This window comes from Neodiprion fabricii, chromosome 6, assembly GCF_021155785.1.
Source record: "Neodiprion fabricii isolate iyNeoFabr1 chromosome 6, iyNeoFabr1.1, whole genome shotgun sequence".
Lineage (NCBI taxonomy): Eukaryota > Metazoa > Arthropoda > Insecta > Hymenoptera > Diprionidae > Neodiprion > Neodiprion fabricii.
Window position 1 is genome coordinate 25533377 of NC_060244.1, and position 107978 is coordinate 25641354.

At 42.9% G+C, this 107978-nt stretch overlaps 3 protein-coding genes across 13 annotated transcripts; 2 read left to right on the top strand and 1 right to left on the bottom strand.

The window, feature by feature from the left end:
- Nucleotides 1-1951: 1951 nt before the first annotated feature.
- Nucleotides 1952-77288, top strand: LOC124185243 (dopamine receptor 2). 2 transcript variants are annotated; one of them, XM_046575807.1, is made up of 4 exons: nucleotides 1952-3694; nucleotides 59735-59819; nucleotides 75875-76311; nucleotides 77151-77288. In XM_046575807.1, exons 1-3 carry the CDS (start codon nucleotides 2487-2489, stop codon nucleotides 75977-75979), a joined length of 1398 nt encoding a protein of 465 aa, XP_046431763.1. In that variant the 5' UTR covers nucleotides 1952-2486; the 3' UTR covers nucleotides 75980-76311; nucleotides 77151-77288. The 2 variants fall into 2 exon arrangements, with proteins under 2 accessions (XP_046431763.1, XP_046431764.1); XM_046575808.1 differs by lacking the exons at nucleotides 75875-76311; nucleotides 77151-77288 and adding an exon at nucleotides 67190-68401.
- A 2900-nt stretch (nucleotides 77289-80188) lies between these two features.
- Nucleotides 80189-81326, top strand: LOC124185250 (39S ribosomal protein L51, mitochondrial). 3 transcript variants are annotated; one of them, XM_046575818.1, is made up of 2 exons: nucleotides 80189-80301; nucleotides 80691-81326. In XM_046575818.1, the coding sequence occupies exon 2, from the start codon at nucleotides 80692-80694 to the stop codon at nucleotides 81175-81177; it is 486 nt and encodes a 161-aa protein (XP_046431774.1). In that variant the 5' UTR covers nucleotides 80189-80301; nucleotide 80691; the 3' UTR covers nucleotides 81178-81326. The 3 variants fall into 3 exon arrangements, with proteins under 3 accessions (XP_046431774.1, XP_046431773.1, XP_046431775.1); XM_046575817.1 differs by having other exon boundaries at nucleotides 80254-80420; XM_046575819.1 differs by lacking the exon at nucleotides 80189-80301 and adding an exon at nucleotides 80435-80616.
- Nucleotides 81327-81587: 261 nt separating this feature from the next.
- Nucleotides 81588-88316, bottom strand: LOC124185240 (dipeptidyl peptidase 9). 8 transcript variants are annotated; one of them, XM_046575797.1, is made up of 11 exons: nucleotides 88246-88316; nucleotides 87332-87589; nucleotides 86992-87126; nucleotides 86753-86915; nucleotides 86368-86609; nucleotides 85962-86276; nucleotides 85566-85852; nucleotides 85156-85484; nucleotides 84826-85077; nucleotides 84403-84675; nucleotides 81588-84332 (listed from the first exon to the last, which is right to left on the bottom strand). In XM_046575797.1, the coding sequence occupies exons 2-11, from the start codon at nucleotides 87499-87501 to the stop codon at nucleotides 83985-83987; spliced, it is 2514 nt and encodes an 837-aa protein (XP_046431753.1). In that variant the 5' UTR covers nucleotides 87502-87589; nucleotides 88246-88316; the 3' UTR covers nucleotides 81588-83984. The 8 variants fall into 8 exon arrangements, with proteins under 8 accessions (XP_046431753.1, XP_046431750.1, XP_046431758.1 ...); XM_046575794.1 differs by having other exon boundaries at nucleotides 88212-88292; XM_046575802.1 differs by lacking the exon at nucleotides 88246-88316 and adding an exon at nucleotides 88124-88141.
- Nucleotides 88317-107978: the final 19662 nt, after the last annotated feature.

Sequence of the window (107978 nt, forward strand, 5' to 3'; positions counted from 1 at the left end):
GAAAAAAATTATCGTCGATGACAACGATTTGTTCATTTTTAACCGGTTTTGGCAACGAGACCATTTTATCAGCTGTGGCACACTCGACCAATTTGTTACTGAGAAAGAGATCGCGTTATCTCACTGAAACTCGGTAGACGGAGAGAAAGAGAACGAGAGAGACAGCGAGAGAGAGTGAGAGAGTGAAAATTTTTCTCGAAAAGTTTACTCCGCGAAAATTATTCCATCAAATACAGCGAACATTTTCACCACTTGAATTAAGTACACGGTACTTACACCTATACGTATATTGATATACATAATGTAGACATAATCTTTCGACAATGAGAAAGTTACAGCGTATACGCAAGCGGAGAAGCGAGCGTCGAGAGCCGGTTCTCTCCTCTCTTTTCTCCTCCTCTCCTCTCCTCTTCTCATCCCCGTGGAAAATTATCTCTGTAGGAAAATTAGATTGACACTTTCCACTGTGAATTTCTCGGAAATCGCGTCATGGGATTTGGACCTTCCCTCGCGCCCCTTTTGCGCCTAAAATTAGTACACTAAAATTAGAACCACTGACCCTCTCGCTGCTGCACCGGCGACCGTATCAAGCCAATTTATAACCGCTTGGCTCGGCCTCGTAACCTTCGGATTTTCTTCAACCCTTCTGCGTAATTATCAGGAAAAATGTTGTTAAAACAGATAGTACGTCGCGTACGTGAGCTGGAAGAGTTTTCCGGGATATAATAACGTCCCACATTTTGTATACTGCACGTTTCGTGAATTATTCATGTACATGAAACTGCGAAAGGATTCGTGATTCCGACGCGTTTTCATCTACGACAGATTCCTCGAATTATTTTTACTACGTTATTCGTTTCTGATTAATTTTTCATCTATTGTGCGTTTCAGTTTTTTATAGTCGACTGAATCCGCACTTGTGTAAAAAATAGTTTTTCACTTTTCTTCATCTCTCTCTCTCTCTCCCTCTCGTATTGGCTGTCGACTCAGCCGTCCGATTTTAGGGCATATTAAATGTATGGACGCACGGCGCAGGATTTCCAGTTGAATGGTGGAGAAAAAACGTGCGGCTCTATTCATATAAATTCTGGTCCCGGTAGAACGGGAAAGTATAACAAAAGTCTCGATTCCCCGGAATTCCAATAAATCCAGCTTTCAGCTCAACTTTGCCGCACAGAGCCCCGAACCAATTTAAATTCACAGAGCCCAATTACATTGATTTTAATCTTCCGTTCAATTAGCGGTAACGCTTTACAACGTCCCCGCACAGTGTGTAAATTCACGGATTTATTCGAACCGTGGTCAGATTGTGATAATTGATTAAGTTCCTGATGTATTGTCCAACTGGTGAAAAAAATTGAATGGAAAATTTTTCATTTCATCAATTTCCAATATCATAACACACGTGTAATAACTGTATAGATATTAAGCATCGTATTGATTTATTGTAAAATCGGTTTATTTTTTGCTTCCTATGTTGCAGGTGAAACGTATTGTTCGACCCAGATAAACCGAAGCCATGCTAAAGTGACGAGGTGGAATATTATTTTCCATTTTTGTTGACGAAGAGAAATGAGGCTGTGAAAAATCGTCAATATGCCATAAATTTTAGAAAACGTTCGAGACGCAAGGTGAGATTCCATGTGAGCAAGCCATGGGAAAAATATACTCGATATAAGAATAAACGAACAAAACTTGGAAGAAAACAATTCATAGAGGAAAAAGCGACAGGAGTGAGAGGAAGAGAAAAATTCAGAGAAGCTGAAACCTCGGTCGGTTTAAAATTATCCATTAGCCGGAATACATTTCTCGTTATTCATTTCCCAGCACGTAAAGTAAATCATTTTAATCTATACATAAATCGTGACGTTAGTTATTAATTGACCAGTGAATTGGTTGTTGATAATCGTGCGTCGAAAGTAGCTACTTAAAACATCGGAGGATCCTAAAATAATTAATTTTTCGATCTCGTTCGACGAATATCTAATTTCTGATTGAGAATTACGTAACAACTTAAAACTTACGGTTCGTTCGATATCACGAGTGCAATATATCAACAAAGAAGAAAAAAGAAAAAAAAAGAGGAGAATAAAATATTTGAAATATGGATAAAACAGCGTACTTGCGATAGCGCGGTTTTTCTTTAATTCACAGAGAAAAGAATCCCCTCGATCGTCAGAGAGAGATCAGGGATCACTCGGATCTCGGCATCCGTTTCGGGCCGGAAACGAACGAAGGTACAAAAATCAGAAGACCGATAATGTTTCCAATCGCGTTGAGAGAATACCGATCGGAGGATCGGCCGACAGCGGCGTGATCGGCATTAATCCCGTGCCTGATAAGAGCGCAATCTCCGATATCAGTAAGAATGACAAGACACGCGAAACGAGCGAAAAGACGGGGGACCGAAGCCCCGACCTGGACCTGATATCCTGCAGGCAGAGGAAGCAGGGACTCGGCGTCCTCCTCGCATCTCGGGGTGCAAGATGAACGAAAGCGATATTTTTTACCTGCTCGGTTCGGAAGATGGCGAAACGAGCAGCGGCGGAACCGACCTGAACAAGACCTACTACAACGCGTCCAACGGCGGTAACGAGACGGGCTACAACGACCTATGGAACCTGGCTTCGGACAGAGCGGGCCTGGCCATAGTGCTGATCCTCTTCTCCGTGGCGACGGTATTCGGGAACATGCTCGTCATCCTGGCCGTGGTGAGAGAGCGGTACCTCCACACGGCGACGAACTACTTCGTGACCTCGCTGGCCTTCGCCGACTGCCTCGTGGGTCTGGTCGTGATGCCGTTCAGCGCGATATACGAGGTCCTGGAGAACAAGTGGCTCTTCACGACGGACTGGTGCGACGTCTGGCGGTCCCTCGACGTCCTCTTCTCGACCGCCTCCATTCTGAACCTCTGCGTGATCAGCCTCGACCGGTACTGGGCCATCACCGACCCCTTCACCTACCCCATGCGGATGAGCCGGAAGCGGGCCGCGATCCTCATCGCCATTGTCTGGGTCTGCTCGAGCGCGATTTCCTTCCCCGCTATCGCCTGGTGGCGAGCCGTTCGCACGGAGAAGGTGCCCGACGACAAGTGCCCCTTCACCGAGCACCTCGGCTACCTCATATTCTCGTCGACCATATCCTTCTACCTGCCCCTCTTCGTCATGGTCTTCACCTACTACAGGATATACCGCGCGGCGGTCATACAGACGCGCAGTCTGAAGCTCGGTACCAAGCAGGTCATGATGGCCTCGGGCGAACTCGAACTCACCCTCAGGATACACCGCGGCGGCGCCACCAACACCGACGCTCGACACCTGTTCAGGACAGCCTCGAGCACTCCGGAGGACCTTCAGGACCTCGAGGAGCCTCTGACCGCCCTGCACAACAACGGGCTTAGCAGGCTGCCGTCGACGAGGATCAACAACAAGCAACACCTTGGAAAGAACTTCTCGCTTTCGCGGAAACTGGCCAAGTTCGCGAAGGAGAAGAAGGCCGCGAAAACGCTCGGTATTGTGATGGGTGTGTTCATAGTGTGTTGGCTTCCCTTTTTCGTTGTGAACTTGTGGTCCGGGTTCTGCTCGAGGTGTATTTGGCAGGAGGAAATTGTTTCCGCCGCCGTTACGTGGCTTGGGTGGATTAACAGCGGCATGAATCCCGTCATATACGCTTGCTGGAGTCGCGACTTCCGGAGGTGAGTTCGTCTTTAACGTTTTATCATCATCCTCCTCGTACTTGCTCGTAACGCGCACTTTTGACTCGTCGAATCGAAGCACACCCAAGGTACGAATATCGTGAAACTTGCGCCGAGGGATCGTAGGACGGATGAAAGCGAGCAAAGGATCATCTTGGCGAGATGTCGTTAGTTTGTTTCGTTAGGCGAGATCCGCGACAGGTTCGGCGTTACGAATAGGGGTGATACCGGGCAAAAACGACAGACTCTGACAAAGAATAACAATGAATGGAACCTTGTTTCGAGGGATAAACCGACCCGTGACTGCCGCGTCTAACCGCGCCATCTTTGGCTGTGAAAAAAGTCGGACCCGAGCGATAAAAAAGAAGTGAATAAACGAAAAGTCCTGTCGCCGGTCAACTTTTTCTATACAGATGCGACGTCCTCTGGGAGGTTGATATATCGAATTTTTTTTCCAATTACATCGGCGAGAATCTTCGTGGAGAGAATATGACGAGGCAGCTAGGACCGTTTCAATCCGGGAGATTGAACTAGACGCAACTATCCGAACTCGATATGCATAACGTATATAACGCGGTAGTCCTCCTCTCTTCGAGGCAGGGAATCGCCGGATCTCCCACCCTCGGCCTCAGGATTCATGGGACAGTTTAAACGTGTCGCTCTTCTGGAAGAGATTTCGGGTCTGAATAATCTCTGCCCACCGACCGTAAAGGCCACTTTGCATAATACGATTTTTACCGAATTCCGACCTCGATTTCTTCCCACCGTTCACCAGTCCGTCTTCTCACGCAGAGTCACTCCCCTTAAACCCTTCCATCCGAACCCTATTCGGCTGTTGCCCATTTCCCGCGTGATTTCGTCTCTTATCATATTCTTTTTGCGAAAGAAACCAACGTCGGAGGGATCAAAGAAATTAACGAGCAGCTGCTTTCTCCGTCTCCCAGAACCGCGCCTCGACCGATTGGCGCATATTTCTGAATCTTCGTCCTTTTTCTACACCCAAACGTGTCTGAACACAGTTAAGTTACCTCCGCGTCGAGCCGGGGTTTGTGCGAGGCGCCGGCAAAGAGGCACAAGACTCAGTCGGCTGTAAACTTCGCGTTATATCCACCCTCCGAATCCCCCGAGCTGAATCCTCGACTGCTCTTGGATACCTCGGCCGGTTCCCATCTGCGTATAGTCCCGATTACTTCCCCGGTACTCGCGCAGATTTCTACTCGGTGGAAAGTTCGCGGTATATATGTACGTATACGCTACGTTAGAGAGAATGGGACGTGAAAGAGGAAGAGAATAACGCACCTCTCTTGGATGGGCCGGATTTTTATGCTCTTCGTAAAAATTGAACACCTTCAACGCTCGACTCGACCCCTTTAAATGCGGGTACGTCATATGTGCGCAGCAACGATGAAATTGTAACGCTCGACACGGGCGTGTTACAAGACGACGCGACACGTCAAAGATAGCACGAGTTTACAGCAGACTGAATTTATGTCGCTACCGCAGCTGTTGCGTACCTTCGGTAAAATTACCTTGAGAATACGGGTTCAAGGGAGAGGCTTTTCAATCTTCGACACGTACGAGGCGAACCTTCGTTTGTTGTTACGACCGCCAGGGTGAATCCGTCCACCTCCGTTTCCCGATCGCCGTCAAAGGTCGGCGTAAGGTATCCGGCCGTTTCGTAAAGAGAGTAAATTAGAAGGTGACCTAATTAAGAGTACCGAAAGCGTCAGCTCTCGATCTCTTTGCCCGAATAATCGAACTCCCACGGTGGTCTTCCCCGTTTCTTTTCATTTCACCCCTGTTTGATGTCGCGGCGTGTATTCGCGACGCAAGCTTGTTGCCGAAACGTCCGAATCCCCGAAGCGTGAATTTCCAGAGGGTCAGTTTTTGTTCTTTCGTTTTTTCAGCACGAGCCGGGAATTGTAACGTCGCGTTTAATGGCGAGAGAGCGACTGCGGGCTGACAGAGAGTGAGGCGAGGGGCGGCTAGTGGCAATTCAACCGACTTGTTAAGCAGGGCTATTCGTATGCCGTCCCCTGTCCCCCCCATTCCTCTCCCCGTTTTCCCGACTCGGCCCCTTTCAGCGTTTGTTCTCTTTTCGTCCCGAGGACGCTTCGCTGCAGGGGTTGCAGACTCGACGGCAAGAACATATCGCCGAAGGGTTCCCCCCCACCCGGCTGGTATCTCGAATTATCCGCCCCGCAACATACCGACTTCGCCTATCTTTCCGAGCCCTCGCAACCCTCGACCTTTACTCCGCTTTTCACCCGTTGTTTTTCTTTTCACTAACCCCCTCCTGGTTCTTGGCTGCCTCTCGAGCCGGGGAACCCGGCGTTTTGTACAGACAAATATCTCCGCTTCAGCACGGCACGCTCTCGGATTATTCAAATTTTCAACCCCCTCGCCACTTCGCTACCGCGCCGATTATACTCCGGTGAAAAAATCGCAGTCCCCTTGGCCCGGGTTCAACTACGACCGCCTTTTTCCACGACTTTTTACAAGTGTCCCGGTAAAGAGTTTGTCGACTGCAGTTACGGCTCCGTTTACGTCCAACAGAAATTATAATTCGTCGAAACAAATAAAATTTACGATCAAACGAAGGATCGGAAGTTGAGCAGCTGCGGGTCAAGTCGAGAGAATTAAACTTGATTCAAACGGTATCTCTTTGATGTGGAAAATCATTTCGCATCCACGAATTTCAATTCAACAATTCGAAATACTGAAATATTCAGAGCGTTGACACGAGTGTAATTTTTTTTCCTCCTCAACCGCTGACGTTTTTAGACAATACCTCAAGTTATACGAATCGAATAGACTTCTTTTCTTTCAACAAAATTCAATTGAAACAAACTTCAGTTTCAATTTTTCAGCCGTGCTTCGAGCGATTTATTGTTTTCTTAATTTTCATTTCACTGGGCGCATACGAGACCATTCAAATCACAATTAATCGGGCACCACTTATCATGAAACTCGGTCGGATTTTCTGCTACCGTTCAACGTCAATTTTCTACTCTCTCTTTCCCTCTCTGGAGTATCGCGCAAACTGTAAGGTCGAAACGACTTGGACGCGTCGCGGGTGCGAGGACGAAAACTTCCCACCTGCAGACCGCAAACACCATAATTTTGCTTGCCAATCTCGAGGGTACGTAGCTGACACCGAGACTTCGCGGTCCAGCGACGCCATAATCGGCGTCGGCGATTTTCCCGCCTAATTGCAACTGATTTAGCGGCGTTGACGTGAAACCGAAAATTGAATACCAGCCCTTAGAGATTCAGTCAAAATTTGAACCTGCAGAAATAGCCTGTTAGGATCTTACGCGTATAATTCACAACGATACGCTGAATTTATTTTCTTCCGATAATGCGGCATCCATTTTTCACCCCCTTGTGGTCAGATCTGTGGTGAAAAAACATCGCTTCTTGGTATTATGAAGAGTGTAAGGGGACAGAAGGATATTGATTCGTGCAGAGTCAGCTGCAGCCAAAAAAGTTTCTTCTTTTATTCGCTACTTCTGCAGCAGGCTCATAAATCTCGAGTCTTGCGATCCATTGGGAGCCTTTAACTCTCGCCGAAGATCTCTAACGAGGGTTAGCACACGGGATGATCATTATAACCGTGCTCACGCCGTTAGGGATATAATAAATACGTGCGTGCAATAAATATTGCGTGCGTTGGGAGGACCGCGGGATCCCTTATAATTCCCCTTCGTTTTCCCCTCTTTATCCCTTATTTTTCCCTCAATAATGAGCCAGCCATACGCTTAATGCTTCTATTTTCACGCCCTTATTTAACCCCTTGCGAAATATACACTTACCGAGTTCGCAGTTATTATCCACATTGTGCAGTTTTGTTTTCAAACCTAAAAGATTTTTAAAACAATTGCGATGTATATCAGTTTAAAAAAAGAAAAAACAACGGCAAGAAATGTTGTTTCGCTGACATGTTTTCAACACGAGATATAATTCTCACGAAGCTAACTAAGATGAATTCATTGTTCCCTAGTTTTTTGAAAAATTGACAATGCTTAATCCTAGATGCTTTATGCAAGCTTTCTCGTTAATTCCACCGGCTTCAACTGCTTCTTACCGTAAGAAATGTTTCGAGAAATCAGAAGAACAAGTATACACGATTATACGTGAAGGAAGTGCGAATTTTCCCAAAAGCATGCGTCCCCGCATTACTTCTCGGATTCTGTGAAGAAAGCCGAAGATTAAAGGGAGGCGAAAGTTGAAGGGTCGAAATGAGGATCGGGAGACAGGAAGCAGCCTGCAGCGTGCTCGGTGAAACGATCGTTTTTCTTTTCGAGTTTCTCGTTTTATGGTTCGCAAAGCCGGAGGGGACACGGTTTTTGCATCGCATTGCTTCGAGGCCCGTTGCGAGCTTTTCCTGAATTTCCCGCAAGCTCACCGGCCGTTTCACGGGAGCCTGGAACTGGATATCGAACGATGCATGGATTTGAATTTTGCACCTCTGTGCACACGTGTCCTAGAATCGGTGACGCGGTTTCACCCTGACCTGCGTCGAGCGCGGCCGTAAACCGACGTTTTATACTCGTTTGCGGCCAGTGAATCGACTTTGCCGATCCGCTGAAGAAGTACCCGAGACCTGATCCGAAACTCGACAGAGCGGTTTTATCGCGGCAATTTATGCGAAACGGATTTCTGCCCCGTTCTGCATATAATTGGCATATTTTCACCGCATCTTGAGGGGGTGGAACTGATCGCGTCAAGAAGCAGAGCTTCGTGCTTGGAATTATCCGCGCGCATCACGCCACTTGGCCGAAATTAAATTTTCGCAAAAACCAGCCCCACACCCTCGACGTATAACCGTGAGGACATTTCTTTTAAAGAAAGTCAAACGATTCTCGGCTGATTGTGAGACGGCGACCAATCATCGGGTGTTTACGCTCGATCGATAAGCCCCGTATTTACCTGCAAATAAACCGTCAATCACTTCTTCGCATAAATAAAACTCGAAATTCGAGGCCGGAGGCGAGAGTGGCGGGCGGATTGCAAGTCGGCGGGTATAACTCGATCGGATTAAGGTATTCGTTTCGTCTCGAGGAACTGGTCGGAGATTCAAGCGTCGCTTTATCAGCATCTGGAAAAATTTTTGATCATCGCGAATGTAAGAGGGGACGTAAATTCACGAGCCAATATTAGTCGTTCGTATTAAATCTGCAGTATAATGATTTGGATTGATTTCTTCTTCGAAGACGGGAGTGAATTCTGCTCCCTCTCGTGTTCTCCAATTTTCGTCATGCCCGGCGGAATCTTGACTGTACCGTATGTATAAATTACAATACGCAAGGGTGGGTGGTGGTGAAAGAAACGTGGAAGCAAAAATCAAATGTAAGAGAATGAGACAGCGGGAGGGAGGAAAAATATTTTTCCTCTTCTATTTTCATACGCATGGAATTTCCTTCGGAAACATAAACAGCCCTGCGCCCACAGCTCGATAACAATTTTCCTCGACGGTCCTCGAGGATGTCAGCCCTCCGAACTCATTCCGCTCGAGCAAACGACCAACGATTTTCTCCAATGGTTTATTCATTCGTATACGATTGAACAAACATCAGGTGATTCCCGGCAGCTCTACGTAATTGGAATTCCACACTCGCTTGGAGAGATCGCGTGATCCACAGGTGTGATAACTGCCCGCCGATTCTTTTCTATTCGGTAATTGAACACCGGTTGTTCGAAAAATTCACCTTTCTATTTTCCGCACGAGATGCGTGTCGCGTTGCGTGAACCGCTGCACGGATGCTCTAACCGTGCCAGCGAAAGGTCATGTGTCACGCGTTACGGGTCACCGAACATAGCCGGGGTTCGGATATAAGGGAACATCGGATAAAAATAACCGCAAACTCTGAGCACCCTAGTCAGTTACCACCGCAGGATCCACGAGATATAACAACACAGCAACACCGATGTGAAGTAGAACGTGGAGAATTTGAGAAACGAAATTACGTCGCTAAAATATCTATCTATGTTTATTTATTTTTATCCGCGTTGTTTCGTTCCTAGCGCGAACGATGCATCGCCGATTGCAAGAACAATAAAAATAATTGAAGGATGACGGTGAAAAGTGTTGCTAAAAAATTTAACACCCCCTTTGAAGAGCCGGCGAATGGGGTGCGAGAAAAAGGCAGTTGAATGGCGGGAGAACACGGGGTCGTAAAAGGAACGAGAAAAATTCCTTCGCATTCTCGTGAAAGTTAACGACGGTCACGAATAGAAAGAGAGAGAGAGAGAGGAAGAAGAGGAGAGAAGGAAGGGGAAAAAAGTAAATTATCGCGCCGTAAGGCGATAAGGAAAATAGCGAGTGATACCGTTTCGGAGATTGGTTTTCGAAGAATTGAGTTATATCGAGGGTGGTATACACCTGACTTTAGAGCCCTTGGACGTTCCACCCTTCGGCGTTTGCATATCTGTTGTCGTCTTATACGCGTGTATACACATCTTGTATATATTTATACACTTCTCTGGATTTATCCACAAAATATGAAATACAACGTTTTATTTAGATACATCGTTTTTTTTTTTCTTACTGTGATTAGATTTTTTCTTATTTTTGTTAAATTTTCTTATTTTTTTTTTTTTTTTACTTTTGTTTTTCACCCTCCGCGTAGTACGTTATTTCGATTCTCATTTTTTTGCCCCTGGCTTCTCCTATACAACCTCGAGATACTTTTGTCGCTTGCGATCGGAAGAAACCAATGAACGTATACACGATTCGCGCGGATGAAAAGACGGGGAGTATAATGTAGAGAAGAAGGGGACGACGATCCGAGATAAGCTTCCATAACTAAAGGGACCCAAGTTTGCGAGATGAATTAATCGCACCGACGAAAGAAACAAACGGTATATTTTCGCATAGTCGATCTTTCGAAATATACAGCTATTAGTAAAGTCGCCGAACGGATATTGGCCGACATATATCTGTAACATAATGTCCCAGAAACGGATCTCTTTTTAGGAAAATGGATGAAACGATAAATCGAGGAGAAGTCTACCGCAGATAAGAAAAGTAAGAAAGAAAATATGAACTTACGGTGGAAAAGTGAACTGCAGGCTCATCGATCAACGGTCTCACGTCTCTCGTTGCGTGTTTATTGGCAATTTTTCAAGGCGTTGAGGCGTCTCTGCAGATTTGTCGCTCCTCAAGTTCCAACTTTCTATTTACTTTGCTCAAACTCGCATAAAACAATCCCTCCACCCTGTAGCTCGGACCGGGGCATGTAAATCCAGGTACATCGCTGTATGTTTGTCCATGTGCCCATCCACCCTTAACTGTCTGCACTTTGAGATGGTGTCTTACTCTGCGTGAAACTGCCCCACACGCAAACGATGCTCGACATCTCTAAACGAGCATTAAAGCCTTGCGCAGCAGACAATTTCACTCGTGTTTAATTGCTCTGCAAATATTTACCACTAATTATTGAGCCTGACGGGTTGACGAAGCTGTTCAAAAGACTTCGGAAAGGATTTTTGGAAGCTCAGTGACGCGTGGGGTTTTCAAAATTGAAGCGTATATGTATTTCGGGAGGAAAATCAACGTCCAGCTGATATCCACTCGTAAGTTGATCACGAGGCTGAAGCAGGTAGCGTTAAAAATCATTTTTCAAGTAAATTTGAAACAAGATATACTAACAATATTAATACGATCAAAATCTCTTTCAGTACTTCGTCGGTACAACTTTAAATTCGTATATTTAATCTCATTCCATCTCCTGCAAATAGAGCGCTATAATTTTGGGGAAATTCGTTTAATTTTTCCTTCTCTTGTGAGCAAATTGAAGCGGGATGAAGAAATAAATGGATGTTTCTTTTTTAAACATTCTACTCATCACTGCATGGGCAAAGGGTGAAAGGTAAGAAAGGAAAAAAAAGAAAACATCGCGCAATTCAAGACGGCCGTCGGGGTAATGGAAACGAACGAATGTCAGAGGTGAATGGAGATAAAAAAGGGGGAAGGAAGGTTGAGAGAAGGAAAAAAAAAACAAGAAAAATAGAAAAGGAATAAGAAAAAGTGCGGGAATACCCGACGCCCGGTGAGAGAGGAGTCCAATTGTCAGACTATTGCGCTCGACGTGTAGTAATATCGATATCCTTCGATATACCGTGGCTGCGAGCCTCGGGTCCTCGACGCAGACCGATATCTCTGGAGTAGGGTGCGACACCGTGTCCTTTCGTTCCTTCGTTCCTTAGTCCAAGATATTGGCCGTTGTCTTCATCATTCAGGAACAGAGGATGCCGGCCGGACCTTTTCGAGCCATTGAGTCCTGTCTGTGTGAGACGAGATGTTCTCCAAATTTCTTTCCCTTTCTTTCATTGTCTTTATCACCGTTCCTTTTTTTCTTCGAGTAGGTCTCGCAGATTTTTCCCGCATCAATCCGCGACTGGCTCATTAAATTATCAACAAGAAAATTCTCGACCCAAACCGATCGAGGTTTTGCCTGAATCTATCGTTATGATATTACTTAGCTGGCTGGTAACTTGGCGGAAGAAAAACGTGGCAGATGACGAAGGGCTTGACGAGGGTAGTTTACCTTCGATCTTCGACGAAAACATATCACTCTATATATTACGCCTCGACGTTACGGGCCAGGCCAATCCGTTTAGAGTTATTTTTTCTCAAAATTTCAACGAACGAAAAATGAAAATAATATCCAAAATACAGTTAGAGATTATTTTTTCCAGTTTCGATTTTTTTTTCTTGCTCTCGCAATTCGAACAGAACGTGAGCAGACGTTTCTGTTCACTGATACAGACATACGTGTAATTACGTACGTACACGGATTGGAAGGATTGAAATTTATATCCCAATTTTCGTTGACCATAACGGCTCGCCCCGGTCATTTTTTTCTCGCCCCTTTGTTACATCGTTGTTTGATTTTTATTTTGTCATTTGTCTACTTTATTTTCTTCTCCTTTGCAAATTCTTCGCTCGACATGAAGAAGGACGGTCTTTTTTTCATCGATCAAACGAGGACTCACCGGCTGGTAGGTATTGGAGAACGGAGTCTGACGTTCGTGGATTTATCACTTTCTTTATTATACATCCTTGTTGTTTCGTCCTTCGCCGTTGCTCTTCTCTTCTTTTATTTTTTATTCTTCAGTTTTTTGCTTCCCTCGAGTATCACGAGTTACCGTAAAGTGCGCGAATGCGGATGGGCGAGTGATCCTATAAGACGCTGTTGAAGCCAGAGTGGTGCTAGTTAGTCGGGCGTGCCGAGGAGAAACACGGGGGCCGAGTGGCTCGCCCTCAAAGTACCTTTGCTGCCGAGCCTGCGAAAGGGTAAAAGGAGAAAAAGATGTTGGAAGCAAGACGCCTCCAAATAGAACCGAGTTACGTGGTTTACTTCACTGTCTAGGCATCTCCGCGTCGCAAATTACGCTCAGAAGCCATTTCAATTGACTCGGGAAAATGACTCATAGTCAGCTGAACATTCGTCAGCCGGTATAATTCTCTTACATGTACGACCTGAAACGTGCGGCTCATCATTCAGGATATAAACTACTTTAGTACCTCGAACGAAGTTGGCCCCAGCGGTTGGGCATGTTTCGCATAAGTTGGGCTTCATTAATGATCCTCAAGCTTATAGGACGGTTTTTAGTCCGCGTAATGCGAAGGACTTGAGCGAGTGTGCGTAACAAGAACTTAGCTCTGGGTCGAATAAACCTGCGTTAATCCGTCATCCGGAAACGCCGGAAGCACTTCCGCACCATCGGAGTCTTTTTCAAAGTCGTTGGTGGGGAGAATTGGTCTGGGTAAATATTGAAAAAGAATTAGGCACAAGATCGACGTTGACGAGGTGGGAAGTTCTCCTTTCCCCGCTAGTCGCGCGGATCGACGTCTTCCGAAAGATGCGGATTTTCAGGCAAGGAGTACAACCCGAGTCGTGCAGCTTTTGGAACCGCGGAGAGGGATTTACGGGTCCGGCTTCTATACCGTGCAGGTCGTAAATCAAACTCGTCACTCCCTGGCGGTCCCGGTTCATGGGATAACAAATTGGCTCAAGCCACCCGGCAAAAGTTCCTCGATCCAGAATGCCAGCCGAGGGTCTGCAGTCTCGCAGCCAGAATCTCACTGGAACGAGCGTTTGACTTTGAAGTCTGATCAAGTAGCAGCAGCCGCGTATTAATGACAAATTGGCAAATAAGCAGAAGGGCGATATTTTCGTCAAATTCGGCTAGGAATTAACAAGCTCGATCAGTCTAACAACAAGCGGTGCTTCGAATAGTGAGAAGATGTAACGCGTTCGAAAATTTGCAGGAAAGCTGCACGATTTTTTTTTTGAGAATCCTGCAGATATCTTTGGAAAATATTTCACTTCTCGTTCAATTTTCATTTCAAAAGGTAGAGTAATGTGGGTATTATAGAACGGTTTCATCACGTCAGGGAACTTCCGAACTTTTCCTACGAGGTCTCCGCCTGTCTCTCCTCCCCTGTTTCTCCCTCTCTCTTTCTCTCTCTTTCTCTCTCTCTCTATCTCGTTCATTGCGTCCTCAAACATAATTGAAATTACCCGCTGTGTTATTATATATCATCATTCTACGGCAATCTTATACATTTTCTTAGAGAATTGTTCGTTAAATGGAAATACTTTGAAACTGTTTTTTTTTTTATCCTCCTGTTTTGTGACGAGTCTTCAAAGTGGGTTGAAACTTGATATAATTAACTTGATAAGTTGTTTGATTTGTCGTGCCGGAGAAAACTGTGCAGACACAATCGATGGTTTAATGGAAAAAGAAACCGATGCTCGGTCGTTCAGAAGACGGAATTAGTAAGGAATTAGAGGAAGGAAGACAAATAAGTGAGGAAGAAAAGAGCCTCGAGCTTGTTCGCGGTTGAAAAAAGAAGAGAGAAAACAAAGACGGAGGCGTTTGGTATTTAATCAATTATCTGAATCGAGGAATCCCTCCGTGTTTGTTCTCGGCCCTCCAAACCACCGAGTTAAGATCCAAACAATCCTGTGGCAATCGAAATCTCTTTCGTAAGGATGATGAAAAAAAAAAGGGAGAAGAAATTACAGCGTTGTTAAGCAGTTGCTTCCTAATCTCTTTCCCCCGCAGCGAAGGGAACGGAGAAAAAGTCGTGTTTGCAGAATCGACCTCGACGAAAAAAGATAGATTCATGTGCGGTGAGGAAACAAAGCGAAAAATTCGCGCCTACTGTCCGTGATTTTAGTCTCCGTCATAAAATGGCCAATGGACCAATTTAATTGCCGATAATTCTCCGCTGCGTTGGAGGATTATTAGATCGTTATAAGATCCTTGCGCTAAAGAGAACGTCGGAAATTGGTTAGCCGGGTAATACAGCGATTATATTATCTGGAAGGAAGCGGCGTTGGCTTCCATCGATAAAATGAAGACTGAAGAAGAGGGCGAAGGGGTGAGAGAAAGGGAAAAAGAGGAAGAGAAGGGCTGTAGGCGAGTAATGGAATCCTTATCAGCGAGTTCATCTGTCTCATCGTCTTTGCCCACCGTCAGAAAACTCTACCAGCCGAGATTGTAATTCGGCGAACAAATATGTGCGGATAGTCGAATAAAGTAGCAAACCGAAACGATAAGAATCTCGCGATTTTCATGAAAAAAGGGGGTTATTTTTACTTCTCGTTTTTCTCTAATCCCGCTTCCTCTTTTTCTCTTTTGTATCATCTAATCTCTTTCACGGCCGGGAGATGAAAGCTCAAATAAACGCGGACGCGAATTTCGTCAAAGCTTTCCGAACTTATATTTTCAATGAACGAGCGTTCTTTCCTTCTCTTTATGGTTCAACTATTACGTGTGTGAAGATACACGCATTATACGTACTGATATTTCTTACAATAAATGCAGCTTGTTTTTGGAACGGGAAAAGTTTATCTTTCGACTTGAATTTCCGAAGGAACTAATTCACGCAGCGGCTAACCCCGGTTAACCTCATCTCGTTTCATGCGGCTTTGATCTCCCTGAAATGAGCAGAGACTCCGGCCACGCCTCGACGACGAATCCAGAGTGTAACCTGTTGATCCGATTATCTTTCAGCCGATATTCTGATTACTTGTAATTGTCAATTACCACGATAATTCGATCCTGAACCGTGTAAGAAGTTAATCACAACGAAGAATATTAAAATATCGCACCCATACCATTCGAGTACCTACTAAATTGCGTTGAAATTTAACGTTAATTTTGAAACTCGCCATCGATTTCTTTACAAATTTATCGAATTCATTCTTCTGTTAAAAAATTGCGCCGCAGCTGCGCGCTGTACTCGAAGTACTTTACAACAATAATTTTCCTCGTTTTATCTTGGTTGAAAAATTATTTTCACCGCCTTTGAAGGTTCGAGGGGTATCTAAGGCAACGCGAAGATCCCTCGGCTCGACGCTTCGACGGTTCTATGAGGATGCTTCTCTCTTGTTTCCCCTTTTGCCGACCCTCTCGCTCCTTTCTCTTCCGTTCACAGCGACAAAGTAACGCGATCGATTATCGGAAGTGACCGAACGTAGCGATCGTAACATGTTTACAAGAATATTGAAAAATTTTAAAACGCGAGAGCAAGTTAACAACAAGTAAATTCAAAAGAACTGTAAAAGAAAAATTGCTCTGCGAATTTTTACCGGTAAGAAAATTGACGATTTTCTTTACACACGCCTCGCTTATCGGCACATTGTTCATTATACAAATTCGGGAAATATCCAGTAAGCGTGTAAAACGCAATATGACTGCGATAAAGTTTACCGCGAAGAGTTTATAACAGGCCGTGTTTACGAGCATGTAGCAGGTCCGCACCTTGACGACAGTTTGCAAGCAGCTTTTTACTCCGTTCGAGCGTAATTACTTAATTACCATCGGGTATACACAGCCCGCGAGCCGAGCCGACGTCGCCATAGGCCGTCGGGTATGGTTAAACCATAAAGCGCTTCTGAAATACTTATGGTTTTAAAACTGTGTCAGGGATCTTTTATCTTTTAATTAAAAGGAGCGAGGACCTGGTGTAATTAAACGCATACCAATGAACGCGCGATTGAAGATTTATACGCATACACAGATCTGCGTGTGTATATATATGAACGTACCTAGCCGCTCGCTAAACTAATATATTGCATATCTATGTATATATATATATATATATATATGTAAAGCGCGTTAATTAAGCTACGACGAATTCTTTGTCTCAAATTTAACAAATTAAACAAGCGATTCAATTATGTCACCCGACATTCCAGCGAGAACTGTCTAAAAGAATCCGCGAGAATTGAAAGTATTGCAACAAAAAGTAAATTGACTATTTATTTTATTTCGGTGTTGTAATAAAAGACAAAACAACTCTAAACTCCGTTTCGACGCTACATGTATTACTTATTGTCGGCACGTTACCGAGCAATTATGTGTTGTTCGATAGATTGTTTTTCGGTAAATCTGTATGCCAATTTTCAACTTCCGGGTCTTCAAGTCTGGCCGGCGATTATCAGCCGTAATTTATTCTTGCAATATATTTATGTCAGAATTATGTCAGTGCAGCGGAGTGGCGATAATTTAACCCCGCGTCCCGTACCAACTGCAATCTGACGACGGACTCTAATCTTACGATTAATCCAGGAAAACGTCACGACGCGCTTGCACAAGCCGTGCACTGATTATTCATTAACGTTAATAAACCGGTGGTCAGTCCTGATGTTGCCTCAATTTGCGAAATGCGGACACAACGTACGACGCGTCGCACGTAAAGTGCCGGATACCTAGTTTTCAAATTTATAGATGTAAAGTTCGTCCGACGCCGAGTTGCGGAAACTTTTACGAACGGGGTAAAACGTGCGCGGAAATGAACGAAGAAAAGACATCGAGCGAGCTGGGGAGTGATAAAAACCGGCAAATCGTCAATAAAGACAATTGAATCTGACCACTTTGGTAATTGAATTTCGTTCCACAATCCTGTAAGCCGTCGTCTTCGGGGTTGAAAATTGTGTCTTTTATTTCTCATTACTCCCGATTGTCGCGGGTATGCCGAACGAACACCCTCGGCAGCCACCCTTTCTTCCTGATTTTTTCAACTGAGAAAATGCGAGGGCGTATTAGATTTTGAAATTTTTACGCAGGGGTGAAAGTGCGTGGAAGAATCGAACAGAAGTGTAGCAATACCGAAGTCTTGAAAATCCAAAGATCTATTTCACAGATTTTCAAATTTTCTATACTTCCCGATTTTACCTACAAACATTTTTACCTTTATACCCCGAAATTCGACGCTTACAAAGCTTACAATTTCCCTTTAAGCCGCTTTGGGGGATTTCATTTAACGCATTTTTGTTTCCTACGTACTTTTTCCCCCCGTTAACACAAGATCGAAAATCTCGCGAAGCTATTACAGTTCCGTGTCTTGCGTGCCCCGGTCACGATGCCGCTCATGGGTTTTTTTACGACGTATTAAGATGGCGCACCTCGGCAGGAAGTGCGATCGTCCCCGGGGAACTTGCAGGCTTGCCGAGAACTAAAGACCCTGCGCGTCGCAGCTGAAATTGGCTTTTTAATCTCCTTTCGCAGCGGCGAAAACTACCGTCCCGAGCTTTTCCCCCTCCCGCAGCAAGAAACTTTCGTTCTCGTGCCATCCTGCCTTCGTTCCGGGCGGGACATCGAGGAAATTTACCCTTTTTTCTTCTCTATTTTCACGACTTTTTCGCCTTTCCGTTACACTTCCTTCCGAAACAAAGGGTAAAAAACGGTTTAAAAGCCCGGCTTAAAACTCCCCTTTGCAAGGGTTTGCTCTTTTCTACACGCCAGACGCGACAACTATAAGCCATGATCCCACAGCGTCGCGTCAGCTGCGAGAAAAGAGATAATAGAAAAGTTTTGCAGCTTATAAGTTATTCGCCAACCGCACCGTTCACCGTGATGCACTTTAATCCACTCCCCCAAAAAACATCGATTCGAGCACCACTGCGCGTCATTGTTTTAATTCGATTTTTCCTTCCACCCACATGCGGAAAGATATTTGAAAAAATACTTGACAGTTTGCACACGTGAGAAAAGTTCGAATGAACCTGTAAGGTATCAAAAATCTTATATGAAACCATCGGCCAGCTGCTGTTCGTACCGCACGCGTGGAATGGATGGAAACTTGAGAAAATAGGGTAGAAAAGAAGGGGAGGGGGGGAGGGGGGAGGAAAAAAACAAAGAGAAGAAAAATATTACACTCGTAAAATAAAATAAAAAAACAACTCGAGCTCAAACTTTTCACGACAGGGACGTGATTCCAAGTTTTCAAATCCCTTTTCGGGGATTGATCGCCCTTGCCAAATACTAAGTATAAATGTATAATACCATTTAATATAGTGCGTGTCGAAGGAATTTCTGTCGAAATAGTTTTTATCAAACATCACCAACATTTTTTCTCACAATCTACGCTGACTATTAAAAGAATTAATCCAAGCAATTTCGTACAATTTCTAATTGAAGAATTGTGATTCATGAATTTGGAAAATATTATTCGATCTGTAACCGGAAAGAGACGAACAGAAATTATTTTGTAGAATGTTGCAATTATTATTATTGTTGTTTTTTTTTAATGCATTGATCGAGAGCGAATAAAAATACGCCAGAATGAAGAAATCGCATGTCCTGGAAAGAACGCCTGCTTCCAAAATGCAGATAACGCGTCGAGTGTAGTTATATGTATTGGAATTTTGGGATGCACGATTACTACAAGGAAACAATGCGAACAGGTGATGGTTCACCTACTCACAGTGTGTAATCTTATGTCAATTAAGTGGGCGCAGATTAATTTTGCTGTGTACCTACGTGATTCGCTGCGTATACACGTCGGTACGTAACGACGCGAATATTACAACCCGCGGCTGAAGAGGACGAATATAACAGACTATTAAAGGCTTTGATCCAGTAATTGGTTCCTCGAGAATTACAAAAATACGTACAGAACATCGTGGAATTATTAGGTGAAAAATTATTTAATCTTATATCTTTTAAATAATTCGTCGTCGAAACGAGTGGTCAAAATTTTGACAAATATGAAAAGAGGTGGACGTAGGTTTTTCACAAAAACCTTTCGTCTCACAATTAGGATTAGGTCAACCCGATACGTAAACAAAAAAGCACCAGATTCGTGGTTACTTTGTTGACAATAAATGACATCTGCTCACAATCAAAGCTCCGCGTGTATTTTATTTATATCAAATTGTCACAGGGTACCAGAATAATCTTGTTGTTTAATGGAATTCCGGAAACTTCGCGCCTATCCAATACTTACGCGTAATTGCTTAGAGCTCAGAGTTTGAGGGCGGATTTTAAATTCCAATCGAGAATTACCCGGGTAATTTGAAAACGTGCGTGGAGTGTAAAATTCTCCCTTGCATTTTCTTTTTTATTTCCCCTTGTTGCGTTCTTCGCCTTTGTTTCTCGCCGACGGTACCCCATATTTCACCCATGTTATCACAGCCTCAATTCTTCGAAAGAAACTCCGACAACTCGACGGCTGTCACATCGGTGAGATAATTACTCTTCCGCCATTTAGTTGCTTTGCAAATAAACTTTGTAAACGAATTAAATACCGCTAAACTTTCTTCCAAATTGAGCACTTCACGCTCGCTTGTAATTATTCAATTAACGTTTCCTCGAACCTCAGAGATTTGGAAACAAATTTGAAAAGCTTTTAATGTCTATTCACTGTGTACAGATATAACGCCGTTATAGATTGTTAAAAAAAAGACAAACTGCCGAAATTCTTACCAACATTTTACGCAATATGACTGATAAACTGTACTGTACGGAAATTTTTAAACGAAAATATTCCCGAAAGAAAAAATCTGATCTACAAAATTCCCGGTGGAAAAAAAAAAATAATCATCAAATAAAACATAGGATTACAACGTCAGTCGATTTCCGAGATGTAAACAGTCGCTTTCAGAGCCGCATGCATACAGAAATGGGATTCAATATGTTCGCTTTCTTTTCCTCGAAGTTTCATCGAGGGGCAAAAGCGAAGCTGAATGAATATATAATAGATCTAGGGGGTGAAACGATCGGAAACTCGACGAACGAAACGCGTATTTAAATCGCCACGTAGAGCCGATGCCGCGAATCCCTCTCTCTCTCTCTCTATCTCTCTCTTGTTCTTTTTTCCACGGAAGAGAGAAATAAAAGTTGATCGCGTGATTCCGGAACGGAATTGCCGGCGTCGGTGATTTTTGATTCACCCCGACGGCGATGATCCGGCTGTATAATCAGCAAATAATTCCAGGGTCGATTAGCTACCTGTGAAAAAATATCAGCAGTCGAGAAATTTTTCCTCTTTGTATCAGGTCTCGGTGATTTCCGCGGGAAATTAATGGAGCGCGTGTCACTGCAAGCTGGCAACGTCGATAATGCGCGCGGGATACTTACACGTGTGGAAAGGGAGAGCTAGATCAGAGTTGCACGATAAAGCCGGAATTCTTGCCCGTTACGGTATAAACTTCCACGGTAGAATCCCGAGGCCTGCTGCAGGAACCTCGAGGATACGGGAGAGCGCGGATATTTACTCCGATTGTCCTTCTAGGTGTTTCAATTAACCGTCCAGAATTCGCAAGCTTCGAGAGTGCGTGCAACTCGAATTATTTCGAAAGGGTCTTTCAGACGCGAGTTCGCAACGATTCGCGGAAAGTTATCTCGTTCCACAGTTTCTCAGTCCGTCCTTCAACGTCCATACTTCCGCACCACGGCGAGTCCTGGGCCGTTTCCCGTTACTTGCTAAAAAATTTTCGCCCACGCCTTGGGGAGGAAGGGGAGGACTGGGGGAATAATTCATGAGGTCGCGAGGAACGGGGAATAAATAAAAATTGTGTACAAAGGGGTGCGGAGTATGAGTGAAAGGATCGGCGCGGCTCGGCGACGAAACCAATCTTGGAAAAAGAAAGGAGAAAAACGAAAAATCGTGTATCGCCGGAAACCAATTCTGGGACGGGTGCACCGCGGTTGCGAAGAACGATTTGCACGATGAAAGGCGCGATTTACACGATCAAGGATGTCCGCCACTTCGCTTCGAGGCATTCGCAGAAATGGCAGCCACGTTTTCGACGGGTATAATGCCGCTTCTTATACCTTCTCTTTTCTCCTTCCTCTCTCCTTATTCCAGTTCCGAAACCCACTTGCGGTTTCCTCAAGAAATCCCGCTGGAATTTCCTTGAATTGTTGCGAGAAAAAAGCTGCTGGCATGTACGAACGGATAAAAATAACACAGGGAGCGGTGGTCCTATTTTTAGAATTTTCGACGTTCATTACCTTCAACAATTACAGTTTGCGAACGTGACGGAGTCGTCAAATTATAACTTCCTTGGCGCTAGGAAAATCTCTTTGAAATTTAAACACAGCAGATATTGAAGTCAAAAATAATCAAATCTTGGATGGGTATCAATGCTTTGATTTGTAAAGCATCAAAATTGTAAAAAATGTAGGTGATTCTTTCGATTTTAATCTACAAATATTATAATTTGATAAATACCCAATGTGTAACTATAACTATAGTTTTCTGATGAAATTGGTGAAATGTGACGGTTGTTGCGCAATCTATATCCACGTATTCTCCAAATTCAAATTACCGATAAAAATTGAGCAGAGAAATAGCAATCATGAATATATGGAGAGAAAGAAAAAAAAAAAAAAGTTCGGTTATTCACTCCGACATTTTTCTCTCTATACCAAATAGTTTTTGAATTATTTCTTTCTCGTTCTCTGCACACCAAATCATCGTACACAATAGAAATTCTCACCCGCTTCGCTTCAGCAGTGCGGGGAAATCAACTTTGCATTGTAACAGTCTAGCACCACCTCTCATTACGGCTTATTCTTCCGGCAGGCATGAATTTGAATAACGCCGAAAGCCTTTCCTCTGCTTCAAATTCTTGCTCCGTTACCTCCTCGCTATTCTGTCTACGCCGGCAAAGCTACACCGAACTTCACGCCGTTCCTCTGTTTGCCGGTGAAACTTTGTTCCACGTGGAATTAAGCTTCTCTTTGATATTCAAGGTGGGAACATTGACAAACGAAGAACGATTGACGCAAACCGTGCAAGTTTTGCAAGCCTAACTTTGACCGGTTTCCTTCGTCGAGTCAAGAGTCGAACAGAAATTGGTTTCCGTTAAAAAAAAAAATAAAAAATATCCTTACTTACTACACGGTAATAATTAAAAAAAAATGTCGATAAGGAGTCTTCTTTCGTTTATTCGACGATATCGTTGCCTACAGCCGTCGTACCGTATTTCCCAACAGCACATGCGAACGGGTCGTGATCGTGCGGCTTTTTCGTGCGAATGCAAATAAAACCACCACACGGAAACGCGGTAACACGCACGAGAATAAGCGAAAAGCAAAGTGCTCCGATATATTTTAATCCGCCGATTCTTATCGGGAGCCAATTCATTCGGACTCTTTGAAATCGCACGCAGTCGCGAGTGTGTGTAACACAGCTGATATTTACAAGTAGCAACTAACAAGATTATTGGTAACGAATCACGCCTTGGGAAAATTACAGGGTATTGTTCGGTATTATTATTATTTACGCTGAATTACAATGAACGAAAAAAGAAACACTGTTGTATTTTCCGCTAAGTGCGTGAATTGTTCTTTTTTTCCTGCAGTGTTCGAGTAGGTTCGTAGAACACTGTGTAACGTAGAAGAATTTTATACCTGAGAGAATTATTTTTGTCGATCTAGTCATCTTGTACCGTTTCGTTTTAGATACCTTAGATGGTATGGATTACTATTTGCGGTTATTGTGAGGTAGAAATCAAACTCGTGTTCGTGAAACTCAGCGCAAACTGTAGGTACGAAGAATAATAAACGATGCCTATTTCTGTCCAATTTATTAAATGGATGAGAAAATAGACCTCGAGCCCTTCTCCGAACAGGGAGATAGAGAGATAAAGAGATAGAGAGAGAGAGAGAAAAAGGGACCTGTAATAAAATCGCATATCTCAAGATACCGCTGAGGGGATCGTGGAAACATGCGACGGGCATAACATCCACGCATACCAATCTATATCGGTTATATTTTATAACCAAGGTTATTTCCCAGGCTTATTCACTCCGGTACCAAGCGACCAGACATTATCGAATGCCAATACGTACAAGCAGCGCATTCCTTCGTCACCGAATATCGATGTGCCCAGGTATATTATACATAATCGTCTCTGAGGTCGGGAAGCTTTCTAAAAGTAGGCAAATACTGTGTAATATATTTATATATATACATATATATATATATAATTTGTATTACATCACGTGCGTAATCATAATGTTTAACGAAGTCATATCATCGTTGAAATGAAGCCGTTCGCCGATTGCTCGCTAATGTCAACTTACCTCCTGTCTATTTCACTCTTTCAATCTTTGTCTTTTTATTAATTTGTTGCTTTTTTGTTTTTCCCACCCACTCGCCAACCACTCACTCGGCACTCTAATTAGACCCGTGAATGTTCAGCATTCCGAATCGAGACGGTCACCTTCAGACTCGAGGGCGAAGAGGACGCATGATTTCCGCCTTGATTGGCGAATTCTAATTAACGCGTGTACCAGCTCCAGGTTTCAGGCGGTTTCAGGAGCTGCGAGGTGGCTCGTTAGAGTTAATACCGGATCCTGACGCGTGCAGAATTCATTCCCGGCGAGCGGCGAGTGCTCGAGGCATCACGTGAATGGAAGATCAAACCGCTAATTCCAGTTTCAAAAGACTGATAAAAAAAAAAATTTCCCCTGGAAATAAGCTCTCGTGGGAGCAGGTTTTACTTGCTATTTTTTTGTACCGCTGTTTCGTTTTGACGAAAGGTTTTACAAACGAAAGTCCGGAGCGCTTCCGGATCTACTCCGTTTCTGCCTCAATTTTTACCGCGAAATCCTTGCACGAGTTTAAGTAGAATTTTCGCGGTTATTCCCTGTTTCGAAAGTTGGAGTCAAACTGCGATCCGACAATCGTTCGCGGATTGAACTGAAAGCTAATCTGAGCCGATACTTGCTACTCGAGATTCAGAGACTTTCTGGATTCCTTCCGCTATTCCTTCCTTCCAACTTTTCCTGCAGGCATTCATGGACGTGGCTGAGCAGATGGATTGCTACAGTCCTGAACTCATCCAACCGGAAATCCTATTCTTGCTGAAGAATTTCTACAAGTTTCACAGATAGCAGAGCTCGGGGAGAACATTCATGGAGTGAAATTGTCGACTCGCCGCTTTCCCGGTAAAATTACTTTTCATATAGCAGAATAATGGCGGTACGAGGGATTAAGAAAATTTTCAAGCTTACGCGTTTCTCTTTCAGGACATAGGATTCAGGGTGTACGTAATATCACAGATTAGAAATGTGTCGGAATGAAAGAAAAAAAAAAAAAAAAAATGCGAAACAAAAGTTCGAAAAGTACAAACGAAATTAATCGAGTTAAATGTAACGTCTGAAAAAAGTGATCCAGAGCACTGAATTTCAACTGTATATTTTCCACACCAAAAACTGTACAAGTCGTCCGATTCTCATGAAAAATACTTCATTTCGTTCGTACATGAATTCCCTACATATCATTTGGAATAAATTTTTTTTCTACAGCTCGTTAGTTGGTAATAAATATCTGACACATACTTGAATCGTTGTAATATAGTTTTCCGATTATAGACTTACGATTTCTCAATACTTGCATTATTATTATACAAAATCTAACTCACAAGATTTACGGCGAATTTATTTACGAGGGTGAAACGGGCTATTACTCAACAAAATGGGACAAGCGGTATAGATTTTTCGGTAAAGAAGAAAAAAAAAAAAAAAATGATATACAGTCGAAGAGATTACTCTGACGTCTTCAAGATAAAATAGCGCGTTTTGCAGGAAAAATTCAGTGCTTTTAACTTTTTCCTACATCATGCAAACCTTTGCACTTACATTAATACTAATTCCTGTTTCGCATCTTCGATCGATCTGACCGCACGTCGCAAAAATCCTTAAAGAAAAAAAAAAGAAACGTGAAAACCGATGACAAAAGCGAGACGTTAAAAACGGAAGTGGGGTAAATCGGAGGTTCTTGAAAAAGTGAGGGGTTAAGGTGGCTTCGGGGAGTTTCGGGCCGTGAAATAAACGAGCCGCTGCGCGGGGCTAAAGGGGTGCTTATTTATTATTCCTAACCGCGAGATGCTTGGGTGTGTATAAAAAAAAGTTGCAGCTTTATACCTCGTGCAGCGAGCCGCGGAGCTTTCGTTGCCGCTGCCGTGAGAGAGCGTTAATAGATCTCCCTAATTCTGGCGATTTTTAAAGGAGACTTTATGAACGAGCTCGAGCGGCGGGTATATTTTATCCAAAGTCGCGGGCTACTGCAATATCTGCACGGATCGCGGCCGATGTAATTTAAAAGATAACAGAACCCGGGACTCCGACTAATACTCCCAGAGTGGATGAATGAGACTCCGGCTCGCCTGCGGGATAGCGAATCTCTCTTAAGAGGGATTCGACCGGGTCTCGCCGCTTCTTCCTCTTCTTCTTCGTTTTTCCCGCCGTTCTCTCGCCGCTATTCGCGACTCGATTTCCAGGACCAGGAGACGCTTCGCGGCTCCGAACTTCGCTGCACTCCGCGGCTGTAATATATCGAAAAGTACACGAGTCATCCACCCCAGTCAGGACGGAAACGATTTATCGCTAACCCCGATCGAACCTGCATCGTCTGTAGGAAATGTGTAAAGTAAGCCGGAAAACCGTGTCGCTGTTCCGTTTGAACAAAACCGTCCGAGTCGTTTTTTCAGTATTTATTTATTTTTTTTTCTTTCTTATTTTTGTACATCCAATCAAACGTCGTTGAGTATGATTCAACTCGCCGTTCCGGCATCGGTATAATTTCTTGTACTTCGAGACAAGTTTGCCGGGAGAAAAATTCGAGGGATCTAAATCACGTTGCAATTGAATATTACCACCGATTTTGGCGCGCTTCTCGACGATGATAATAATTTAATAACGTCACTGCAGGAATTACGTATCTCCTCGGGCGACAAGCGTACAGTAAATTATTTCCTTCTGGGTAATTGAACTGAAAAGTTTGAACAAAGAAGTAAAGTTGGTTTGCTGCCAAGAGGAGGCGATCTATAGTATTCCCCCGGAATAAGGATTCCTTATTATTATATATATGGCACCAGTAGGGTCTGCGGGCTGGTTTTTCGGGCGAATTCATAACGCGTTAACCTTGGCCGACCTCACTATTCTCACGACGATATGATAGTCTGTTCCAGCGATGCGTCAGGATTAAATTATTGTGTTGAAGATATTTAAAAAAGTTTTTTTTTGCTCGTATTACTAAAATTTGATACACAAATATTGAAAATCATGCGTCGTTTATTTCCCAACGGATGAACTTTGACCACTTTTTGTAATTACGTTGTATACGAGGGAAATGACGAACAATCTGTACCAAACCAAGCCAATGACACAAAGGTGTAAGGTTCGCTGAAGCCAAATCAGTGAAAACATCTCGGTAAAAAACCGTCGTAATGACGACGTTAGATCGAATCTGCCTGTGATGGACGGTTGGCTAGCTGAAAAACAGCAAAAAAAAAAAAAAAAAAAAAACAAGATAAAGATACGGGACGAGGTTAAAAGACATAATACCCGCCGCCCGAAGATATTAAGAAGCTGCGATAAGATGCAGGAGAGAATTTTCCCCGAGGAATAACGTCAGCCAGACGGTATTGAAATTCTACCGATCGCTTATCCCCGAAATCGTTGAAGCGGTTTATCTGGTTCGTTTTGAAAACTGCTGCAGCGGAAGCTGAAAACTCAAAGGGGCATCTCTTCCGGGCTTAACGCAAGTCGCCGATGGACGAAAAGAGCAGGCTGAAATCGGGATTCGCGATTATATCTGTCGCGTTTCGGTGAGAATCTGATTTCAGTATTTGCTCATTAAGTTGTGTAGTGCTGCAGCGAGGCGATGCAATCGCGGTGGCGTGAAGCTATTTGATTTACGCTTCAATTCCGCGCCGTGTATGTGTACATATAATGCGGCGGCAGGGGTTCGCCCTGAATTTAAAGGGATGTTTATGCTTCCGAATCACGTAGCCCTCGGAAACGATATCAATGCTCAAGCCCGAGTTTCATCTCGCGGGACGAAAATGGCCAGGCCAGAGTGAGAAACTGACGAGGCCGGGTTATTAGGGTTATCACCACGCTTCCGTGGTCTTGTGTAACCGTGCAACCACCGAGGTTCGGCTTAAAATTACCGATACCCGCCTGCCTGTCGGATTAACCACGGTTTAATAACGAATTGCGAACGCGGCCGTTTCTAACAAACCGAATTTATGCGGTAAGAAGAATCAGGCTCCGATGCTTTCGCCGTCGGAACAAAATCCGCGCCGATTGTTGTATCGTTGAACAATTGTCAGAAGCCGCACGCGGATCAATTAATCTGATTTAATGAAAATTCAACCCGCTGGAGTCACGTGGCGTCAATTATTATCCTTGTACACAGACTGCATTCCTCTCGCAAAGATAATAGAATAATTCTAGGGTGAATTTTTGTTTTTTTTTTTCTTTTTAGGACACGCGATATTATTCTAGGGTTAAATTCCTCCCTTGTTTTATCCGCCGGGTTTTTTTTTTTTTTTTGCCAGACACCAGAACCCCTGATAATTAACTTTTCACTCGGCCTCCGCTTTTCAATTATAAAAAGAAAACTAGAAAACTCACCAAGGGTGCGAAATTTTATTAACTGCTGCAAATTCGGCACTGCGAGTCGGTTTGAAAACTGTTTGCCTCAAGTAAGGACCATTACAGTTTGGCGGTGAGATGGAATGAATGGAAATTGCGTACGTGTTGAATTAAGACTCGTTGAAAGCACCGCGGAGAGAAACTATTTGACGTTTCACGTATAGAAGCTTAGACCGAAACACGAGCGAACTTTTTTTCTCAAAATACACGCTGCCAAATCTGCGAGACGGAAAAATAAAAAGCTGTGTCGTCGTTACGGGCAATTGGCTTACAACTATATTATACGTCGGAATTTTTTATCGTGTCGTTCGAAGCAGCGGCTGGAAAAACGAATCGCGTTTACCTTCAAATCCCTGGCCAGTTCTGATAATTACATTCACAGAACAGGCCCCTCGCTTTTTCCCCCCGCATGTTCAACGAGTGCTACCGAGGAAAAGCAATTTGGTCGAATGAAACTGGCCGGCTTCAAATTTTTGTCCTCTGCCTCCCTCGCGATCGCGGCAACTGCGTTTTGCAACAATTTCATGGCGTGAGCCAAAAAATATCACAGCAGTACGTACCGTACTAGGCAGCTATTGTTATTATTACTACTATTATCGTTATTGTTACTTTTATACGCTGGAAGAATTTTTGCAAAATCTTCTTTATCGATCGATACTTGGAATGCAAAAAAAATTTTTTTTTAAATTATCGAGGAGAAAGAAATAAGCGCTGCATATCCGTTCTGTGTATAGCGATTGTCTTTGAAAACTGAATAAAAATCTGTACCGTTAAATTTGCCATTTTATACGATTAAAAAACACTGAAATACGTGCAGTTGTAGAGAGACGGCTATTTTTGCTGGCACGATTTTAATCCGTTATAGAAAATTTACTACCTTTTATTCCGGTCGGTTATTTCGAGCGAGTAATTAGTATTCAGAGTATAACTATACCGTATATCAGGTGTGTGTAGAAAATTTCGCTTGACCAAGAGTAGCAGAGTGAGAACCTGCAGCCGAAGCAGAAAAGTTACTCGTATCTATGCATATGTGTAATTGTATATGATATACAAAATTCTGAACCGCAGTTACACGATTTTTTCCAAATTTCAGCCTTCTGACGGTTTAAACATTTATAATTATCATATTCGTTTTTGAACACCGCGTTAACAGATGAATCTGTAAAAATGAATATGAACTCAAGAAATGTTTATGGCAATCGTGATCGAAGGCGTAATTTTCACGACCCCAATGTATTTCGGATTTTTGCACCCTTTTCTGTCGGTGAGCTTTTTTCAATGTCACGGGAATCGAACCGGAGGCCAAAGGGGCAACTATTACGAGTTTCTTAGCCGATATGACCATTCCGGTAATTTATTGAGAATAGAGACGTCGCGACGCCGGCGCTCGGCGCCCGAAGAAAGAGGAGAAATGCGCGAGAGCGTGAGTCCAGACTCGAGACCCCGTAAGATCTCTGAACCTTATACTCAGGCGCCACACGACCCGAGTTTCAACTTCACCCGGCTAATAGAATTTTATTGAATTTTCCCCCCGGACCTTTTCTCTCCTTTTCTCCTATTTTATTTATTTTTATTTCCTATTTCCTATTTCCTTTTTTTCCTCATCATGTTTTACTCCTCGAGTTCCCGGCTCCTGAAAAATTCTGCGTGATCATTGCGTCTATAATTTATTACATATTGCATTTCGTGCTGTTACTTCTTATTGTCAGAGAGAAGCTATTTTCTGTCACGCCTCTGCAACATCCTGAAAATGCGCTGATCGAAAAACGAAAAATGAATAAAGTAAAATTACCAACTGAATCTCACCACTGCAAATTCTGAACTTATATATTATACCATACGTATATAATACTTGTAATACTGATCTTCGCGAAATTTAACACGTATGCGCAGGATTCGCAACTACCCGATGATACGCTTCAACTTATTTCTCTTTTCTACAACGTCGGTCGGTCGGGTTAAAAAAAAAGCATTGCGAACGCATACAACTTGACTGCGTGCGTTGCAAATTTTTTTTCAGCGAAGTAGAAACTTTGGACAACTGCGTTAATTACGATCCTTCTCCAGTGCGCATATAACGTATGTGCATGACTATGTATAACCATAGACGCGAGTATATAATGTATAATGTATAAGGAGAGTGGTTCAAGAGTCTATTCTCATTGCCCCGCCAACCCGAGTATACGTTACGGTGGCTCTTGGCTATAAGGGGATAGTTTTTGCCAGGTTTGCTTTTTTGTCACTTTCGCACGGCGCGTTAACGCCTAGCTGCCGAGGCCCTGATTATTTATACCCAGAATAATTTAATTTCCATGTCAATGACGAAAATCGAACAGACAAAGAATAATTAGAGTTAGAAAATAAAAAATGGAAACGGACGAGCGGGTGGAAAATGGTTTTTACAGTGTCTGGTAAGCATCGTTCAAGCTTGTTGTGAACATACCTTGTCTACTTCCATGTAATCAATAAACTCGGCGGCGTTTTGGTGCTGGTGTGAGACCACTTCTTGTAAATACATTAGGTACACATTGTCGAGAATTTTTTACGGATCGATCCGTACGTGTCAATACCCAGTGCCGGCCTTATTTCAGATCGAAAAATTACGACTTATTGCCGAAACAGACGACGTGCGGGATTGCTTGGCTCGTAAAAAGGGCTTCATTTAACTCGTATTATCGAAAGCGGAATGAAAAAAGGGAAACGTGAAAAAACGCTGGACAAAAAACGCCGCGTCTAAGCGAATGAATCTTTGGAGATGTGAAAAGAGAAAGAGAAAAAAAGATATGGAAAAATCCATCACGCTGAACTCCGTCTCGACTCTGGAAGTGGGTGGAATGTCGATGTTTATGCCGATGTTAAAAGACGGCACGAAAATGAGTGAGGAAAAAACTGCCCCTATTAGACATCGCTCGTTTTTATTCTCTCCTTTCTATCGAGGGTATTACGCAGGTATTCATTATTTTAATTGTCGACAATCCAATGCGATATTTCACTCTCCTGACCTTCGGTTTCAGGTTGCAATTATTCTTGCTTTTACGAATCGAGGGGTATCATTATCTGCCGTAGGTAGCGATCGACGTCTGGACTTGCGAAATATTTATATACGTGTATTCGGGGCAGCAAATTTCTTACATAATTTGCCGATATTTTATACAAGTTTCAGGCCGGTTATATAACGCAACTGCTTAAATCATTTCAAAATATGAAAACGTATGAGGTAATTTCGGAGCTTTGAGGAAAAACGAAAATACCCAAGCGACCGTGGGGTAAGTTTTAACTCTGACAAATGGGAATAATATTTTAATTGTTGTCTGAAGAATTTTGAATTTCTCCTGCTCTAGGGAACGAGAGATAAATAACTGAAAATAAAACAAGCAGAGGGTACGTAAGGTGAATTAAGAGTTCCGACTTTCTGAAACTCAATTTATAAGTTTCTTTTTCGCCAATGTTCTTATTGATAATCTAAGAAGAATAATCAGGCTTGTTTCGAACTTTCTCAATCCGATAAAAATCGCTCCTAATTGACGTTCAATAATTGCCACAAGTTAATTTATGATAATTGCACTGTTCGAGATGAGGTCACGGCTTGTTATCGGGGAAAATGTGCGGTCCCGCAATTCCGTGCCAGCAAGACTACATGAATTATATATCTATTCGGGAAATAGGGAGGAAGTTGAAATTTGAATTACTGGCGATATAAATTCGACGGTTGGTATATGGCGGTGACACTTTACCAACTCCACACGCTTGCAGAGTTGTCACCTCGGCCTGCGCGAGTTTCGACGAAAGATTTTCAATTTCTTTGGGTTCAAGAATTTTTTCAAGTGCTTTTTACGGCGTAATACGTTGAAAGGTGAAAAGTGGGGTGAAACGAAAGTCGAAAGAAAAAGAAAATGGTAATAAAAAAAAAAAAAAAAAGAAAAAGAAAGAAAGAGAACAGGGTGAAAAAACTGAGTATCCGACCGTTTCATTCATCGAAAAAACTGCGGGGATTATTAGGGTGCCTGTATAGCTACAATATTTGCGCCATTCCCCGCAACCCTTTTCTTTTCTTTTTTTTTTTATTTTCTACGGAAGGCGACAAGGCAGTATAATACTTACTTAGGAAAATGTTTATTCGGCACCCGTCTTTTTCACCGACCGACCCTCGAGAGTACGAGGCTTAAGCTTTCGGGCGAATCTTATCCTTGACTTGAACCGGGCGGAAATATTGATCACTTTTTGTTTGCTTTCAAAAATCCCCACCAAGTTCCAAAAGATTTATACGATCCGACTGAAAAAAATTGTCGAATTTTCGGCAAACGTTAAAAACTCTCCTTCCGCGAGTACGCGCTTATAAAAATAAAATGTACATACGTAGACGACGCGGTCGACGGGAATGGTTGTACGAAAATGTAAAAACGAAGGCAAAAAAGAAAAATAAATCCCTCTTTGCCCCCGAACACACACAGGGCATTATTGTCCCCCGGTTTTTCATCTCCCGCGCGTTCCATTTCCTCGCAAAGTTAAACGAACGGGGCTCGAAACATTCCGGAGGATAAACGACCCTGTGCGTCATAATTTTTGCAATAGGTTTATACGCGAGTGTAAACACAAGGACGAAGTTGAGGCGCAGCAAGGCCGGGATGCGGCGGACGGAAGATCGGCCAATTTATGGGTCAGCCTCGGGGAAAAGCCTCTGAAAATCGCGGAGAATAGCGACAATAGGAGAGGGTAGTTCTTGGTCTCGGCTCCAGCCGACCGGCAGACGTCGCGGCGCCCGGCGTCCCGACCTTGGATTTCGCGCTGAGGCTATATCGACTCGATTCCGCAAGACGCGTTTGCCAAACCGTTGCTGAGAAAATTGGCGAGTTGCCCGAGCCGCTCCTCCAACTCTTCGTTTCGAAAATAATTCAGGCGATAAGCACAGAAAAAAATAATACAAATATATCTTTCCGATGGGAAAAACTGTGGGCAAAAGTCCCGCAGTTTTCAAATCAAAATTTTCTTTCTTTCTACTTTTAACGTTACGACATGCTACCTGTGGAATTCGCGTCTATGCGATGTTGTTGACACTGATAAATTAGCTTCATTCAAGGCTAAGCCGTACCTTTAACTCTCCTTAGTAGCTAAGCTCTGTCTCTCTCTCTCTCTCTCTCTCTCTCTCTGCTCATAGTTTGTGCCTGTTTCTGTTTTTATTCTGCCTTTTGTTGGCACTTGTGCCGTTTTGGTCTTACCATGTATTCTCTGTAATTTTGTCGTATTTTAATTTATTTCGCTTTTATTTGATATTTTTCTTTAATCTCTTCTTCCGATCTTTTAGTTTACTTCTAATTTTAATATTGTTGTTTCGGTTTTATTGTACTTTCTACTCATACGCGGTTACATGTATGTGTATTTTGTTACATACTGCCAGAGCAGACTTGTCCCAGGGCGAATAAACGCTTCTTCTTCTACTTCTTCTTCCTCCCTTTCACTTCCTTCTCCTTCGCCTTCTCGCCACGGTTGCACTCGTGGAATATTTCTCGACGACCTCTCCGCACGACCCGCACAAAGCCCCACACCGAAAATGAATACCCTTTGTGTTTTCGTCCAAAGTTTTTTTTTTTTTTTTTTTTCTTTTCTTCTTCCGCCTCTCTTGGCACTTTTTTTAAACGCAAAGCTCTTGCGCCCGCAACGAAAGGGTGACGCGAAAAATGAGCGGAGCGAGCTTTCCAGAAACAGAAGAATCGGCACTCTTACTTAACATGCGATTTTCCCCACTCGCGCGTAGAGAAAATGCGGCCGTGGCCACTTTGGCCCAGTATTATTACTGTACCAATTATAAGTTGCCACCAATTAACCAAGGCTCAGAGGTCCCACGGTTTACATTGCATTAACGGGGCTGCAGTAGTTTATTTTCAATTAAAGTCTTGCCTACGCACTGAACTCCCTATTACTTCTACAAGGGCACTTTTGCTAACGACCCGCAGTGCGGTGCGGTACTCAGATTCCTCCACTCCAGCCTTCGGAAACCGCCGGCTCTGTATGCAAAATCGATTCACCAATGGTTCATGGAATTATAACGACGCGACGATCTGTGGCTAATTGATGCTGAATTGATGCATTCGCTGAACTGCAAAGCAGAGAGGAAAACGGATTTCTTTCAGAAGCGACCAATTTCTTCTCATCTTTATCCAACCGAAGGACATGCCGGGTATTTATTCCGAGTGTAGTATAATCAGACCACTCGAATACGGACTAGATCAATTAGAATCCCAGCTTTGTCGAAATGAATAAATCGAAAGAAGCGAACTTCTTTGAGGCGATATTATAGTTTCCTCGTTGAAAGCGACGGATGACCAACCGACGGTTTATACTCAAACCTGCAAACAATCCGGGATTTCACGGCTCGCACGGTGAAAATCGTTGGAGAATAACTCTCATCGGTCACTCAGGATTAGAAGTATGGTTTAAAATGGTGGGTTTTACGGGTAGACAGGGAAGAATAAAAGCGGAGCCTAAAAGCCGGGCCGAGCGAATCTCCGGTTAGTAGATAAATTCTGAGCTTTATCGCGTAGACTTCCAGCGGTTTATTCGGCTAATCGGGGTACGAGCAGCGGCGAAGCGGGGCACCTGAACCCCGACATAAGGGTAGTTTTGTTTGCCACGTCTGTCCTTTTTCCCCCGTCGTAACACACCCGCTTAATTATTATACAGTTCGGCGAACAGATTAGGGAGATTTATCAGCTTAGCAATAAACGCGTGCACTCCGTTCAGAAGGACCGGCTTATTATCCGAGCCAAGATCGCAGAGTTAAGACGTCAAGGGGTGAAACCTGAGTTGCAATTGATACGGCAATTAAATCGTTAGACTCTCAACACAGTCCTGCAGCAGCCATTCTCGCTTGCGTTTAATTGCGTCAGCGGTGAAGCATCGCCGGGATTCTCGTACGCTTAACCCCTGCGATTTTATCGGCTGAGGGGAGGGGGATGAACGTTATTAAACCGAATTATTTCGGAATCAAGACCTGTGTAAACTTCGGTGAAACACCGTAGCAACGGGATTACAAGCCCCGTCCATATATCACTATCGCAATTTTCGTCCTCTCTGCCGATCAATGATCGACAAATTTAAGAAATCCCTGCGGGTCATCCCGGTATCGCTGAGCAACACCGAAACGCGCTAAACCAATTAACCCGGCGAATCCGGACGGATTCTCGGTGATCAATTCGTCCTTCCGATCCTCGCGATCCGATTCGACTCAAACTCGATTCGTATATGGGGCAAAAACTAGATCAGTTACCGGCTTACACAACTGATCTCCCGTGTCAGGTTTCATTTCCAGAGAACCGCACCCCTTTCGTGTTTTCCCAAATTGCTCGAGCAGGGCTCGCTTCGAGACTGGAGAGACTTATTGTTAGCCACCCCCACGCTGGCTGTTTCCAGTTGAAAAGTTCAACAGCCGTATTCCGCAGTTGCGAAAAGAGAAACGAGCAATCACTTTCGGGCGGCGTCGCGCTGCATCCAGTTTCTCTCAGCATCTTCATAGCTCTTCGCAAAAGCTCTCATATCTCGCATGGAAGTGACGTGACGTCAAGCTGTGCACGGATTCGCAATGCGGCCATACAAGCTGTTATACTCCTCGATGCAACTTGCGGCATCTTCGTGCACCTTTTGTTCTATTATACAGTCGTACTCTGCACTCATTCAAGGTACATACGTACCGGACTCATATGTGCACGAGGACGCGGTTGAATGTGGCCGTTTCGCTACAGTGCGGTATGCGAAATTGAATTCAGTCGCGACGCTACAGGTGGGCGGATTCAAGAGTAAATAGTAACCGCAACGGCCAGGCGGTGGAGGTACGCGGAAACACTAAGTGTTTGGCAAAGTGAAAAATTCTCAGCCGAGAAATTTTCGCCAAGTTCTTCAAATTTCTCGTCAGTTTTCGTACGATTCATTATGTTTTTCTATCTCTTTCAAATGACATGTATAAAAAAAATACTGAATTTGAATTCTATGACTTTTCAGATACTGGATCATTTTTTTGGAAATATTACGTGGGTAATTTATCACAAGGCGATTGCGCCAGTTTCTATACGATTCAAAATATATTTCTGCCGCAATCCGCCTGCATCTATGCAATTCAGAGTTTACTTTCGCAACTGTGTGATCTCAGTTGCCGTAATGCAGGCGAGCGTAAGTACGGTGTTTGATTAATTGCATAAATGCAGGCGTATTTAGCCTATAGTTTTTTATTTCTTGTGTCACATGTCCACGAAATAACAAACTATATTATACCTAATTTCGCTTTAGGTGTTCCTAATTGTCTCCCGTTAGCCACACCCGTCGGTGGCCACATAAAATTTGGTATTAATTTCACGGAGAGGCTAAGGGCCAATTCATGTACGTCTACCCTTCGATCGAAGCTGTGCACGGCTTAAGGTATTAAATGGGCCTCCACTGGACTGACACTTCGGACGGTAAATTTCTCGGCCTGTTCGAGCCTCGGACATCTGTTAGTTCCATTCGCTAAGGTTCTACTTGTACTGACCGAATGCAAGATCTTAATTAGAATTACCAATCAACTACCAATCCCACTCTCTAAATATGAATCAGTACTACGTGCACTGGAAATCTGCAAAAAGTCACGGAATCGCTAGTGAATACGTGTACTGCTTTTTACGAGGAGGAGGATTCTTGGCATCGCTGTATGGTCAGGTCATCTTTAACGCTACCAAGCGCCAGCTTTGAAAGCTCCGTTTTGTTGGGGCATGATTGCGCGTGGAGGCGTCAAAAGCACGCTGTTAGTGTGAGCTAATGAAACCACGGGCCCCCGCATGCATGAGGGAGGAAAACACGTCGAGCCGATGATACCCTGCGTGGGAGGTTCAACCTTTCCTCAATTACGTCACTTTCCCCGTCGTTCGCCCACGATCGAGTCGTGGACGTCTATGACTGGATACACTAGAAATTTGCGGAAAACCTTTGATCCGCGTAGGCGAGAAACGCGAACCCACCCACGTTGTCATGGGAAGAAATGGATTAGAATTCAGCCAAAATTACGGTTTCCCAAAAACAAGTACGGAAAAGCTTGAAATAACAATCGCAAAGTAATATCTACAACATGATTGCGCATATTTGTGCAAATCGCAAATACTATTTTACAAAGTGAATAAGCACAACTTTCGTGCTGCAGCGCAGCTCGCTCGGTATATTATGTATAAAAAGTTGTACAACGGTAGAAATATCACTTTCCAAAGTCTTGTAACGGCGCAGCGGCCCTTTCGTGTGTAAAAAACTTTTCTATTTTCCGGAACGATGGTATTTCACCCGTTCTAAGGACTCGAAAAGTCGTAACAAAATTGTACACACACGTACAGTTATACATATATACACACCGTAGATACAAGTATATTTCTATACGATCCGCACGGTGAGATGCTGCACAGGGTGTTTTCCTCGCAGGAAACTTGACGTCACTTTCCGAAGTGCAGCAGCGACGCGTATATTCTGATATAACTTTGGAATAAAGAAACTTTTCGAGGGATGTGTGGGTGAATTATTTAACGACCATCAGTCAGTCAGTCTCTCGAAACTTTAAACCCAGCGTGGTAGACGCGCTTTAATATCGACAAACTTATTTTCGTCAGCTAGAGGCTGAGGGAAACTCTTTTCCAGACCACGAATTCCCTCTCTTTTATATTTTTCCAGGCCGATTCGCCACATTTAGCCGGAGCAGCAGTGAAGTAAACATGTCGGAGTCGCCTGGGACGAAAATCTCTAATTCTTCTCCCCGTGTTACAGATAACTCGGAAGATTAAGCAAATCAATCTTGAGTCTACAAGCTAGGGGTAAAAGGGCCGTTTCCTCGAATACGAACGTATCGTCGAGCTGAGCCAGGGCTAAGCTCTGTTTTCGAGCTAAGCTTCGTGATCCTCGATCAAATCTTATTGCGTATAATGGGCGCCGCCGGGGAAATTTCGGATTTTGTGGTACTAAGTTAGGGAATTCACTCTCTAGGTATACCGCGTCAGTGAAATCTACATCCGAATCGCTTAATTCCGACATTAAAAATCTCGACAAGTTATATCGCGTGCAATTCGCACCAAGGGAAGCCTCAATCTATACCTTCAGCGTTTATAAAATTTCCAAAGGACGTTTTGACACTCTTGAATTTCATTTGAAATATCAACGAAAACTTTTCGCCGTTGAATGATATCAAAACCAACCCTGTTTGCTCGGCACCCTCATATTTCGATGAGCATAAATTGCAATAATGCATCCCGCAATACATTCACCGTGTACATCACCGACAAAAAAATATATATATATATATATTTCCTGCGTTGTGCAAGGGTGTGAAAGTTCATCCGAAAAACATTTAAAGTTGAGTTTTCATGATAAGAGTGTATGCATTACGCACCAATCTTATTAATTTTATCCACGTCATTTCTAAGATAAACTTAAAATTTTTTACTGAAATTGCTTCACCAAATTGACTATTTTTCATGCATTTTAAACGGTAAACGACAGACATAGAGAAATTCAATGCAGTCGGCATAAACATTTTGAGGTTGTCAAATTTTTAGGTCAAGTCATATCTTACCGGTAGCAGTAAAGAAGTGTTGCCATGATGTGCTTGCGTTTCTCACTTTACCCTGCTTCACAGGAGCACTTCACCGTCATGATTTTCCCGTTTCTTTGCACTTTGCCATTCACTTCGTGCGGTGGACCACGTATACACGATGTTTGTAAACACAGAGCTGCGAAACCGGTCTCCTCACTCGTTGCAATTTCGTACCTTAAACCACATTTCACGATGTAATTTGCATCCAACACTCTTTCACCTTCTAAAAAATTGCGTTGCGCAGGACTTATACCAGCCGAATCGCGTATATTATCTATATTTATTAAAATTTTTGAAAAAAACTAATACCGCACACAAGAGCTCTGCACATCAGCGGAACATTTCTGCGCCATATTGAATAGGCCCCGCCCACATGTCGGATCCCAAGTCGCCAAAATTCTTACGACCGTTACAAATGATCTCGTAATCGAAATGCGTTTTGCAATACTGTTTGAAAAATTTATACCCACTGACAAATCGAGCTTCGGCAACGCAACACCAACGCAGAGAACCTCCGATTAAATCGGACTCCTCGACCGGCCTGAAGAGCGATCGTTCGATCGTTGGACTGAGGATGTTTACGCATCTTCGCAACAACAGACGAGATGAAAGCCTCGTAAATCGCTCTTTGTATGCCTACGTGATTTCAACGCACTGCGGCATCGAACACGAATCGACTGATTAAAACGCCCGGGCACGCTGATCGGCGTCGAGATGCCCTCGAAGCCGTCTCTCCATGCACGTATAGATCCCCTCGTATGCCATATTCACGTATCTCCCAAAAGGCGAACGTGTGTGCGGACACGCTTGAACGCCTATCGGCGATTAGATCCTTTATGCTGGACCTCGCCGAGCGAACTCTGCATGGTTTCCACTCGATTACCAATAAATCTGGTCGATATTCTTTCCGCGAAATTTCTTCCCTTTTTTCACCTTTTTTTTTTACCCCCTCTCCCCCCTCACCGCCTTCCTCTTTCTACCCTTCTTTTCGTTTGTTCAATTTTTTTTTTTTTTAACTTATTTCACTCTCTTACGAGTGAAATTTTGATTTCCGTACAATATCTACTTCCACGTCTCGAGAAAATCCGCTTTTAATCATTTCACATACCTATATTTTGACCGTTTGCGACGAGCTTATTTTTCACGAATCTATCCATCGTCGGAGACGAAATAATAAAAAAATGTTCCCGTTCTTCCAGTTTCAAGAATCTTTCCAGGCAGAGAGATGGCGTCGATCAGTAACCGCGAGTTCGGTATTCCCGCGAATTTACGGTCGAGAGAATGACCGCAATAGACCTGCAGACTCAATTATCCGGGTTGTGTTTAATTGAAAACAGAACCAGAGACGCGACCGTCGAGTCAAATTCGAATATTTCATTCAGACAGTCGGTAGTCTGAAACTTGAAGGAAAGTTCTCGCTCTCCGTAGCCAAAGTGTACGGCCATATTTCGAGGTAGGTGGTCGGTTGGCACGACGGGGACAGAGATTCGAGGCTTCAGTTTTGCGTCTAGCTTCGCGGGGCTTATAGTTGTTTAACGGGAGCGATTGAGGACGTCTCTGATTTATGGAACACGACGGTAAAATTACTCCCACTGGTTCGCAAATTTACGCCTCGTTGACTCGGTCCTTAATTCTATGGGTGCAAATCCTGCAGCTTTCAGTCTCAATTAGCTTTGCGTCTCCTTGATTTTAATAAGTTTGTTTCGAAATGTACGGTTTGTTACTAATTGTCTTATCAGGTAGTCGTAGATTGAGGACAAATCCGTGAGCTCTCAAAGTCTTTGTAAAAATACCAAAATAAGAAATACTAGAATTATAAAAAATAGCATGAATATATAGATACTTAATTTCGAATCGTTTTAGAATGGTTCGTAGTAATACTCGTTCTCTTCGGAAGACAAGTTTTTACTACGAGTTTTTGAATGGTTTTGAAGTCATTTGAAACGAAGCATCGATATTTAAGCCTGCCTTTATAATTCTAGTAGTTTCTTTTTGTTTTCTACTTTTATAGCGATCTTCGTAGCCCATGAATATAATAATTCGATGAATACTAAATGCACGACTGTCGCGTGGTAAAAATAATGAAAAGTATCGATTTTGACCAACCAATCTTCTTGAATCTCTTCGAGCGGATTCCAATTAATACAGTTAAAGAGACTTCGATTGAATTTGCAGGGTTTCAGAATCGCTATCATTGCTCTTCGCCGTTATCATCGAATCCATAAAATTTAAACCAGAGTCCTTCTAATCTCGAATTACATTATCCGTTTTTAATTTTCAATTTTTTTCTCACCGCTGGATGAAATTTTTGTACGCGTTGTATAATTGAGAATTCTGGTTGTTAATGCGCGGTTAACTTGGTGAACATCACCTCGAGGTCGTCGCGTATGCATAACTGTAACGATAATGGGGATTTTTCAGGGAAGCAATTAAGGCATTTTGTCCCCGTTCAGGACACTGCCGAGTCCATTAGGCTCTCAGGTTGGGCACTTTTAAGCCTACGCATGTTTCCCCCGATTTATGATAATCGTTTAGAGCCGCGGTTTCCAAGGGGATATATAAGACGCGAGAACGAGGCACAAGTACCAGTTTCGGGATGTGAAAAAAATTCATAAATATATAATCACGCGACTAATGTACGAGGGAAAAGGACGAGAAAAAAACTTGGAACGAGTCGGACGGAAAATTCTTATCTCTTTCTCCGTCTTATAATTTCATTAAATCAGAATTATAGGGTAAAGTAACACCGCGAGTCGGTTCTCATGATCGACGATCGGATTTCACGTATACAGTAAAAACGTAACCTCGACACGCGGCTCGATCTTCATTCTCGTCCATAAAGAAGCAATAAATATTCAAATTTATACAATCCGAAAGAACTGAAACAACGATAAGGTAAAAAATACAAAAAAATTGTTGCAGGCAAGCTTTGCAGCGAGACCACGGATTTCGTTTCATCGCTTTCACATTTGCATTGCAAACTCAAGCCCTAATCGAGAGTCGGTTCACATCGTGAATTAAATACCTCCCCTAATATCTTGCCTATAACACGAGAATTGGATACAGTGACACAGAGCCGGATCCCCGATCCGGGGGATCAGCGTAACCCGAAATGAAAGCGACGAGGAGAAGTCTGCAGGGTCTGGCTAATTGGCATGCACGAGAAGTTACGAGCCTCGGATGTACACTCGGCCAGCCGTATCTTGCGGCTCTTCTCGATGGTCGGCCGCAATCTTCGCTACGGATAATGAGCATTGTTTTATGGATACACACCGGGTCCATTGAGAGTGCCTAGATACGACGAGCCTAACCGGGCCAACTTCCACGCTATAAGGATTATCGTTTAATGCGAGGGTAAATTCAATTAATGGGATTCTAAGCAGGTCGGAAGCCGGCCTTCGAATAATGGAGAGTTATAGCCAGACGAGCAGGCGTATCTTCCTCGGCTGCCGCCTAATAGGAAGAGATTATTCTCGTCTCAGGGTCATTCGGAATTCACACCTTGTGTCTTCCAATTTCAAAACAACGGACGTTTAGACAGGACAAGGTGCCATTTAATTGGAAAACGAATCAACGATTTCGATTCTGAAGCATCGATTTAGAGTAATTTCTATCGACGTTCGCCTCGTCGTGTGCTTTCAGTTTATTTCCAATGACGTCCGAGCCTCCTAGACGATTTTGGCTGATTTCCGAACCGAATAGAATCACGGAGAACCAATGAAAATTAGTGGAAATTACTTCATACGACTAAAAATACTCGATATCTGTATACCGATGACTTGCGACGATTTATATGATTTCCAACGATTGCCAGTCAACTTCTGCAGCGCTATCGTGCGATTTTGGTTACCTCGAGTGATTCCTCATGATTTCGAAGAACATTCGAGTCACGCGAGTTTCCTTTGTTAACAACTTGCTTTCCAGTTGTCGAATTTACGACTTCCGCGAGTGAGCGGTTTCTCTGGAAACTCTGTGCTTTCAGAGTTCCTCGTCGTCGTCGGGCAGGTAGTCGTCGATTTGGGAACCTATTTCCCCGTGACGCCCGTCCAATCTCTATGAGTGAATGGGACGACACAGGTGAGGCGGAGAAAGAGAGAGAGAGAAAAGGCAAAAAAAGAGAATACGGAAAACAGGGAGAACCGCTCTTTCCTTCCGTGTACTCTACAGACACGCTCGCTGATCTCGTCCCATTCACGATCATGTTGGCTGACCTGTCTGTTCCGGACAGAAGATCGAACCTCCCGCAATGACGTACCAATGGCTTCTTATATTACCGGAGGACCAGTCAAGCCCGCTAACTTGATCAATACACCAATAGAGATCCGAGGAGGTGCGGGAAAAGTTGATTTGATTTTCCTCTTCTCTTTCTTCTTTCCTTCTAATATATTTCCTCCTTTCCACCCTTTACGGCAGTTATAAAACCTCCCCATTCATTTTACAGCCTTCCCTTGTCATCTCCGCGCTGAGTTCTTATTCTCTCCAAAGAGCGCATGTCCAATTTCATTTAACGGTACGTTCAACTTTCAGACGGTCTGTAATATTTGCTATTTCGATTCCACAAATTAGCGGCATTAACGGGGGGTGCCAAATTATGAAAATGCAAGCGTAAGTGAGAGCGAACTTTTTCAGCTCAGAGTTTCCGGGTAAAAATGGACTCCGGAAAGTGCCTCATGAAAATTTACAATTTTTCCACACATGTCAAATTACATAAATATATAACCGTCGTTTCTCTTCCTGGTTAAAAAATCTGCGGTATGTAAAAGGCCGAACAAGAGGCGGGGATTTCAATGCCCTCGACTCTTGGCCGCCGCATTCGGTTAGCCGCGGTTTAATTGGCCTAACACTTCGGGCAGTTTGACCTAACGAAGAGACCCGAACGAAACCGGCTCCCCGAGGAATTCCACTTTTGACGATCTTCGGGCGATCGGGGTTGGTAATCCTTGGCCCGATATCAGCCTCCCGCGACCCTGCCGAGCAAAGTTTGCCCACTCTTAGAATTTACCCAGCCGAATTCCCATTAACGTGACAACCGGTGAGTAGGGAGATCCGAAATGTCAAGGCCCTCTCAATCGTGGGGATCCGTTACACTTCATATACGCCCAAGGGTTGGCTCAGAAAATACTGACCCACGTTGCTAATCGCGTATAAGCTCGAGAGAAGCTCTCCGGGCTTTCGGTAAGGTCGAAGGTCACCCTAAAAACATAAATTTTATTTACGGAAATTGTAATCTGCAAACTATTGCCGTTTCACATAACTTTTTGCAATTTGGAAAAAATTTTGCGACGCAGAACCGGTGAGTCGATTTTATTTCCGAATTGCCAATTTTCATTGGGAACAACGTGGGAGAAGTTTGATCGTGACGCTATTTCAATTGGGCTTAATTGCCAGTAGATATATTACAATTCGAGATTCCACGTACCGCCTTAATCATTCGCTGAATCATTCGAAGAATACTGAAAAGAATTTTAACGTAAGGTGTACAATTTCGAAGCTATATTGTAACAACTGAGAAATTATACCAGCACGCTTTTTTATATCTCATAAATAACAGATATCTCTTGATTCGGTAGAAATTTGCTCAAACTTACGAAGAAACGTTGGTATTCGAGGGAGAAAGTGGAAACGTTTGTTCGTGATTCAGCGAGAAGATAAGCTCGACAAATAATGAAAATCTGAAGCATTCCGGTTGTTTGTGAATTCAACGTATGTAGTACATTTCGTTTCTTCTTCTCATGAAAATGAATCCCTGCTTCGAGTCTCTCGAGAAAATTGTCCGCGTGTTTTTTGGTCCCTAATCCGTGCCCATTTATGCGACGTCTGTATAAATTTGTGGATATTGCCCGCTTTCAAACAGCCGCTTCGTAGTTCGAGGAATTACGAGATCCTGACCCTATATGTCGGTATTACCAAAAATGCAAAATGCTTTTTAATAAATCGCCGCTCCAGCGACCTTCTTCCCCCGTTAAACCTTTGCCAAGTCGACGTCAAACTTTCCCTAAATCAATACATGCGAATATAGAAATGCAGTTATTCCGACGTTGAACCGTGATTTTATCATCCGTTTGATTCCGCTTTCAAAGAATTCAAAAAAACCTCTACACGTGAGACAAGAAAGGGCTAATTTTATGCCAACGAGCTTCGCAAATAGCGGAGACTCGGGCAGGGTAGCAAATTAATGTTACACATATAAGATGGGCGAAGGTGCAGGAGTGTTTTTGGGCGTTAAGCTATTTGCGCTAATTGTAAAGACAACGTCGAGACGGCGCTTCTTGCGGTTTGCAACTTTTCGCGTATCTCTCGCGAATCTGAATAATTCAAATAGACCTAAAACTGTGCGTGCTAGATATTATACATACACCGAGTTATCAAACGAGCTTTAAATAGGGAAAAATTGCAATTGCCGAAACAATCGTCGACCAGTCTCCGATACTCAAACGCATCCCCGTGCTTTTTAGTAGTCGTGAGCTTCTCGCAGGTGCGCGTTCGGGAGACAATGTCCATGTACCTGCAGGGTAATAGGTAGAACGTATATGCAGACCGTATTACAAGTTGTCTGGTAGACAGATGCCTATAACCAGTGGGAGCCACTCCATGCATTTCAAACAGGTGCCTTCTATGCACAGTCGGTAGGTATTCGGTACACTGTGACGTGTCATTCGGGAAACTTGTTTCCACCGCGGGTTCACATATCGCGGTGAACCTTTGCCCTACCCTCCCTTCCCCTCCCCTCGACTTTCCAAAACGAACAAGTTTTCACGCTCGCGGTAGAGAGTTATCCATGAATCATGAATCGGTCTCTACCTTACTCGAAGGTACGCCGAGCTTCGTGACTGCAAAAATGGATATCAAAGATCCAGGCTAATTACAAAACTAGTTAAATTTTACAGGTCAGTAACATTCTTGGAATACATAATGTCAGTTAAAGTGGAAACGGAGATTGGATTGACGTGTTGAAATCGTTCGTGAAATCCAGCTCGTCAAAATGTTTGCGACCTAATTTTTATTTTTTCTTTTTCCTCTTTCTTTCGTTTATTTATTTTTTTTTTACCAATTGCCGATCGGCGGATGAACAATTAATTAATCACTGCACGCTTGTACGTTTGAGGTAAGCCCACGCTTTCGTACCAAGTGGAATTTTTCAAAAAAATTCTTTGAATTGGGTATTCAACGCGAGTATACCGTTTTATTAATCTTTCCTGACGTGTGAAGTGTTGGGTTTCATTCGCACGAGTGCTCGGAGAGCTCATTCGTCTTCCATAGAAATTCACTCTCTACGCCCTACGGTGTCCTGTAGCCATTCGTTAATTCACTCGAACAACGGGTCTGGGTGTCAATCGAAAATACAATCGTATTGCGCCGGGAGGTTTCGAACCCGATGTCGTATCCCAGAAGAAGGCTTCTCCTCGCCCGGATTTTTTTTTTTATTTCGACTTTCCTCCGAAAAGCACTGCGTTTTTTTTTCAAGCTTCGACAAACGTCGTTTCCGAGTTTCCATTCGTAGTCGAAATTTCGAATGGAAAAGATCGCACCGTGACAAATTTCGAGCTTATATTATTGGCCGGGAAAAAAGCTTGTTCTGAAAATATAAGACGCGCGTGTACCCATCCCGACAAAAACGGGCGTTCAAAATTCAGATCAGCTGATCCCCTGGAAAGCTCCGATTTGATCGTAACGCTGCCGCGCCAGGGCAATGTATCTGAAAATATACGAGGTTATCCGCTTGAAGTGTCGATAGGTTTTCCTGTTTCCTCTCTCTACGTTCCGTGTTGCATAATCAGGTAGGTGTGGTCTGGCCAAAAATTCTAAAAACTTCTTTTTCTTCGTTGGGAGTTCGGAAAGAGAATTTCGACACCTCGAGTTACGAGGAGAAGAATTAAGTACCTCGGAACTGATCAAAGTTCGACAGCGAAAGCTGTGACGTGTAAAATTTTCGTATCACAAAAATATCTCGCTCCAATTTTGTATATTATCCAACTTTTCCTCCCGCAGTCGTGGGTACATTTTTGTTTTAATGATATTCCGACTGACGGATGAGGGTGTATGCGGTGAAAAAATCCACTCGTGTCACACCGCGCTCTCTTTTCCCGTCCTTCTTCTCTTCTCTTTCGCGTCGCCCATAATCGAGCCACGGATCGGTACGATGAGAAATGATGACGTAAAAAAGGAAAAAAATCTATTCACCTTTTTTCATCGGTAATCGAGGCCGGCCCGAGAAACTCCTGCAACTACGCGTCTGTACGTTCGACGTTTGACTCGAGACGTCTTCGGAATGGATTTTATTACTCTGCTGCCAAGGAGAAAAAATGCGGCCCGATAGAGGAAGTAAGCTCTGAATGAAACCAGAGGGCACAATTCGCCGAAGATGAGCGTCGTTCCGGATTCGCTCGCATCTCAAGGAGGCGATCAAATTTCGGGAGAAGATATAAAGGAGAATATAAGGATCTACGCACTCCGCGCATTCCGTCGGGAAGATTAAACCTCTCCTTTTTTCCCTTGGAAAAAATTTCACGCCCTCGAAAGCCGGAGATTATTTCTACGTGAAAATCGAGCGCGTTTCTAGCCGTGGGGGAATTTTCTTGCAATAATTGGGCACTCCACCCAACCGCTCTTAATTCACCCGTATTTCCTTGCATAAAGGATCTCGCGGCAATCCGTCACTTCGCGATTATACCGACTCAAATCACTCGACGAGACGTGTAAAATAATCCTGAAAAGGCGCCGTGGGTGTGTATCTCCGAGATCTTCTCGTATCTCGAATAAATTTCCGAGTACAAGGTCGGAGAAACTGTGTACACGTGGCTCGTCGAAATTTAATCCTGTTTTTCACTGCTCGTCACCGTAATACGACGAGTGTGGTTCAAAAGATTGCAGGAACACGGATAGAATAAATTTCGTTGAAACTGCGGGTTGTTTTCATCGCCCGCAGTTCTCCCCGAAATGTCCCTGAATAAGCTCGGTAAACGTTCACTAGCAATAAATAATCCGACATTCCAGTTAGTTCCATTGAATTTAAACTCCTAGCTTCGCTTATCTTCGGCAATAACGACGACGATTATTGGCTGCCAGGATTTCTTCTTCGGTATGTCCTTTCGTCATTCGGATAGGTGTATCAAGTGCAATCGATTTTGGAAAGTTCACCGGCGAGTCGAGAGCCAACCAGCCATCAATTCCGTTATTGGATATCCGCCCAAGGCTGGACCGGAGACGCAAGCTGTTCGATCCAATTCTGAACACGCGGTCGAGCGTGTCGAGCCTCAAGCCTGTTAGACGCCGTTTCTGTCTACCTTTCAGCTCTTCGATCTGGCCTGGGTCCGGCTGTCGTGGCAGCATGTCGCTGATCGCGTTATCCGCTAAACCCTGCAAAGGTGTCCAAGGGTGAAGAGACGCAAGTTCTACTCTAGTTGGGATGCCACGCGTGAGTCTCGACCAGCTTCTACCTATAATCCCGCGGCACGGAAGAATTATCGCCCAGTTTCCGACCCCCGTTGGTATTTGTAGAGGAAAAAGAAGTCCGAGCGGAGAAAAAACGCGCAGAAGCCTGGGAACCGTTCGGGCCTTAAAAGGCAGCCGGCGTGGCGTCGAACGGATATATTATTGCGAACCCATTCGCCGAAGCTGAGCTTTGGAAGGTTTGCAATCTCGGAAAATACCCGAAGACAGCTGTAATTCGTGAAAGTCGGACGATTTTATTATCGACGAACAGTTTCGGACGATTATCGACTTGACGATATTTGCACGAAATATGCTGTCCCATTGATCATCGATTCGCCGTCTGCGAACTCGGGGAAGTTATCGAATGAACGAACTGCATCGATCGGCACTGCCATCGGGTTAAAATCCATTCGAGCAACCCCTCAAACTTGAAACGGCTAAGAAATCGATTGACTCTGGTAATTCAAGCAGCTGCGGTATGTAAGAGCTTGGAAATGGCCTGATTGTACGTTTTCGGTAATTGACAAACAGAGAATTCATCGCAAAAGATACGTCCAACAGTTTCGGAATTTCAATGGACTCTCCGGCATGCAGCCCGAAAAGGATTTCGAGGAAAAGAACGCTTCTGACATCCGGACACCAGATACCGTCAAGATCCTGACACTCCGACGCGACGGTGTAAAGGATGCCCCTCGCTCGCTCTCGAGGACCTGAAGGATCCTCGGTGATCCTTACGCCGAAGATCGTACCTTTCGTCGGAGTCTGTCGGCGACACAGAGCTCTGATGATCCTCTCTGCACGTCCGGTGAGCCTTCGAATGGATGTTGATGGTCCCGAGGGTCCGAGGTGCTTTGCCGGAGACTCGATCACCTGCGAAGATACCTACCTGCACCTTCGCCGAATGTCGTCCGTGAGAATAAGCTCCGAAATTCCCGGCTCCTTCTGGCTTTCGACTGCTCGTCGTACAAGCGCATAAACATCTTCATAAACAAGGGTTTTTACGATCGCGTATAATAACGTTGCAGAGACCGCAGCGGTGGTTTTGGCAACTGTATAATAAAACGACGTCGGAACCAGTTTTGGATCGAGGGGACGATCCGTTTTGAATATTTGAAGCCTATCCGTTTCCGGTACTGCAGTCAGGGGCGGCCCGTAACCACGTCCTCGAGTCTGCGTACCCCCCGTTCCTTAACGTCGAATCATTTATCCTAGGGTATAAAAACAATAAACGTCCGACGATAAATTTCCACCGTCGGAGGGGTTGAAGGAACACTCCACTCGGGGTAAGATGCGGGCGGATTCCAGGCCCGTTATTCTTTCTCCGAGAATTCGCACGCCTCAAGATTTGCGATATTCACAACCAAGGTGAAGAGAAGGAGCGTCCCTAGCACCACGAATCACCGCAAGGCGCGACCCCAACGCGGAAGTGAAACCAGGAGTTGAATCTGGCACGAAGGGAACGGAATGAGAGGCGGGGGCGTCATCCGTCTTGCAAATAACCCCCATCCCTCCTTCAAACTCAGGCAACTAGCGTTCGCGGTTTCTAATTCGCTATTCCAAATCTTTAATCTAAACTTCGGCCGAATTCGATTAGCGCAACGCGCGACGGGGATGCGAATTTAACTCGATAAAATAAGAAACATAACTAAACCGATCAACAATTCGAATTTGCGGTGCTGGAATTTAGCAGGCCGATGAAAAGGGGCTCGTAAATTTTCTCGCTCGTCAGCCGTGGCTACATGTACAGCGAAATACTGGTTGTACCGCTTCTTTATCGATTTCGCATTCTTACTCGACGATGAGTCGTGCAATTTTCGCGGAACGAAACAAGGCTGGCATTCGCTGTGCGCGTGTTTATAAGTAAAAAAAAAATAAACAATAACTCGCTGGAACAGATAATTTTAGTGTTAACGTAGTCACAGCAAAAAATATTTTTTTGCAACAGCTAGAATTTTCTGCATCGGAACTCTACGACAGATGATCAACGAAAGAAACTTCGCTGGCGTTTTTTTCTCCATCCGCAAATTCTAATCCAGTCAGGGCCACATGTCGCAAGCCGCTTGTAATTCGAATCCGATCAGCGCGTGTCCGTGCATCCTGATCCGATATTCCTCGGTAACAATCAATTACGCGAAGGAGTCGATGAAAAGGACGATCCAAGCCGCTCGCACTGCTCGCCTACGAATTTCCAGTTCTCCTTCGGGAATACGAAAGTGTCGGAAGAAGCATTTCTCTAAGAAAGTAGGTTTCATCCTGGGGACAATTGCCAATTGTCACAATTGTCGGGAGCGAAACTCGCGTCGTGTTCCGTGTTCCGCATTCTATTATCTTAATTAATTTCCCGAAGGGTAACCGACGCGTTTTTGAAAAGTAACAAAGAACGTGTTTTCGCAATGAGACTTCTGACAGAGTTTTCCAAGCTTTTTTCACTCCCGTAACAAGCGCCAATAAGTCGCTAGACATTTATGCCGGGTATCACGGGCTGTTTGAAACGGGAAGATGAGGTTCGTTCCGGTTAATCAGCGAGGATCTAACGATCCTGTGATCGGTTTCGGAGCAGGGAAATTTCTTGATCGCCGAATTGAACTCCGGTACGGCGATTGGAAGGTAATTGTTACGGCGGCGGAATCGGGAGTTTCGTAACGGTACCTAAGAAGCTGGATGTGCCACTTGAAATTTGAATATCGACGATGAAAATATATATACATATACCTGTGGGTGGAATTTAATGCTCGGCATCAGTAAAATAGAACGGATTTTCCACGGTTGGTAGGAGAGGCCCGGAATTTAGAAGCTAATATAAAAGCTGTTCAACTTAACGCTTATGCGTAAAATTGTTTCCACCGAAAACTCCCCCTTGTTCCTATCTATTATAACGTTAGTCGCCTGTTCGTGCGGACCGTGACCTTAATTTATAAGCTTGTATTTCGCGAAGGGTATTAATAACGCGCGATCAGTAATCAAATTACGGAGGGTTTCAATCTGTTTAGATACATGCGCATCAAAAGAAGTTTTCGCGTCGGTGCACCGTGCCGTCTTAAATATCACTTGGGCGGAAATTGTTTTGCCTTCGTTCTGGGCCGCCATAATTTTAATAATTGCTGTAATACGATACGCAATTTATCAAACAGTCAATGTCATTCAAGGGGAAGATCATTAGTGAGTACGAATTCGGTTGAGCTTCAATTATTTTCTCGTCCCGAAATTTGATTCAGTTCATCGATGTCGTGCTGCGGAATTCAGAAGGTTACCATTTTTCAGACTATATCCTTCACGGGATTCAAAAGAGCTTGGATTCTCCGAGATAAGAATCAGAGCTCAGAAGAAACGAGATCGCTCGAGGAAAGTTGAATATCTAGCCCGAAAGGTTAACGTGCATCCAAGCCGTAAATCACAATAATAAGAAAAGAAATATTAGCAGAATCGAGGCCACGCTCAATGGTTTCGATTGCCGTTCCTTGATTTCCTGAAGCACCTGCAGGGTATGAGCGTATAAAACAGCGAAACGTCCGTTGAGATTATACCGGTTAATACCAAGTGGTGTAATCAAGACGCCCCCTCGGGGAAAACGGTTACGTCTCTCAAGCAGCTCCGGAGCTTGCACTATTACTCAATGAGCATACGGTTTGCCGGAGTATTATTACGCCGCTCGGTCTTCTGCGGAATTGAGAAAAGCGTGCACTCGTTGCCGCAAATAGAAAACTCTGGTTACACGGGTGAAATGCAGGTGTGGCGGAGAAAAAGCTCGGCGTGTCGAGCTGCGAGTTCTCAGAGTCTTACAATTAATGGTAACGAGTCACGGAATCGAGCAATTCGTCAAGTCGTCAGACGGCCGCGGTTTATTAAGCGTATTATATACGCGATTAGGCCGAGCGCAAGTCGGTTGCTTTCAAAAATTCAAACCTTTAAGGGTATGGATTACGTACGTTTGTTGGAAGGGAGAAAAAAGTCGGTTTGACGTTTCAATCGGCTGTACTAAGTAAGAAATAACTACCTGTAGTACCGTAATTGCTATGGCAATCTTTTTTTTTTTTATTTTTTACTTTCACCCCATGTGTGAAAAGTTCGCCGCAATTAAGCCCCCTCAGGCGTTCAAAGTAAGCGAAATTATTGAGTCAACTTGCCAATCGGGTGTTTGAATATTGAATTTAGTTCGGAATGGCGCAAGGACTCGTGAGTCCCCGACCACCGGGGCTTAATATAGGACCTCGTCGAGGGAGAGAACGGTATTACACGATACAGCCGTTCCGCTGGTAGTGTTGACTTTATTCAAATAACGTTATGGTACTTGGCTTAGAAACGGGGCTTTCGCTCAGTCTTCGTATTCCAATACGTCGTCTAGTTTACTCGAAAATTTCCGCGCCCTGGATCATTTGAGAGCGAAGCTGAAGCTGGTAGAATATAGTTTTAATACCAGCGAAAGTCGGTCAGGAATTTTTAACACCCCTCTGCGTTATTCCGAATGTCGTTATTTTTAACGTCTGCTACTCCTTACATGCTGTAGCTGGATATGAGCTACAGATAACAAAATTCAAACTTGGCACTACATATTCCAAGATCGTGTAATGATCATCAGCTAGTTGCGAGTGAGAAGTAAAGAAATCCATAGGCCTACAATTTAGCACGTGCGAAGTTTTATAGATCACTGGTTTTTTCCATGAAATCGATATGTGGTATAAAGAAAAAAGTTAGAAATATGAAACCTGTTGTTAATGATAAACCGTTAAGAATTTAAGAATAATTTCCATTTAATGAAAAACGAAAAGAAGTTGACACATACATACAAGCTTAATCATTAATCTTTACGCTTTGATTTTATCTATACATATTTACACATTGATTTTAAGTTTATTGTCGAATGAATGAAGACGACTTGAATGCGATGTTGATTGAGAAAATTTAACAAAATTGCTTCAATAAAAGAAACTGAAAATATTATTTGCAATTTATCGAGCGGATTTTTCTAAATTCGTTGTTCCTACATTTAACATAAAATATTAGTTTCATGAAAGAATCCGTTCTCACCTCTTAAAATAAGACATGCTGTTTCTTTTTCTTCCCTTTTTCCCCCTGCTCTACGCGAATTCCTGCTACCCACCTTTCATCCACGTCTCCTCTTCATGCGGTATTTAATCTTTATTCAACGCCAAGAACCATTGAGGGGGATTCGCAGGATCAAGACCGTCCCGACGCTTGACGTTTAACGTCACCTCTTGCGCTTGTCTCCGTCCAACTTGATGCAGATAAGAACTGTACCAACTTCAAGACACGCTCGTATCTTGAATCGATACACGTCTTCATACGCTTTTCCGTACTACTCAACAGTTTCTAAGCTTATCCCCGGCAAGGAAGTTATTTTTGCAGGTTTTAATGTTGTAAACGAAGTTTTTATCAGATAAATTTCATGGCTTGGTGAAAAAAGAAAAACGGACAACGAATTGGCGAGGTAATTCGAGGTCTCGTTTGTTCGAATTAATTGTAACTAATCAGCCGATATTCATTACGATCGATGATCCTTGTTTAACGCTTGTATGCCTTTCGAAAACTAATATCCACGCAACTGGAAGTGACGTGTTTTGCGAACTTCCAAAGAATTTCTACCCCATTCCAAGAGCGGAGAAATAATAGGCGTGGGTTTCGATATCGGTTCGTGCTATTAGGTGACAGTATAAGCGGGCTGCGCAACCGTATAACAAATAGCCAAAAGCAGAAGAGACGGGAATGGGCGGTGAATGGAAAGAGGTGGATCAAGTTTCGATAGCCGAGGAATACCTTGACGACATTAAGGCGTCGCGTCGGGTGAAATGTGAAAAGCCCGCCGGCTCTTGGCGCAGTTTCAGGAATGTAATCGCTTCCATAATCTGCCAACAACAACCACCAACACCAATCTCCCCGAGAAAAGTTGTAATTCGACCTAACGGTGTCGCCTCGAGCTTTCAGCCAACGACGAAAAAGCTTTTTTCCTCGGTCTAGATGCTCTCCCGAAATGAAAAATAAGGATCCTTTTGCTAGATTCTTTTGTTTGATTTGATCGTCGCGAAAATTGACGGCGTGTAACAGATCAAACGCTCGGTTCATCAGCTCTCGATTCTTGATGTAAGGAGCTGGTGACCGACTTAGAGAGTCAGATAAAGGACGACGAGCTGACACAGCTGCCCACCTCCCAGGGTTCGAGGCTACTACCTCCCGCAGCCAAAAAGGATTCCATTCAGCAGCTGGCCAGCTGATAAACCGAGCACCCCGAAATCGTGCCTCCTTAACATGCCGCGCCAGCTAACAATACATCACTGATAACAATCATGCTAAGAAGATCGTCTGACCAAAGCTGGAATTCGCCGAACTTTATTCCTTCCTCTCCCCTCGATTCTTCGGGAAAATAAAAAAGGGAACCCTGAGGAAAAGAGAACAACGGCCGCCTTTGGTAGGTATAGTAAAAAGAGAAACAAATAAGGACGAAGAGGATCAAGCGCGAAGAAAGCCGGCCTTTCTTCCGCACGATCACTTCTCGACTCCTTGAACGGCTGCAGTTTACTTCGATGATACTTTACTTGCGCGACGTGTCTTTTGATCCCGGCACCTCACGACTCTTTTACCCAAGAAATAACGTGTGAGGTACTGCAGGTTCAATGTAATTAATTCGCGAAAGCTCAAAAGGAAATTGAAAACCCATACGGCACTAAAAATTCTCCTCAGATTAGGTATTAACAGCATGTAGTTACACGCATCCTCTGCATGGGCTGCACGTTGAGCAATTATGGCCGATGTTTTAGGATCAATCGAAACAGTTCGTCCAACGGTTTATTACCTTTATTCCGGAGTACGCAAAGAGGCGCCGTCCTGTCTGGCGGCAAAAAGTAGGACGACTGACGTTTCTTATTCGAGATTTTTACGAACGCGCGAAACTCCCGCGGAATATAAATTTCCCATATTTTGAAGTCACCGTCCCCCATGGACGCACGTGACGTTGACGCTGCTTGACACGCACGCGTCTTATTTCCTGCTCTCAGCTCGATATGATTTATCCTTTTGGAAGGTCTTGCATGAACGCTGCAAAAAAGGAAGCAAAATCTACTGAAAAGTGAAGTCGAAACTTGAGCTCGACGTTCTTCCTTACATTTTTCTAGTCTTTGTGTCTCAAATTACCCAAACAATCGACTCGACTTTTACGAGCATATATCAATGAATGATATCAAGTTTATCGGTTAATTTTTTAACATTAATCATTTTGTTTTTTTGAAATCCTTCCAATGTCGATTTGGACTACATCTACAGTGAAAGCGATGGGTTATCCCCATGGATTTTGAGATGAACCGTTGATGCTTGAAAGTGTATCACGAAAAATATTTCTTCTTCAACGTGACTCAACGTCTTCACAAGTACAACGTAACAAAAATAATAATAAGATGAAAAGAATAAGCGTTTCAGCTTCCCTATCACTTCATTCCCGATGCCTAGAGATCGTGAGTTGTCAAGTCTATTTCTGCCAAGACACAACCGTCTTCCTCTTTTCTTAGCGAAATTACTATAGGCGTCATCCTCCTCAGTCGTTACCAGTCCCACAATCGAACGGCACTCAGCACCTAATCCGTAGGCTGCTTTTAACAAGGTCGGATCATGAGTACGCGACTTTGTCAGTGGTAAAAATAAGAAAAAAAAAACGTCCTATCAGCTTTCCATCAATTTTTACGATCCCCATTCTCCCCGCGTGCACGTAGCGTGTCGGCCGCCATTTTGAGGAATACCTAAAGGACGAAATAAGCAATCGGTGGCTAACGGAGGACAGCGGGTAGCGGTAGTAGCGAAGTATGTTTTTTCGGCACGCAAGGGTTGTCTCGATTGGCCGAAGGGCAGAACCTCGACGGATCCCAACGGTATCCAATATGCTGTGAAACCGGCTCCACTAATCCTTTACGGGCTATTTTAACCGTCTCAGAAGTCATTCAGTTTTACGATCCCACTGTGTTGTTGCTTAATCCAAGAGGATCACGATATGGTCCAGCCATCCACCCTCCTTTCCTTGCGCACGTTTCACCCGGGCCAAGAAATTAAGGAAGATAATTCCGGAAGTGGTTTGTCTCGCTCTCCGGTCTAACGATCTCGCGGTCTTTGACCACGGTGGGCATCAATTCAGCGTTTTCGGTATTTCCGTGTTTTTCCCTCGTTCTTTCTTTCGTCGATTACCGTGCCTGGTTTATCTCGCCGAATTATTTATTGCGCAGACAAACGCGGTCGAGTAAAATACACAATCATATTCCCGGAGGTAATAAAAATTGAAATTATCCAGCTTCACCTGCGTCCACCCCTCCCCCCCCCCCCCCACCCCCTCCCTAATCCACCATGTAAACTCACTCGGTTTCCACATCCGTGTTTCCATGTTGAAACTGTGCATTCGAGGTATGCAGGTGCTCTTATCGTCGACGGTGCAACGCACAACCGAAGCCATCGAAAACAACAGTGCCGCTGGTATTCCGCTATCCGTCCGGAGCAATTGTTGCTGTCAGTTTCGATGGGTATCATAAATTGCGCGAATGGTCGGTGTGGGTATGCGTGTGGGCAAAAAAAGTGTTCGAAAATCGGTCACGGCACGAGTACCACGTTACACGTGCTCAACGGCGAACAATTATTAAGCCTCGACTAAAACCGTATGTAAAAGAAGTTTCTATTTCTCATTACCTCTCTGTTTCCGTATTCTTTCTATTACCGTTACCTTTTCTGGCTTAGAGGACCTAGTGCAAGGGAAATCTAGCGCGTTTACTACACAGAGCAATGAAGCCAGACAGTGTAGAGTTCCAGAAATAATATTTATTTCAAATTTTTCACCACTCTACGATTCTTCTTCCGGGAAAAAGTGTTCATCTTCTTAGCGAAGAAGCCAATTTCCATCAGAAATACTACCAGGCCCATACCGTGGCCCAGCAGCAGCAGCAGGAAGCTCGGACTTAGGTGGAGCATGTCCAACCCCTGAGAGATCTCGACCTCGATCATGGATGCGGGGGTTGAATTGGCGAACTGAGCACTCCAATGGCTCACTAGTCCAGCTTCGTTCAGCGAGGATATTTTCTTGTTGATTTGATCCAGGTAGGGAAGGCCCTTCCAGGTGGCGAGGGCGACCGGGTATATAGCGAGCGCTTCCTGCAATGTGTGGGGTTTGTAAGGCTCGGACTGACGTAAGGAGTGGGAGAGTGTCAGCTCGACGACCAAAGCCATGCTGTTGTTACCCCCAGCGTTCATGTTGTCCATGAGCACGTCGTACTCCTCGGTGGAGAGGGTCTTGTACCGTTTGTATATCTTTCGTATGACAGATTGGTTGTCGTCCTTGAAGAGGTCCTTGTGCCGGGCGGTTCCCCCTAAAGGTATTCCGGAGTTCTCGAGCTCCTGCATGGTCTTGATAGTTTCGTAATTCGTATTCAAGAGCTGACCGGCCAATGAGGCCAAGTAGCTCTGCGTTATCACATAACCGAAGATAACCCAGGACAGAAAATAGATCCTGTTCGACAGGGTGCTCGGCTGCCGCGGCAGGGAGACCCCCAGTATCAGCGCCAGCAAGCCGAGGAACTCCATTTTCCTGAATACTAGGAGTTTCATCAGCCCCGCGAAGCCCAGAAGCCCCAATACGGCGAACCAGACGCGGGTGTGCAGCGGAGTGACGAGGCCTACCAGAGTAAGCGAATGAGTGGACGGTACCAACCAGACGACCCTTTCCACCTCGTAGGGGATGCTGTACTCGACTCGGTCCTCCTTCTCCAAGTACAAACCGCAAAACACGACGTCACTCTCGCCAGGATCGCTGAGGATACCGATCAGCTCCTCGTGTAGACTGGCGTTGATTTCCGTGCTGATGTTAAGCCTGTTCAATTTTATATCCAAGCTCTTTGCGACCACCTCGAAAAGCTCCCCTTCGAAGCCTCGTATCCTCTTGTCGCCCTCCTTATCCTCCGCGAGCATGGCGTAGGGCGGACAGTGAAAGACCGTCACGTTCACTCGGGTGTTGTTCATCATCAGTTTGTGGAAGATCTTGTTGTCCGACTTGGCGGTCAGTGCGCTGCAGCTGCCCAGGATCTCGGGCTTTTTTGGCACCTGATCGGTGTCCGCCTCGAAGCTGTAACTTCCAGCTATCACGAACTTGCCCCCCACCGAGGCGACGATCACCGCGTTCACGATCCAGGACTTCCTCAGCGACTCGACGACCGCCTCCGCCTCCGCGAGGAAACTGTCTTTGTCCCTGTAATCGGTCAAGAGACACACGGCGTACTTGCACCGCGGGCTGCACAGACTTCTCAAGTTGTTTATCAGCGCCAGGTCCGTCGAGTTGCGGACCAGGAGGACGGCGCTGTGAGCCTTGACGTAGACCTCGGTGAAGTTCTCGGACACCGAGTAGACCCCGAGCTCCTCGACGAGGCCGGTGAAGAAGGCGGTGGATATACCTGGACCGTCGAGGAAGTTCGGTATCAGGAGAGACACCCGCTCCGTGGTGTCGAAATGTTTTACGGCGATGCTGCGCACGCACGAAATTATCGGGTTCAAATCGGTGACAGCTTTGATGTCACTCTCGATCGTCGCGACCTCCTCACGCAGGACCGGCGTCGGTTTGTTCATTATCGTCTTGCAGGGAGCAGGACAAGTCCACACCAGCGAGAAGGCGTATATCCAGTTTAGCCGCATTGCGGAACGCGGTGGAACTGTTCCGCGAACGTTTGCCAGCCACGATTGTCTGTCGCGAAATAATCGCTCGCGCCTTTCGCGCATCCCTGCAAACCGATCCCACAAACGATTGGGCTCTTATCTCTCGAACTTCAAACGCCCCTGCACGCAACACTGCAGCAAAGCTCAATTACTGTCCGTTGCATATTAACCTCGAGATCAAATTTACACCGAGCGTTCGCGCACTCTGGGTAATAAAATATCACCGAGAGACCGAAGCTTTGAGGATGGAACACCGTCCTGTTCTCCGATTCTTTTCGACTGGTTAATTTGACGGCGGAATTTCGCTTTTAAACAGTTTTCCCTATCGGCCGGTGTAATCGAGTCTCTTTATTCGCTCAACCTTATCGGACAGTGTTCGTCGTTTAGTTACAGAGTATTTTCGCCGAGCAATGAACACGCACGGTGGTTTTTCATATCGACGGATCTGAAACCGTCTGTCGACCGTGAAATGCGCATATATCTTTGAGCTAAAATCCCCCAGCTCAACAAATTACCTGTCGTCAAGGTTATTACGACGAATGTCGTACGGAATTCGGTTATGAAAGTTAAAAGCAAGTCGTGGAACTAATTTCAATTCCGTGCTTGTAACTCGGCGATCTTTACTGTTTCAGAGCTTTCGTAAGGATCCTCTGCGTATGCTGCCCTCGAAGAATGAGGCGTCGCTACCAGCCTGCTTTCAGGTGCAAGCCGAGCCAGGTGAGTCGAAGTTACATCAATACAGCATGCCAAAATCCATGTCGCTGCATCGAAGGCCACGAGTATACTTTACGAACGGCTTTTACTATACCTCATCGTCACACAAAATATCTCACGAATTTCGCGAAAAACGCAGTACACACTATACTTCTATCGCTATCTCGAGACGAACGCTTGAGTGAAACGAATTCATTTGCGAAAATCAACCAACTCTACACGCCATTCCTCGTGGTCGGAAGTCAAGTTAGTCCGCAGAAATGCTAAAAAGCGTACAACTAATCGGGCGACTACTGCGATCTCGCCTTTTTTTCAAAGGCCGTTATTTTCAAAGTTCACGCTCCCACTGGTCAGAAAAATAGCAGTGCTCTTGTACCTCAATCGCAAACTGATTCGGAAGGTGGAAGGGAGCGACTCTATGAAGAAGAACTTATCAGAAAACGATCAGTCAGTTACCCGCTAGCGATTTACCCCTCGCAGAGTGGAGCAGAGTGCCCGAGCAACAGGGGAAAGACGATTCTAACAAAATGCAGCATCAAAATTCCACCCGCGATCTCGAGTATACGTGCGACCCTCTCGGAGAATACCGATAAAAGTATTTGTATAGGTTGTTTGTCCCGATTCTGAACATGACGAATTTTTAATGTACAACGTTTTTGTGTTTGTGTCTGCTCCCCAAGTCGCGGAATAATTCACCGACCCTTTTTCCTCTATTCTTCGTGCGTAGCTCGTTGTTTTATTAACAAAGTCACGAGACCGGGTTTTTAAGAAACAAAAACACCAGCTTCTGCACGGGGTTCTATTCTCTGCCCTAAAGTTGAACAAGTGTTATATTTTTACTGCAAACACAACGCGAAGTTACTCGAAGTTCCTCAAACGCTTCACTTCCCGCCGATAGGAGCTGGATAACCAGAAATTGAAGCTAAAGAAAAGAACAATCCCCTCGCCACACCATCGCCGATATTTATGTTACGGTGAAACACCAGCCTATCTCAAGCCGAGGTCAATGAGGTTTACGAGGGTTTCTTATCGGTCTAGTATACCAGGTAAAATTGCATTTCCGACACATTTATCTGGCCGCAATCTCTGACAATCTTTTTCTTCCCTACCGCCGGAAATCGTCATCGTCTATTACCGCCGCAACAGTGAAATGGCGTCGTTTTTCTATTTTTTGTGCGCTCTTTCGTTTTTTCTACCTCTTTATTTGGGTATTATTTTGATATCGGTAAAAGTAGAAACATCGTGGAAGCGTTACCGATAACGTTTCCGGGAATCATCGAGAGACCTTCCTCGCGGAGCTTGCAGAGTTATATCACGCGACGTCGTCCAGAGTGCAGAGTCTCGCCTCAATAAAGAGAACGCCCTGGAGGAAGAGCATCAAATGCGATTTTCACGAGTCCGTTTGAAACGAGGGGACCGTCCCTGTGGTTGTAGGTGCTCGTATTTTCCTTTTTGCGAAGAAAAGATAACAGAGCGAGAGAAACGAGATAAAGATTTAGTGGGCGTTGTTATTCCGCGTTTCGCCGTCCGACCAAATTGGCCAATCCTTCTCTTATACTGCGGTGCAGTAATTTCACCCACGGATAACGAAATTCCCTTGCACGATTCAGAAGTGTGTCATAAACATTTTACCGGCTGCGGGTTGTGCAAACTCGTTCCTACTCTCTCTGACAAATAGTCAGGGGTTGGAACAGCGTTAACGAACCTTTAATTTTCACTTTCGAAACTCAAAGTTGCTTAATTAAACTGCTACAAGCGAATCACTCTCGTTGGCACCACCCTAGCTTTGTTGGAACGTGAGTTTGATATTAAAAATGGACGAAAAACGCGTTCGACAAACTTTGACTCTTTGCTCGGTAAAAAGAAATTCGGAAAAATAAAACAGCGAGAAGGCAAAACACACGCTCAAAGTATGGAAAGAAAGTTGATTAACAAACAATACAAAGAACCGGTGACAAAAACGAAGGTAATTAAGAAAAGCCTTCAAAAAAGATAATTGGGTTTATAAAAATAATTAATAATAACAATTAGTATGAAAACAGCCAAATTCTTTCTCAAAGAATTACTCAATTATTTCCTCAAAGAGAGAAGAAGGCAGACCTTATGGGAAATGCGAGAGACATTCGTGTGGAATTTCTTTGGCCCCGTTTCATTCCGTTCTACTGCATCAAGATCAAAGGACCTGAATTCGTGCGGCGGAAAATCTGTGACGACGACTTGAACTGATCGCGGAAACAGAAAACCATGGCCTGCGACTGCCTCTCAAGTTCAAGAACTCGTGAAACTTGAGCAGTGAAAATAACCGGTAAAGATCGAGTGTAATATTGCGAGACCTCAAATTCTTCGCGTAGTTTTGCACGTCCGTGCCACGTGTAACTTCGCTCTAAACGAGAACAACTTTTCCACGAAGGCTGCAAAGCTGTGAGCGTGCCGATGACGAAGAAGAATTTCAGGTATTGCCATTTATTCCGGTATCTTCTCCGTTCGTTGTTCGACGTCAAACTCGAGAGAGTGACGGATTTCCTTATATAAGAATGTGTCAGCGGTGTTATGAATTCGTTTGAAAATATAACAACGTCTCCTCAAAATCGAATGACTTCATTCGGTCGAGCACTTTGGTGAAAAGCAGAAAGTTTGGCAAAAAGTAATAAATATTTGCTTCCCCTGCAAGCTTCAGCTTCTGCAGATTTTGATCAAGTGTTTTTATGGGAACAGTAAGCTAATTTGTATCTATGGGTTAATCGTACCACCTTAAGATTTTTGAGCACGGGGTCACGTAGCTTATTTTCGAATATACACGATCATCTATTTCATTTTTCTGTAAATCTTTGGTTTCGCTCGAAATTTGTTGTGATACGATCGTTCTGATGTTGTGAAATATGCTCTGGTCTATACAACCTCTAAATCTACCTCGCAGAAAAATAGATAGATGAAATATCTATACGATATTAATGCAGCCTTAGCTGACCAGAGCGTATTTTCTGAAAGTAAAATTATCATTCAACGAAAAATTCTAAATCGATTTAGAATTAGAAAACAAAGTTATACCGATTCTCGTGAACACTTTCGATTGATCGCGATGACATCATCTTCGTTATCTTTACGGACAATTATCATCGCGTGACCAAGGCTCAAAGTGTGGCTACCGCTAAATGCCTGCAAAAAATTAGATTCTCATAAAACAATTTCGTACGAAGGTACGTACAATTACGTGAAAACCAGATAATACGTTGTACTATTAATGGTACGAAAGTGTAATCCGTTGTATTTATTGTGAAGTTCTGGCATTTAGATTAGCGTCCCTAGGTGTAAAGTAAGAAATTTTTCAAACAAACAGCACACAGGTGGGTATTTCGTATCACTATCACGAACCAATCCAACATTAGTGGTTTACCATAAAACGGTTTTGTTATTTTTTTTTATTTTTTTTTTTTTTGTGATAAGATTTTCGAAATGTTAGAGAAAAGCCAAAAATCGATCGTGGTACGAAAATAATATAACACTTCGACTTCGACTATATTGTCTCGTTTTTAGGAAACGTTTAAAAAAAAAATGATTTTCCTCCTTTTTTCGTCAAATCGAAACTACGTTAAATTTTTTGGCGATTCGTAAATGAATGTACAATACATGAAAAATTGTTCCATATCATTCGAATGACGGAGGAAATTTAAAAAATCAGACAGTCCAAAGTAGTACGAATTAGCCAGTTTAATCACAGAATTCCAAGTAAAAATGTAAGGAAACATTAGAGGATAAGTCTGAAAATCCTCTGGTTGAAATTTATTTTGATATAAAATGCGATTGTTACGAAATTTTAATATCAACGACGGTAAATTTCGGCTTCCGAACATCGGAATTTCAGCATGGAATCCGGTAAAAAGCTAATTGCCAGAAATTAACGACTCGACGCGGTCTGAATAGCGGGAGATTTGGTGATACGCAAGCAAACGGTAATAATTCTCTCGAGTTACCACCCCCCACATGTGTGATTCTTCCGAGTTCGTTGCTGCATCAGCGAACGCTAGTCAGACTCGTGGTCAAGTTCCAGCTGTTCCTCTTTTAGATAAAATCACATGACCCGATTGCAAATACGTCGTCTGGGTTCTAGATGTCAAATTTTGATTTTTTCTACGTAACTAATAAATGAAAAAATAGTTTTTTTTAGATAAAGTTTGTATTTGTAAAAACGAGAACGACATTTCAGATTTTAAGAAAAATCACCCATTTTTTCAAACATTTATTGTAATTCACAATTAAACAAACTTCAGTCTTGCATTCAGATCACTTTTATTGAAAAATATTAACTAACAACAAACTGCAAATGTAAAAGAATTAATAAACAATTAAAGTTTAACAAGGAATATTTTCGTACGGACTTTCTCGTATCAAACCCCAAAGGTAATCTCCCGAAAACAAACTTTATAAGTAATAAATAAAGGTTTTGGGGAAATTTTTTTTTTCTTGACTTGTGCAACTTGACGACGAATTTCCATGGGATCCAACGTAACAAAAAATTTGTAAAAATCGCCTCCAACGAAAGCGTCGTCGTTAACGACGCTCAGCACGCACGGCTGCGTAAAACAAGGTGAAAAACAGCAAACTATAAATCGTCATTACGATGTATAAGGTGATATATACTACGCCTCGTGGTTCGAGAGGCGGTGAAGAGGCTGACCACTAGTTTTCTATGGGGGACGTAAAGCGGGAACGAGTACGGGGTTAACCCGGGATTTATGGGGTGCCCCGAATGAGGCCTCGACATTTGCCGCGTCGATATTTGTCCCGAAGTTTCGGAGTTCAGGGATAATTACCGTCTAACGATGGCTGTCCCGTTTTGACGTCATCATGCTTCATAATTTCATTGTTCAAAGGTGCGAATTATCTTCCCTTGCCAATTCTTTGCGCTCTCACGGGGCTGCACGTTAAATCTACTCCCTTCTCGCGTGGTTTCGAAGGGACAGGGTGGCATAATCCACCATGGAAGGAAGGTCGTGACGGTCCAGCCAACCTGTCTCAAGAGACGAGATCTCGCATCGAAAGCAAATCAAATTCCTCTCACGAACCGGCTGCGAAAGCCATGTAAAACAGAATATTTTTTTCAAACGTCAGGCGGTCCGTGCAAAACGACGAAATCTTTTGGTTATGGTTATTCACGTCCTTCGCGAGTACTTAGAACAATCTTCAACAAGCCCCTGACAAGTGCTACCTAATTCTTTATTTAACGAAATTTCGTCGGATCATCAATGAAGCAAAGTGTTCATTTCAGAGTGTCGATGCGGCATCGATAATGTCACGGGATAGTTTTCTTAGTCTAAAATCTGAATATTTGACCCAAATGAATCTTTTTATTAAAACCGTCGGTGTTAAAAAATGTCATCAAGGGGATAAAAAAGGTAATACATGCCTACACCCATATAAAGGGGAACAAATATACCGCGCGAAAAAGGGTGGCGAATACACGCGGTGTAATCCTCTGTGTTCGTGCGTTCTCGAGTTCTCCCTTTCGGCGGATATTTTTTTCCTCTTTTTCTCCCCGATTTCATATCAGGCTATAGGTATAGATTATACGAACGATGACGAAGCCGGCCTCCAATTCTCTTCTTTCTGTATGATTTATTTTTGTCCATATTCCCGAGAACGATCCCGCAGGATGACTAATGCTTCGACGGTCCGTCGTTTCGTCTGATCGCACAGCCGCTACTCCGAGTATAACCTTTCCGCTCGTTTTTGCATCTCTTCGGTGAATTCTTTCATTGGCTTGCCTTATTTTACATACTCGTACGTCTAGGTCACGCGACTGCAAGCTCGTACGTATACCTACGTCCTTATTTTTAATATCCTACATAATAATGATATAAATTCTTCGCACTACATGGAATCGATGTTCTACCACAATTTCACCCTCAAAATCGATTCTATCAATCTTTTTTCACATATTACCCACCGGTTGATCTGATAAAAATGTAAATTAAGCCAAGCAGAGTTTTGCGAAAACTCGCCGGAAAAGTCCGTAAATGGATTTGAAAAATTTTTCCCCCGTGTAACGAGGACCTCGTGCAAACGACACGAGAAAGTTGATTGGAAAAAATTATTGGCGTCTGGATCGTGGCGATTCGAGAATAGAACGCGAGATAAGCACGACGTGCACGAGTTATCTCGTCTGGTACCTTACATGACTCGCGTCATCTGCAGGAGACATCGCTCGTCAATATCTCGTTAGTTGGCGTTTTACCAAGCCAAATAGCCGCATGGCCAATTTCAAGACGGTGTAAATCACAGTGGGAACGAAGCTGTCTGAAATAATTTTTTTACGCGTGATTAATTTCTTCCTTTAATCCCACTTGAGCCTTTTCAATTAAATCGGAAACACCTTGATCCGGCGATAATTTCACGAATACAAAGCACAGGCAGCATGAAACAGAGAGACGAGCCCAGCAGCAAAAATTAAGGAGAGATCGTCGGGGTGACGGTCGGGTCAGGTTGGAAGATAATTAACATTTTCGCCGCAGCATTTGCTTTGGAATCGTAGCCGAGTGAGCGAAGTTTGCGGGAATGAGGCGGATGAATTCCGGCGGTCGTTCGTCGACGGGGCATTGTCGACGTTGTCGCGGGACCGGAAATTGCCACTCTTTCGGTTCAACGGTTATTTAACGGGTACAGATGAGAGAGCCTGCAGTAGGATATTTTGGGGAACGGTACTAAACTCGGGGGGTAATAAACGATTGAAATTCCGGTCGAGACGACGTGGCCGTCTTGCCACGGTCGACGGTAAATGTTAATACACGCGTCGTAACGTCCCGTTATTTATCCGGGACTCGTGATTTACGAGTATGCACCTTCTCCGACGTTTCTTTGATTAATTGCGTCGAACATCGGCTGCAGGACAAGTCTTGGAATAATCTGCCCGCAACGATCTTACGTATTGTCATTGAATTTCAATCCCGCCCTTGTTGCTAACCACGTGACTTCCGGCCCCTAAGGAACAACACGAACCCACTAATCACTGCATCAATCACCCAACCCCTGTATTCCGTGATCCGGATCCTGTCGATGGTCAAATTTCAGGAAAACATTGCCACTAGCATGAAGATCACGTAGCGCGACAGTTACGGTGCAAAATTTCAAGTAATACCGACGATGACGAGGATGATATCGGCGGATCATATATACCGTGCAAGTCATTCGTTCGTTCGTTCATTCATTCGTTCGTTCGTTCACCCAGTTCCGACAACAGTCAACAATCATCCCATGTCGCATAACTGCAGTTCTAATCGAATAACGATACTTTATATCCTTTGGCTCGTTCTGTTTCTCTGCAATTATCCAGCATTGAGACGGACGCCTGTTTACTACCCAGTAAATTGCTTTTCCAGAAATTCTCCTCGAGGAAATACTGCTCGACGTATTCGCTCCACCAGGTCCGCAGCAGCCGAGAGAACTCTTGCGAACAGACCTACATTTAGACGACGTGTTCTACGAGTTGCTCATCGCGCCGTCATATCTGCGTCCGTTCGTTCCTCGATTCCCTTCTCGCCCCTATCCATACCTCAAGTGGAGGTTGAGTCTGGCGGAGGTTCTTTTTTTCTTCATTTTCCCAACCCTGTTACGAGATCACCCGAGGACTCGGGGTGGCAGGGTGTAGAACAATACGAGGCGGCATTGATCGCGAAAAGAATTAACAGAGATCAATCGATCGAAGCAAAGACGCGGCGAAGAGATTTTGCAGAGACGTCAATCTTCGCTAGCTTTTCCGTGTAACCAAAGAGTTCAAACTTATTGTTAGCTAAGCGGAGAGAGATTGTGTGCAACCCTATTTGTCGCAAATTGACAATGCTTATGCATACGAGATTAATTAACCGCCTTGCAATTAGAGATCCTCTGTACGTAGTATTGACCCGTGAGTCCCTGCTTGACCCGAAGCCACAAGTATTTGCAACAGTATTATAACATACACCCTGCCACTGATTGATGTAATCCTCAAATTTAGCCGCTTGTTTATAGGAAGTAAGAACGGCAAGAAGAAGAAGAAGAAACACAGACAAGGAAGTCAAGTTAGAATCATGAATTCGAGTCTCGTATTGATCTACTCTCGGCGCGGATATCTCAGGGGTTTGTAGCTTTGAAGCTCGATATCTCTGTTGAACAAAAGGGTAGGCCAAAATTTGAAAACTTTTTCAAAAGCTCAGACTTTTTCCCGTTAAATGTTTTTTTCTTTCTTTCAAATCTTGCGCTACTTTTCTTTCAACAGGAATATCGAGCTCCAAAGCCACGCGCCCAAGTTTTTCACGCGTTTATCGTCTTAAATCAATCTATTGCCGAGTGATCCAGAATTGATCTCAATAATCGGCAGTGTTTGAAAGGAATAACATGCACGCATCTATAGTTGTAATATTCAGACAAAAATAAAAATGAAAACTGTCACACGTAATATTGTATAACCCGTGTCGTTACATACTTATATACGTACATACTTCTTCTAGACAGTAATATGTAACGTAAATTCTGTCGATATTTTATCAACCGTATATAACTCAGTTATACTATAAAGCTAAATGAATTTTTTTACACACTGAAAATTTTTCCACGTTTCTATCGTGAACATACATACATATATATATACAATATATACATACTATATTATATACATAATTATAACCGTCGAAGAATAGATAAAAATAATTCGTGTATACAGACGAGACTGCATATCATTATGATTTACGTTAGAAACCAATGATTCGTGAATCCCCTGTAATATTACTTGACTATGTTTAACGACCTACGAAAGTCCGTATCCAATATAAACGAGAAACCAGCATTAAGGTACGTCACTGTTCCCTATTCGCTAGTCTGTTCAGAGTTTGCTGTCCCACTCTCTTCTTTATCCAAGCCATGCACTGATCCAGACTTGATACGATGCACCAACACAGAAACGCCAATACCATCAACGACAAATCGAAATTGATCGAACGCATGCAAGTCAATAGTCTCAAGTCACATCACCTACACCGCTACTCGCCTCAGTAAACACACTCGATACCGAAACAATGTCCACCACTGTTTGTCCGTATGATAGTAGCTGAGTGCTCGTACTACAGTAACTGCACATCATGCAACGAAGTAGAATGTAGAGCATCGTAGAACATTGTTATTTGTATATGTGTTGAGACCTAGTGAGAACTTTCGTGACGGGAATGTCCGATCGTTGTACTTCTTGGTTCGTTAGTTGCACAATTTTTTGTTGATATGCCGATTTTAAAAGTGTTTCACACCCGAGAAACGTCTGAGAGTGAATGAGAGTAAAGACGTGTGTCATCGTCGAGAACGTGACTCGGAACGGAGAAAATAAAAGCGAAATGAAAATTTAACCACTGCAGGAAAATTCATTTCACCTCATGAAAAAAAGAAAATTTAATTTATCGTTTCTCCCGGTCCTGCCTACTTATTTTTTGTAAATCATGGGGCTTTCGAAACTTCCTCGAATGGAAAAACGCGGACGCGGTATCGCCTGATGAAAAGAAATATTCGTATATCTCAGAAAACTTTCAGCCCTACAGAGCTTTCGTTTTTTCATCGGCAGCCTCTTTTCATAAAAACGTTCCATCTCCTTATCCGCGGTAAATCAATACGTAGAATATTCTGTACGGAAACAGGGCAAATCCTTTGTTTCCATTTTTTCAACTTCAAACTTCTCCGTATCCAGAAGGAAAAAGAAGTTTAAATAATTACCCCGGAAGTAAATAATCGAGGTTACGCTTGCACCTGACGTTTACAGGTGTAGATCAAGAATCACTTTCGACCACTTTCAGAAAAACGTCTGAATATGTGTGTGCGCGTGTGTGTGTGTGTGTGGTAATACTTTTTACCCAACGTCACTTCGAGAATGAGAAAACGGTTTTTCATGATTTTATTCGGTACTAAGTTTCCGTGAAAAATTTCCGAACAAATTGGAAGTCTCGGGTGTTGACGTGCTGCAGATTCAAGGAGTTTCAAGAGCTCGAGAGGCTGGGACTAGCAGCTAGAGTGCCATGAGACGCTAAAGTGGAACCGGGGGAATACGAGGCGCCATCGCCAATTTCAAACACATGAAACTCTATTTTCCTGGTAGAGTTGAGCTTTTTCCAATTCTAGGAACTCCCAAGAAAATCCGAGGCAGCTATCATATCGTGTTAAGGTACATCGTATGCGTGAATGTAGCCGACCGACGCCACTTGGAGAATACTAAACCGAGCGAAAATGTACGCAACCACTTTCCGCTTTCGCATCCAGCAAAAACAAACGGAAGGAGAAAACGTTAAAACAAAAAAGAAAATGGGAAAATTGCTCTTTCGCTGCGTCATTCCCAGACTAGCCGGATCTCTTTTATGAATTTTTCTTGAAAACTCTGGTCTGTCACACAGGTGGTCTCGACGGTAAACAATAAATCACCTCGTGTTGGGTTGTCGCAGTTTATTGTTCGGGTTGTCAGCCGTCAGACCACGTTGGAAGATAACAGAAAATATCTTTTAAAGCGAGTCGAGGTGGTGGATGGCTCGCGTGACCTGACCTAGAAAACCGATTCATGTAATCGCGAACCGCTGAGGAAGCGATCTATTAGCAAAGAGTCGATATAACATATCGATTGGAAAATAAGGTTGTTAATGGCCTACCAATAGACTCGCAACAACAATGTGGATAATAGGCCTCGCTAATAACTTGATAACTTCAAGTATTCAATTGGGGGCGAAGTCAATCTATCCGTGTCTATTGCGCATTCGAATACTCAGAGTAGCATGTTTATTCCAATGACGACAACATCACTCGGTAATCTCACACGTTTTCCCTTCGTTAACTTTTCTGAAATCTAACCGGCGACGTCTATGCCGCGTGTGGGTAAATGATGTTGGTATAGTTTATCCGGCACATAACCGGTCGCTACGATTACTTTTTCCAAATGTATCTACCACCCTGGTTACCCTGATGGCGTAACTTCTGGTATCAGATCCCCAGGAGGCCAGCCCGCGAATCCCGTGCTCCGTATAGACTTACCCTCGTTTCCTGGTTAACAGCAAATTGATTTCACCGTGCAAGTCATCCCAATCGACACGCTGATAGTCGTTGATTCTCGCGACGTCTCACTGTCCGCGTATTTATGCCTAGACACACTTTCCTATAGAACTTAGTACTTGCTAGCGCGCCGTTCGGAGAAATACTGAGAAGATATTGTCGGCTCATCCGGCTAGCCGAACGTGGCGCTGAGTACATAGGTCATGTCGTGTTTACACTTACCTACCCGGTTCTCACCCCTTTTTTCTACCACATACCGTTCATTCGCCTTACTCCGGCGGGTGACGGTTTCTATTCAAACGAATCGAGCAACTGAACATAATTATTTTATTTTATTCGAATGACACACGGATAAGGAAAATTAAAGACTAACCGGAATAATGAAAACCAATTGAAATTCGTGTATCGTGAACAAAGGTGTACTTTGATCGTCGCAAATAACGCTTACTCAGCACCTTCCAGTCGGCATAATTTCAACTATTCCGGCGAACAATGGTGATCGTTATTTCGGAGAACATGTCGCAGAGCGCGTAATTAAAAGTTCACCCTAGTCCCGGGGACCGGGTTTCGAGTTGCGCAAGTAACGTGACGGGCCGTCCTCGTTAACGTCGACTCTACAAGATTTGGTAAATTGCAGGATATCGCGGCTTGAACTGAGTTTCGGTTCTCCGCCGGGTTATCCGAAAGGGTTACAGGGGGCATAATTCACGGAAACGTACCGCGTGACCCGCGTTATTGCGTTTGCGGGCAAAGTTTGCCGTCTGCACCGCGTGTAGCATACCGTGCGGAACACGGTTCGAAACGCGAGTACGAAACCGGCACGGTGTGAATTTCGACAGTGCAGAAGTCCGTCCGAAAAACAAGAGCGTCCGCGGGGTTGAGTTACGAGCGGTTGCCACCGGAAGACGTATACGCCAACCGGAAATGGCCGGGCGAGATGCCGCGGGTCACACTTCTCGCGCATGCACAAATACATACGAATGCCGCTCCGCAAACTCCTGCAAACGTTTCTCCGCGGCAATTACAGTTATATAGGTACATTTTTATTTCACCGCTTCCTTTGTTGTTTCTCATCGCGAACCGTGCGTTAACTTTTTATATTTTATCGTCTCGTAAATGAGGCGATATACGCGTGGAAAAGTAATGCGTACCGTAAAAAACGCATCCCGACCGAAGGTGGACGCTTTGTCGCCGTTATGTGCGAAGTTAGCGGCCGATATGCACCTCGAGAAACGATGGGAAATCCTTCTCGTTTCCGTAAATCGATCGATCACCTACAGCCAAGAAAACGTCCGCTGTCTCCCCGATATTTTTTTCACGATAACTTGCTCAGTTTTCCGCACTGCCGATACGGCCGGATGCAAACACAACTTTGAGACCATTTCCTGGACGCGATTGCATCCGCCAATCGTACCGCCGATCATCCGTACTCATATCGTACCGTTGTAAGGGATTTCCTTTAATTTTTTTCGCCTCTTGGTTCCTGCAACTAGTTCGGAAGCACTCCAACCAGGCTGTATGTATGAGGTTCTGATTAGAAACTTGATCCGTTTCGGTGGTAACTCAAGCTTGCAAATTGACGCCGTATTCTGCAGCGTTAGATGAACATTGTTCTAGTATATGGCGAGGTGATGCGATTCGAACTGCTGACCCAAGGATACGAAGACGAATAAGAGAGGAACGAGATTCTGGCTATGACCGCCTCCGGTCGCCGAGCTCGTATTATTCTCTCCATTAATTGCCGTCTTAGAAGTGATCGACGAAAGATTAGCGACGTATCACGGATATTGCAGTGCATAGTCAACGCTGCAGCTCAGTGTCTTCGCTCCGCGTCGCGTGCAGTTACACGTTTTATGCTCTTAATAAACCCTGTGACTGGGTTAATACGCGGTTCAAGATTTTATCACCACTATAGCTGGACGACACTGACTTATTACTACAGTAATAAAAGTGACAATGGGTCCGTTGGTCACAGGCAGATAGCGGACATTCAACGCACCCCATCCATCGGCTGGTATGCACCATGCTCCGCTATCTGCCGTGGTAACCTTATAGAAGCTCCGAATCAGCGATGATTTCACCACGTGATGCTTACGCGACGTTCGTTTACTTGTGATTTCCAGTTGTTCGTGAAAAGTGACATAATTGTGCTATGCGCGAATGGTCGAATTCTCATCTTAACATGAAGATGTTGGTATCCCGCGGCTTTAGCATCGCAGCCAGGCTTGCACTGAGAGAAATTTTTAGTTCCGGTTACCGCTCAGTCCTTGACTATTTTCATTTTCTACCGCAATCGAAAAATATAGTTCCAGGTACAAAATGAAAATTGGTTTTGTAGCTGTTACCGGAAAGTCTAGTATCCGTTACTCTTCTTTCTCAGTACGATCACTGTTACTATATTGTTTTGCTACTGTTGCGAAAATTCAATGCTTGTGCAACAATAAATTGACGTTAAAGCCTCGTTTAGCTAAAAAAGTAGAGTAAACCTCATAAACTGATTTTGCGTTGCAATTATAAAAAAAAAGGATCGACAATAGCGCAAAATGATTACGCGTACCTCGTTTTTCGTAATTCAAACAATATTCAAACAATTTTTTTTAACAGTACCTGTTTTACTCAATTTCTCTAGTTACTATGACAAATGAAATTTTTCTCAGTGTGGAATTATCCGTCGTTTTTTCACGCCAGTGACATTTTTTCACGCGTGCAGAATGTGGATCTAGATCAGAGATCTGTGAGGTAAGGATTCTCTGCCACCATTTCGAGGTCCTTGAGCTGCGAGCCCTGCGAAAAGTGCTAAAGAATTGTTCGAGAAAAGGTCCTTTGAATTGTAAGCTTCAAAGCAACAAGATTCTATACATAAACGAAAAACGCGTCTCTCAGGGTGTGGGACGGAATGACACTCAAGGGCGTGAGTATACTGATGAAAGGGTCGAAAAGTCGGAGCAACGATCAGACGGAAGAAAATTTGGTGGCTTTTTTCGGTATCATTTCAGAATAGAGTGTTAGGATTATTCGGGTTCCAAACTATGGAGAGAATACCACCCTTGTAGTAAATAATGATGGAACGAAAGGACATTAATAATACCTAGTACCGTCTCTGACTCGAAAACGATAAAATGATACATCGTAATAACAAGTATAGCAAATCGTGCAACAATGAGAAGCGAAGAAGCGAACTTGTATCACGCATTGGAATTGAATACGAGTAGCATTTGTGTGGACACGAATGAAATTGCTGTTGGATCGAAGTCTAACGGAAATCAAACTGTGATGTGGCGATGCCGAAAAACTTTCCACCGACTAATGTGACATCATTTGGGAAAAGTTAGTTCATACGAATAGAAAATATGGGAATCGATAGATAAATACGATGTTTAAAAATTATTATTTGTGGATTTGGAATAAGCTAATTGAACGTTGGCTTTTCTTCTCAAGTATGAATGGTCGTTGGTTTTGAAAAAAAAGTAAACTTAGGTATTAAGCGACTTTTGGAGCAAAAAAATGTTCGTCTCAGGATAGATTCAAACGAGTCGTTGTAGTGACTAATTAAATGAATATTGTATTTCTCGGTTGTACTTTTTGATCCGTTGTTCGCAGCGACTCGAGCCTGCTCGGAATCGATTCCTCTCGCAAAATCACGTTGAAATTTGGTTAATCTTGCTCGATCTTCTACGTTGTCCTCGATCGAGCAGATAATATAGGTACTTACTTATCGTAGAGAAATTCATGCCTGTTTTTAGTAGTTGATTCTACAAATTAATGTCGATTCGTCTGATTATTATAATATCTCTCTTTCTATGCATTCTGTGTTACTTTCTCTTCAACTATATTTATCTTCACGAATACCCGAGTAGGTGTCGAGTGACAATTCATGTTCTATAAAAATTATTCAATGTTCCTTCTCTCTCATATACTTATAACCATGAATCTTGTATTACGTGTTTGCAAAAATTGTTGGTATCTGTATTTCCGAGATTGTTCTCTGCTTGCAATTGTCCTAGTTTGAAAACGTCGAATTATTAATTTCGGCAGAAACAACTGATCCATAACGCGTGCAACGTGGCGACCTGTTTCGTTTACACACTTTTCACAAAAGTCAAGCATCTCGCGCAGATCTTTCGTACGTACGAATTTCTGCAAAGGCTTTGAGAAGTTCGCCTTAGTTACCGTTACTGCGGACCCAGATCGTCATAACCATACGAATCCGGAAGAAAATATCTATTGAACGGCAAAACTGGCGAATATAGGCTCATGGCTTCGAAACATCGATACACAGAGACCGCGCGACGCGAAAGCTTCAGCGCAACGAACCAGTCACACTAACGCACGCAACGCCCCTCTGGAAAACAATAGTAAATTTAATAACTAGCAGAACCGCACAGCTTGCTCGTCAATGGAAACCAATCACGCACCTCAACGATGTAACTCACCGTCAAACCCTCTTATTCGCATCCTGTACTGCGAACGCAGCGGGATTTGGCACAAGTTGTCCCGGCGTGACCGCCGCGTGCGTTTATTAACTTTGCCACCCCATCGCGAGGGCACGGTGTGCAGATAAACACGCACCCTGCGGTTACGTGCACGTACCATAACGGACAGCAATAATCTCCTCGACACATCTCGTCCCACCGGAATGCACCGAGCTATTTTAATCAAATTTAATCGAACCGCGGTTAACTTTGGACTTTCAATCGCTCCACGTTGGAAGCCAGTCTAGCCATCCAACGAAACGCGCGTAAATTTAACGAAAAGTTTTCAAAGCACGAGGTTGACATCCGCAGAAAAGCCAATTTCACTGTTTTCCAGTAAACATAATCCTAACGCAACTCGATCGAATCTGTATAAAACTCTAAATTCGCAAAAGTCACAGCGTGAGTCCCAATTCTGGTATTCCTGATATTCAGAAAGGACAATTTCTGCCCAATGTCTTTATCCTATACACGACCTATGCCGACCCCATTAAGAAAATACGCTATTTAGATTCTTGACCACTGCAAAACTGTCTGTTACAGTACACCGCTGGAATGGGGACCGGGGGACCAGCGAGCAGCGTGAGCTACAGCAGCGTGAGCCAAAGCAGCGACGGAACGGGACCGACGACGGTCGGGGGCATGTGACGTCACGCAGGGGCCCGATCAGGGCCGCGACGCGACCGGGCCATCCGCTTCCGGGACACGTGATTGTAGGCCGACCCGGGACCGCGGACGACGTTCTCGATGTCCAAGGTTAACTCGGGCAGGACGATGAGCCCCCGTCATCGGCGTCGTCAGCAGCTTTCGAGGCATTCGCCGATGCTGATAGAGATCATGATCGACATCCGCGCCCTTGAACGACGATATTCAAGGAGATCATCGTCCCTCGGACAGGTTCACAGATGCGCCGAATGGACCATGACGCTTCCTTGACGCGACACCCTCTCCAAAGCCCGGTCCGAACCGCTGGATATCTTGTAAATATATCATTCAAAGACGGACGATCTAGTTATTCGGTCTTAGCCGCGGGGGAAAATGAGGGTGTGATTTACTCCGGATCTCTGATACCGATCAGGATCTTACGCGACTGAACAAAGATCGTAGAAGTATGTGTGTCCCTCGATTCATTGCTCGTAAAATACCACGCGGATATAAAATATTTAGTTCTGTCCTCGTAAGATCTGCATCTGTCAGCTGCGTCATCCGTAACCGCGCCGATCGTTAAATGTCGATGAATATGAGACGAGAAGCGTTTCAGGATTTTTCGACACCGGTAAGATGGTGATAAAACTCCGTTGTCAAAAAGTTTTACCACGTATACCTATATACACCTTTGGCCGAGCCATTTTCTTCAAAGATACGCTCGGATTTATCCGATGTTTTTGATTTACGATCCCCTGATGGTCTCCCGGAAGGTATTGCGGTGTTTTATTTCATTCGCGGACACTAGAATTGCGCGAATTTTTCTCACCCTCGATCGAACGTTCGTGTCAATGGTCAATTTTACAATTATACCCTCATTCATCCTTTACTTTATCAATAACTCCGTTACAGCACGTATTACTCTTACGAACTAAAGACGACAATTCTCGCAAAATTTATCAACCGCATTCTTCACACTCCATTTACACATATTATGCGAAATTGCTCTCGCTTACCGCGTATAGTCGTTTCTTCAGTTCTGGAGCGATGTTTATGAGGAGTTATAAATCAGTCCCACCCCCGAGCCAGGGGAGCATGGGGCTCGCATTTTGTTTAAGATCCACGGCATTGTTCATCCGTTGTAATCCTGCAGAGTTTGCAACTATTCCGTTAGGTACCTGCAGATGTTCCGGATCCGTTCTCCGTTCTCTACGCACGAAATATCTCCGAGCGTAACTTGATGGAATCTGAATCATCCCTCAAGAAGGAACGGCTGTCTCAGCCATTGGTCCTGCAGGATACCAATGGGGAATTCCTCGGGGCAGAGAAGCTGGTTGGACAGTTGACGGGCTGGCATATTTACTGCAGTCTACGCTTCGCCCACTGACATTAATTCCACTCTGACTTTGCCACGAGCGCTGTATTAGTAGAATTCTCGAATCCTTCCGCAGCTGCGCAGCCTCTACCTTTTCCATATTCCGACTTACGTGGCTCTGAAATTGCATTTCAATTACTTCCATTCGTAAGATAAAAAAAAATGTTGTATTGGATTACTTATAATCTGGAAGATATTAAATCGTTGTTATCCTCATTTATGTTGGTAACCTTTCATTTTTGATGATATTATAAAATGCAGGTCGAGGTTTAGGTCACGTGACATTTTCGCGTGAAATGAAAATGTTTGAAAGCTTACGTTATACTTTCGCCGGTATATGCAATGGATTCATGATTGGAATACTGTTAGAGCGAAGCTTCTGTAGACTGAGAAACTTTACAGAGACACCAGATGCAGCTCGGTTTTCCATTCGCTTCCGTCTCCGTTGCATGAGATTGGCAGTTTTCAAAGTGAAACCACTTGACCACGTTCTGTTTGCGATTCTGTGAATTTATATGCATAAATTTTATTGCAAGGTTTTCTTGGCAGTTTAAGTAATGCTAAAGTTTCTAGGAGACCTCGGATACAAGTGGAAGTGATTCTATATACGGTGAAAATAATTCAAATCACGGTCGAGAACATCGACGAATTTTACAGCCTTTTAAAACTTATCTAATAAGTCGTATGAATCATAAATTCGATAACGCAAAAGTTGGGATTGAAAGTTTCGCAAGTATCCTACAGGCTTGAACTTGACTTCGCAGCAAGTTACATTGTTTGTTTATACCTACTTATAATATCATGGTTTGAGTACTTTTTTCCCCAATTTTGCATGCAAATAACTCCTCCTCGAACTTTTCCCACTTACAAGGATTTTGACCATTTCTCAACCAAATAACTATCGGAAAATAACTGTTCTACTTTTTTATAATTTCATATGCGAAGCAGTTTTCTTTCGGTCAAAACTCAAGCTGTACATATATAAATATATAATTAAAAACAAAAGTTCCATCTCAGTTTGTAATTATGCATTACTACGTCACATTATTCGTGCATGAACTCATTTATTCTTCACGACTTTAACAAGTTGTAAATACGTGCCAAAGGGCAACCTATATAGCTCAAGTAATAAGTGATTATTAAGTAATAAGTTATTAGTACGTTAATTCGAATATAGGTAAATATATGTATTAAAAATTTAGTTGAATATGAAAAGTGACGTATCCAAATTACCGATTCGCGGTGATACTTCGAAAGGTTTATTTGTATTTAATATATATATATATATCTTCACTGTACAATGTACAGAAATTTTTGAAATGTTTATTCGTGCCATACTTGTAATATTATGGTATATATACTACATAGACCGTTACGTGACATACCTTTCGGAATCGACCATGGAAAGATGCCATGCTGTATTTAAGAGCGAAATTCGGTGGCGTATTAAAATTTTAAATTGCTTCTCTGAAACGTAGCACCATATTATATGCATGTATAGTTATTTCCTACCGCGACAAATGAAACATTTATACACTGCATATATATGGAACGATTCTTGATATAGAAATTTTATGCTTGTACATACATCACGTAAACATGTAGAGAGATTAAATAATAAATGAATAAGAACGTCTGGTCAATCTAATACTGAATCAATCGTAGACTGATAATTACGTAATTAAACATATAGTTATTTAAGAATAATTTGTATTTAAACGACAGATACAATTATTGTAACTATATATTGGCTACTTGATATATACATATAGGAAATATTTCATCCCCCTCGACTGCATCGTATGTTATATAATCCGTATATGAAAATTGTAAATAAAAATCACTCTACTACTTTATTCTATAGGCAGTATACTTAGGCAATTAATTAAACTTTCAATTGTACGAATTCTAAGATAAGAAAATACACACACCACGCGTAAAATCATTACTCGAATCGTAATAATGAATATATCTCTCGATATGATGTCCTTTATAATAAATATATCAATAATGTAATAAAAATAGTTTCCAAGATATTCTATACACATACTTTTCTACTGTCTTCCTAAACGATCGTTACTATCCAAGAATCCTTTACCATCCTACAACGGGACGTGTTTCAAAATTTCACTCGTTTTCAAACAAGTTTCACACCTTTCCTCATTCGTGAGTTTTGTTATTCTTAATACAGGCGAAATAGAGAACAAATGCAATATCATTCCTCGCCAATCGAGTATCAATAACAATGGTGCATTTTTTAATTTCGAATAAACATAAACATGTGCAAATACCGTTTTCATGCGAAAAAGTCTCAGTTTGCCGATAAAATGCACTGGCCTCGAAAATTTAACGTAAAATGAAGCATGAAGAATTGATTTTCTGTATCAGCCCTCTTTTGCTAACGATGAAAATATCGATCATGTATCTTAGACTTATAAGTACGTCAGTTACATACCTAGGTATAAGTACCACTGCATAATTTCATCCCGTTATTATAACTCCTTCGGCTGTTTTCTTATTGTTTATATCGAGCACTGATTTCTAACTCAATCGCGTACATGTGTGTTGCGGGCGTATTCAAATAATATTATTTTTGTCGAGTGACCGAGGTGCAATTACATTAACATTGTTTAATTTGGCTGAAATGAATTGCCTCAAATGAATTTGCACAATTACGAAAGGTTTACGGCGTCTACACGGAGATACACGCAAATTTAAATCGATCGTCATTTCGTAGTCACAATAACATCACGTGACGGTAGCGATAGTCTTTTCGTCTTTACGTACCGACCGTTCACCGACTTCAGTTTTGCGACGCAGAGAGCGCTGCTTGACGGTGAATTTAATAATAATAAATAAATCTAACGGAACTCTCCATACCCACTAGTGCCCACTAGGCCAGCAGTCTTTATTACGATCTTTGATACATTTTCAGAGAGCGCAAACTGAGGTAGGGTTTCACGCAAACGTTCACGGCAAGATCCTTTCTGCCAGAAAATCTTTAAAATGAACTAGCAACAATTGAACAATTTTCGAAGTTTCAACACACGCGATCAATTATCAAACAAGGTAACTAACCAACGTTATTTCTTCGCCAAGACTTTTTACACCTGACGTTGACCGGATGAAAATGCGGTTGTTTTCAAAGAAATTTGAAGGTTAGGTCAGGTTAGGCTCTGCTTTTGAATCATGTAAATTTTCGGCACAACAGGAGAGTAAAAATTATCTAACGAAATCAATATTCTGTAATCGAATCAGGTCACAGGTAATTCGAGATTTTGGATCCTTCGATGATATATCTCAAGGCGAGTTTCAGACTTTACGAACTTTTCATTACAGCATGTCGTGGATAACGAATAGTATTTGTTTGGCGGTACGATCTTGGACACCGCACGTGACTGCTGTACGTTTTCGCTACCATGCTGAGAGAAGAGCGTTGGCTCGAATACCTCGTTATGGTTACGAGGATAGCGGAACGCGTAGAGGACTGCTGCCGCACACGGGAGAAGGTAAAAAATTACCGATGCCAGATTACAGGCCGAAAGATTTGTGGATAGAAAAGAGGGCTTTATTCGGACAAAACGACTATATAGACATTTTGGGAAATGATAAACTTCACCCGACGAGGATTCTGTACAAGGTACCCTCCTGGTTGAGAGGCGTCAGCGGTAACGAATACCAAGTCTTGTTGCGAAAGAGAAAAATGCTTCGACATGGTATATATCCGATAGCTCGGCCAACCAAATGGAAGGAGTTGCAGAAAAGAATAGCTTATTTGTATAGATTCCTGAATCGAAAGACAAAAACTGGTTTCTCAACCAAGTAGAATGGTACGACATATATTTGTATAACTGTAAAATTAATTAGATTGAAATATTTAATAAATAAAAAATCAAAATATGATAAAAAAAAAAACTATTTCGACGGTCTCTTGCTCATTTCCCCAATTTTGAATCAGCGTTACTAGGGTGTCAACTGATGGTAGACATGTGGTCAAAATCAGTGAAAGTTTTGCGGCTTTCAAAATATTGGTAATATTTAAATTCGTAGCTCAAAAACTATATTCTTATGCCAAAATAATGAATGAATACTTCGGTAATTTAGACTGATTGATATTGGATTGACAAAATTTTAGATTTATGAAGTATCGATATGCACCCTGATTGCGCCTATTTACCTTAGACCTGTACAATTACTAATAATTCTCAACCGGTTGATGAATATTTTACAGTTATATTACAAAATATTTAATTTATTTTTCGACATATTTATAATTATAATAATTATTATTATCATTATTATCATCATCCAAAGGACGTACAAAGTCGTCTTACAGTAGTTAAAAATCGCGTATGTATGAGTCACGACTTATTTAGAATCACTATCGAATTCAAGAGAGAGAGACAAAGAAGTCATTACGAAAACATTACGTTTTATTTACAAAAACAATAGTATATAATGATTCTGTTAGTTTTTCATCTGTCATTCTAAATGATAATATTTCAATGTTAATTTATTAAGAGGCTAGTTCGTAATGTAAGAGGGCAATTTTTAATAAGTACAGTTAAATGCAAAAAAACCTTGTGTTAATTTGTTAGTAGAGGATTTTAACAATTTAACGCAAAAGGTGTATATAATTTCATTTCTTGTTCAGATGCAAATAATTCATTGTCATATGACAATAATGTTATTGAATAAATTTTCGATGCCCGATTTTGATTATTGTTTTTAAAACTGAACCTCCAGTAATAAATTCACACACGAAGTGAATTTTACGGACTAATTTGTGAAATCACAGCAGTGTTAAATTTAATTGCAGCTGTAGGATTATCCCCACTACTAGCCTGTTATCAATCTCTATTCTACTCTAAAGACAATCATGGCAAAAACAGTTCAAGTATGATTTTACCCTCGACGAAATGTTTAAAATTGAGAATTTAGCTTGTGAAATTTAATCAAATCTGCGTCCATGAATTTGCCCAAGGTCTCCATATAACGATTCTTAATGTTAAATGTCTCGCACCTAAATACACAGTTTTAATCTAACGTTTTCTCTTTTCGTTCGTATGATAAAATACTATTAGTCAAATTATCATAATTTAGTGAATATTTACGTATTTTCGGAACACGATTAAAATTAAAACATAGAACCTACCGAAAACTCTAAACTGTCTACCGGAAGAACGCTACACATTGAAAAGCTTTTTAACAATACCTTGGATGTTGTCAATCATTTATACATGCTGAATTTAAAAAAGTTAATACTGTCAGGGGCAGCCAGTATGTATTGCAAAATTTATATACCCGATGTCACTAGTTAAGGGCAAACAACATATCTTGTATTTTCTATAAGTTTGATTTGTGAAATTATCGAGTTTTTGAAAACAAAAAATTATGTCTGACATTGGTTTATTTATGTACATGATCTAATGGCAGTTTATCTTCTTTTTTTTTTGCGTTTTATGGCAATTCGATAGTCTAGATATATATTATCTAACACGCACGGTTGTGCAAATTAAAAACTTCATATTCCAATCCCACCACCTTGTAAAGCACGAAAATAATTAGTTCATGTGCTTCAAATACCTATTTTGATACACTATTGGCATCCAAAAATAGATTTACGTATAGGGATTGTATATTACATAAGCCCGTTTTTCCCCAGCAAACGATAAAAAAAAAAAAAATTGAAAACAATGAAAAAAATAGAAAAGTTGAGGCTCAAGCTGAATCCGTTTTTTCGATTTTGAAATTGTAATTTAAAGTAATCGTTTAGATCACATATATGGCAATGGGTGGATAACAATTACGAGGTATCGACAGGTCTAGCCAATTTCCAGAAACAAGGAATTGTAATTACAGTGTGATACCAAGTGTTTCAAAAATTATATGCCAAATCGCAAAAAATGATAACAATAGAACGATGAATTTGGATTGATTTTTACCTCATGCAATACATTTTCTTTAGAATTTCGGATTGGCAGTCATCAAAATGAATCTGAATTAATACGTTTCAATCCTTTTCCGTTTACTGGGGCTGCTAACAGTTTTGAAAAATCAAGTACCAAAGCAGGTTTGAAAAACTGTACAAGTTCGTTTGTACGGATCAACAATGAGTATGAGTGGAGTTTTTCCTTTTTCTGATCGCGAATAAACTCTGTGAAAAGGTAAACCACTAACCACTTGGGTTTTCGATTTTCTCTGATACAGTAATACCTCATTATAAGAGTCTTCATTATAAGAGAATAACTGTGATTCGCTTATGAGTGGTGATGATCATTGACCACTCACGCACGTGTGATTCCTGAGCCTTCCAGGCAGTAGTAGGGAAACGCTTCGACGACGAATTGCTTGGAATCCTATTCCTAGAATATATGTACCTCGAAAAATCTTCTGTACAAGTCAATGATATATATATATATCGTGTTTCGTATGTATATATATATACAAAACACGATTTTTCATTAAAAACTCACATTTTGAAGAGCGTATAATGTTTCTCCATTCATTTAAATAAATAACTACAGTCTTGACTTGCCGATCATTCACGACATTGCTTATTAATTACCTACCTAAACTGCCATTTGTGGTGTAAAAATTGATTAGTGGTCAAGAAATTAATGTAAAATAAATTCATAAATGATTTTGCAGAAAAGATAACACGGTGGTTTCGTAATGTTTACTCGCGTCAACGTTTCGCAAACTGTGTCTCTCGTTTGGATACACCTGTAGTTCGTAAGGTTTTCCAGCTTTAACTAACGCGTTTATAAGCTGACTTGTGTGGAAAAAATGGACGTTTTCGTCAATGAGACCGTGAATTATGAGTAATCGGTTTTCTTCTTCGGGAAATTTGTTTATATAATTCAAGACTGACCCTGTCGCATAACCTTGCGGATTATTTTCCGGGAGGTCCATGTAACGCTCCGTGTAACCGGTATCGTATAAATTCCACGAAGTCACCGGCGCTCCTGCGATGGCCAACTGAAACAATATTTTATTATAAAGATTAACAAGCTATGAAAAGGTATCAATGACGGGAACCGATACCCACTTTGAATATGTCAGGATATTGAGTCAAACCCATTAGACTCAAGTATCCCCCGTAAGACCAGCCGTGAATTGCGACTCTGGACATATCGATGCAGCCTGTCGTGTCGGCTAACCAGTGCAGCACCTCGACTTGATCAATCAACTCCACAGTTCCCATTCTTCTTTGTAAATAACTTTCAAACATTAAACCTCTATATTGCGACCCTCGCGAGTCAATTAGAACTACGGAATATCCCTGAGCGGCCAACATGTGCATTCGTAAATGCCTCATACCCTAAAAAGCAAGTGTTCATTGATTAATGCAATTGATAGACGTAGAGCTCTCGGTTAGCCAAGTCGATCGAATATATTTTTCAAGAAGATTGAACGCGAGCCAAGTTTGATAAGCAAGCTGAGTAAATAATTTTTTGTCTTTTTGTCATACCTTGAAGGTATTAGATACAAGCTGAACCTCTGGTCCTCCATAAACGTTTAATATGGTAGGATACTTCTTCCCTGGTTGATAATTATGCGGTTTAAAAATCATGGCGAATATTGTCTCACCCGATTTTATTTTGTGAGTATAAATCTCGGGCGCAAATAATTCCGAATCGGGTGCCGATGGCTCTAACAGATAGCCGACTGGTGTGAGAGTGATACTTTCTACTGTCCAGTCTGACTGAGATATCCTAAATACCTGAAATAAAACGTATGATAAACGCAATTCCTTGGGGCAATATAAGCGATATGGAAGAAAAATTTTCATTTATCTTACCTGGCATGTGGGTAATGTTTTAATAGAACTATAAACGGCGACGAGCATAGTACATTGTTTGTTAAAATAAACGCTGTTGTAACTATAACCCGGTCGTGTAAGCAGTCTTATCTCCAATGGACGGCGTAATGATACGGCGTAAACGTGCTGTTCCAATGGTCCTTCTCTCAGACCAGAGAAATAAGCTATAGAATTAGTTTCGTCAACCCATAAATTTCTACCTAATACTTCCCAATTCCCCTTTGTCAGTGCAATTTTTGATATAACTCGGGGCTGAAGAAACACATTATCCATTCTATCTAACGGTTCTTCCACACCACTTGTTAAACCTACAAAAATTCATTTGACGAGTCAAAATAATAGCAGTTTCGCTCATGATTGCACTCACATATTATCTATTTTCAACTTACCAGCTATGCTCGATGTGACAAGATACAAATGTCTAAATCCAGTTTCTTCACTGCCCCAAATAAATTTAACTTCCGTGGGGTCATCGGATGGTAAGAAGTACAGCAAGTCATTGACGTTTATCCAGATATTGCTTGTCTGTGAGTAAATCACTTGAACACTCGCTGACGATAACGCGAAATGATTTTCCGAATTATAAACATTTGGAGGTGGCTCGCAGAAGTTATCTACCGACAACAGTACCAGCTCAAGCCTCTGTTGTCGACGGTCCAACAATTGCACCCAAACGCTGGAAAATATTTTCAAATATGTCAATATTCAGGTAGTTTTATTTATTCACTACACCAAAAAATTGAAGGCACCGGGATATTTTTCTCCGGTTTAATATTTTGACTTACTATTGTGCGTCTGGGGTCCAACCAACTCGAACGACGTACTCCATCCATGGAAACATAATGTGCAGTGGATACTGAAGCTCTAATATTTCAGTATCGATGACCTGGACGGTTTCCGAGAGCTTGAATTGCACCATTTTCAAATTACTTCTAGCATTCGAAGTTCCAGCTCTCGGAAATCTGAATTCTTCAATTTCACCAGAGTTCGAAGTCGAAGAGGGAAAACAGAATATCTTTACATCACTTTCGTCAACCTCCTCGTAAACTATTCTATAAATTCCATCAGTTGATTTTGGTTGCCACCAATAACCGATAAATCTGCAATGCAAAAGATGAGTTAACAAAAAATTACATATACTGGAAAATATTGACGTTTAAATTGGTTAGGCTGTAATTTAATTTCACCAACCTCGTGAATTCTTCTTGCATTACATAGGAGGGTGTTCCAGCCATTAACGGATCATCAGCCAAGCTTCTTCCACCTTTTTTCGCGTAAGTCAGCCTTACAGAAGATCCAGTAATACTGTGTGACAAATGTAAATCACCCGCGCATGTATGGGCTACCAGAGCATGATCCCAAGGACAAATTTGCGGACATAACTTAGCACCAGTCGTCGACATTCTCAATTCAGACGGAAATAGAAGACCAGGCTGAAATTCATTATTCAGAATTAAACATGGCTCTAATTTCATCTAATCTCTTTCAAATTCGTAATAAGTGTGCTACAAGAATTCGCTTCGGAGGGCTGAGATAATTCATTGAATCACAAATAACGAAACTTTCTCATATTTACCGTACTTCCATTATCTACACATTGATATAGACTGCTTGCAGCTGGAAACACTAGTTTTCCACTTTCGGGATGAATTTCGTAACTCGTAATGCCCCATGTGGCTAATCTTTTTCTCTCCCAAAGGAGTTGCTCTTCTCTCGACAGTCGACTTACGGATGACAAGCTAAAACGGAAAATTGTTTATTCATCAATTTCGTCCACTATTAATCTAGCTACTTAATTAATCACTAACTCCTCACCTTTGAAAGTTAGCCTCTATAAGTGACTGCCAATTCAATTTGTATCCATTAGCGTTATCTGAATGTCCGATGTCGACATAAAGCAGCGTCGTTTCCCATCCGTGTGGCGGAGTGCTCAGAAAATATATTCTCATCCTGAAAGACCATGTTATTACTAACTTATCAATAGTTGATATAAAAAGAGAACTGGAGAATCTTTCAAGTGATTACTGGAGAATTTAGGTCGCAATATGTTCAGAGCAATCATCGTAAAAGCTGAACCAAAGTCAGTTCATTTGCCAAATAATATTGTCATTCAAATAATTTATACAACCACAAAATTGCAGCCGATTATGCTTACCGTCCGTCTGGTAGGGATCTAAAAGTGATGGAGGCAGGTACGGATCCGGCAGAAACTCCGGCGAGACGTCTCCTGAGATCACTGACGACACCCCGAAGTTCGGACCATGTTTTTTTCCGAGTACCATTCTGAGAGACATAACTGTCCCTGCCTTCGCCGCAATTATCCATGTTTATCTGGGGATCACCTGGCTTTTTATTTTGAGGTTATGTGATACGAGGAGCGAAATCCTTTGCCAGATGCATATCACGATCTCGTCTGTAGGAGAAAATAGAGGATCACTATAACGCCTCGCGGAGAAAAGACAATCCTCTTCCGTTACAACAATAAAAAATATATCGTATAATTTATTTATAGGTTATTTCGCGAGAAAGCGGTTAACTTTCACTTCTGCTCAAACATACGCTTGTAAAACGACGATGAAGTGAACGGTTACAAGCAAAATTCTGCGTTCTAGTCATAGCACGGGAAATGACGACCGCAATTTTGCGAAATCTTAATAAAAGACAACCGACGCCGTTTACTCGGCGTTTACATTTATAAATAAATCACCAATCGCTTTTTAATCTGTCAGATTTGCGAAAATGACACTTCTGTTTTTTTGGAACTGCAGATAACATTGTTTACAATATTTAACTTGGTCAACACCGCGTATCGCTCTTCGGCCGAATGTCAAAATACATTCCCGATTAAAACTCCACAACGTATCTATAACAGTGGGCCGATTTTCCAAATTTCTCTGATCATCTCCTCGTCGAAATGATAGGCATCTGCCGTTCGTTCAAACCTAACCGTGATATGTAACAGATATATTTCGATGAGCGAAGATTTGCGATCACTACCGTGTTATGACGCACACTTGGCCTCTTATTTTTATTACCTTTTCGAAATAATAATGTTAAAAATAACTATACCAGACACCACGGGCACTACGGATTCTTTCCCTCTCCCCCCCCCCCCTGACGCCTTTCTTTCTTTCTCTTTTCTCTCTTTTTTTTTCCTCCTCTCTTTTTGTACTTCGTATTTTTCCTGTGGCCCCGACAGTCTTGATGTGTCTCTGCCAGCCAGCAGTTTACGACGCCAGCGCTCCATGCGCCACTTTAGCGAAGCTTTTCTTCATCTGTCGTCAGTGGTTCTCAACTCGCCCGCTTTGCTCTGACATTTTTCCTGCGCGCCAAAATTCACGCGCTTTTCAAACTTCCTAAGCACGAGTTAGCACATTTATAACTTCTTTAACATTAAACTGGTAAATAATTCCTAACTGTGGCGTCATCATTTTTTATGCAGTAAAAATATTTTTATTTCTAGATCCTGATTAACACTGCGAGGTAACGTAATGCATGAATATTTTCTTCCAGATTTTGAATCTGTGTTAATTTTGAACCGTTGTTGACAGCAGTTCTAAGGAGAAATGAAAAGTTTGTAAGTGATTGTACTTGATTGATTCATTATGTTCAATGTCAACTTTCAGGTCAAGGTTTTGTTATGCTCTTGGTTCTCACAATACACGTACAACGATCTTAGAATATTGGAATAATTCAAATAATTGAAATAATTTTTCATGCATGGATAGTTTATTGAAACTGCGACCATTTACTTTTATAGATTAAAGGATTATTTTTGGCAGATGTTGAAAATTGGTTTTATTCCTAAATACCGGAGTAACTGACATGTAGAAACCGGGTGATATTGTTTATGAAAAAAAATTTAATTATTATGTGTTCTATAATCCGATTAGCTGCTAACTAGTCTAAAATTTAGTAGCGCGTAAATTTTTCATCTTTAAAATAATTCCATCCATGTCTCATTTGGGGAGAAAAGATTTATTTATGTACGTCATAATGAAACTCCATGAATATACATAATTGTCAAGCTGGAACGTAAGGTTTCTTTCTGATCGCATTGGAATCAATTGAATACATGAAATATTCAGTTGATAAAAAGAAGAACAGCAGCTTTTCGTCGTCAGCTTGAAAACATCAGAACAGTTTGTGAACGTCGACCAATGTGTGTGCATAAATAAACGCTCAGGGCAAAAAAATCTGTCACTTAAAAAAACGGTAAGCAATTCAATGTCAAACGCTTCCATTTTCACAGATGCATAAAATCCGTTAGCGTACGTTCCATTTTCGAGGTGTAATTTTTGATTTTATTTATTCTTTTTTTGGCTGACATTCGATCCGGCGATTGCATACGCATAGCGTCTTCAGTTAATTGTCGTTATTCAAAAGGCAATTTGAACCAGATTTCGACTAGAACTACATTCGTATGCCGTAAATTTAGTTGTCGATTCAAGGATTAGATAGCGATCCATAACTTCTTGGAATCTCGCATCTTTAAATAGGAATAAGGCGAGTATAACGTATTGTATAGTTTGTAATGATTCTAAGGTCAACCGTACAATTTCATTTCACTTACATCTATAACCGCTTTACACTACCTGCCCAAATATTAATCTAATCAAAAAGTCACGACTGTAGTAGTGAGAAAATTTTAAAAACAAAATTACCACAAAATGTGCTCTAATAGCTTTTGCGAGATAGCTCCACGCGCAGAACTTAAACAGTGAAAGTTGTCATGTAACGCCAAACGAAAATCCTTATTAGTTCGATTCTGTCTTTATGAATAATTTAAAGAGAAATTGATTTATTTGACATCGTAGTAAAATGGGTGCGAAATACAGCCGTCCAGAGTGCTCGGGCCTGAAACCGGTGAAGCTTTCGTGGTCACCGGATGACGTCAAGTGGACAATATTCACTCTCGAACGTCTGAAGAAAAACCCGGAGGTGAGATTTTTCAAACATGAAAATTATTGACATGAAAGTTGTTCATCAGATTGACATCAATTCCCGATAAAAGAAATGAGAGTTTTTTAATTTCGCGAAGTACAATGACAGTGGAAAATATTTGTCGTTATTGCAAACTGTCTATTGTAGAAGACTGAAAAAAATATTTCCATATTTCTCTCTTGATTGAATCCTCTAAATCGATCTGCCTGCTGGCTAAAACCGTATCGACCATTGACAAGCGTCCATGCGAAAGCAGTCCAAGACCGGTTTTGCGTCTGGAAATCAAGTCTTGAGTAATAGTGAAAATCATGAGAGATTTGAACACTTGCGTCGAATTTTCCTCGCTTGTTCATTTATTCATTTGCTGAAATCTTATCTCCCTCTGAAATCTCCATTTTTGTAAGAACTTTCGATGATATTATTTATATTTATATTATATCTTTTTTCATCCTCCCTTACTTCGAAAGGATTGAAGCACGAAGCTGACTTCCCTTCTTCCGTTCCAACTAAATCTCTAGATTAACGGATTAGGTGTTGGGGGATTATAACTGCTCCTCCTTCGCCTTTTTACTCGACGATATAAGTTTGAGCAAACATATCAGCTAGTACCCACAGCCACGAAGCTTATAACTATGTACCTACACCGTTTTTGCTAGACTCAGAGCCACGCCATCGCGCACTCTGATATTCAAATGTCAAGGTCCAGGGTTCGTAGCCCTGCGAATCGACCGGTTATCCAGCTTGTCTGCAATCGATTACCCCTCTCCGGACCCTTCTCCCTTTCCCCTTCTCACATTCGCCGATGTAACATTAACTAATCAATCCTGCCTTCGCCATTATTACACCGGTTCTCTAAGCCCGATTAATTATCTCCACCTATTCATCCGGCATCAAATTCGCCACTTTCTTCAGGGTGGATCGCAGCCCTGAGACGGACAAGAAGCAGACTCAAGTCTAAGATTTATCTCCTTTTAGGGCGATAATTACATCGTCACTGATAGCTGGTCGATTTCACAAAAAGCAGCAAGCCGACAGTAATCGTCGAAATTCACGTGAAGCTTGCATGCACAAGGTATTACAACCTAAGCTGGTTTTATTCCCGACTTATCCCATCGCGAGGGGTTGTTTCAGCAGGGAGCAACGGGTTGCCGCTCTTTGATCCCTGCGCCGAGTTACATCAAAGAAGTCAACGCTACTTTGAGGCTATTGAATCTGATTTATTTAACTGCAATTTTGTTGATGAACGCGCACAGTGTAATTACAGATAGAGAGCTGAGCTAATGGTTCGTTACACGTGCCAAATCGGGGGTGAAAAACTATTTGCTTTCACGTAATTTCCTTGATTTTTCGAGAAAATTTCCCAAAATTCAAGGCGCATGTTAAGTTGTGATTTATAATCACGCTGCTTTCTCCTGGATTAGGAATTGCGCAAATTAGTTCAGCAATGTGAATTTCCCCGTCTGTTCGAGGCACATAGTTTGTTCAAAATTCCCAAACGGAGCCTCGAAATGAGAGTCTCAGTAATTTTCACGCTGCGTTCCACCTCGTGTAGCTCTGTTATTCGACAAGTATTTTGAGTCGTTATTTCGCTTCAGGTAACCGGGGAACTCGAGTAATGATGAACTTCTCGCGGGGACCCGACTCTGACCCTCTTCCTTTTCTGCTTGGATTTCCTTTACCTTCTTTATTGCTCGCGATTTCACCCCAGGAAATCTAAGGCGCATATTTGTAAAAAAAACAAGTCAAAACTCAGGGCGCTGAAATGAAAAATAAATAAAATGGCGTGTAAATAAAAAAATTCCAGGCAAATACATAGAAAGCTACCCACATCGTTGCTACGGGAAACTCAAGTACTTAAAACAGCTTTGCTCGGTTCTCGATTTTCTAAACGATACATTCACTAAAGCACCCCGCGGCTCCTATTACGACAACATATAAAAATGCGTAATTACTATAGCTGTGTCACTTGCTCCTGGCAAGTAGGATTTTTCGGGGATCCGGGACTCAATAAACGCGCTATCAATTTATGGGAGACAAATAATCATTTCGAGAGGCTTGATTGAGACAGATATAAATCATACAGTGAAAAACACCGGAAGGTAGATATATACGGTACAATAAGTGGATCGATATACGAAGAGCTACAGGTCGCTTCGCCTGAAATCTTTAACCGATTGAAATTATCAGAATCATAAGCTATATACTGTAATGAATGAAATCACTGATACTGCCAAATCATAACCTACGGTAAATTCCGCGAGCAGGGTTCTCAGTTTCTAGGGCTTCTTTGGAGGTGAAATAACCCCTGAACAATTCTTGCCACAAGTTTGTTGGGCCTCAAATTGTCCTCGGCAACTGACAAGTCCTGAGAATGATAGAATGACCGAAACAAAATTGCAAGTGAGTTACGAACGGTGCGGCCATGTTTAATTCTCCCCGGCGTTTCAATTCGGCTGTCGTAACCATTTAACTTGCATCATTCTTCCTTGTAAAACGATGAATGATTCGCTTCGTCAGCGAGGGTCGCGAGAAAATAAACGTGCCTAGTACGAAAATATTGGACACCGGCTGTGCACAGCATTTTGTACACACCGGCACTCCGAGTTGCGTGTTCGTCTCTCCTTTCGTTCCTCTCTCATCGTCTCGCAGCTTCCATTCCTCCGGTTCTCGTCCTCCTCTTTTCCGCATCTTCTTTCCTCCCGTTTGATACACAAAGGCGTAGGATGTAACGAACGAAGCACGCACACAAAACGAACCCCTGCCACAAGGGTGCAGGCGGAGGCTGCGGGGTGAGCTTACGGAATCAACTAAGGCCCACGTGATCGATACGTCGCAGGCTCCAGAGAGATTCCCAAATGTCGAAGCATTCTCGAACCAGACTGAACACCATCCCCTGAACCACGCATTCGCGTAGGCCAGGAGTTATCGCGAACTGCTCCTCGAATAGTCTCGTCCTACTGGCTGCACACCCCGTGCATCAGGTTCGTCTACTCTTCTCGACGATGGGCTGGAGGTAGACGATCCTCGAACGTTGATTCATTCACGAGCGTATCATCGCAGCGCGCAGTTATTTCTGCAAGGAAAAAAAAAAAGAGGAAACGGCGCGATCGTGAAATCGCACCCGCGGTATATCCGGTGGCGGTAAAATATGATTACTCTTTTTGAACGCGCAGGGTGGTTGGGTTATTCAGGAACACCCAGTACGAATATATAATGGAAATGGCTGAGGAGAAGAAACAGCGGCTGCCCGAGCCTGAGGGCATCAAAGATTTAAACCTCCTTGCCTCTCGTCGACGCCCCCTCGACCCTCCCCTGCGGGCTTCTAGCGAACAATTCCGAGAACTTCCGAGGATTCTCGAGTGCCTTATAATATTGAAAGGACCTCGAAGAACGCCGGGTCCTCCCCTGCCTCCGCCGGCAAATGACGTCCTTGCTGCGGGTCGAAGAGAGCGGCGTCCTGAAACGGGTTAATGGGAAATGAAGAATTCGCGCAATTAATTTTCGGCGGAAGGACGAGGGCATTGAATGCACCGGATGATCGCAAGAGCGGCCCGTTATTCCTTGACGAATTGTTTCAAGGGGTGACAAAGGATTTTACCGCTTAATGCGTGTTTCGAGTATTCCGAATGCTGGATGCCGCGACCCTTGTGCCAGGGGTAGTACGTATGTACATACCTAGACGTAAACGTAAGTGGAATAACGCAGGTAGACGAGAGCACGTGCCGCTATACGTGCGGGGATGCTCGCGTTCTATTATTCACCAAGCTATTCATCTGCCCGCCGTGTAACGTCAACTTCCGCCCAACGGTTCTATTTCTGTAACAATATATGCCAGATATAAAAATACGAAGTAGCTAATAAAAATCGCCCGTTCCAACAACAATTACCGGTACGATAGAAACGTTACGCAAAGCCGTTAACTCGAAACTCGCCAGCTCGATAAATGCACGACCGCAATTCGAATCACACCGTTTTTAAAGTCACTGTGTATTTTGTTTTTACGCTGATATTTCTGCGGATAAGCTGCGGCATCGGATTCGACGCTTTTTAAAAAATTCATCAATTCTAGGTTTTGTCTCCCGCAGCTCAAGCATGTAAAAAATCATTGGAACTGTGAAGTGAATTGTGTGTTTAAATCGAGGAGAAAGACTCGAAGCAGTTCTTGAACCTAATTAAATTAGCAAGAATGGGGAATTGATGAAAATTAGAAGTTATGAAATTAACGGACATACTACTTCGGTTTATAAAATCGACGCGACGTATCTCGAGATTAATATTTGGAGAAAAAATAGGTGGCGCGTAACGACGGAAAGATCGCCAGATCCTTTCATCCTCGCGGCATCCTTCGTTCTCGACTCCTTCTTCACCTCCGTTAACTCGTCCTGCAGAAGAATTTCTCTCGAGTGACGTTTAAAAGTAGCCAAGACGCAGGCGGACTCGGTAATATTCCATCGGCGCAAAGTCGAGAGGCTTTCCCGAGGATTTTCTTATCACTTTACAGGACAAAAATATTCAATATGGCGGCTTGCATTATGTAACGAAGCAATGAGAGAGCAAAAGAGAAATAGAGAGAAAGAGAGGAGAAAAACTTTCGAACTAGCTAAACTTGAAGTGTACGAGGCGGTGCGTTCCTCGCATCTCAACTAGCTCTCATCCCCGACTTCGCTTTATCTCTCACGTAGTATGCATATATACGTGCAGTTGTATCGTGTCTCTTCTTCGGGTTAGGATAATCCGGGATGAAGATCGAGCCGGAAGTGGGACAGTCAAACCGGCAGCCGAGCGCCATGAGCCACCGGTGGACTTTCTTTATTCCACCAAATCCAGGGTGTCAGCCTCACCCTGTAGAATACAAAATCGGTTCCACGCTGTTTCGACGTTACTTTGCAGGTCCTTTCGGCTGGACGTGTTTTTTATTTCTCCAACTTCACTCGAAATCCCTTTTGGCAATTTTTCCCTTCAAGCTTCATTGAGCGTTTCCTTATTCATTTGAATTTGTTTTTTTTTTCTTCACTCTGGCCCGCCCAAAGCTGACTCGGTTCTTTTACGTGAAAATTTATTATTTTCTTCCATTCCTCGAACGTTCTCCTTCCGATCCAATACGCGTAAGATTACTGAACATTCCGATAACGCAGCTGAAAATCGTCATCTTTGCGCTCTCGTTCATACATTTTCATTACAATCCCGTTCGTATCGCGGTGTGACTTTCCAAAGTTACACGGTACACGTACTAATACCCAGCGTAAATGCTCACCCACGAATTCGCAGCACCTCGGTAACGTATCGATCGACGTTGCGAACGGCGGAATGATAAAAATTTTCTGGATATCCACCTTCTCCTATACCTACGTTCTAAGGGATGTGCAACGCCGGTTGGTCGCATCTTCCACCAAACCCGGAGGGTTTCAGGGTCGCTCGACCGTCGAATGACACTCGATATAACCGTCGCTGTGTTATATTTGTCACGCCATCAGGATAATAGCAAGAATGTGGACCTGTTATAGGCGGGAAATGTGTTTGCCGAGGGCTCGACTGCAGGCCCGGATTGTGTCGCGGGGTCGGCGAGGTTCGACTGGATTGGGTTGGGCTGCGGGCTCGAGGCGAGCCGAGGAACGTAAACCACTTTGCCACCCCAAACCCGAGTCGACATTTTATTATCGACACCTTCCCACCCCACCCCTCTCCGCGATATCTTCGCGGTGACCCTCGCCTCGCCACTCTCGCATCCCCCGAGTCCCGCAGGATACCTCCTTCCTCGATTTGCCACCGCGCGGACCGACGAACCCCGTTTTTCGGGACAAAACAATCGATCCTTAACCCTGACGTCACGTGATACGTACATGTATACGTCTGTATCCGGGTTGCATCCCGTGTCTGTACACGGGGGGGTTAAATTTATACATCTCGCGACGTTCTCCACCTTTCACTCTGGCCGATATACGGCAGGGACGCCTGCTTTACATCCGGAAGAAATCGAACTGCCGGGGAGGTTTGAGAGCCCAAAGTCGAAGAGCTGCGCGTATCCTCGCATCGAGTCCTCCTTGTCGTAAATGGTTTATCTTTGCCGATAAAACCGTGGTAAATCAGGAGGGGCGACCACCCCGGGAACCATAACCAGCCCCTCCCAGGACAACGGCGCTACTTAGAATCCGCATCGAATAACCGAAGCGAGAATCTTCGCGTCAGGGGTCCTGCTGCAACAAGGACTCGCAGCCTGTTGCCTCCCGACTACTCCCTCAACGCTCTTAATAATGTGCGTGCTGCCCACACAGGCGCGCCCTACTTTCATCCCTTATACACAAGTATAACCTGGATGAAGGCATCAGCCGGACTCGCCCACGTGATGGAAGATTTGCTCGAATTTATCAAAAGTTTGAGAAAACCGACGGACGGATGAAAGAATTTTTTATGCTTTTACTAGTAATTGTTAACCAGGATTCCTTGCAGTCGAAAGAAACGCAGAGAAATGGATTTCTCCACGTTTCACCTATTCGCCGTTCCGTTACAGTTGGGAACCGTGAGAGTTCGAAAGGTTTCGTATCAGATTATCGGTCCAAGGAGGTGTGCTTGCAATTTTAATCGTGGCTTCGTTTCAATGGGACTTGAACGAAGCTTCTCGAAAATTCCGGGTGTAAAAGTACGAAAGAAAACGCAAAGAAACGATCGAACGAAGCATGCTCTCAAGATGGAAAAAAGTACGAAGAAAGGTAAAAGTGAACCTCGGCATTGGATGACAAACTACCGTGTGTAAGGTAATCGGACGAGTAAAGCCGGTCGAGCGTCGCACAACGCGTCGGGCGATCTCATAAAAGGATGATAATACGTATCGGAGTACCTACGATATTTCACCGCGGGCTTTCGGTGTATCTGGAGAACTGGCGTGACCAAGGATCATTCGGCACGTACCCTTTTCTCGTTTCTTTTTCCGCGTGTATTCTGTTCCGCGTATTTATTTTATTTTATTTCTCTCCTTTCCAACTCCCAACTTCCAGACGGATGTAAGGGATGGTTTTCTGGGTGCGCCGCGGGCCTCGCGACTCGGACGAGGCACGGCAGCAATGAGCAGAAGCGGAGAGCGGGGATCGCGTGCGTTTTGCGAGGGTGGGGCCGAAGACCGAGAGAGTAAATTTATACGGCTTGCGGGGGTGGTGGAAATATGCTAGCCGTCGGCTGATGCTATCGTCCTGTGTGCCTACCAATACACTTGCGCCTCTCCAAGAAACAGGGAATATCCTGGGAGCCCTGCAGGATAACGGCGGCTACGGGTTGCCACGAGTCTTAGGACTGCGGGGCCTGCAAATCCATGTTTCTTTTTTTTTTTTTTAAGTACTTCGCTGATTTCGTTGTAAGTGATCGTTCTGAGCCTGTGGTTTGACAAACGATAAGGAAAAACAAGGAAACAATAATTGTTTACAGACAGGCACGTCTCGAAGACAATAAGGGTGGAGGAAAAAATCGACGGCAAACCTGATAGGTTCGGATCTCTGAAAGAGGGGTGAAACTGTCGGTAACTTTGACTGTGATTGAAAAGAAAAGGAAGTAATTAAAATGAAATATCGCGAAAGTTTATAGTCACGGTGCTGTGCGGAAACTGCACTTTTAATCACGGTAGATATATTCTACGTCTCGAGCTGGTCGCGAGTAAAATTATTCCACTGTCGTAGAGAGAAAAAGGAAGAGAGAAAGAGAGAGCCTGTCTTTCGTGGATCTCGAAGTTGATCCTTGGGAGCTTTGAGACGCCGAAGTTGGATCAACTTCTTTTTCGGATGAAATCCTTCGCCGAGAATGAAACGATATCTGCGATTCGAGATCTCGGAGGACAGCGGCTTACCGCGAAACCCTTTTAATCTGCGAACGGTTCGAGACGGTCGCTGAGACGCCGCGGGCTTGTGAAAGGATGTAGGAAAATGTAAAGACAACAACGCGTTATCCGAAAGAAGGAGGATCGCCGTATAAGTGGATGATCCTCTATCGGAACGAGCAGTCAACTATCTACAGCCTTTACTCTAGCGAGAAATTGATTGTTTAAGAAGACAAACTTTGCGGCGCGGGATGAAATACAAGTGGCAATCAAAACTTCGACTCCGTTAGGTATAAAAAGTCATTGTGATTCCGCGGGAAGAAACAACATAACTCGCAAGTCTTCGCGCGCGGTTTCGGCCGATTATACCGTGCAAAATTATGACGAGATTTACGATTTCTAACTTTAGTTCCTGACTCGTGCGTACAGGTTGAATTAATAAATTTCTGTTCTCGGCACCGCTTATTGTTCGACCGTCACACCCGGGCAAGTTTTCATCGAACCGTACGGGAATCGAACAACATTACGTATTCAACTATCGTTTGAAATGTTTCTAAGGCGTGTAAATAGCGATCCCGACTCTCGGCTCTTACGCAGCCATTTTGAATCTCGAGGGTTCGAGACGCCGGCAAGAAGAGGAACAAAGAAATGCTCGTCAAGTATAACGAGCCGGGTTCACCAGGAGCCGTCGAAAATTACCCTTAATCCCTCGCAGCAGGACAAGGGAATCCAACGCGAGGTGTAAGGGATGAAATTATAGCGGATGGAGTGGCGTGGAAACGACGAAACGTAGGCGGCAGAGATCAGAGGCGGTCGGTAACCCGATCGACCCCGACAACACTGGGGAGTGTCATCCGCACGCAGAACTCACGCGGTATAAAGTGCAAGCCGTAAAGCGTAACTATCGTAACGCGTTACGCCCGCATCGCGGAACCCGGGGGGTGAGGGGGTGAGGGCGAGAGAGGGGGAGCGAGAGAGAGCGAGAGGAAGAGGGAGGCCGGAGAAACGGACATCGATCTGGGAGCGGCGTAACTCGTACACGAACAGACTCGGGGTGCAGAGTTTACCCGGAGGGGGTTGGGGGTTGGTTAGACCGCGTTGCTCAATCGAGACATCCTCAGGGCGTACATCAACTTCCCCGCAATTCGGTTACGAGCGTCTTGTTTGCCCTGCAGTAATCGTCCGCGGAGCGCGGATCTTTCGTCACCGGTAAATTAAATCATCCTCTACCCAAGTTCCGAGGGTTGAAATGACCGAGGGATACTTTCGTGCCGAAATATTATACAGATAATTGTGCAACTGCGGAATTTTTAATATGGTTTCTTTTTTTTTTCTTTCTTTTTATACGCGTAGATTTGTCGAACTTCTTGCGTCATTTGCCGATTCCTTCCGCGATATCCTGCAGAATTACGAGCTTTATGGTAGATGGCTGATTTAAACGAGGTCTCGTGTGTCTGTTCGGAAATTGACGAATATCGATGAAAATCTAACGTACGGAATATTTCAATCAATCGTCTCGAATCAAATTGTATATAGCTAGTTTTGTAGGGAAAATGTTTAAATTCTAGTTTTTCCAGTAAAAATCCGAAAGTAACGGAATAACTCGACTACGATTTGAACACGATTCTTGTGAAACTGTTCAAAGTACGTCGCACAATTGCTCTTCATCCGAAATAAACGAAAATTTCTTATCCAAGATTTTAAAAATTATAGATAATTTTGGCACTGATTTTGAAAATTCTTTTAGAACGCTTCAAAGACCAGACTGTAAAGTTTTCTCATCAGGGTAAGAATTTCTCCTCATCAATTAGCGGCGTGTTTCTCTTTTTTTTTCTTTCTTTTTTTATTTTCTCTACGACACAACAGAGCGAGCGGTAGTTCTTTTCATCCACGTAATTATACCAGGACGGAAAGTTTGATCATTAGGCGGTTGTTGTTTCGCGGAATTTTTGTAAAGTTTTTTACTTCACTGTACAGTGGAAGAGATCTGAGCGAGAAATCGGTCGGTTGGTACTTCATCGAATTTGGGGGTCGCCGTTTTTCACCCTCAAGTCAAGCTGCGAAGGATCCTAATGCAATAGCTTAATTTGCAGTTCTTGCACTCGTCAAGGATTGAATGAATAAAACAAAAATGCAATCTCGAACTTAAACCGAATTGGAAAAAAGCGAGCGAAAGTAGCGATGATAATAGTACTGTAAAGAGATTCTGACCCCATTTTCCTAGAGACAAATGTAATAATACGCATCGTTTCACGAATTACCGGGAAGTTTCGCAACTTGCGAGGCTGGACAATTCGTAAAACAAACAAACAAATAAAAAGTTAATTACAAACGGTACCGAGCTCGTTACTTCGCACATGGGCGAAGCAAGAGGGTCGAAGACGATCAGCGGAAAAGAAATTGATCGTTAAACCTTGCAGGGGAAGGTCGAGTGGAAATCACCGTCGACGTTAGCCGAGGCGACGCGTCTTTTCAGAATCACCTGCCGCACCTATTGTTTCTCCTTTTTTCCATCCCCGGTACTTCGCCTTCTCCCTTTTCTTTCTGCTCTACGTTCAGTCAGTGACTAATGGCGTGCGGGAAAGGAGAGAAACGAGTTCAAGAATTTCGAGGGAGCAAATGGTTAATTTGAACGGATTTGGTCGCCGGTATAAAAGGCTTGCTAGCCTTTGTCACTTCGGCCGTTAAGGAGATGAAAATAAGAAAAGGTATACACGTAGCCGTTGTCCGCCTAGAGAACCTCATTTTCGTAACTAATGCGGCACGGGTTTTTCCGGGGATAATTTTAAGCGCCCCATTTTTTTTTTCTCATCCCCTCGCTCGTTTCTTAAAACAGCGTAAATCACCGAGATGCTAAGGAAAATTATTATGAAGATAAATTTTTCTCGTCGCCCCATTTTCACGCGGGGTTAAAAGCGCAAGCGATTACCAAACTGCAAATCACAAATATGATACTTATAGACGCGTTTGTATTCGGTCTTCTCCATTATGTCTAAAAAGAAACTTTTAATTCAACCTTACCTTGGATATTTCTTTTTTTTTCGTTTTGTTTTTTGTTTCTGCAGTCTCGATACGAATCTCTGGTCTCGTCTGAGGCTTTCGAAGCTTAACAACGATTCTCGACTCGAAAGTGTTCAAATGCATCGATTACTTTTGCCTGATATAATCGTGCGATTAATAAAACCAGCCGAAAATCGACGTTTGTTTTGGAATGCTGATTAGACGCTATTCTTACTCGCGATTATTACAAGAAATTTCAAACAACGTTCCAAGAGTCGAGTCAACAACCGAGTCGTCAGATCGCGTGAGGCGAGACTTTGGAAAAAAGAAAAGTGAGACCGAGGCTAAAACGAAAATACCAAGACGCTGCCGGCGCGCTGTTTCTCATTCAGGATTCTGCACGCCCTGAGGGAGCAGCTCCTAGTCAGCGAGTTCAGGGGTCGGTGCCCTCCGAGACGTTTTAAACGGCCCGACAACCTTCACCCTTGCGTAGAGCTTTGCCGACGACCCGCAGGCTTACAGCGTTCTTCGCTCTTCGTCGTCGGACCGAATTAACAAACCGCTGCGAGATCGTACAAAGACGAGAAATCTAATCGGGATGAAACGGATCGAGAGACTTGTCGGAGAGCTTGGCAGGCCCTGATTTTCTCTCCTCGATCCGATGCGGGGAAGTATCGATCATTTCTCTCATCGAACACGCCGCGCGCAGTTGAATCTGGAAAAGGGACGGTCTTCGAGTTGCTTATGGTCCTGCAGCAGCCGCGTGTAGTAGAACCATTTAATCCTGCGCTGGAATCCACGGTACCGTCCGATTCGAGCCCTTTTCTTAAACCAAACTCGCCTTCTTGCCGTGGAACTCAACGGCCCGTAATCACTCTCGAGAAAAAAGGGCGACGCAGGAGTTGGATACCTTTTTGTAGATTTTTTGATCGCAAGGCGATCAGACAGCTAAGCGGGGAAGAGAAAACCTGAGAGGACGAGGGAATCGGTACAAGGATCGAAAGTCGCGCACGCATGACGTTGTTTCGATCGCTACAATTCGTCGAGAAATGCGCGTGTTTTCTTCCTGTCTTTGAGAAAAATCTCTACGGAGCAGCTGCGGAGAATAAAAACGTACGAACTAACGAAAGACAGGAGGACGAGAGAGCCGGGAATAAGGCGAAACGAAATCAGGTTATCACCGTCCTTATATCGGGTAAGTGAATTCTCTAGTCGGATGGGGACGCGTCAAGGGGATCCTTGGAAGAAGAAGAAGAAAAAGAGGAGGTCGTGGCGCGGATTGAGCCGTTCGAGAGAGAATGAGGACGTTTAAAATCTGAAGGAATAACGTCTGGCTCGCGAAGTCTGCAGGGTTTCGAGCTTTCGCGTGCCTTTTCTCCTCCTCGCAATTTAGACACAGGATATGCGGGAGGGGCTCTGCGGGGTTGTGCTGGGCGTGTGTGCCCCTGGGGGGTCCCAATATTGATCCCCCTCCCCCACCCCGCAGACCCAGCGTGAATCAACCCCGACATTTCTCACCCCGCCACTCGCCTGCCCTCCCATCCCTGCATCCCTTGCCATTTTCCGGGGTCCCCGCCCCTCGTGGTATTTACAGAATATTTAGGAGAGCCAAACCGAGTTACCGCGACTCCTGCACAACGGCACGCGAGACCCGATCCAAAGGTAGACGTGCCTAAGCCTAACCACGGTTCAATCGCTTCAGATTTCAACGTAACCTGTGCAAAGTGTAGGGAAAATAATTGTCTCTCGTTACCGTATAAACCGTCCTGTTTTTTCGTTGAAATCGAGATACGGGATCGCAATTTTTTGCCCAAGTTGTTCGATCCTCGGCCAAAAATCTTTCACCCCGCAGGACGATCTTCATCAGTGTCAATAAAGTTCCGCACACTCTCCGCCGTCTCGTTTAGATACGGATCGCCGAGTCGTTGCTGGCCGATAACTTAGAAGCGACAAATAAGTATGACGATACTGATAAATATGTTAAACTATCTGCGAAATTTTTATACAAAATGACTTTGATCCCTGCGGTAGACGATTGCAAGGACATAGGGGGATGAATCATAGGGGAGAATTAATATGTGTGGGTATAATGTAGAATCGCGGAGTTCAGTATAACCGCTTCCTCTCAGCCACGCGACTCGCTGTTGGGTTTTATTTTTTCAGTTCGAACTAAAGACCGCTCGGCGAGGTCACCTCAGTTCGATTAAACGGCATCGGCCTACAGTCAAATCCCCGGAAGTGGGAGTGAAATTGGAAGTAGAAGCAAGCAGCCTGTCGATATCCGGGGATTGTCGATGCTTCGTTGATAATCAAGGGTTGCTTTCATTCTCCCGCTCGTTTTTCTATTCCCATTTTTTTTTTCCTCCCCTCTCTCGTGCCGATTTCCAAGGATATCCGGCAAATTGTGGGTTTACCATGTACAACCAACCGTGATGGACAGGAAACGAGCGGAAAGGAGTACGCGCGTGTAACCCTGAAGGGCTCGCCAAGGCCCTTTTGCCTATTCGCCTCGTTTCGGCTCGTTTTGAACATAATACAGTCGTATGTTATACGGACGCTGCTGCGGGGAGGGAAGCGAAGATACGTGATGCATAATGCATATACTATGAGGAACGAAAAGGGGTGAAGGAAGGATGAAGTGTAAACAGAGATGTATAAGTGTATCGATTAAAATATATGTGTATATATATATATATATATATAAATATATATATATAAATAATCATTATAGTAATGATAATAATCGCAGTAATAATGACGATGATATTGACGATATTACCTGCACTGTTGTTTCATGATTAAAATGATTATAATAATATCGTTCATTTATTATACTTCAATCTCGATTATTTGACGAATGATTATGAATACGGGTTGAAACGTTTATACGTACAATAATAACAACAAAAAATGATAATAATAACAGTAATGATAATCGTCCAGCTTTTTTTCACATTGACGATCGGGAATGATGAGTTGATTGCTTTTGGTTTGTTTTCTTTTCTTCTTGTAAAATGACTAGAATTAGAAACATTTGGTTAAAATCGTTAGGTCCAACACAATTGATACTAGATTATGCTAAGCTAATTATTCATATGAACACCGTTAAAATTTATCGTGTATGTATATGTATATATATAATATAATATGTATATATCGTATATATATGTACACTTTGTACTTGGGTAAATATATAAAAGCACTTACATCACTATATGATTCTAACACTTAATATGATATGCCCTATACGTATTATACATATAATATTTATAAGTTATTATCATATTCATTGTCCTTTGGAATTATCGATAGATTGCATTAATTTTGCATTATATGATAAAAAGAAAAAAGTTTCTTCATCCTATCTTTTGCCATCTTCATGCTTCGTATTTTCTGATACCGTTGAATGAAGAGTTTTCACTTCCTATGGTCTCACAATTACTTTCAGACAGTCGAAACTGCCTTGATTGCTGCGTCTACGTTACAAGTTTTTTTTTTTTTTTTTTCTTTTTTCGATGCTCAAAATAATGATGACAATAATAATACTATTAATAATAAAAATGTATGACAAAATATATGAATTACAGTTCGGTTAATTCTATAGGCCGAAGGTATCGCAAAATCGTTACAAAAACGCGCGTATCAATATTTTATTTTCTCCTTTTCTTTTGTCTTCCACCTCGTTTTCTACGTTCTCGTCTTTTTTAATTATCACAAATTACAGTATTATTATCTCTTGAATAATTCGTTATCGTCATCATCGTCATCATATCATCATCATCAAAAACAACACCACAACAACAACAATAATAATGATAATGATAATAATCATAATAATCTGCCGAAGAAAAAACAAAGTTTCAGTCTCGACGATAGAAACGATCCGATTGTGAGATTAATTTCCCGCTTGCTCAAATTTCATTCTTTCTCAAGAATCAGTTCCATACAGCTTTACAGGCGCGCTTACGTAAATCTAAACGTATGCAATATAACAGGGTAAGGGTATATGTATATGCATATGCCAGACGAAACTACGCGTCTAAATAAGCTAATTAGTCACAAATCTATTCGTAGGTCTATAATGATATTAAATAACAGGCTACGTTGATTGCTTTCGTTGTACAAATACGACATCGATGTGACCGCATGTATATGTATGCACGAATGTGTAATGCCACAAATTACTCGACTAAAGCTTTTTAAGCAGCTTCTACACACGGCGTGTTTCGGATTGGAAATTTATTACAAACGCGAATTTAGCCGATAAGGTGATCATACAACAGCACAGAAAAATGCTGATGAATTTTTTAATCAACGTCCGATGCACGCCAAGTCACAAAGAGATGTTAATTCTATTTTATTTTGTTGTTCTTCTAACCCAGAAAAAATCAAAAAAAAAAACGAAAAGCACATAGAGCACAAAACGAAAAGATAGCGAAGAGGACGTAGGACAGAAAACGAGAGAATAACAACGATATCGGCAACACGTACAGACAGGATTACTCTAAAAAAAAGAAGAAAAAATTGATATGTTGCATGATTTCGAAAGGTATAAGACACACAGAAAGAATAAATCGAGGTATAATACGGATTACGTGTGAGTAGGCACTGGCTGTAGGTATACGTACATACTTCTGAGGGGAACGAGAGGAGGATTCTTTGAAAGTTGGTATAAGATGGACCCCACCGATCTAACCCTCCTCTTATTTTCTCTTTGCCATTCTTCCCGAAGCCATCCAACTTCTAAATCCGCGGTAGGATTTCTCTCCTTTTTTCTCTCTCCCTCTTTCCTCAGAGCTCGATGTTTCCGTAGCCGCGGAACGTGCGGAAGACGAGAAGCGCGGTAGATGATTTAGGAATAATGGCCCCCAGTCGTCCCCTTCATTCCCCCGCACGCACGCCTCCGCTGTTTTCTTTTTTATTTTTTAAATCCTTTTTTACTCTTCCAAGAAAATAATTCATCTACGCGTTTTACTACGAGTAGATACTGTAAGCTGCCTCGAGAAGGAGAGTGAAAGAGAACGTGAGTAAAGAAGAGAAAGATCGAAGAAAGGAAAACCCTGAGGGACACTCCTGATTTCTTCCTTGGGAAACAGATGAAATTCTTATAAAAACACACAGCGCCAAATTAGCAGAGCTTTCGAGTGTTTTCCCGTATGTGGTTTATTTTTTTTTCTTTTACATCTCTATTAATTCTCTTTCCCCCTCCATCTCCCTTGTCCACCCCACCCCTCCTATCATCGTCAGTCTTCTTCCCTGTGCAAAGTCTACGATACAAATTATACATTCTACACGCACATACGCATAAAGCGGTTTCTCTTCCGTTTGTAAATTGAAAACAACTTGGGTAACGCAACACGGGGATGCCGGTGGCAGGTGAAATTGATCGGTCACTAGGGACACCAGAACCAAAGAAAATCCCACGGCGGCGCAGCCATGCGGGTGCAGCAGACCAATAACCGAGGCAAAGTCGCACCCTCGATTCATCCCCGGGGTTAATCGATGTTTGACGGATGTGATTCGACTCGAATTTCCAAATTATTGTTCGAAAATCTAACGGAAAAAGCGAACGAAAGAAGATTCAAGGCATTTCTAATTTTTTTTTTTTTTAAATTCTCACCCTTGGTTCCCTTTTCGTAAAATTTCTTCCTTTTTTTATTGTCTTGCAGGCGATAACGAAGGATTTACGGGTAGGCGGCGAGTAATGGGGGAGAAATTGATTCTGTAAAGCGGCAACGTATATATATATGTACATGTACGTATATATGTGTATACATATATATACATAGCGTGGGATAAGAGTAATTTTTTAATGTTTTCAACAACAACAGGTACAGCCTGCGGTAAATACTTCACGATAAGATACTCTTTCAGTTTACCCAAATACTGCATTACCTTAATACTCGTTATTACCAATTAATCATTACGTAATACTTGCTACACATGTGTTTTACTATATAATGATAAATCACGCTAACCGCTATTGATAGACATCTGTTAATTTTACACAGATTCACGAGGGTCTGCAACGGAATTTAATAAACCGCGTACAAGAATTCACATCGCTTCAAAATTAGATCAACAAGCTTAAGCGACGTGAGAAAAAAATCTCTCTTACTTCAATTGTTTTATTTATTCATTTTTCTCTTCGTTATCACGCTGAAGACCCTCGAGATCCAGAGACAAATATACAGATAAAGGAAAGCTACGTTTAAGCTGTAAAAAAAAATTATTGGCAAAATTTATACACCAACACAGACCAATCAATCAATCAATCAATCAATCAATCGATATCAATATCATGAGTATTAGCTCTAAAATAATTCAATTGTGGATTTTTTTTAAATGTTTTTTTTTTTTATTTTCCATAATTTTTTTCCTTTTTTTTTTGTTCATTTGCATTATACTTTTTTTCTTCTTCATTTTTTAAAATAAATTAAATAAATAAATGACTAAAATGCATCTCGCGTAGCCCTGATCCGGGCCCGTGAAAACATTAATATGAAAAGAGGAGGTTAAAAATTAGGGAGCAGAAATTTTATTGAAATTTCTGACCGACATGGAGAGAAGATTTAAAGGAAAAAGGCAAATAGAATTTCATCAGCCTTCGATCGATTGCCGTAAAATGGCTTATTGACTTGATACGCAGGTGCAGGATGAAATTCCTTTCAATTTCCTTCTCGTATCTTTTCCTTGGTCATTTGGCAATGGGAATTACGATAAATATGCAGGCTTACAGACGAAAGTGTCCGAAGACCAGGATCAGGGGTTTTACACATTGGTGCGTTGTATAATAAGCAGTATACAACGATACCATTCACATCTATATACTATAATATATAAGTAAATTGAATATAGCTAATAATATTAATATTTTAAATTACGTTAAAAGTTTTCTTTCATTTCTTTTTTTTTTTTTTTTCTTTATAAGAAGTATAATAACTACTCACTACCGACTATAATAATACTATTGTGAGATATTCTATAGTGTGCACTTTGTTCTTCTATTACAGGGTAATCAGAACGTATTACGTAAGGTTCACTACTCGTTGACGTT

Coding starts and splice junctions, on each gene's coding strand:
- LOC124185243 (XM_046575807.1), top strand. CDS start 2,487: ATGAACGAAAGCGATATTTTTTACCTGCTCGGTTCGGAAGATGGCGAA. Junction 3,695..59,734: donor TGGAGTCGCGACTTCCGGAG/GTGAGTTCGTCT, acceptor TTACTGTTTCAG/AGCTTTCGTAAGGATCCTCT. Junction 59,820..75,874: donor TCAGGTGCAAGCCGAGCCAG/GTGAGTCGAAGT, acceptor TGTCTGTTACAG/TACACCGCTGGAATGGGGAC.
- LOC124185250 (XM_046575818.1), top strand. CDS start 80,692: ATGTCGTGGATAACGAATAGTATTTGTTTGGCGGTACGATCTTGGACA.
- LOC124185240 (XM_046575797.1), bottom strand. CDS start 87,501: ATGGATAATTGCGGCGAAGGCAGGGACAGTTATGTCTCTCAGAATGGT. Junction 86,277..86,367: donor ATGCAAGAAGAATTCACGAG/GTTGGTGAAATT, acceptor TTTGCATTGCAG/ATTTATCGGTTATTGGTGGC. Junction 85,485..85,565: donor TGTCACATCGAGCATAGCTG/GTAAGTTGAAAA, acceptor GAATTTTTGTAG/GTTTAACAAGTGGTGTGGAA.